Raw genomic sequence first — 106,618 nt, 5'->3', positions numbered from 1 at the left:
CAAGGATTTCACTCACACCAGGGATTTCTCAGGAAGTCAGTTCAACCAGCTTCCCAGCAACTGGGCTAGACCTGAGATTCAGGCTCAGTAAATATTAAATCTCAATGTTTATTGGCAGTGTTTCCTTGCTGATGTTTCATGGCCATGGGAAACAATGTGAAAAGCAGTACCTTCTTGTGTAGATTTAATTGAATAGCAGAGATCTGAAATGAGCGTTAATGTTGTTGCTTTAATTTCTTATAGTGCATATTTATTTTCCAACATAATAGCAGAGAAATACTTTAGTGAACAGAGTCTAGTTTATAGGTCACTTAACTTATCAGAGAAAACAAAAGGGTCGTTTAATTACAATATTTAATTAACTCTATTGGATTCATACAATTTATAGCACTATAAAATTCATGAGCTCCGATCATCATTTAGCCTCCCAAATTGCTTAGTGCCCCATGAAAATTTCACAGCAGGTAGAAAATGATAGCTTCTCAGAAATCTACAATTCTTTAGAATCTTTTAAAGCAAAAGTTATTATTTTTCACTTGCAGTAAGCTGGAGCAGAAGGAACAGAAGAGTATTTTTCCACAGTGCTGAATGAGGCCACTAAAATGGTAACTCTGAAAAGTACTTCAGCTTTCATTTGCAGTTTCTGATCTTGTCACTGAATAACTAGAACCCATGAACTTCCAAGGGGCAGGACGAAGAGAGTTGAGAGTACTATTTGTAAGAATGAACAGGGATGTAAAATGGCTACTGGTTGTTTTTCAGCAATTATTGTTAAAAATTCAGTCTTACAAAGGGGGATTGAAGTGAATTATACACAGACAATGTGATTGGGCTACTCTATTATATTGCAAGACAGGCTAACACTGCTTATCGCATCAGGGATACAAGGCAATTTTCTAATAATAAGTACCCTATCTAAAGAAAAGAGGGAACAAGTTTCTACCAAATCAGCAAGGCTTCCATGGAGTCCAGACTAACCTAGACCTTGTGCTGCTCTCTTACTTAGTTATTTGGGGCCTGATCCTGCTTTCATTCAAGTCATCAGGAGTTTCACTACTGACATGAATGGGAACAAGGTAGGGCTTTCTATTTGGGCTCAATCCTGCAAGGTGCTGAATGCCCTCAATACCCAGTTAAGAGTACCTATTCAGTACCTTTTAGAATCAGGCCCTTAAAGAGAGAAAGGAATCACATTTCTGCTGCTGAAGATGATACAAACCTGGAGTCCCTGGGTCTTTGATCCTCTCTGTCTGTTCCCAATTTACTTTTTCAAACAAATTCAAACAAACATTCTTACAGTAACAAAAACCATTCTAGTTTGTTTTCTTAGTTGAAGGAGGTTTCCTAGATTAAAGAGAGATGACATTTCAGTTACTTAGGGAGTTCAGTCACTGCACTCTTTGTGTCATAATCCCATATACTGTACCATATTGAATGTGATTTGACACACACACTGTGTTGGCTGACCTATCCATTTGCAAGTGTTTTGTAAAATAAGCTGAGCCATTATTTTGCTGTGTCATGCATGTCATGGACTATAAAGGTTGTCACAAGCTTTGCGTTTCTTCTTTTTATTAGCTCCCAGGAGGGTCAAATGAACAAAGATTATGAGCATGAAGAAACCTGGGGGGAGAAATGGAAAACAAAATGAGTTGAAGCTAACGAGTTGAAGCTTTGTCAGTGTTCACATTTTTGTATTAGAACAATTCATAAACCAGACGTTGTTGTTTTTTGCTCTTTTTGTTTTTTGTTTTTGTAAATGATATTGGAAGTGAAGAAGAAAAAAATGTGAACATTATGGCAGATAATAATAAGAATATCAAAACAAAGCTTGTGTATCAGAGAATACTTCCACTGAAATGCTACCTCAGCTAGAAATGAGCTGAGAATAGATTCTCTAAAACAAAGTAGACTCTGGTTTGTTTTGTTTTTGTGGGCAATTCCATACCTATAGTTCCCAAGGTACCAACAATAACGCTCACTGCAGAAATCACTGTAGGCTTCCCTTCCATTCTTCCAACCTCTTGCATGCATTCTCCTTCCATGGTACACAAGCAAATAGTCACTGGGTTCAAAAGGAAAGACAAAGAATTCAGGATTAACTCCCACGAGAGAGATCAGAAATGAATAGGGACAATCCCCTGAGTTGAAAGAGCATTCTCGTCAGAACTCAAACTGGAGGGGAGGATGATGAGCTCCACATGGACAGATCTTGTGCCTGCCTGGAGCAATCAATTCCCAAGTGGGCACATTCTCTAACATGTTCCCACCCTTCCCCCCCCCCTTTTTTTTAAAAAAAGTCTGTACTAACAATAGTTGGATAAGGCATACCTGCCTATATTGCCTGTACTGATTCTTGTGGTAAAGTTTAGTACAAATGTAAGGCAGGGTGTGACGTTGTCTGATTAGAGTATGACCTTGCAAATCATTGTTGCTACCACTGTTATATAATTGCAATGAATCTTATACAAAGTGTGATGCATGGCCAGAAAGGGCTAAGCAGCTTGCAGGCTGATTGATCCAGATTCAACCTTTAGGGACATATTGGTAGATAATGTTTGTGTTTTTGTGTGTTTACATATATATTGTTATCAATGTAATCGAGCAGTCCCTGTCTATTCTGTTAATTCAGAGATCAAAAGGAAGTATTAACATTTAAATGAACTATAAACATAGGATAGCACAGTATTCATCTCTCTTTGAAATGTATAGTAAATCACCTGCGAATGGTGGAAAACAAGCAATTGTCTTATGTTAATCTGTGAAGCTAATTACCGGTGATGCTGAGAAAATAGGTTTATTTCAAAGTCTCCATGATTGCCTACTGTTCGCCTGAGGACTCCAACCTGTCAAGAGAAGGCCTGGAACTGTATAAAACCCCCTCGAGTCCTGATCCTTTTTACCTCAGATCTACTTGTTGCTTCATGCAGGGGAAGCTTAAGACATAAGGCTGAGATCTCCAGTCCTAACTGGATCGCCCTGAATATGGACATTGAACCTATTGACTAAATCTGAAAGAACCCTTTGTAACTATAAAGCTCACCATCTCCACTATGAATCTGATCTCAGAACTGTACTCATGTCTGTATGTATACTGATCTTTTAACCAATACTCTCTCTTTTCTCTTTTAATAAATTTTAGTTTAGTTATAAGAATTGGCTGTAAGCGTGTGTTTGGGCAAGATCTGGAATATTCATTAACCTGAGAGGTAATGTGTGTAATCCTTTGGGATTGGTAGAACGTTTTGATATGATGAATAAGATTTTCAGTAAGCCTCATTACATTTGACTTGGGTGTCTGGGAGGAGGCCTGATGCTGGATTGCTTGAAGGGAACTGTGCTGGCTTCTCAGTAACCAGTAAGGTATTATAGAAGCAGTTTTGTGTTGGTTTGGTAAATTTAAGTGTTGGAATATCCACCAGCTTTGGGGATGGCATGCCCCATTCTTTGCAGTTCACCCTAATTGAGTGATCTCAGTGCGGCTCCCCCGGGATCCCGATCACACAGGTTTACAAGGTTGGGAAAGGAAGAGGAGCCTGAGTTTGCAGCTGAACTCAGCTCTGCCTTATTTGCAACAAAATAAATCCACCTTCTTGACAATCCAAGAATGGGAATCAGAGAAAATTACCTAAAACTATGAAAGAAAAGGATAAGCAGACACAGGCAAAGACCTGGTATTCATATGGGTAAAACTCAAACAGATGGGAACTCAGGTCAGCTTCAGACTAGGATTCAGGGTTTATTTTGCCCAGATTAGTTCACCCATCCCCATTCTCAACCAATTTTTTTGATGAGCACCTCGCATATCAGAGGTGTAAACAACCCTGAATCATTTCTCTGCCCTCGCCTAGCTATTTGGCAAAAATAAAAACCATCTTCCGTATATTTTTAGCCCTAGCTAGCAATGTGACAGGGAGAGAAATTGCAAAGAAATCATTAGCAAAATTATTTTAAAGTTGTAACATCTTCAGCAATAACAACTTTCCAACCCTACTTAGCACAGTTAGCTGTATAAACTAACATTTTAAAAGCAAGAGCTTGGCTTGTAATCAATTCTGTACGTACCAACAAAGCCTAAATTCTGAGATATCAGTTTTAACCCTTTTGTGAGAAAATCATTTGCATTAATAGAACCAGGTGAACAACTTACAACAAATAATTTATAAGGTGAATGTCGCTCTTTTTCCTGTTCATAGATTGTCTGCAAACAGACCTGTGACTTTATACATTTATTTGAGATTCAAATTGTTTGACAAAAGCTTTGTGTGACCAAATCTCTGTGAAATTCTTGAGCACCCATCCTGCAAAGATTTATGCTTGTGCTTAACTTGCACATGAGTAGTCCTTTTGAGTTCAGTAAGACTAATCATGTATTTAAAGTGGAGCATTTGTCTACGTAAACTCACAGATGCACTAGTCAGTTTCACTAAAGACCCAATCCCAAGACCATTGAAGTCAAAGGGAATCTTTCTATTGACTTCAATAAGACTTGGATCATGGGACATTCAATGAAATTAAAAGGTGGCAAATTCAAAACCGATAAAAGGGAAGACTTTTTCACACATTTAGATGTCATTGCAAAAGAAGTCATTGAGGCCAGGAACTTAGCAAGATTCAAAAAGGGATTTGTCATGTAATGGATAACAAGAATATCCAAAGTTATAACAGTTAATGCTCACAACAATTTTGGAAAGGATATTAAATCTCATACATCAGGGTTTAAACCAATGTCTATTAGATTAGATTGGTAGATTACTGGGGTGGGCTGGGGGGTCAAATTTCCCAGGTCTGCCTACTGTGAGTTCTTAGACCTTCCTCTGAAGCATCAGACACTGGCCTTTATAGCTACATCTACAAAGGGATAAAAAACCCACTGCTGGCCCAGGTCAGCTGACTTGGGCTCGTGGGGCTCAGACTCCAGGGATGAAAAATCACCATGGAGATGTTCGTGCTCAGGCTGGAGCCCAAGCTCTGGGACCTTCAGAGGTGGAGGGTCCCAGAGCTTGTGCTCTAGCCTGAGCCCGAATGCCTAGACAGCAATTTTAGCCCTGCATCCTGAGCCCTGCAAGCCTGAGTTAGTTGACCCAGGCCAGCCATGGCCATGCTGCGGATCTTTTATCCCTGTATACACATAGCCTATCAGAGACTATGGAGTAGACAGACTTCAGCCTGACCTGGTATGGCAATGCCTCCATTCATAAGGTCCATGCCCTTAGTGTTCAACGGAGCAATAGCTCAGTAACCTGTCATGATCTTGTGAGGGTGAAAGAGACTTTTAGTGTACTCTTCTCTCCTGTCTTCCCAGCGCTATAGGTGTGCTATGATTTTGCCACTGAAATCACAGAATTCTCTTATTTGAAAGTAAGTGCCTGTGTTAATGAATTGTGTTACTGCTACAGTTCATTATATGTATTTACTTTCTTACTGCAGTCTTTGGAACAGTAGTCTGATTACAGACAACTGGGGTGCAGAGGAATAATGATGCATCGATATTAAATGTTTCCATTTATCTTTTCAGTGTGTTCGCACTAAGGATGTTCCACTTAGTGATCCTTAAAATAGCCCCTCTAAATGGTTCTCTTTCAAATACAAGTGCAATGCATGCAGATGAATCTGTGTAGCAATTTTAAATACAAATATCAAAACATTACAGACTCCTGAACCCACGCACATCTATTGCGATGGGCTCTCAAAAATGTAAGTGCCTGCTGACCTTATAAAATGTAACTGAGGCTTTTGAAACATCTTATGAATTCAGACAAAACAAACATAAGCTCATATAAACTGCTCAGAATTACACTGGCACAGACTCAAAAGATGACACCTGTGATACTCCTCCTGTTCTGAGCTGCTTTCACTTTTTAATGTTATAATTTTCTCTACACCACTTAGAGCCACGTAGGACAGGTTTGCTAGCTTTATATACCAGCAGACTGTGCTGTGCTATGGCACGTGCCTTCTTTTGAACCTGAAGTAGATTATTCTGCCCATGCTGCTAGCCTTGATGACCATGCTGCTTGGTGTGGTCACCGGCCCCACACAGCCTGAATATTAGGTCTATGCTGTCTGGCTCCTGCCCTGATGTGCTAGTTGGAGAGGCTCCCTGTGCCTGCTCCCCTTCCTAGGGTATTGGCAAAGGGGAGCTGTAATTATTTAGCCCTTCATTTGGAAGTGACCAAGAGTGGTCCAAAGAGTATCCTTGGATTTTCTGGTCCTTCTTTGTGTGTCTTCTCTTTGCCAGGCGGTCTCTTAGTGATCCTTCTTCCTTTCAGAGGGTTGCCATGGGTGCACTGTGTCTCTAGTTGAAATGTGGAGCAATCACCCACCCCAAGACGTTCTGCTGCTGCTATTGGCTCTTCGCAGGCGTGCCACCTTTGCAGCCAGCATATCTGAGCAACCGTGTCAAATCAGGGACTTTCCTGAGGTTGCACTTGACCCTGCATCTCCCCCCGTGCGAGATCTCTCTGCTGTTACCAACTCTTTGTCTGCCTGAAGTGAGGCAAAACTATTTTTACAAGCAGATGTCTTTCCTGACAGCTTTAAAATTGCAGCTCCAGGGTGGCGCATGGGGTGTTGTATATAATGAGAACGGCTTGAATAACAGAACACCAGTGTGATTATAAAAAAACACCCTCCAGATTAAAACCCAGAAAGCGAACTGAGTGAGTGCGACCTGAAATGACATTCCACTGCTGGCGCTACATTACAGGTGCCACATGGAAAGAGCGGAAAAGAGAGGCTAGTAGAGACCATAATTTACAAAGGAAGATCTTTGTAACTCCTTAACTTATTAATGTGGAGAAAAGAGTAGATCGGGGGTTCTCAAACTTCATTGAACCGTGACCCCCTTCTGACAACAAAAATTACTACACGACCCCAGGAGAGGGGACCAAAGCCTGAGCCCCGCCACCCCGGGTGTAGGGGGGCAAAGCCCAAGCCCCACTGCCCCAGGTGGGGAGGCCAAAGCCCAAGGGCTTCAACCTCAGCAGGGGGCCTGTAACCTGAGCACCCCTGCCCAGGGCTGAAGCCCTTGGGCTTTGGCCCCGGGCAGTGGGGCTTGGGCTTCAGCTCTGGTCCCAGCAAGTCTAAGCCAGCCCTTGTGACCCCATTAAAATAGGGTCCCGACCACAGTTTGAGAACCACTGGAGTAGATTAATGGACTTCGTTATAAGAACCCTCTCAGCATGAAATGCCTTCTTATTACCTGGTAGTTGAATGTGTTGGGCTTTAGATGGAGTTCCACTGTCTTTCAGGATAAAGGTAACAAGGTGCACTTTGGGTTCCAGCCAACTGATTCCCATGGTGAGATAAGCATGTGTGTCTGCGGAGTAACAGAGAACATGCAAAATGAAACAGAAGGACAAATATCAGAACTGGGAATGAGGAGGGAAGGGGGGGGGACAACAAAACAAACCAGCTGTGGCTTGCAGTCACTCCCTCTTTTCTAACCTTACACTGATCCTGGGCTGCTGTGTACCTTAGGAAGCTGTGGGGCTAAGTTACAGCAGCCTCCCTGCGCCACCATATGGTCTGTAGCACTGCCTGGAATCTCTGCAGCACTATGTTCTGCCCTGCCTCTAACGTACCCCTCCCAGGCCAGCCCCTGCTCTTGTCCAGGGCTTGCAAAGGGGTGCTTGCGAGACAGCCGTACAGCTGTCTTCCACGGACCTGGCGCCAGGATAATTTTCCCCCAGTTGGAGCCAGGATTTGTAGGCCTCCTTTTTGCTGCTCTGGCAATTTTACCTGGCCACTAAGAGGAGGGGTGATGATTTCACCCATTATTTTTATCAGAAATGTGTGTTATGTCACATCATAGCAACCTTAACTCTGACCCAAAGTAAACCCCATTCCATCAGAAACCTCAAAATACACAAAGGAGAGAGGAAATACACACACACACACACACACACACACACACACACACACACACACACACATATATTAAGGACACACAGTGATCAATATCAACTGCAAGGATGCATACATAATGTTACCATAACAACGATATACACTTTCCTATTAAACTATATTTACAACATTATTATCAAGAAACAACAATAATAAGGACTTACTTCCTAAAAAATCTTATTGTCCATTGACAAATATATTAAGTAACATTTCCCATTAACAATAATTAAGAGAAAATACGTTGATTTTGGTATCTGACTAACACAAATATTATATTAAAATCCCTAGTGACCCATCTATCTCTCTATCTTAGAGTTTTATACAGCTGGTATCTATGCATCTTCCATGTAAACACCTCGTAGATCTATTTGCCAGATGTGAGAACTTCCTTTGACTTTTGAAAACTAACCAGAGGTTGAATTAGTTCAGAGGCTGACGACAAAACCTTTCTCTGTTGCTATAATTCCTTTCTCAGTAAGCTTCATCATTGAATGATAATCACATCTGGCTTTCAAATATTGACAGTTTCTTAAACACTTTACTGCTCCTGCCTTTGAAAACTGCCACTTGTGGGAACCAAACTTGAAAATGTTTGAAATTTTCTATGTAATGTTATCTAATGGGGTAGTCAGATGGGCACAAACACACAGAAGACAATTTCCAAAGGTTTCAACAAGGAGCCATTTTAAAATCTTTTGATCTCCAAGTGCCTACTCAGTTTAATCAGCATTTTCAGAAAATCTTCTAGTTGCTATTGAGACTTAACTGAAAGAGCTGGAAAGCATGAGACTATTACTCTTCTTTAAAAGTTACAAGGAGATCAAAATCAGCCTTATAATGGGACTATATTTTCAGTCTTACCTAAGGGGGGAAAACCTACTGGTTCTCCCTAATAAAACAACCCTTATGTGCTGACCTGGAATGCTGGCCCCCCGACCCCACTCCAAAAATACTGCCCTCCACCACTTGAGTGGAATGGAGAACTATCAGTTCAGCAGTTAGCTATGGAAAAATCCTATTGCTCTCTCTAGGCTGAAACCAGACAATTGAAGGAGCATGATCAAGTGCTGATCCTACTCCTACTTGAAGCCAATGACAAAAACTCCCATTGGCATTATTAAGCGCAGGAATTGGGTCAGTAACTCCCATTGAAATCAAAGGGAGCAGGATTGGACCCCCAAACCATCCATAACAAATAATATTTCACCATTTGGCTTAATTAAAACTCCTCTCCTTCAGATACATCCTGAGATTTCCAGGGGTGAGAGGTTTCAGAGTAGCAGCCGTGTTAGTCTGTATTCGCAAAAAGAAAAGGAGTACTTGTGGCACCTTAGAGACTAACAAATTTATTTGAGCTGAATGCATCCGATGAAGTGAGCTGTAGCTCACGAAAGCTTATGCTCAAATAGATTTGTTAGTCTCTAAGGTGCCACAAGTCCTCCTTTTCTTTTTCCAGGGGTGTTTAACCATGTGGAACATTTGAAAGTGTAGTAAAAAGCTGTTGGTGTAAGACCAAAAAAAAGGACAAAAGGCAAATTTTGAAATCAAAATAACTTCTTAGTGACCTGTAGTTCAAAACCATTTGCCAGATGTCCTTCCCACTTCCCACAAACATTCTCCTTGGCCTTCGTGTTCAACATGGGAATTCTCAGCCCAAACAATTTTCCTAAGACAAAGTTAGAGCGGGACTAAAACAGGGTTTCGATCACTTCTCTGTAATGAACCCTATAGTTACCATTCACACACCATTGATCAGGTTGATCCTCCAGTTTCTCCGAAGCATGGGGCTATTGGCAAGAGCAAAAATCAATGGGACACTGTTTTCTGCCCCATCAGGGTCAAATGCACTGATAATGATGGATTGCTTTTCCCTCTGAGGTGTGCAGAGATGGGATCTGGAGTAGTCTCCTACTAGGAATGGAGAATTATCATTGACATCCAAGATGCGGATTGCTATATCAGCAGTGACCATCATTGATGGGCTACCTGCAAGAAAACCACAAAGTGAAACAGATAAAATTGCAGTGAAATTATTTCTGAGCTGGAATTACTGCTGTTTACAATATTTCCTTGCTCTTCTGGAAGCAAATCTTCAAAAGTGTTCAGTACCCAACTGGCACCCAGCATACTGAACTGTTTTGAAAATCTGGCCTTGATTCTGGGTGCTGAGCCCTTTTGAAAGCTTTGGCCATAAAACTTGAGGAAGTGGGAAGGTTTGTGTAATTCCGTGAAACCAGACAGGCATATAAAGGAAATGAGGTTCACAGAAAGCCTTAATAGAATACAGTTCTGAATCAGATACTATAATGCAATCATGGGTGAACATCTTAGGTAATATAACAGCTAGTATCTTGGAAGCTTCCTCACATTTTCAGCCTGGCCATACAGCATGACTCATTTGGTCTTGAGAACCTTCAAGTAACTTGTAATGAGGAGTATGAAAGCACATTTCCTTATCTAACTTTGTCAGAAATCCTAACCCTTTCTCGCCATAAGAAGTCAGTGTAGACTTTCCAGTGCCAAATTTTCAGGTGTTCTCAACCATTTACATCTATTGATTGCTAGCATACAAGTGAAATGCACTCAATTACAGCATCCAGTCTGCATGACCAAATTCTTGTTTGTGCGCACACATGTATGCATGCATTTTTGTGTCTGCACATTTAGTGACAACAGCTGAAAACATGGCCCCCAGCTGTCTTTAGTGCATTGGTAAAATTAAAACCAATAATCTTTATTTTTTTAAACTCAGTACTTGGGTCTGAATGCAGTCTTTCATGTGATGTATGACATAGATATCACTTGTAGGAGAAAGGGATAAAAACACCTCTTTATGCTGCCTTGATACAGCCACACTCAAAGGAACATCTATAATTTTAAGCTCTTCATAAAAGGCATGTTCCTAGATCAGAGAATCTAAAGAAGGGTGACAAAGATGTTCAACGGATGAGAATTTAAGTCTCAACCATGCGAGGAGGATGCTCTTAGGTGAACCCATTGATATTTCTTAGAAGTTGCAATAAAATAAAATAAAATATGTATTGGCAAATACTTCCCAAATATCGGACCTAATCAGTATAGTCATGAAATCCCTGTCAGAGTTAATGGACAAAGATACGCGCCAAGGCTGTCCATGTACTCTGTCCCAACCAAATGATCAAAAGCCAGAATGACTCGTATTGTGTGGCAAGTCCTGTGAGCCTCAAGTTGAGTCACTAGCACCTTTACCAATATAAATTTGATAAAGTGACGGTAGGATTAAAAGATCCCTTACTAAGTAGTAGCAGCCAGTATCTGTGTTAGAACTGTAGAGGCGATTCCACTGTTGCCCGGTCAGTACTCAGAACACTATGTGTGCGGTTACAGATAGTTCTATGAATGGACCCTCCAGCAGAAACGAGGGAACACTAAGCTAAGACATCAGGATGCAATCCTGGGATGTGCCAAGTTCCTTCCATAAGGTGCTGAGCTGCCTCAACTCCTACTGGCTTCGGTGCCTTGCAGGATTGGGCCTTTTGAACACTTGTGGCTATTTATATTTTAGAATGAATCATCCAATTTGTTTCTCACTGCAATTGTGTATAAAGAAATGTGATCAGTCATTTCCTTGACCTTGCCCTTTTAAATGCATTCAGTGATTTACCATTCAGTGGTGGTGTTGGGTTTAGGCAATTTGAATGCCAAGCCTTTCATCCACTACACACTGCAGCCAGATGACTACTGCTTCATATGACACACAAGATTTTTATATAATTACAATACTTGCGTTCACATATGATTCTTTCATTGACAGTGACAATAGTAAATTCTCTGTCTGGTGTCAGACACAGGTGTGAATCAGACAGGCTGAAAGACGAATGTTCTTGTCTGAATTAGTTGGGGTTTTTTTAAGTAAATTTGTTCGTGACATCATTGAAGTGTGAATCATTGCTGAGAAGCAGTGTTTATAGGAATAAATGGTTGATATGCTTTACTTAACAGCTTTGGTCTTTAAAAAACAACCTCGTCATTTTCCATCCATACAATCAGACCATGCACCTGTGTCCACTGATTGCAGTGGTGGTAGAGTTAGAAAAATCAAAATCAAGTTATGCTGTTTGTGATGCTGAACGTGAATTGAATATCACTCAACAAGCCCTCTTGTTAAATACAACTGAAAGAGTTTTTTAAGTCTGGACATTTCAATAAGGCCATCCATATACAATTCTTAGTAGTGGAGGGGGATGGGAAGACAGACTGTTAATCAAAGCCATTTCACCACAGAAAGAGTAACTAGTTTTTCTTTAGGTATGTTTCAAAATATTTGTTAAATAATTTGTTTTCTTGGCATTAATCAATTTCCCTTAAGTTTCCCAGCTCTGTAGTGGTCACTTTATTTTTAAATTGACAAAACACCCTGGGGGGGGAAAAAGTGATATCTCAGGTTGGTTGGTTGGTTTGAAGGTTGGTTCGTTGGTGAAACAAAAGAGGAGAGTCTTCTCTCAATTACATTGATGTAAATTTGATGACTTAGTGATGTTACTTCAAACTTACATCATATAAATGAGAGCAGAATTTGGCTGTAACAGATTGTCAAAACTACTAATCCTTGCAGTCTGTATATCTCAGACTTGGATGCATAGATAATGCATAGGTCCAGGAGGTGCAACCTGTCCTTTTCGGTAGTAAATGGACCACCAGTAAGTCCATGAAGGAAGGATTTTGGTGAAGGTGTGTTCTGCTGCACATTTCATATACGGTAATGACAAAACTGACAGTTTTTACCTCATAATATAAACACAAGCCCAGCACTGCTTACAGAAGTCTTTAGTCCCATGTTCCTAAAGTAAGCAGGAGTGAAACCTTAAGCTAGAAGTGGCAAAGAGTCCTGTGGCACCTTATAAGGTGCCACAGGACTCTTTGCTGCTTTTACAGATCCAGACTAACACGGCTACCCCTCTGAAGCTTAAGCTAGAAATCTCTCTCTCCATGCTGTTTGCAAAATTAGTGAAATCATGCAAGGTTTCATAGACTCATGATGCTCCTGTCTTTGTAATCGAGACAAACTACATGGAGAAACTCCAATCTGAGAAGTGTGTCAAAGTCTAGAAAAAGTAAATCTTTTCTGTCTCCCTTTTTGCAAATGTATATGTTATGCCAATGTAGACTGAATGTCTTATTTAGACATATATCCACTTACAAACCTGTTTGCATCACCTCTGAGTTTGGTCCTCTATCTCTTCCCTGTGCCTGAGAGCAAAAGAAACCTCTCTCATCCAAAACCAAATACACATTCTTACCTTTGTCCTGAGCAATAACCTGCACTGTGTAAACATTCTGCATCATTTCTCTGTCCAAAGTCTGCATGACTCTAACTTCTCCAGAATGCTCATCAATGGAAAGCCAGTTCATTGAATCATTTCTTAGGGAGTAACTGTAAAGTGAAATGTGATAGAGGTGATCTATAGTATGTTCATTTAATATTTTATTAAATGAATAATCAGACCATGGCCTACTGCTTTGTTATTAGCCTGGAATATCATTGCACATTCACAACGAGCAGAATATGCTTTATTCCTCATTAGCCTGTCAATTCTACTATGCACAGTTATGATGCAGCTATTAATTATATAATTCACTTCACCTTTCCCCTCAACAGTTCAGACTGTGGCGTAAAGTCAAAATCACCAGCGTGAAATTAAAGGAAGAAAATTCCAATCTGCTAAATCATAGAATCTGCTAAATCAAAAATAAAGATGGAATTGATAAAAAAAATCTAGTGAGTCTGAAATATTCAAGCCCAGAGCTTTAAAAACAGACACTTCATTGTATCAATAAATGTGAAATCAACCCTGTCTCCTTTCAGGAATTCTTAAAAGAGTATTATCTTTAAACTGGAGACAGTAGATAGAAATTCTCCTGGGCCATAGTCTCCCATAGAGGGATACAGGTGATTTCCACTGAAGTCAATGAGAGGGCCTCTTATTCTGTGGAGTGTGAGAGCTGTGTAGATCAATTTCAGTTCAATGAGTTAAATCACTTGTGGGCCTGATTCACAAAAGTGATGGTTTTATTGCTACGGGTGAAGAGTTATGGGTGGCAGGCAGAAGAGATGGGGTTGGAGAGAGATGCACACCACTATTCTCAATCTGACGTTTTGTCTGACTGGTGGGTGGTGGTGGAATTTTTAGGGCCAGATCATCAGCTTCACCAGCGCTCCATTCCAGCATGCCCCTGGCTCCAGCGCATCCTGCAAGGAAGATTCCTGGAGCTAGCTACATCAAGTCTGTGCCAGTTGACAATTCCATGACATTGAAAGAATCCCCACCTGCATATTCATGGACTTTGATATCATGGACTTTGATATCTGATATGGTGGAGAACGAGGAGCCAGAAAATGAACCTGAGGGGGACGAGATGGATGTTAGAAAGGCCAGAGGAGGAGGAGGCTGCAATAGCCAAAATGGGAGAGGAAAAGACAATGCTAGCATGTTGTAGCATGCATTTGGAATAGAGCCATGCAGCACTTTCTGAAGTTACCTCTGGCTTTCTCAGGGAAAACTGTATTTCAAGTACTGAGTACAAAATGGAAATCCAGAATTTTGAAGGCCCCCAGGAATCTGTTGGATAGGATTCCCTTTGTGTTTATATTTAATATTGAACACTACTAGACCAGCAGTTAATCCATTTTTTAAAGGATCAGATTAAAATTGTGTCCTTATTTTAATGCTGTTTGGGTACATGTTTACAGGAACAAATAAGAGGTAATTTGAACTGTAGACTGCGCTCTGAAGGAAATTATACACTGGCTCATTAATTCCGGCTTGCTTTCTGGCAGGGTGCCAGGGCATCTATAATTTACCGCCTCCATTTTAGCCAGAAATCCAGACATGTGCCTCTAAAACATGCAAGAATTTTTCATTCTCTCTTGCCCTGGATGCTCTTTAAACAACTACACTTTCCATTTTAGGTTTTGAATAAAAAGTGAACCGTTAACCTTCTATTTGGTCAAAAAAACCCAAAACCCATGCTTCATGGGCTACTGCAGATGAGTTTAGAATTTTGAGTGTATTCATCTATAAATATATTTCTCCATCTACTCTCCCCCATTTAAAGGTAATGCTCACATGCTGGTACATGCAGTTCCTGCTCATGTGTTAATTTGACCATCTCTCCAGCATCATTAGGGAAAGAAACTCTCCATGTCCAAATGAACAAAACGATCTCGCAGTAAGCATTCCTTATACTTGACTTTTACATTTATTCAGACAGTGAAGGATATAAATGTAATCATATTTATGAAAGAATGGGTACTGCATTGCCAAAACAGGAGCCAGATTATGGCCTACACAGGAGAAGCTCGAATAAAGTCTACATGTTTCAACTCAGTTTCCTACAGATCATCCCTTTAACTTAGGGGTGGATTTACTGCATTGCTACTAGCAGGAGAGGTGTGGGTGTAGCCCTCAAAGCCCCTGGGTAATGGTGTTTCTACAAGGAATTTTCATGGATCTTGGGGGAGCCATGGAGGGCTGGGGCAATTGTGCCCCCTCTCTATTTCCTGCTCCCACTCTGACCCACTTCTACCTGCCTCTGTCCCTCAGGTTGTTTAACAGTGCAGCGTAATCACCGGGTTAGGAAACTGATAACACAGGGCTTGATCTATTGCCTATTCAACTCCACAGCAGTCTGTCCATCTGGATCAGGACTAGAGATGGCAGTATCATACATAAGGAAATCCCTACAAGTTTGACTGTGGTATGGTGCTTTTCTTCTGGTTCCTCACTGCCCAGCCACATTCCTCCCAGTCATGGATTCACCAATGTGTGGATGTGGTGTTTTGGACTCAACCTTTATACCTTTGGCTCCCTTCTAGGGGAAATTCACAATGCCACCCACTCCACCCTCCATAGGGCTTTTCTGAGGGTTGGGCCTGGCCCCAAGTGTTGGAAAGTTGCCAGGGTGGGGAATGTCCTTTTGGACTGAAATAACATATTTCCCTCTCAAATCAAAAGCATGCCAGCCTCTCATATTATTCTTTTTGATCAGCCAGTTCTCTCCAGGCATCACCTCCTACAGTTCCTTAGTGTGACTATTCCCTAGTATTCCCTAGTATGACTAGTATTCCCTAGTATGACTAAATTCCCTAGTATGACTAGTATGACTAGTATGACTAAATTCCCTAGTATGACTAAATTCCCTAGTATGACTATTCTAGTTCAAGGTGTTGTCATTTCATGGTTATAAATTCATTACTGAAGATGGTTTTGTCCCATATATCAAAGAATCAGGCCAGGGTGGCTGTCTCTAATGATTCCTGCTGTTGGGCTAAACGCCATGTCAAGGCACCAGAAACGACCATGTTAACTGAACACATCATTCTGGGCTCTTCAAAGGAGAACATTTCAGAGTGCTTTAAAAAATCATCAGTCCCAAAGGATGCAACATAGCACAATTTCATCAGATAAAGGGAAAGTCTTACCTTAATGATGGTGTATAGATGTCAGGATCAGTAGCCTTAACAGTCAGTAGCACTGTTCCCAACTCTACGCTTTCTGGTATGCTGACCTCATACCTTTTCTGTGTAAGTACGGGTGCTTCATTTACATCCTTAACCAACACATGCACTGTAGCTGTAGAGCTGGCATCCTGCACTTTCTCAACCAGTTCTTCATTGTTTCTCACCGAGACAATCAAAACATACTCCTGAACAGTCTCGTAGTCAAATTCCTGTAATCACATTAATTGGGTGTCTTTGTAAGTCAGGCTAGTCAAAAATTTCCTGACAAATTTTTTGACAGAAAATCGGGTTTTGTGACTGAATGAAGGCTTTCACTAAAAGCGGCTGCTTTCTGTGGAAAGTATTGTCTTTCAGTTAAAAAGCTGAACACCCAAAAGCCAAAAAGTTTAAATTCATAAATGCTGTTGCCTCAGAGCAACAGTTGTAGTCGGTCTGCCTCATGCCCCTATCCTCCTCTGTGGGCCAGGTTACCTCGCCAGACTACATCTCCCATGATGCACCAACACTAAAAAATCCCATGATGTTCAGGAGGCTGTGACTCAGCAAGAAAGGAGACTGTGGTGCATTGTGGGAGATGCAGTCTGGCCAGGAAGCCAAGACCAAAAAAGAGAGAGGGGATACAAAGCACACAAACTACAACTCCCTTGAGGCACTGTGGTACCATTTTGACTAGAAATTTTTGGTTTTAAATTTTTTGCCACAAAGTCAAAATTTTCCATGGGGAGAAACCATTTTCCAAATAGCTGTTTTTGTATGTCACCATGTTTAAAGGTAAGCTATTTCAATCACTGTGTTTTGTATTATTAAAAAAAATAGGAATGAAATAAGTGTTTCATCTGAATCCTTAACAGAGATGCACTGAAACCAGCCACCTATATCTAAAGCCCTTTGAATTTCACTGAGAGGAAATGTGAATAGCCAGATCCAAACCTATGCCTAGATTTTTGATCTGGGTTGGAACCAAAACTAGAAGGAATGTAATTTGGGTTGTCTGTGAGTTACATTTATTGAGAACATACTTTTTCCATGAGAGCTTCAAATGGTGAGAATTTGAGACTTCTACCACTTAGCCCAAATTCAAGCCCTACCCTAAACTTAATCTCAATACCAGCCCTTCTTTAATTCATAGGACTGAGTTCTGCCTTCAGGTATCTTGACTGGGGGCTTACACCTCAAGGCATTTATGCTGTATTATGTATAATAAATCTTTCAAGTCCCTTCTATAAAAATACAACAGTAATTACTCTTGTGTTTTGGACCATTACTATCAAATATCCTAGTCTATTTGTGAAAGGGTTTCCCATTACATTATTAGCATTTGTGGTTTAACATGTAAACCTGCAGGTCAGCAAGCACAGCAGGAACAGTTCAGAGAGATGCTCATTATATGCAATATTTCACTAAGGCTTGGGTGTAGAAATCTCCTTTTTTTCTTATTTGGTCATGGCACAATACTCCACGAGCATTCTGCCTCCTCTGTGTGCATTGAAATCCCCCCATTAAGAAACTACAGGTGAGTCGCATCATACGCTTATTTAACTTACGCAAATTCAACTCTACGTGCTCGGCAAAAAAAAAGAAAAATAACAAGATACCTGTAAATAGTGTGGGCGATTCTGCCCACCATTCCACTCAATGAGCATATGCCCCGGAGTGAGCGTGAGATGGGAGATGTGAATCTGCTGTTCCCTCAGTCGGTCTCAGTTCCTGCATGCCTCTCACAGTGTGAGCATCTCGCCATGCTGAGTGTGATTCTAGTGTTTAAAGATACTGTATGTATTTTTCATACAACATGGCCCCTAAACGCAAGCCAACAACTTCATCTGGTGCCCAACCGAAGAAACAGCAATCTGTTCCAACGCTGGAGGAAAAACTGGCTGTGTTGGACTTATTGAGTGATGGTATGTCGGTCTCCAACGTGGCACATAAATATGGCTGCAACGAATCTAGCATCTGTGCCATCAAGATTCGAGAGAGAGAAATTCGTCAAGCCGTGGGATCAAGTGCTCCAATAACTGCTAAGGTGACGAGCCAGGTGCGTGATAAGACTTTAGTGAAGACTGAAAAGGCATTAAACTTATGGCTGGAAGACATGAACTATAAATGTGTCCCTATTGATGGCAACACGTTGCGAGAAAAGACTCTTAGCCTCTATGCGCTGTTCAAACCTCCCGCCGAAGAGGGACAGCCTTCTGATGAGAAGGAATTCAAAGCCAGCCAAGGTTGGCTTAACAGCTTTAGGAACCACTTCAACCTCAAAAACGTGCAGACTACTGGTGAAGCTGCATCTGCCAGTGAAGAGGCAGCAAAAGCCTACCCCGAACAATTAAAGAAAATCATAAAAGAAAAGGGCTGTCTTCCGGAACAAGTTTTTAATGCTGATGAGACTGGGCTCTTCTGGAAAAAAATGCCCAACCGCACTTACACTTTGAAATCAGAAAGACAAGCACCTGGCTTCAAAGCAGCTAAAGACCGTGTGACTGTGTTGTTTTGTGGCAATGTGGTTGGACATTTAATAAAGCTGGGCTTGCTCTAGAGGGCTTCAAATCCCCGTGCCCTGAAAGGCAAGAACAAAAATCTCCTGCCTGTGTTCTGGCAATCAAATAAAAAGGCTTGGGTGACAGCAGCATTATTTCTGGATTGGTTCCACAAGTGTTTCATTCTGGAGGTCAAGCAGTACCTCGAAGAGAAAGGACTTGACTTTAAAGTGTTGCTGTTCGTAGACAATGCTCCTGGCCACCCTGTGGCACTCTGGTTTGCGCATAACGACGTTGAAGTCGTCTTTTTTCCTCCTCAATGCCACCTCCATCCTCCAACCTCTCAACCACGGCATGATTCGCTGTTTCAAGGCCACGTACACGAGGCTTACATTCTCATGGATACTTAGCGCTATGGATGCTGATCCCAATCTTAATGTGATAGAGTGTATACTGTACTTTATGGGCGATTTAAGGGATTTTCAAGGGTAATTTTGACTATACGTGATTTTCGCCTTACGTGCTGACTTTAGAACCTAACCCCCGCGTAAGATGCGACTCCACTGTAACTTGTTCTGTAAGTATTCCTCTAATAAACTGAACCTGTGGAGACTTTGGTATACTGCCTCTGTCATAATGAGGGGTATGACAACATTACTGAAAGGAAGATGCAATTGTTTTATGGGATCTTTTAGAAGAGGCAAAATAGAAAAATATAACACTGCCTCTTTAATTCCAGAGAGGAAGTGTGATGTGCTGGTTAAGTACAATATTGGGAGTCAGGAGATACTGGTTCTATTCCCAGATCTGCTGCTGAGTCACTCGGGGACCTTGTTCAAATCATTTCACATCTGTGTTTCATCTTTCCTATGGGTAAAGTGGGGCTAATTTGTAACTAATAAGGACCTGGTTCTGTGCCACTGAAATCAATGGGAGCTTTGCCTCTGACTCCAGTGAGCATAAGATCAAGCCCTAAGGAAGCAACTGATAATGTTTTTGAAGTGAAATCCAGGTGCTATATAAATTTAAATTATTAGGCACTGTAAAATATTTTGTTTTATTCTACCTATAAATTGCAATCATTGTCTAATGTTTTTACATGAAATACAGAATGCTACTGCCACTACTTAGCACTGATCTAATACTTTTGTCTTCCAAGTTTTTTGTTTTTAATTATTAGGAGTGTGGGAGGGAGGGGGAGGTCCCAGCCAAGCCAACCAGCACTTCTGACAAGAAAACCAAGGGCCCCAAATTGGCACTAGGGAGGAGGACATTAATGAAACCCAACAACCACAATACAAGGTTGATAAACACTATTATCCTCATTTTCCAGATGGAAAACTGAAGCAGAGCCACTTGCCCCAGGCCACAAAGAGGAGTCAATGTTAGGATATGTTTACATTGGCGCTCGAGTAGGCATATCTGTGTTAGCTTTGATTGAGCTAGCACGCTAAGAATGGCAATGTAGCCATAGCAGGGCACAGGCATTGGGACGGGCTAGTTGCCTGAGTACATACGTAGCGTTTCACACAGGATTGTACTCGGAGCAGCTAACCCATTCTGACACCCAGGCTGTTGGGACATTATTGCAACTTTCCGCTCACTAGCTTGATTAGAACTAGTGTAAGTATGTTGACCCGAGCTGGAAATTATACCTCCTGGTCCAGTGTAGACATACTCTTAGAGCCGCATCTTCTGCTCTCTTTTCCTGTCTGAATTTAGTTGAAACTCACTTCTAATGTGTCTATTTGTTTAGATACAGAAAATGCTTTAATTTCTCACTTCCTTATATGTTAAAAATCAGCAAATTAACCCCCACCCCAAAAAAGCCCCTAAAAAGGAAAAGGGATAGGAGTGTGAGGGGGAGGGGGAGGTCCCAGCCAAGCCAACCAGCACTTCTGACAAGAAAACCAAGGGCTCCAAATTGGCACTCGGGAGGAGGAGCATTCTGAAAACAATGATGACTTGATAGAATCTTGGTTTTACAACTCTCAGCAATGATTTACTTCCAGATGTGCCTGGTTTACGTCAGAGAGCACACAAACCACAGAGATGGGGTAGAATTATTAGTAACCCTGCTGGTTTACTAAACACTAAAACAAAGTTAACATTCCTCTCAACGATTTAAAATAATATTAGAATAATGTAATCATCATCATTCTGTAAGGGCAACTTTTAAACCACAGACCAAATAAATACATTCATGGATTGAAACAGCGCTCTGGGATTGGCTGCAACTCACTTTTTGATGCAGGATTCCTTCCCATCTCCTACTGATTACCATTGTGATTATGTGTAGCTATCTCGGTTATAAGAAAAGGAGTACTTGTGGCACCTTAGAGACTAACCAGTACTCCTTTTCTTTTTGCGAATACAGACTAACACGGCTGCTACTCTGAAACGTAGCTCGGTTATAGTATCCCTCTGAACTATAGGCTTGTGAGAAGGAAGGAGATTGATAGATTACTCTCCCAGTAGGTTTAACCATAGTTCTGAGCGTTCTCTGGTAATAACAATTACACTTAGCACTTACATTTTCAATACACTTCATGCTTTTTAACTATAACTCTCACTGCACCCTTCTGAGGTAAGTGAATTGTGTAATCCCCATTTTAGGGATGAGGAAACTGAGACATGGGAGAAAGTGACAAGACTACATAGCAACTAGAAGTTAGTGTCAGAGGATTAGAACTCAGGTGTTCCTGGCCTTGTGCTCAGTACCCTCTCCTTTGGTACAGAGATACAAGGAGATTCTTCTGTGTAATTTCCATCTTGGCTATGAGCCAAGTGCTGTCCAGATATGTGTGTGATTTCAGCTACCCCATTAACTCCAGTGATATGCTAATCTGATGGTGGAATTTGGTCCGGTATCCCTGTTATCAAGATTAGAATTTACCCCTTAAATTTTGTGCTTCAGGGGCCTGATCAAAGCCCATTAAAATTCATGGGAATCTTTCTGCTGACTTCAGTGGGCTCTGGATCAGGCCCCTGGATCGTGACTTGTGGTTTACGCCTATAGAGCATTCTGGGCAGGGTCAGCATTTTGTGTTTCAGATTTTAGGGTCTTTGTGGCTGAATACCACAAAGAAATTTGTAGATTCAAGAGCTGCTTTTTCTGAATCATTCTCATTACATTGTTCCTGACTGTTGGGTTCTCAGTCCTCCTGCTGTTCTAGAGGAGACCCTCAGAGCAACTCAAACCTTCAGATAAGACAAGTGAGATGTCTGCTGCAGTCTAAAGGCCAGAATTTGCAGCTCATGACAGTGAAATACTGGCTCAAGCCAGGGATGGTGCAAGGTTCTCCATGCAGTTCAGCACAGGCATCTCAAACCTAACTTGCCACATCCCCTGCTATTTCAGTCCTGGCTATCTCCTGAGCTAGGACTCCCACCTGTGATATTAGAGGGTGTATTTGTCTACCAGGTATTCAGCTGATACTGCCAAACTCTAGTATTTATGACCCAGACACTGCAATTTGGACAAAGAACTATTTGAACTTTTCCTATATTGCTTATGACCTCTCGCCTCTGTGCTATACAAAGTCATATGCTAAAAATGAAGCTCTGTGCCACTGAGCCCCTAGTTTTTACATATTATGTTTAACATTATGCCACTAACTTTTTTCAAGAGCTTAACTCTCCTTATAAGTGTCACACAGCAAGAAAAAAGGTAAGGCTTTAGCTGACTTCACTGAAAGGATATTATCACTTATACTGCTGTCTATTGAAGAGTATCAGCACTTTCGGTGATGACACTGAAAAGCCAAGCTTTTACCCTTTCACTGACGTCAATGGAAAGGTAAGACTGGTTTACACAGATATAAACCAATAAGGATGTACTGCATTATATAATTACTAAAAGTTAATCTCCTTTGTTGTTTTTTTTATTAGTGACTCATATGGTCCCAGCACAGAACCCTCATTGCCTTTTTATGGCTTTGATTGTTCCTTCTTGAAAGTGGAAGAGAAATGGATACATGATAATATAGAAGGGCTCAATCATACAGTCCTTACCAGGCAAAATTCCCACTGAAGTCAAGGAGTGCAGGGTTAGATTTCTAATGACAATCTCTTTTCCTAGGGGTGACGGCCAAATGACTAATTCTGATGCTTGTTATTTAACAAGTACAATGACTTAATTATTTACTCAGTCTGTAGTTGATCACTTACTATTTTAATTCAAGCCAAAATTGCCAGATTAAAGTGAATAGAAAAACTGAAACTTAATTCCCAGGAGTTTAGAGATTTTTTTTATGAGAAAGGAAATAGTTTAACTCCAAAGTTTTAGAAAGTTGTGTATTATTGTCTTTTCCCCACCTTTCTCCTGTAACTTTATACTGCATTCTGCTGGCTCTCTACAAAAGAGCAGAGTAAAAGGAATATCTGTCATAGGAATGAGGAGTTTGCTATAACCCTGCTCACAGCCTTGTTTGTTTTTCTTCAAATTTTCTATTGAGACTGCCACTGGTAGGAGCGCTAGTGGTCACTGGTGTTCATGAGCAGCATGTCATGTAGACCTTGAGCAGGGTTAGACAATACCATGCTTAAAACATCAGCAGTTGTGTAGAACTAGTGCTCCCACAATTGGTACCAGTGGTATTTTAGCAGTGGGATATTTTAGCAAAGAATTCCTCCCAGAAGTGTTGACAGGGCCATTGTGAGCAGAGATCGCGCTAACTCCTTTTTCCTATTGCAGATGTTCTTTTTAGCGTAGTGCCCATTAACTCGGCTCTTTTTGTGGATCCTCAGAAGAATGAAGTATCAAGTTAGAAGAAGAAAGAAGACAAAAAGATAAGTTTCAAAGTGCCTCCTTTTTGGATACTGATCGTGGAACATTAGGCATCCCATGAGCCTTTTAAAATACAAGGCAGATGGACAATCCTTTCTAGGGGTCTTGTCTTCACTGATAAAAAATGCATTTTATTTTTTACCTCCGGGTAACTAATGTGTGTAAGCTATCCTGAGGTAAAAACACAGTGAAGACAAGGCACTTTGATTTTATCACGAGGTAAACTACATACGGTCAACCCCAGGTGAGGATATAGTGCTGACCTCACCTAGCTTAATTTATCGTAAAACTCAATTGGCTTGTATTCACTGTGTTTTTACCTCAGGATAACTCACATGCATTAGATACCACAAGGTAAAAAATGCACCTCTTTTTTAGCAATTAGACATGGCCTAGGTCTGACAGTCGGGCACCTTTCACAAACACTATATATGCTTAAAAAAAATTCAGAACAAAAGCCCCTTGGATTTAATGTTCGGAGGTAGAGCTGGGCTGCTTCTACAGTCTCAGTAACCCCTATCCTCATTAAACCATAAACCAGAGACGGGTGAGACTGCCTTCTAAGATACGTTCATACACTGTGGGTAGAATCTGGAATGTCATTTAGAGCTGGTCAGGTTCATCCATGTTCAGACAATTCAGTGCTAATGACATTTACCTTATCATATGGTGCCACAAGACAAAGGAAAACTACACCATAAGTAACTGTAAAAAGAAAAGGAGTACTTGTGGCACCTTAGAGACTAACCAATTTATTTGAGCATAAGCTTTCGTGAGCTACAGCTGTAGCTCACGAAAGCTTATGCTCAAATAAATTGGTTAGTCTCTAAGGTGCCACAAGTACTCCTTTTCTTTTTGCGAATACAGACTAACACGGCTGTTACTCTGAAATAAGTAACTGTAGTGACTACAGAGAGTGCTAAGTAGTAACTAAATAATAGTATTTTAAATTAAAACAGTTCTGTTATCAATATGGTGGTGTTATCAATCTGGTACTGTTGTCACAGCAAGAGACCAGCTTCTTAACATTTTTCAGGAGAGCCAGTCTCAAGGCGCAGAACAGGACGTGAATGGGCAGATTCTGTTCTTAGTTGGTTCCACCGGAGTAAATGCAGAATAACTCTACTAAAGTCATTAGGATTACTCTACATTTACTTTGGAGGAACTGAGATCAGAATCTGGCACAGAGGTTTTAATTCAGAAGTGACACTAAGCTGCTGTAATTTACACCTTATTCCTGAGCATCTGAGTAAAACCAGCTAAGACGCAGGGTTTTTCTATAGGGAGATCTAGTGCATGGCACGCCCACATGTAAATCTATAGTGAACTAGATTGCTATACTCTAATTGGCTGTGTGGATCCTGGTACCACACACTAAAAGTTCTATAGTGCATTTTGACATACTGCTGTCACTTCCGAACTTTTAGTGTGTGGGTAGCAGGATCCGCATGGCTAGTTAGTGTACGGCAAGCTAGTTCTCTGTAACTTTTCACTCTGGCTGGCCGTGCACGAAGTCTCTGTGTAGACAAGCCCTCACTTTTTACACTCTCACTCACTTACAAGTAGGTAACCTACACCCAGTTACATATCGCCTCTAATTTTGGCCCACTAAGTCTAAGGGAATCTACATTAGCGTACTTGACTGGTTGGAGGAAAGGGGTGTAGAAGGAATAGGAGGTGGTAAAAAGGAGTATATTAAAATAGCAGGGCAGCCTACTGATCTGAGGAAATTTAAACGTAGAGGGCCCACCCCTGTAGTTCTTACACACACACACGCTCCCATGGATTTCAGTGACTGTGTTCTAGACTAAAAGCACATAGTACCTTTTCAAGCCAGATGCTGGCTGTGCCATTTTGTGGATTGCTTAGAATTTTGAAAGTTTCATCTTCATTTCCCAATTCCACGGAAAAGTTTACGAACTTGAACTTCATCTCTTCATCTGCGTCTGTTGCTGTAATAGTTGTTATTAATGTACCTACTTCTGTATCCTCAGGAAAACTGAATGGCCCATACTGCATTTAAAAAGATGAAAGAGAAATCAGAAGTTCTATTTCTTATTGTGTTACTGTTTTACACCTTCCCTCAGGTTACTTTTAGATGCAGTAGAAGAAAAGAAGTTGGTATAAGACACGATGATTGCACCAGTAGTTATAAGTATAGGATGATTATTGGACAGTCTCTATTTATTTAATCTAGGATTGGTTTAACTAGGATATGGTTTACCCATATTATTTGCATTATTCCTATTATGATAGTGTCTAGAAGTCCTATTGTGCTATGAACTGTATAGCCATGTAAAGGAAATTATCCATGCCACAGTGATCTTACCTATGAACATACCAAGTAGTTATAAAGGAAATGGAGGGGATGAGGGGAGGAGGAGGAGATTACAGTAATATAAATATGTTGTTGCATAGACAAGCTATGTGCACAATTTGTAGGTAGCCAGTTTTTATATAAACGGTAAATAAGCATGGTAGTATCTTAAGTCCATAGAAACTCTCCATTTTTCATTTTTTTTTTTTACTGTGACAGGTCTTTGACTCTCTAGCACATGTAAATGCATTTGTTATTGTAACCTTAGACATAGTAAATTAACATTTGTGATGAAGTGCCAGGTCTCATACATAGACATTAAGGGAAGGATTTTCAAAAACACTTATTAATTTAAATCTGCTCTCACTGAAGTCAATGAGAGTTTTATCATTGACTTAAGTGGGAGCATAGTTAGGCCAACACTGAGCATGTTTGAAAATCCTACCCTTAACCTTTATTATATCTATCTACATATGGAAGTGATTAAGCTGCAGGGCTATTTGCATTATATTCAGTGCACCAGGGTGCCATGCTGTAAGATGTCAGCACTCCTTTGACAGCTAGCTATCAGAACAAAGTTTCCAACTCTGCTGTGTTAATCTTTGAATTCTGTCCCCACTGAGATCGAACATTGCACCTTCTATAATAAGAGTGACAACATCTTAACAGGGCTGATATCAATCAAGAGCACTTGGAATTTCTTCTGTGTTTTGTGCTGTGTTTATTTTACCCTTAAGCAACCCAGGGAAACACTGAAATTACAAGCAAAATCTGCTGTCATTCTTTTTGAAGTAGTACGCAGTTCATCAGGACCGTTTGTGTGAAGCAAGCGAGCCTTTGCTTTTATAAAATAATGTTGCCATCAGTAAATAGGATGTTGTCAAAGCTGCTACAGTCAGTCAAAACCCTGACCTGCCGTTAAAAGTTTCATGAGTCGCTTTTCAGTCTTTTAACAATTCTTTGTGTCTTTATACACCCAATTCAGTGTTGCTAACGCTCATGATTTTATTGAGAGTCTTGCGATATCTGGTGGTCTTCTTATAGCCCAGCTCCTAGAGACAGGTGATTAGGTGACAATCTCAACCTTTATTTAAAAAAATATGAAGAGTAAGTTTTTTGCCCTTGTGTATGTGGAGAAAAGCTTAAAACTGCGACCTGAGTGTCACCTCTACAAGTTCAAAAATTAGAAAGGGAAAAAAAGAGCCGCATATTTATTTTTTCTAAATTTTGTGGGGGGTTTTAAGATAATCTCATGATTTGCAGGGCCAGACTCATGGATTTTGAACATCTGCTGCTGTCAGTACTGTAACTCTCTGTGCACGGAACTACCCCTACATGAAAACACCCTGGGGTTTAGAGGTGTTCCCTTAGTTATGACTTCTGCGATGAGTAGGGAGGATAACAGTAGCTCGAACTGGAAAATACAGACGTGTACATACCAACACAAGACATTATAATACCTAGACTACACTTTTATCTTTCTTGCTTGGACTGTTGAATCTAATGTGCTCTGGATTCCCTTCATCAATAGAACTGAGGGGAGAATACAGCATGTGTCTTTACAGTGCTGTAATATCCATCACTTTGTGGATATCTTTAAGACCATACCATATCTTCCCAGTCACTGATCTACACATGTTGTAAATCACTCGCATGCTGTGTAAGAGGGTTACCTTTGTCTGTGAGAATACAGGAGGGCTGTCATTTACATCCACAACTTTAATCAAGACTGTACAAGTGCTGCTGAGACCTGGAAACAAACACAGAGGATTTTTTTCAGATTTCTTGACCAAAGTAAATATTTGGTGCAGAAGCAGCTATTCTGTAATGGAAGGATGTCTGGGATGCCTGGTATAAAGTCAGCAATATTGTGCTTTTGAGAGGAGATGATAATCTGTTTCTATTCAGGGCCTGATCTGAATCTGAAGACTACGGAAGCCAGGAGAGCAAAGTCTGGGTGCTGTGTGTAGACATCATAAATGGGAGTTGAAATAGCAGTTCCTTAATTCCAAAATTGTCTGTATTTCAATGTGTGTGCACACAAATATAAAAAAAATTATCTAACACATACAACGCACTGATCCACTTTAAAAATTATCTTTCGCTCCCTCTCTTCTGTTCCCCAGCCATTCCAGTATGAAACCCTGCCTCCCCTTCAGTTGCACTGTATGTCTCTAGTGCATGTGATCACTCACAAGAGTTCAGGTACTATTTTTTTCTCCAGGGGTTGCAATGTGTTTAACACTATAATCTGCATGTGTGAGGGAGCATGATACATTGGTTAGCAGATGAGACTGAGCCCAGATTCTCAGATGGTTTAAATCAACAGAGCTCCAGTCACTTCACTGGGGTTACACCAATTTACAGTAGCTGAAAATCTGGCTCTTGAATTCTAGTTCTGGCACTGCCACCTTGTACAAAGTGTTAATAATACTCATTTCTTTCCCAGGGAGGCAAGAGGTTAATTTCACTGGAGAGAGACAGAAACTTTACAATCCAGCCTGAATAAAGTGCAGCTGTGCCTGGAACGGAACTAAGACTCTGACAGACACAGACTTACCTATGCTTGGCTCCTGGAGAAGGTCAACTGTGCCAGCCCTTTTATTGGTTTATCTTATTGTTCCCTTCCTTACAGCTCAGCTGCACAGACTGGCCCATTGCAGGGGTAGCCCTCAGGCTCCTCTCACTACTTCTGCCTGCCCACTCCCAACCCATCTCTGCAGCCTAGCAGCAGCTGCTTTTCCTCCCATCCCTTCATGCAGTCTGGCAATGCCAGTACCCAGTGTAGGGACGAACAGGTGCTTCTTATTTTTTGCGCAGGTGTACTACCAGACTCATAAGTGGCCTTTAGTATTTGTAAAGTGCCTTGAGATCCTCCAGTGAAATGTTACAGAAAGGCAAGTGTTGCAGTCGCTAAGCTGCACCGCATGACTTAAACTAGCAGGTTTAGTGGTGCTGTGTCACTGGGTGATCGCTAAATAATCATCTCAAGTCACGATAGTGGGCCATATAACAAATTTGTATCCAGAATGTGAATGCCACAGCTACTGTCTGACTAAATATTTACATGTAGGAGACCTACTATACTGAACAGTTTCCCCAAAAAGGCAGTCGTTTTTGGATTTATTGAATTTCTAGTCCTGGAAAGTGATGCATGTTGTGACAATTTCATGCCAACTGCAATTTGATCGATGTATTTAACTGAGGGAGTGTTTGTTTTAGGTGAGGTGTGTTTTTTTTACATTAGGCACTGCAACAGGTTAGTAACAAATCACTGATCAGACCCCATGATCCTTCAGAAAACATACCCCCTTCAGTCCCAGCAAGATCTGCTGCGAGAACAAGGAGGTGATAGTACTTTGCAGCATTGGTCTTCAGTTCAGAATCCTGTAAAGTTATAACTCCAGTGTCTTTCCCAATATGAAATAAAAAGCCTTCTGACGCTTGAGGCTCTTGGCTCAATATCTCATAAGCAATTTTAGCATTGTTGGTCTTTGGGTCATCAGCATCTTCTGCTTTTACTGTGATAATCTCACTCCCTGCATGCAGAGAAACATAACCAGTGAATAAAGGAACTATAAACACAGCAATTAAAAAAATGACTTTTTAAAGCAGTGATTTATTTGTCATTTCAACTCTTCAGTTAGCATAAGAGATGAGCCTAAGTTGCAACATTTAGAACCAGATCCAAACTTTTCCCAAGATCAGTGTGTTTTGATCTGCAGTTTGGAGCAATTTCTTCTTAATATACAGGATTCAGTGAATATGTTGGCACATGATATCTTCACAGGAATACAACCAAAACAAGAAACTAGACAAAAGGGGCTTTTTTGAACATGCCCATTTTAGGTAATATTACTGTAGGCAGGTACCATTTTCGGTAATATAGTTGCCAAATTTTCCCATAATTAAATTACAAAGGTTTTCATTTCCCTTTTACTAGTCGTATTGGTTTATGTTTAATTTTTATGTTTTAAGGTGAATACAAGATTCACAAAGTGTTTAGTTTGCCATAATCCACTTCTTGATGCTGCTCACATAATGGTTTAAGGGAACAAGCACTCCCCTTTGAATGCAAGGGGACTGAGTTAAAATGCTCTCCTTGCATTTTATTTTAGGTCAGACTAGAGGATCCTATTGGCCCTAATGGCTTTAAAAATCTGTGACCCTCCGAATTATACCCCCTGCCTCTTGTGCAGGCAATACTCTCACTGAAGTTTTGCCTTGTAAGGACTGCATGACTGGGCATGGGGTAGAGAATGGTCATATTATCAGTATTGCTTCTACCCACATGTTGGCCACCATAAGCATTTTGCTTCCTGTGATGCCACAGATAGACAACTCTCACCTTTGGCTGTGTTCTCCTCAAGTTCTACCTGATAAATCTCCTGGGAGAATACTGGCCCATTGTCGTTCTCATCCATCACTGTTAGCAGGAGCTCTAGTGGCTCATTATACAGCATTCCATCCTTGTTCTCAGCAAAAATCTGAATCTCATACTGACAATGTTTAAATGAATTCATAGAAAATTTATAATTAGCATAAGATTTAGTCAACTTTATTCATTTAATAGAAGTTAACATTTATATTTGCCCTTTTGGAAAAAGTCCTACTGAGTGCAATGGGGATGGAACCAATGTGCTTCTGTAAAAATTATATGGGAGTTCTATAGAAATTACTCTAAAAGTCTATAGAATTCAATAGAGAATGAGATGCTTTCTTTAAGTATTTTTAAGCCATCCTATAGACTATCATAGCATGGCTATAATTCTGTGTGAAATTATATAGACTGGTTACCATTCTCTGTTACACTGTACAGAATTTTTCTATGAGACTTCTTATGGATTACATACGGCCTAATTTTGCACTACTTAATCTGGTAAATCTCCTATTGAAACCAATGGGAATTCTGCTGAAGAGAGGAGTGTAGGACTGGACCCGTAATATTTAAAATTCTCTCCCCTTTCCAGTGCTACAGATTGTCCCTCCAGCTGGGGGAAATGATCCATATGAAATTAATTCTTATGAAACTCTGTGCTGCATGTGAACCATGACAGTGGATACTATAAACAGCTAAATTACCAGCACAGTCTCACTTGGAAACTAAGCTTTACCAAAACATGTTAATCTTGGGTCATCTCTGGAACATGAGACTTTGTCCCATGAGCTAATCGTTTCTGAACTAGCATGCCTCTGAAAGACAGAGCCAAAATTTCATTCTATTTATAAACTATACAGACAAGTATTGATCAAGGTTCAAATTACAGTATGATAAAGGGTTTTTTTGTAACAGGTCTTTAGACCCTCACGTTATTGGACATGGTGGTCTCCGCTTTATATGTTCCAGGGATAAGAATCTAGAGTTTAAAGGTAAAACTTGTATCACTGATGGTAGAAAATCAACTTTAGAAACCCAGATGCCAGCTTGCAGGCTTTCCAACAGTATGGAAGGTCCAGGCCTCCTGCTATAAATACTAGGGCCATATGTTCCCTTAATACAGAAAAATGAGCAGACTCTGTTCTGAATAATCCCCTTGGCAAAGTGTGACATGTGGCATTGTGGTCAGGACACTGCCTCCTATCAACATGGAGACCAAAACTGTGCAGCCAATAGGGTCCAAATCCTTGAGTCCAGCCATGCTCCACTTGGCTCAGGATCCACACTCAGTGCCACCTCATTATGCCCCAGGTGACTGCTGGGAGCAAATTCAGAAGGGACCTCAAAGGCCAATTACAGCCAGGGATTTCTTGAGAATAGTAGTGCTCCATCCAGGCCACCCTTGCCTCAGGAATGCCCCCAAACAGCCATCTATACTGTCTATCCCACCTGGGGACTCTTTGCAACACAGCTTAGGCCAAAATCTGGCTCTGTTCTTGTCAGTTGGCCAAAGCCTGAGGCCCTTACTCAAACCTCATTCAGGTAAATGCCTGTTGACAGTTATGACATTCACCAGAACCATGACTGAATACAATCTGGCTGAAGATCTTAAGATTTAGCCCACTGGGAACAACTACATGAACAAGCAGAGGTCAGAGTGATAGTGGCATACAAAGATAGACCATATTAATGCAGTCCATTGTATCTGGATGAAAGAAAAACTAAATACTATCTTACGTATATTTGGGAGTTTGCTGAAGGTTGAGTGTAAAGATGTGAGAGGTGCACTGGTATAAATGATAGCAAAGTCTATCACTAATAAGAGAGGAAAGCTAGCCTAGGGGATAGGGAACCGGGCTAGGTTTAACTCCTGGCTCAACCACAGACTTCCTATATGAACTTGGACAAGTCACTTAATCTAGCCCATGCCTTATTCTATCTGTAAAATGGGGATAATAGTACTTCCCTACCTCCCAGTGATGAGGGCCATATAAGTACACAAATAGATAGATTCTAGTTGCATGATTCTAACTTTAAGATTCTGTTTCACACACATGCAGGTTTGTTAATGAATAAGTATCTAGTGAATTTCCTCGTTAGTCAAATCTTCAAGTGCTAATTAAGGGTAGGGTACTGAAACTTTGGACTCATTCAGCTAAACTCCCTAACTGATCCCTATATTCATACATACCTCTGCTTGGCTTTCTCTGTCCAGTGCTTGTGTCACATAGATATTCCCTTCTTGGTCAATTGAAAAAAGGCCTTGAGGGAAGCTCTCCTTCAGATAGTAATGGACTTCTCCGCTATTCCAGTTAACCTGAAATCAAGGGGACAGACAGCCACACAAATGACAAGTATTCCAAATTTCACAGGAAATGGCAATAAAATAGGAAAGGCTCCATTTCCAGAATGTGTGCCAGTGAAACAAGTTGGTGGTCTCAGTTCAGTCCTAGTGGACAAGAGATCACCCACAGTCACTATCACAATGATCACTAATTGGCACCTTTGTTGGCAGTCTGAGAAGAGAAACAAGAGATTGACTATACATAGAAAATGAACTGCCTTCTCACCCTATAGGTCTTCCATTCAGATCAGTGTTGAGGCATATTGGCAGAGCAGCATGGGGTTGTTTGCACAGTTTCCCTGTTTGATGGATAAATGGAGGCTGTTGATCTCTGGAATTACCAGTTCAGCACCTTTCTTTAAAATTATGTTCATTTTTTAAAAGGCAGTCATAGGAGGTGTAACAAGCAGCATTGCACTGATACCTAGACAACATGTAGTATCTGTCTTTAAAGCAGCTGTAGTTGAAAACCATGCCAAGGTACTTTGCCACAAGAGATTTTAAGAACAATTTATATTATGTGAAAGTGTTGTATAGATGTAGTCTGCTGGCTACATGGTTCTGGGAATCAAGAGAACTGGACTCAATACTGTCAGATTATCGTATGGCCTTTGGCAAGTCACTCAGGGCCTGATTTTTCAAGGCTGAGCAGCTCCCATTGACTTTAATTAGGTTTATGAATCTTCATCAAGTCTAAAAATCAGGCCTTCCCTAGCCCCTATGCCTCTGTTATTGTGAAATAGGCATAGTAGTTGCCTACCTGCCCTTGAGTGCTGCAAGGCTTAAATACTTAATGTTTGTAAGTGTGCTTTGAGATCCTTCAGTGACATGCACTATAAGGTCATATCGGTGTTAATCAGGCTGCAGACAAGAGATGGCAAATGTCCACTGTACACCAATCAACATTTATATCAATTAAATTCAAAAGGCTAATAGTGCTTTGATCACTGGATGCTAAAAATAACTGAAATTCTTTGAAAACTTTTGGACAGGTTTCCTTGTAGTTCTATGGTATAATCTGTACAGCCTCTCAAGCCAAAGCAAAATCAAATCAGCGTAAGATTTGCCTGGCATCCTTTAGCAGACTGAAAGTTAAATCACTTCAGATTGATTTAAATCCAAAATTAAATTACTAGAGCTAAAAAGATCTGCAATATCATACCAGCAAAAAGTGATAAACAGTCTTAGGCCAGATATTATAAGGGAAAGTGGACAAGCAAACTCAGAGCAATTTTTTACTGTTGCCACAGAAATGTTGTAGCTAAAAACACTTTTGTTTAGACTGCACAGCCCTGGTAAAATATTACCTGTCAGTTGTTTTTACAAGCATAAACCCTTTCAGCTCCATGGGTGCAGAACAGTTCCTAACAAGGAGAAAGTGGAATGGTAACTCCTAGAAACGGGATGTGTGTAATGCTTCATCAAGTCTCAAAATAACAGGAGAGAAGCCATTATGGAGGCCTTATTCTAATTTAAACATCCATTTATTTATGCTAGCACTAATGTTTCTTGGATGACTTTGTTTAGATTTCATGCTTCTTAGCCCGTATGACTCTATAAACTATGTACATGGAGTTTTGTGGTGGAAAGCTCCCTTACTGCATTTCTTGACTAACCACCAGAGGCGAGTGGGAGAGACAGTGCAGTCTGCGAGCAGTGTTTAAAATAAGAATGTTATTTTAAGCAACTTTTTTTACCCTCTTCTTCTGTTCATTCCTGAGGGATTCCCTTCAGAGTTCCAGTAAACAGAGCAACAGCAGGTTTCTGTCCGTACATTACACAGCAACAGTGCTGCATTTCTAGCATTGCTGGAATGGGGAGAGCTTTACAGGAAATCAGGCAGGTTTGGATGAAGAACGTTGGGGCAATCCAACAGTGATATCAGCTATTGTGTGTGTAGAGGTATGAATGGCAAACACTGGTGTTGAGCTTTGACACTTTGATAAATAGATATGGCAGTCTGAAAAACCAATGGGTGTTTAATACTATGGCATGGAGGAAGCACACATCCATCAGTCATCACTTTAAGGTCACAGAATAACCCTTTTCAGTACTATACTCCCAATTAAACTCAGCCTGCTGCCATGCTGGTTTACTTTGGCTTTTTAGATTTCTGACCATAACAATCCTTTCATAAGGAAGCTACACTCCATGGCTGCAGTCTGTAAGTGCACACGTAAGTAGTAATATTGAGTTTAATGGGACTATTCATATACCCAAGGTTGCTCACATGCATAAGAGTTTGTAGGATCAAAGTCTATCCTACTAATCCAGGAGAGCTCTCAGAAATAGTTCTAAGGGGTGTGATGTTAATTCAGCCAAGTAACATGAATTTGAAAAATCTGCTCCCTTGACTCACCTTTGAAATTTTCTTTGGATAAGTCACATTTAGGTGTTCTTGAAGGAGAACAGGACTTGGGGTTATCCAGGTGTTCTCCACAACTGCAATTTCAATGTTCGCTAATGCACGATATCCCAGAGACTGATTTCCCAGGTCTTTGACTTGCACAACTAGTTTATAATTGCTGACCTGGGATGAGTCTAGCAAAGAGCTACCTGCAAATAAAGAGAATCTTGTCAAATACATCTTTATATCCTTCATCAGAAACATGAAAACTGGACAGGGGACATGAAAACTGTCCCCTCTTCTTTGGTAGGTTAGGCCAAACGATTAGGCCAGTTAGTTTGCAGTGGGGGTCAGGGATTTCGTGACTTTCTATATTCCTCCCCCCATAACTCACAGAACACTAACTTCAGCTTTGCCATTCCCACAAAGTCAGGGGTAGAAGTGCCACCTCTGCTTCCCCTGCAGGTGGTAAGCGGTAAGTACACTGTATCCCTGATAGCTTTTGTTGCTGGTAGTGGTGGGATACTTTCTGTTAAATCTTCTCTCAGAGGTGGTTTCTGCTGCTGAAAGCCACAGGAAGCCGTACTGCCTGGGGCAGACCATCCAAGAGCCGCAGACTGTAGAAGAACCTGCCAAGGGAGGGAGATGATGCATTTGAACTCCCTGGGGAGGGATGTGGCAGGGAGATAGGTGACAGGGAAAAATGAGAGTTGGAGCCAGGGAAGAATTCAAGGTGACTCACCTATTCTGCTCAGGGCCGGGCCTAATTTTCCACCTAAACTTTCCATCACTTACCTGCAATGTGTTCCACAAATTTCCCATGACAGACTGATGGTGCCGTGTGCGATGTAGCACAGGACTTCATCCCATTGCAGAAAGTCAGGGTAAAAGGCTTCCAGTGGCTCTCATTAGGACTATCCTGTTCCCGGTCACTAGGGCCCATTCACCCAGTGCTGCCACATCTTGAGCTATGTTGCGTCCTAGGGCCTTTGGCCCCCACCATCCATCCATTGGTGTGATGTTTGCTGCTCACACTCTAGTGCTGAAAGGGGTTGATTCCAATTTGCTTCATGCTGACCAACAGCTTTGTGGGGGAATAACTTCAGGATGTTTCTCACTATAGTGCAGCCCCGGCTGGAGCGTGTCACACGTTTCCCCCCATTATTCTTCTTTAAAAGAAAACCACCATTTCCTCCTTCCCTAACTCCCGTCACACACCCACACTCCAGATCCGGACCCATCTGTTATTACCTTACCACCACCCCAGTCTATGTGCAAATGAGTCTCCCTTGCTGGGGTGGCAGGGAAGTATGGAGCAAGTAGGGGGAGGAGAAGTTCACACATTGACTTTTGGGCCTTTTAGTAGGGGCCAGCTTTGCACGGGCCCCCAGATTTACTTTAAACAGCCCTTCCTGCCCTACAGCTCTGTCAAGTTGGACATGAGGGTCTAAACCCACAAGTGATCCCAACCAAAACCAGCCAATACTTGAAAGGGCTGCCCCTGAGTGCTTGAGTGAAGCAGGCTGTGACTCCAAGTAGCAGGACTGTTAGGAGTCCAGCACCTTGCCCCACACCAGAGGCCCTAAGGCTTATCTCAGGTTGCTTTTTCAGTAGGAAAAAGAATAGGACCAGGAGTCAAATAAATAAATAAAATGGAAGTCTGGGTTCCTCAGCCTGCTTCCCCTAGTCTCTGTTTAAGGTGGCTGTGTTCCATAACTAAACTCTTTTTAGCACAATAAAAGTCAATTCCCTATAAAATGTATTTCAGACACTTTGGGAACAGTGCTTGAATAGATACCTCCATATGGCTCTCAGCCTCAGTTCAGCTGACCCTGCCTCATTATGGGTTTGCTGCTGGACTCAATACGCACATTTTGATTAGTCTAATTAAAACAGAGTTCAGACATAAGTGAAGCAAACAAATCTCCATGGTTGGTCTCTATGTTTCCTGACTGCCCCTGTGACCTTTAGCTTTGATCTAAGATGCAGGCAAGAGCTCTCCTCAGAGATGACCCCTCACTATTTTTCAAGGCAGCTCTTGAACCCCAGTCTCATGGAAACACTTAGAGCTACTATCTTAGCCTTGGGTTTGCTTTCAAGTGCACTTTACATACAGTAGCAACTCCTGTCTAGCATTTGAAAATGTAAAAATAAAAGTAATAAGTACAACTAGGGCCTGGTTTTCAGACCTAGGTCTTGCATTTGAACACCTAAATGATGTGCATTCACTGTACTACTTCAGTAACGCCATGCACAAATGACCAGCTATTGCAGCTTCTTAAGCAGTTATGATGCAAACATTTGTATGTGTTGTTGAAACAATTGTACCTTTGCTCATGCAGGCCTCTGTAAATCTGGCCCGACTATCTCTTTCTTATTTTTGTTATTTTCTACTTGCTGCTATATTTATTCCTGTATATTGAGGGAATTTTGCTCTATAATAACCTATCTTCATACTTTAATTAAAATCATGGAAATAGTCTCTTTGGTTAGACAATATTCTACAACACATGGCAGTTAGAAAAAAAAGGAAAGTCTAAGCCAGCAGGACCTGTTAAGAGTAATATCCATTGAAACCCACACAAGGAGATTCCTTCTTCAGCTGTTGTAGCATGGGATGAAAAAACTTTAAAGCTAGGTATTCTGATGTGGGGGAGCAGTAGACATTTAACCTATCAAGGACTTCTCTTTGCCAACATTTAATATTATTCCATTTTCTTCTAGGCTTTTTACAAGAGTTATTTTTCTCTTAAGCCATTTGGTTCCCCACTCCCCATTGATATCAAATAATAGGTTAGGTACAATTTGTGCCATGAATCAAATTATGGGTTTAAAAAAGCTGTAAAGATTGATTTAATCCCCTCTCCATTTGTATTGACTTAATTTAGCTGCACTTTCCTGATTTTTCTGACTGTTACATTCACATGGGCTTAGTCTTTGTAGCCTGTTTCATCCAGTTCATGATGACTGCTGGTATGTGCACAAAGTGAATTTCTAAAGGACCGTTCATTGCACTACAAAACCAAGAGTACAGCCTGTCATTACCGGTCATGCAGTATGTGGGTGTACACAAAGCAACTGGCTGTATTTTTCAAGGATAACAATGTTTAAGTGCTCAGCTGTATTTTATAATCTGCAGCTTCAGAAAAATCTAGTACAAAATAAAACCTGGTTCCATGCAGAAAGCATTTTAATCACAAGCCAGGTAGAAATCTGTGTGATTAAATAGTTTCCTACAGTACAGCAATATATCTGGGTAGTCTGGTGGCACAGTTGAAAGGCAACTGGAAGCCAAAAGCAGGGATTCCACCCAGGATAGTAGATGATCTACTCAATTTGGAGGTTGTGATGAAGTGATACTAAAATGAGTAATGCGATCGGATTAGATTGGCATTATTTAGATGATTTAAAAATCTGAATCAGAGTTTTGGCAGAGACTCTTGGAAGGGGCTTCCCTACTTTGTCAAAGGTAGTGGAAGCTCGTGGAAATGTAATATATAAAAATTTTACAAGGAGTTCCATCATGGAGTGGATACTGCACTCTGTTACTTTTCCATTGTGTAGAAATTTGACTATCCAGAAGCCTTATCAGCGGCGTGAGTTATGTGTGAAATAGACTTGCATATCCAATGAGGCTTTCCAGTCTATTGGTACATAAACAATGTAGGTGCCAGCTCTCAAAAGGAGTGCCTGCTTGCTTTCCGCATGTATGCCCACAAAAGGAGGCAACTGATCTCGGGCCCTTCAACCTTAAGGACCGGAATTATTCACACACTTCAATACAAAGGACAAAGCTACCCAGCGGTATCTTACCTTCTGCAGATAATGAAATACCCCCTGTCCTTGAATCTACCTGGAACATATTCTCTGAGGGTTGGCTTGGAGTCTGAGTGAGGATTTTATACCGTAGATCAGCATTCGGTGTGGAAGGGTCATCCAAGTCAATAGCACTGACACTCATGAAAGACGTTCCTGGATTTAGAAAGATCACAGATTGGGTTTGGTGGCACAATGGTTTATCTAAAAAAACATTTTAATTCAACATGAAAAATGCTTTCTATCGCAGAATTTCAATTCTCCTTCCTTAGCTTGACTCTTCCCATCTATAACCAATTTAACTGTGTTGTGACTATAGACATTTTATACATGAATTACTTTTTTTTCATGTGAAGGTGACAGCGTAAGTATAGTGTGTGTAACTTCCCCTCCGTTGCTTTATTTAACCTGGCTTTGGGTATTCACCCTAGTATAATAGTTTCTTTTGTAAACTTACATCAATTAAGATTTTAAATCCCATGGATCCTTCAGATGGCTACCATACATGAGCTGGAATAATAAATGCTTTGCAGTTATGTAGCACCTTCTACACAAGGCACTTGGAGTGCTGTACAACCAATGAGTTAAACCTCACAACATTCCTTAGGATCCCTGTTTTACAGGTTCCGTGTTTCCAGCCCACACTGTAGTTGGTGTTTTTCTTAAAGCACCGACCCCTGGAAGCATTTGATCAGGTGAGGCTCTCAGCTTTCAGTGGGGAAAAAATAAAATGTCTAGCATGCATGGTGGCCAAGACAAGTTTGAAAATGTGACCTAAGTGCACCCTAAAGGCTCAGAAACTGGAAGGCAAATATAACCCTGCACACACCCAGTATAATTATTTATTTTTATTTTATTTTTAATCTTGTGATTTTTAAGACAATCACATTCTTTTTGAGGCCTGACTCAAAAACACCAGAGCTGACTGTCTTTAAGCAGTGGTCAAACTAGAGCCAAGTTCTGCCCTGGTTTTACCCCTTGTGTAAGTGGGGTAATACAGAGAGTGGAGAGCAGGAATTGGTTCATGGATTATACAATCAGTATTCATAAAGTGCTGATGTCACACTGTCATCACAGTCATTTGGCGGGTTAACAAACACAGACAGACATTGACAGAGACCCAAGCTCCTGCCCACTGACCTAGCTCCCTTCCTGGATAAGTCATAATGATAATAATAGGTTTCAGAGTAAGAGCCGTGTTAGTCTGTATTCGCAAAAAGAAAAGGAGGACTTGTGGCACCTTAGAGACTAACCAATTTATTTGAGCATGAGCTTTCGTGAGCTACAGCTCACTTCATCGGATGCAACTTCATTCATCCGATGAAGTGAGCTGTAGCTCACGAAAGCTCATGCTCAAATAAATTGGTTAGTCTCTAAGGTGCCACAATGATAATAATGTCTTTAAGGATCATTCCTGGGGATGAGCGGTGCGAGCTATCTGACTCTATACCTCTGCTATGTTCCTGTTACCGTGTAGTGGGGGAAACTATAGTAGCATAAGGGTTAACAGTTGGACTAATAAAAATGAGAAAGTAGAACCAGGAAAATGCTGTTTGGTTAAATGCCAGTAATGCATTCGGATTGCAGTAGTTTAGTTCTCTGCCTGTTTTCCTCAGTCCTCAGTTTTTGTGACAAATTGTAGCATATGACAAGTACCCATTAAAACTCATTTAGTCTTCACACTATGAAACCTGTTACTGCGGCATGAGATTGCTTCCATGTCTCTCGCAATCATATGGAAATGCACTCCAAACTTTTTATAACATTCTACAATACAAAGAATGCTGCTGTCAAGAATCCCCTCCTGGGATATGATACAAAGCAACCAAAGCAACCCAAATGAATGCATTGAGGAAGCTGTCACACTTAAGGCAACTACAGATTTAAGACAAAGAAATTGTATTATTAATTAAGAGCCTTATTCTCCTCTTATTTACACCTGCTTTACAGCAATATAAGCCAATGGAGTTCAATGGAGCTACAGCTGATTTTCAGTAGTGTAAGTACCACTGCCTCTTAGCTGGTGTCCTGACTGACACCTGTATTAGCATAAAATGCTGCCTTTCTTAGATGGGAGCTTTTTTACACCCCCTTTGCTCTCAATTTGCAGGGGGTAAAGTCAGTGGAGAACCACCTCAGTGTTTACCCTAGATCCTCTTAGGGTATGTTAGGCAAGGATGAGCGGTGTTTTTTAAAACATGTTACCAAACACCCTTTTAAACTTTACTGTAGAAAGGACAAGGTGTATTTTAACACACATTAGCAGATAGAAGCGACCCATAAACTCCCCCTTTGGGGTTCACCTCAACCGGCTAACGTTAAAATACAACTTGCCCTGTCACCACTTGAAGCTTAAAATTTAATTTTTTTAAAAAAAATCTTCTCAAGACCAATCCTTATGCACCGAGGAGCCAGAACCATAAGTTAAAGTAGCGTGGGGGTTACCCCTACTTTGGCCTCGGTAGAGTGGATGTAGGTAGTGCTAAGGGCTAAGGTAGTGTTAGTGTAAAGGGAACTCACTTACACATCTTTTCTGATCTTGGCCCTCTCTGTGGTACTGGGTGAGCAACTTAGGCCTAAGTGTTCAGAAGTGTCCACTAATGTTGGATACCTCAGTTCAAGGTGCCCGATCTGGGACACTTACCCACTGTGTCTTGGTTTCACTCAGCTCTTCCACAGGGGAGTTGTGAGGTTTAATGTTTGCGAAGCACATTGAGATCATCAGTTGAGAGGCTGTAAGCACAAAGTACCTCAACGTCTACCACAAGATATCACAGCTCATGAGATGTCCCAGTGCAACTTTCATGTACTCAGTGGAGATGCTGTCCAAGGTGGGGTTGCACTAGTGTCTATGAGAGCTGAGTTTGGTCCCTGTTTCATAGAATCATAGAAATTTAGGGCTAGAAGGAACTTCAAGAGGTCATCTAGTCCAGCCCCTTGTCATCTCGTGCCATCATGATGTATCTCTTGGAAGATATCTCATTTCACTGAGGTGCCTGACTTTGGAGGGAATAAATTTTCAGGAAACCTTTCTCTGTGTTTCTGATAGCGTAGATCACATTAAAATGTCTTTGTTGACACGAGGAGTTAGATGCACAGGCAGATTAAGTTGATGGCTTAACCATGTCAAACTTTCTGACTCCCTGCAGGAAAGCCCTAAAATTACCTTGGGTTCCATTTTAAAAATGTTCTCTTTATGACTTTATGCTCGGCTAGACAATAACGTTTGTTGTTTAAAAATACGTTGTGAAGTTTATCTATAAAACTAATGATAGAACAGTCTAGCTTCTAAGATAGGCTCCTTTTAGCCTGCTTATCTCCTCCCTGACATTTCACTACTGAGCATCAGTGATCAGGAAGCTTTGTACTGACATCTGAAAGCAACTACACAGCAGCCCTGTGCAAAAGGCTATGGAACAAGCAGTCATGTGGTTTCTATATTTTCTCTCTTGTTTACTGCATATATATCGGCCAAATGGCAAATAAAAAGAATGTGCTAATCCCCAAGAGAAAGGCACTCAGCTTCTCACATCCACACGTATGGTTATGGTTATCTCTAAGGAGGGAAGCCATTTTGTACTTGTTCATTTTCCCTCTAGCTCCCTCGTCCTCAGAGAGCAGATAATCTCTGAGTTGTTTCTAATACAAACATGATACAATTTATATAAATGGATGGTCTTAAAAATGGAACATTTCATCAAATGTACCAAGATTAGCACACGCAGTGTATAAAGACCTTGGCATGAGTCAAGTGGCGGAGGAAAGTAACAATGAAACAGATCTTTACAGAAAGGATGCAGGGAGGTCACTGTTACCTTGCTTTGTCCCTTTGCTAAGAATTCCAGGGAACATATCCTCAGTCAAGACTGGCATGTTGTCATTTTCATCTTTTACTGCTATTGTTATGGTTACAGGGTTAAAAACCAGCTGCTTCTCTTCATCTTTTACAGTCACCTGATTTTAAAAGAACACGTACTTCAATAGTACTCATTTGCACATGCTGCCTTTTAAGGTTAGTGTGAGGGTATGTGTACTGTTTCTGTAAATCTGTAACGTGAAGCCAAGAGGGAGGGGTGCTGAAGAAGGTTCTAGGCAGAAGCAGTGGGAAACTAGAGTAGGTTTATTTAAAGTTCCTTGTTCGGTGTTAGAAGAAAGTTGTGATTCTTTACTGTTGTCACATGACAGTAAGATTAATATACCCTGTGTATACACCAGCCAGCTATGATTTCTTAGTGACAAATGTGATGCTCATTGTGGCCACCTCTAACTTCATTGCAGCAGTGGGGATTGGACCCAAATACTCCTGCACTGAAGGCACAGGCTACTAGCACTTGAACTGAAGGAGAATCTCCATTAGCTGTTAGCAGTATGGGGTCTATGACACTCAGACCAGTTCTCATTCTATCCAGTAGAGGGCAATAATCAAAATGCAACAGAAAGAAACAAAACATAACATAGAGGTTTATATGATAAAGAATGGTGACCTCTGGCTCAGTGCTGACATAGACAATATGCCTCTGGAGGCTGTGGAGAGAGGTTGATCGGAGACAGCTGCTGTACTTCTTTTTGTGAGGATGCAGTATACACTGCTCTTCTGTTGACTTAGGTCCCCAGCCAGTGCAGAAGGGGAAGGGGAGCACGGCCTTGCCTTCACTCCATGCTCCCCAGGCCTTTCAAGGTATTTTGCACCGTCACTAGTGCTAACAGCCCCTCAGGAAGCACAAGTTTGGGGACTGTGGTTGTCCCTGACTAGGTGAACAATGGGAGAGAGTTCCTTGCACCCTCTTCTGCACCCAGACAGGGCTAGCCACAATCTGGCCCTGTGGGTTGTCCAGAAAGAAGGCTGTGTGGACAGACATCCTGATATCTGTATTAAATGGCATTCCCATTTCATATGCAGAAAACAGCCCAGCTCTTTTACTGCTGGGCAGTCTATTGAAATGATTGTCTAACTTCAGCTTGTCACAAATACACATTAACATCACCAAACCCCTGCGTGGGAAAAAGTACATTCTCTGCCCTACAGAAAACAGGCTTATGCATCAGCCACACTGGGAGGAGGTTTCTGGATCAGGGTTGAGAGCATTAGAACAGCAGTGAGGGATGTTAGATACTTTTGATGAATCTGAAGAAGGATAAATAAAAACTCATGTTAGGAGCACAGCACATGTTAGAGAGAAGGGGGTTGGGCCAGGAAGAACCAGCTGGAAGCAGCCCAGATGGTTTCTTAGGAAAGGCTAGATATGGTGCTGAGCGACTGTAACTTCTGTAGAACTCAGTGGAGGTTGTCGGTTCTCAACAGGTGCTCAGTAACCCGCCAGATCTGGCCCAAACAGCTGTAAAAGGTGGTACAAAGTAAACTCATTGCGCCAGTAATAAATGTATTAATGCACAGTGCGCTAATGCAGTTTTGTAAGGCTCAGTGTGTAAACAGGACTCTGTACATAAGCTTTACTTTGTGTAAATGCTGAATCAACTGGAGCAGACTAGATTTAATGCATTTATTCTGTAAATGGATTCAAAGAAGAGTGACAGACCTTCATGGAGTCAGAAACAAGGAGGACACAGTCTCGGCCCCCAAGTCCAGGGCCATTAGTTATTTAATTCAAATTTAGGCACCTAAATGAATGGCCTAAATGATTTCAGAGGGGCTGAGAGCACCCATAGCTTCTGTTTATTTCCATGGGAGTTTGCCAGTGTAAGGTCTGAATAAAAACTGAGGGAAGGTCTTAGGAATTTGTCCTTGAGTTTTTTCCTTTTGGTGTCTGGTAATATTTACTGCCAACAGAACAAATGGCATTAATGGTATTAGACAGCTGGGGGATGTGTAGTAGGGCAGTGAGATGAGATGGGGCTTGTGCCATTGGAGTGTGCCATACCTGAAGGGTGTAGAAAGCTTGTTTCTCCCGGTCCAGCGGTCTATTGACATACAGAATGCCAGACTCTGGATCTATTCCAAATAGGCCTTCTTCATCTCCAGCCAACTGAATGTCAGCCTGGCCATTGAGCGTGATGTTTATCTGAAGTTGGAAATCAGGTAATCAAGGGAGTATTTTAGTGCAAAGCAAAAGGGGAGAAAACATTTTACTCCAAATAGATGCATCCTATTTTCCATTTGGGGTTCACAGATACTAATACTCAAACCGTGATGCCTGCCATTTTTAATAGCTGGCCACCAAGGGCCATTAATTCTTCTTAGTTCATGCTCAGATTCCACGGATACTCATGGAAGTTCACCACTCCGCATGGCCCAAACAGCACAACACATCTGTGGGGCAGGCAGAAGTTGGGGAGGTCTTTTACCACTGGATACCAGGAGAGTATTGTCATCTGGAAGTGACATTTGTATCTGGGAGAGTTTTGAATCCCCAGGTTCCACTTTCAAAATGGGAGGCTGTGGTGAGCCAGCAAGTTGGAGAGGCAGAGGGGCATACCGGGGAATGATGCAAATGAAGAAGGCTCTGCTCTTCTGACAGGGGAGCTCTTGTGTGGCCCAACACTTGACATGTATCCAGTAATGGCCTTCCCCACCATGGACCCAGAGCAATCCTCATTTGCAAATTCACACTAGTCAGATGGGGATTCTGGCTGGGGGACGATGTTAAACAGTTGCATGGTTTTAAATTAATATTTGTTTTTAATTTCTTTTGCTTTTTGGCTCCTGTTCTGTTACTACTTCAAATTCTTATTCTTTATATAGAGCTGCACATGCACATGGCACTGTGCAACAGCTGATCTGTGTCAAACAAATAAACCCCTGTCTCAGGAAGAACAATAATATTTAGCTCTTATATAGCACTTTTCATCCATAGATCTCAAAATGCAGGGCTTAAAATCTAAAGATACAAGCAAGAATAATACACAGATAAACGCAGAGTGGTGTCCAGTCACTAAGGGCCTCATTCTTTCTTTACTTACTCGGGCAAAACATCCAGTGACTTTAGGGGACATTTTGCCTAAGTAGGAAATTCAGGATTAGCTCGAATGCTTCAAGAAACAAGTACATTTTGTAATTTTTTTCAAGGAGGAGGCATCTTGACACACAATAAGATAATGAGTTTATTATTCTCTAATTATTCTGATAAAAATTGGGGGACAGATTTTCAGTCTTCAAAAATATGCCTACAAATATTTGCAGGCATATCCATTTGCATGCATAAAACTTGAATTTGCACACACAACTGGACAGTTGTGCACTCAGACAGCCCCATGACCATTACATGTTGCACATGCAAGGCTTATTTTTTCAGGCCCTCTGAAAATATGACCCTTAATATTTTTATTTTTAAAAATGTCTCTGTCCCTGGCACCAATCCATGTGTCCATGCCCTTAGAAGGTACCAGCTCTGGAAAGTGGTACTGCTGTTACTATCGACAAAGTAGTTCTGACACCAAAGATTCAGGCCTGGAAATACCCATATTTTTGTGCTGATACTGGCTTTATCTTTACTGACTATCAAAGCTGACTTTAAAGCATCCTAGTTGGTGGTGCAGAGAACAGCAGCCATAAAATGGCAGTGATCTGCTCGAAGTCAATTTAAGTACAGACTGAGTCACAGAAAACACTTATTAAATGGCAGATGGTGCTTGTGACTATGAAAGAAAATGCTATTCTAACAGAGATCAATTATTGAATTCAAACAGGTTATTATGAATTAAAAAAAAAACAAATGCAACTATCAGTGATAGTTTCTGGTCCTGTTTTGTTTCAGTAAAGCGCTCTCTGACTTTTGTGTTAAAATTACTTAGCTTTTTATTTTCTTATACAGTTTTGTCTTTTCCCCATTTCTAGGGAATGACTTTTTGGAATCCATTAATCAGAAGAATATCTATATGGCATTGGATTATTTAAAATACACATTTAACCTGAGTGACTACAGTAAATGGTGTTTACTTACAGATTCGGGTCAGCATTTTTTATTTTCATCAAACATTATGCAAGCTTTCAACCTCTTGTTTTTTAGTTGAAACATTTTCAGTTTTTTATTTTTTGCTAAAAATTCAGACATTTCCATGGGAAATTTCAACCTTTTTTTTCATAAAATTAACAACAAAAAAATAGAAAATTTCAATTATTGAGTTCTCCGCTCTTTAGGCAAATTAAGATGAATCGAATCTTTCCCTTTTATTGTTCACATTGAACTTCCAATTTCAAACCACTTCACTAACACAAGACATGGCTGAATTAGTTAATCACTATGGAGCAAAAAACAGATTGCCAAAAACAAATATATTCAATTCAATATATATTTATATCATGACAATGGCTGTCTCCTGTGTTTCCTGGATACTAGCACTCTGAGGATGGAAGAGAGCTAGTAGGGATTAGAAAGCAGACAGAAAACAAAGAGTTAAATTGACTTTTCTATATATAGCAAAAAGGTTCTATTATACAATGGCCCATTGGTAGAGGGCATAGTAGTCTGACTCTCCTCTTCGTCATGCCAGTTTTGCCCCGGCATGACTCCATTAATTTTGGTGGAGATACTCCAGATTTTCACCAATGAACATGAGGATCAGGCCAATGAAATCTTGATTAGGTCTTTAGCTGAAGTTTAAAGTATTTTACCATTTGTCACCTTGTTGGTTGTATAAAACAGTATTTAAATTCCTACCTTCTTCAGATACAGTGGGAATGAACCACCATAATTTTCAGGTACCTCAATGTGTTCTTCACTGCCGGTGGGAAAACAGTGGAAAACCTGTGGAAGAGGATTTAGCCTCTTAGTTTTGTCAAAAGCAAATGAAAATATTTCTTAATTTAATTTTTCTCCTGACAACATGTCCCTTGCTTTAAGATCATGGCCCAGATTCTGATCTCATTGACACCAATGTGACTCCATAGAAGTTAGTGGAGTTACTCTGGATTTACACCAGTGTAAAGAGGTTAGTATGGGGTTCAGTGTCCTCAGACTTTTCCTAGTGAGAATAAATGTGAATGCAGTGTCTGTAAGGTGTTACTCTAATCCGTCTCTGCTCATAAGAGATGTGAAGCTGATATGGAAATGGCAATCATTTTGCTATAAGTTAACAAACTAAATAGACCAGCCTATTACATATCCATCTTCCTTTATGGTCACTGTCAGCGGCCTGACACAGAACAGCTAGTCTCAGCCAAGGTTCAACCTGCTTCTAGCAGCAAGTAGGATAAGGTAGTAGGTTCTCATATAGGACCTGATTTTGAAAGGTGCTGAGAGCCCACAACTTCCATTGAAATCAGTGGAGCTGTGTGCTCTCAACACCTCTTAGTATTAGCTTTTGGTCACTATGATCCTAGCTCCCTAGCCTGACAACAGAACCAGAAACTGCTTCTCTCCCCCTCCCCTGCCCTTAAAGTAGTAGCTTGCAATTGCAACACAGTCCTCAATATACCACAATAAATGTTTTGAAGACCTCTTCATTGTCAGAGCTGTCAGCTATCATGATGATGAATATAATGCCTAGATTGACAGATGTCAGAGTAGCCTTGTACACGACTTTTCCTTTGTTGTATTTTACAGACTTCATGGATTCCATCTTATATAAAATGCAAAACAGGAAAACTCTGAATATGGCTATAAACACACCTTGATCAGTCTGTTTAGTTAATATGATGTCATCAGAACTCCTTGCTATGCATAGCATTGTTTCTCAGTACTGGTGTAGCAGTGTCTTCAGTATAAAATTTCTCTGTGAAATTGGGTCCATATGTGTGTTTTGTAATCTGTGTGTGTGTGTACATAGAGTATATGCCATCCTACAGAAACTGAAATCACAAGTAACACCCTTTTATTTATTTGATAATTAGAATTAACAAATTATATATGCAATAGCAACTGAGAAAGGAAGATACACTATTACTGCTCATTATTCTAATACAGAGACATAAAAGGTATAGCCAAATCTTGAATCTCAGAGAGCTGTATTGTAATGTACACTGCTACTCTAATGGATGGTGAATGTGTTACAAAAAAATCCAAAAAGGTACAAATGATTCACAGAACAGTAATATAAAAAAATCCTCATCTAAATTATGAGAGGGAAAGAAAGCCTTGAGTAGGCAGGGACCGCTCTTATAACCCTTCACAAACACACAGAACATTTCCTGCTGAATACAGGAGTACTAATAACTAGAGATGGGGAGAAGTCACCCAGCATGTGTCTCTTTGGTACTAATGTCTAGATATCAATACCTAACATCAAGAGATGTCAATGAAGTAAATATTCTTCCATTGGAAGTGCGTGTGTGTGTGTGTGTGAGAGAGAGAGAGAATATGTTTTGTCAGTGTGTGTGTGTAAGAGAGATTTATTTTAACCTCTATAAGCTCTACATCATTAACCTCCTGCAGTTTCGTACTTGTGTCCATACTTCTCTACTTTTGTTGTGCCATTTCCCTTATCAACTTGTTCTCTTTCTACATAATTATACAACAGATGCATTAGTAAGTGCACCTTGGTCAAATGCATTATGGATTTATTGTGTTCAAAGCCTTCATAATCATATTTAGCTCCTCTGCTCATGATGTATACACGTGTGGCAGTTCACAATATGCTTCAGGAATAGGTTCAAATTAAACTTCTTCCCATGCCCCACAAATAGTGTTTGCAAAGCTAAGGGTTCTTCCAAGCCAGTAATATGGGGAGATTTGTGTCATAATATCATGGGCCAAACAACATCACATCACAATACACCACTGTAACATTATGATTGCTAACCCCAAATTCATGGAAGTTTGGGTTCAGTTTGCTATTGTTGAGAACTCAGCCTGTTCTGGTGAGACTGGATTCCAGTCCTTCCCAAACCATCCACCCAGCCATATCCAACTTCATGAGTTGGTAAATGTGGCAATGATGAGGAGCTATGGCTTCAGCATTTGTAGGCGTGGATAAGAGTTGTTTTGGAAGATGTGTTCGGTAGGCTTCACAATTAGGACTTTTTTTTTGTTATAGATACTGCTGCATATCCAGAACTAAGCTCTCTGGGTCACATCTTCTGCTGCATTGCATCTTGTGTATGTAATACCGACACATCCCTGTTGTCGGTGGGCGGGATCAAACCTGGGACCTCTGGAACTAAATGCATGAGCTAAAAGCCATATGGCTGTTAGCTAAGGCTGTAAAAGAGACTCATTAATCTCTCTCTCTAAGTGGTCTCACTGTCACTAGATGGGACAGAATGCCACACTCTGGAGGTGTGTGGGTTACATACTTCCCCTAGCTGAGGAAGCACATGCCGAGCTTCAGAGACTTCCCAGTTGAAATCCCAGACAAGCCCCCACTTGTAATACCAACAGACCCCAGTCATCGTCAGGTGGGATCGAACCTGGGCCCTCTGAGCTAAATGCATGAGCCTCTACTGCATGAGCTAAAAGCCATGTGCCTGATAGCTAAGGCTGTAGAGCAGACTCATTAATCTCTCTCTCTCTCTTTCTAAGTGATCCTGGTGCCACTAGATGGGACAGAACTCCATACCCAGGAGGTGTGTGGGTTACATGTAGCCATTTACACCTGAGTGCAATATTTCTGATTTGGTAGCATTTTACACCCACTTTGTACAATGGCTTCACTAGGTGCACGACAGTGAAGAATCAGGCCCTGCACACTTCATCTGATCTAACTTACCTCAGTGTAAACTTGACTGAGTGGGTAGCTCCTAACTGAGACCTGATTCAGCAAGATTGTTAAGTATGTGTTTAACTTTAAGCACATGAATAGGGGGACTAATCATGTGGGACAGCTCCTGTACTTAAAGTTAGTCCTATGCTTAAGATTTTGCTGAACTGGGGCCTTACATTGGTAAGCAAGGTCAGAATCAGCCCCAATAGGTGTTGCCGAGCCAGAAACGTCTCTAGACCCAGTAATAAAGAATCTAATTTCTGTTTCTTCTCTTATTAAAAGGCACAGCCCAGATTTATGGCATAAGAAATCTACCCTGCACTTTGCATCATAGGAGTTTAGAAACAATGGGGAGTGGATGCGTGGGGAATTACAAAATTGTTCTTAAAGCTAAAAGTTGTTGTTTTATTTAATTGATGTATATAAATGTTAATTTTGGAGTTTAATATTGCTTTCCTCTTTGTTCTTAAGAACTATATCTGATACTTTATGATAGAATATTGTACTAGTTTACATTCATTCTGTTATAAGTGCCTTTTATTGTCTGACTTCTAGGTTATTTAGTATATGGAGTCTTGCAGTATGTACCATAGTAAAGTTATTAACATAAGCAATGCATGAATGTTCATAGAAACCTAATATGCAGTACAAGCACGACGTGTAAAATATGTCACTCACTTGAATAACGGAAGAGCAGACAATCAGTAGCCAGACAGGAAACATGCATTTAGACACCCTAAAGTTAAATGAAAGAAACCACATGAGTTGGAATTCACTTAAGAAACAATCTTTTTTCCCCCCTGACTTAAATTCTCTGTTTTGCCTCTGCAATCACATAGCAAGATAAAATTGATATGGTGAAACATGGTTATAATACATATCTGAGCCCGTTTGAAATAAAGTCAGGGACCTAGAAATACACAGGACCTGACCAGGAAATATGTAGATTGCATAGCATCTAATGTAGAACTGGCAGATGTTTCTAATGTAATAGAAGGTACTATATGATACAGCTGGTCACCCCCATTTTTGAAGTTATGTATTAAATCTATCTATGATTATCCATTAAATGTTTGAATGTATGTTGATAGGACTGGAGTACGAAGCTCTGCATCTAACCACAGAAGAGTTTCAGAGCTAGCAGAATTAAAGCAAGCTCCCCACAAACTACTGTCAATGCCTCTCAGCCTGGCCCTGCATGGACCACCCCCACAGGAAAGAGGGCAGTCCTTAGCCTCCCCTCTGGGACTGCCAGCAAGCACTGCACTTGTGACAGTGACTTTTGTGATGCTGACACCTTTCGAGACCACCAAACCTATTTCATTCAGTTAGTAATGACTTTCAATCTGTGCTGACCCAAGTCAGATTTCAGTCAGTGACATCATAGCAGGTTCTGTTGTTGCTGCTGCTGTTATTTTCGCAGGGCTGAGAGGCCCAAATCCAAGGAGGCCTGTTGTGTTAGGTAATGCTTATGCATAAAGAAAGAAGTGCCAGGGCTTAAGCGAAACAAAATTGCATCCTCCGCATCACATGACCTCGCACTCACCATAAGTGCAAGGTCACGCCTTGCATGCAGTGTAGAATTGCATGCCTTACTAAATGCCACTGATGGAGGAGGTACCGGAGCTAAGCCCCAGCATGAAAAGAGGGGCCAGGGCTGAGCCCCGGCAAGCCTCAGCACAAATTAAGCCCTGATGCTAGGTACAACACAAATACATAGCGAGAGATAGTTCCTGCCCAGAAGATGCTGCAGAGATGATAATGGGTGGGAGGGCAAACAGCGAAGTGAAGTGACTCACTCCAGATCACCCAACAGGTCAGTGGCAAAACCAGTAACAGAACCCAGGACCCCCAGTCCGGTGCCAGTGGATGTGTTGGCCATCTGGCCCCTATACTTCTGATTACTCCAAGCTTCACTGAAAGATTTTTGTTTCTTTAACTATTTAAAATAAGCTTGATGTCCGCAACACTTTTTTGTTTTGGTGAGGTTCAGCCAAAGAATGGATCATCAGAAGCGCAACACAATGGTTTGATACCCCAAGACAAACCATTGTAAAGGAAGTATCTTGCTAGAAAGCTCTTAAATTAGCCCTTTTTTGTTTGGTCACTTAAAACAATGGAATTTTGGCCTTGTGCTTTATTATTGTTTTGTGTGTCGATGTATTTTAAAGGACCTACAAAGAGGTTAAAATATAGTTGTGCCCTTGTTGCGTCTTTCTGTTGTTTAAAGAAGACTTGAAAGGAGTTCTTAAAGCACTTTTTTCTTGTTTGCTTTTCACAGCAGAAATAGGTCTTGATTCCCTGTCTTTGCTGGAATGCTACTTGTATGACTGGAGAACTAGTTGGATTATAACTTCACAAGACTGAACCCTGAGCAGTTTAACAGAGAAGGGATTTTTAGTCAGGCTGTTTAAAAATTGTTTCCTTAGTTTTATTAACACCTATTTAACTCGAAATTCTTGCAAACACTTGAGAAGAAAGCTCTCTTTGTTAACTAGTCTCTTCTCCTTCAATGCACAACTGAGAAAGCTCCTAGTCAAGTCCAAAGAATTAAGTAGTAGATAAACCAAAACCAAGACTTAATATTCCTGATGTTTCCAATGAAAAAACACAAAGCAGAAAATTTTTAAAAAAACTTTCAAGCCTTCTTTATGCAACATAAAGAATCAAAAAGAGGCACAAACGCATTTTTTCTTCTGTAGGTCACCTTTAACATAATCCTACAGTATGCTTATTTTCTCTCTCCCTGAATCCAAATAACTTGAGCTGGTAGTAGGCCTCTTACTATGCTAGGTTAATTCACTTCAGGAAAATACTGGCTCACACAAGCTCAACCTGCTTAAATACACTGCTCATGTTTCACATTAATTTACTTGCAGACCCTCAAGCCAAAAATTAAGCAGAAGACCAAAACAAAAACAAAAAACCAAACAAATACCAAAACAAACAAACATCAAAACAAGGGTGCCAGTATTTCTAAGCTCTTATTTGTGGTTTCTAAAAAGTTGTGCCTCCTTCCAAGGCTGGGAGTTTCAATCTAATGTAAAGATAACACGTTAATATTTTCAGTGTTCTAAACCTTGAATATTGCTAAACAGAAATATTTGAAAGAGGGTAAATACTTATAAGGAATCTCAGCTAAGAAGGGAGGCTGGTATTGCTAATGACGTTGGAATGCTAATGTGCAAGATTGTTATAGCATGATAGCCCTTAAGGTAGATTAAGTGATGGTACTGTGGGCACAAATTGGACAGATTGAGCCCAATTCTCAGTTACCTCCAAGAAAGATAAAGGGGTTGCAGGGTGTAACCAAGTTGTTCTTATTCTACACGTGTTAGAAATATCAAATATTAAAATAACAAAATAATTATGAATAACAAATACATTTCTTATCCACAAATAAACCCACTATTAAGAACATAAGAACATAAGAATGGCCATACTGGGTCAGACCAAAGGTCCATCCAGCCCAGTATTCTGTCTAGGACATTTGGGCTTAATAAAATGTTTAAGTTTATTAAAAGACAAACAGCAAGGGAATAAAAAGCGGGGGGGTGGGGAATGATTCTTCAAAAGCCAGTTATGATTTGCTGTTCAGCTCAGTGTGAGAAACTTGGTATATTTGTATCCCTGATGTACAATATTTTAAAATAGTTGACAGTTCCCAGGGTATAGGGCACCAAACCCAGCAGCAGATGAATCATTTTAATTTCTTCTGTTTTGATATGTGTACTGGACATGGTAAGTGATTATTCGATCCCTGTTTCCTGATGCCTTTAAATCTATTATTTATCAGGGAAGGAATATTGGATTGAACACTGAGAAGAGTAATGCCAAAAGAGAAAGAACAAGCTGATAACAAAATTAATCACAAGGGCACTAATCCAGCAAAACCCTAACTCATGTGCTTTAATTTAAGTGCTATTGACTCTTATATAAGTAAAGTTAAACACCTGTGTAAGTGTTTGCCGGATCAGGTCAAATTAAATTCTTTTGCATGTTAATTTTAGTTTGGATTTTTTGGTTGTTCAGTAAATGGTAGCTTGGTATGTCCTGGTCCTGCAAACACTTAGACATAACTTTACGCACATGCATAGTGCTGTTGAATTCAGTGGGACTATTCATGTGAGTAAAGTTAAGCAGTGCATATGGTACATCTTTGCAGGATTGGGGCCTTAGTTTCCATTTTTAATCAAATAAAGCCAAGAGCTTTACAAAAAGAAAAGGAGTACTTGTGGCACCTTAGAGACTAACAAATTTATTTGAGCATAAGCTTTCGTGAGCTACAGCTCACTTCATCGGATGCATGCAGTGGAAAATACAGTGGGGAGATGTTATATACACAGAGAACATGAAACAATGGGTGTTACCCTACACACTGTAACAAGAGTTAAGGTGAGCTATTACCAGCAGAAGAGCCGGGGGGGGAGGGGACCTTTTGTAGTGATAATCAAGGTGGGCCATTTCCAGCAGTTGACAAGAACATGTGAGGAACAGTGGGGGGAGGGGGAAATAAACATGGGGAAATAGTTTTACTTTGTGTAATGACACATCCACTCCCAGACTTTATTCAAGCCTAAGTTAATTGTATCCAGTTTGCAAATTAATTCCAATTCAGCAGTCTCTCATTGGAGTCTGTTTTTGAAGTTTTTTTGTTGAATAATTGCCACTTTTAGGTCTGTAATCGAGTGATCAAAGAGACTGAAGTGTTCTCCAACTGGTTTTTGAATGTTATAATTCTTGACATCTGATTTGTGTCCATTTATTCTTTTACGTAAAGACTGTCCAGTTTGACCAATGTACATGGCAGAGGGGCATTGCTGGCACATGATGGCATATATCACATTGGCAGGTGAACGAGCTTTACAGTAGTTTTTGTTGTAGTTTATTGCCTACTAGACATAGAAACATAGTTTCATATTTAGATCATTCACATATTCAAGATTGCTGCAACAAAACTAATCAACAAATCTTTGCTGGGTTCATTTTCTGGGTTGCTCTGTTTGGGTGCATGCATCTGTCAAAACATTCTTGTCCAAAACACAGAGCAAGAAGAAGTATCAGATGCTTCCTGTTCATAAGTTCATCTCTTTCCTCATTTTCACAACCCCCTCCCCCTACAAAGGGCTTTGAGATTGAATAGACCAAATCCTGCAAGGAATGCAAAATCAGGTTTTATTACATCTGGGACTGCAAGGAAAATATAGGATCATTGGATGATGTTCTGGCCCCATTGAAATTAAGGCAAAACACTCACTAGCTACAAAGAGGCCAGGATTTTACCCACTTTATTTTTTCATCATTGGTCCCTGTCATGGCTTGCCAGCCCTTTAAGGCAAGCTGAGCTCAGCTTTGCCCATGATTTAGCAGCTATCCCTCACTTGTGAGCCTAGCAAAATAAGAGCTAATTAGTGGTCTCAGCTGGGTGTAATGGTGCTTAATTAGAAAGGATGACCCCAGTAAGTGGTGCTGAAGCAATGTTAGCACTGTTTAAACAGAGATGGGAGCTCAGGAATACCCTGAGATAGTCAGGCTGTCATCTACAGGGCCTGCCAAAGGAGAGAAAGACTCACAGGGAGCAGAGTAGGTTCCTGTGGGGAACTCTGTGATGGGTCCTAAATGAAGTGGGGAGATCATCAAAAGTAAACTGCTGGAGTCCCTGGCAAAGGGAAGCAGCTGGGGAAGAAGCAAGATAAGAGAGGCTCTGCAGGGGCCAGGAAAAGGGGTGGAGAAGCCCAGGACTTCAGTGGTACCTGAGTAGGGCAGAAGAAAGATTAGTCTGAGCATTTGATTTGGACTTTAAGTTGGATCTTTTTTGTTACCCCAGATGGGGAGTACATTGTTGTGTGACTTGGCCAGAGGGCTGAGCTACAGAGCTCCTATAGAGGGAGTGAGGAGAAGATAGTGGCTGGGACTGGCCATTACAGCCAAGGAAGTGCCCACTGAGGGAAGTATAAGAAACAAAATTCCCTGAAACATGGTGCCCAGGCGTGAGGGGCGACCCTAGAGGTGAGGGCACATACATACACACCTGGGACAAAATTCTAAATGATATGGGATTACTTTATACCATAAAGTCTCTAAAATCTTCATAAATTAATATCTGTCAGTAATTTACATAAATGAAAGCAAAACCCAGACCTCAAAATAGGGAAAGAGTGTGTGATGTACTGCAGCTCTGTCAAGCTTTTCTTTCCTTTCTTTTTCCAAATGGTAGTGGGTGAGAACATAACCATCTCTCCAGTTAGAACATTGGTGATGCCCTAAGATCCAATTTAGGTCTACCATAGGTTGTCCTCTCTCCTAATGAAGCACAACTGGTACACTTCATAATGTACTGAATCACTGTGAAGAGTTAATAAAGGAAGGTTTGGGTGTAAGGAGAAAAAAAAATGTAGACCAAATTCTACTCTGAAGTCAACAGGGTCCCTCTTGATTTACTCTGGTGTAATTTGGAACAGCAGTGAATTAAAGAACATAAGAACAGCCATACTGGGTCAGACCAAAGCTCCGTCTAGCCCAGTATCCTGTCTTCCGACAGTGGCCAATGCCAGGTGCCCCAGAGGGAATGAACAGAACAGGCAATCATCAAGTGATCCATCCCATTGCCCGTTTCCCAGCTACTGGCAAACAGAGGCAAGGGCCACTGTCCCTGCCCATCCTGGCTAATAGACATTGATGGACCTATCCTCTATGAATTTATCTAGTTCTTTTTATTAACTGAGTTTATTTTCTCTCGAGTGAAAATGGACACTTTCTACTAATTATTGCAAAAATCCTCAGTATTGCCAACCCCAAATGTTTAAAAATCATGAGTCAGGAACCAAAATATTATGAGATTCAAATTATTTATTTATTTTGGTATGTCTAAGAGTAATTGTGATTGTGTGAGGGAGGGGGTTGGGGTTTTTTGTGCCTTTTGAGGTTCATTCAAGTCACATTTTCATGGTTTTCTCTGCATCAATGAGGCCTAGAAAGCTGTGTGTCTCACAAATCACTTGTTTCCAGGAGCTGGGGCTTGAAGGAAACCATCATGTATTGCCAGACTCCTGAAAAAATAGGGAGAGTTGGCAACCCTGACTCCCCTAATGTTGAATCATGGCCTAGTTCTCCTTTGTAAAGTTCAGTCCCCCATTACATTCATTTGCTGAGTTGATGATTTAACCATTACTTCATGATTTTTTAACTATTTTAATGTACGATGCAGAACTATATTTGCAGTGAATATTCTGAGAAACAATGTTTAATTTGGTATAGATTAATTTTAAGTTCTCCTCCTTGTCCTGGTGATCTGTACCTGATAAATCCTCCCCTTTCCACACCCCCATAAAAAAGGATTAGGGTAAAATAAAAGCAGTAATTTGGTGACGCAGGACAGGGGTAAAAAATGAAGTATCCTAGCCTTGTTCAGACTTTCCCCAGACTGATACCTGCAGGTTTTAGTTTTATTCCAGGTCAAAATATAATGCCTGGTCCTGCAAACATACCCATATAGTCACGAGAGTGCAACTTACACAAACTGCCTCGCTAGGCCAAATGCTGCTTTCGGTTACCCCATTGCACAGCATGAGTACAGCCCTAAACCTGCAAAGATTTAAACACGTTTAACTTCACGCACAGTGGGTAGTCCCATTGATACAGTGCATGAGGTTAAGCATGTTTTTGTCTTTCCAGGATCAGGACTTAAATCCACTGATTTACCCTGGTTTTACTAGAAGCAGGGTTTGGTCAATTACTTCAATGAGAATACTTGCATGAGCACTACTCACAGGAGTAAGGAGCTGCAGGGTAGGGGCATACATTTTGAAATAAAAAGGTTATTCCTTTCCCTGTCACTGCCCAGATAATGATGTTAAAAGAGTAAGTAATATTAGGATTTTAGCTGAGCTCTTTCTTGTTCATCCTTGTGGAAAAATCTAAAGTTGAAAGAAACAGGAAAATTAAAATGCTCTACATCTACTTAGTCCATTATGCACCCAGTGACCCTAACAAGCCACATTCAGGGTCATGTAAAATGTTGAAGATGTTTGTACGGTTTTGACAGCTTTCCTCACAACCCCCTAAAGATGAATTCAAGGTAAAGTCTAGGAAGAGGCCTAAACTTCATCACAAAGGTTTACAAACCTGATCTGGAATTAGTTCCCTGAAATGGATGTTAGTAACCCATTGAGTCTTAGTTAAACCTCTATCCTGCCTGTTTGGAAAATGAGCCTTGCAATCAGTGAATTAAAAATAGCTTGTTGTTTCTTAGAGGGCCCTTTGAAATACGCAGTATAGGAAACCTCCCGCAATGCATGACGCTGTGAAGAAAAAAATTATCTGGCAACATCAAGCCCCCTCATTCGCTTGCTCTCAGTCAAAGCTCCCATCATTTGTCTGAGCTAAATCCAGACCCTGGCTTATGCAGCAGTAAGGGATAGATAAGCTCCTTATAACTGTATAAAGCAGCTGCACTCCAGACTGATGAATCCTTCAGTGGGTGCATGAGGGTGGGGCACGGGGGACCAGCGCCTGCTGGGAGTAGCTCAAGGGCGAGGCATTAATGCAAGCCACCCTTTTATTTCCTGTCCCCAACCCAAGTAGGTCCGTGTGTATCCAAGCCCGCTCCATGGGTTAGCAGGAAAAAGTAACCTCTGCCCTAAACTGGGACCAAGGCTGTATATTTTTGAATATGGTGTTGGGAACAGGGGAGTCTGGGGTCGTCTTATACCCCTGACTGATTGCCTTCAGAGGGGTATTCTACTGCCTATTGGTCCACTTGTTCCTTCCCTGTCCATGAAACAATATCTCTGGGGCTGGGGTGAAGCCAGAAGGCTGATTGCTGCATGGACACTTGAGTCCATCTCCTGCATGGATGCATCAGGCTGTCATAGCCCCCACATACCATGTCTGTTGTCACTCTCCCCCTCCCCTTCCGCCCGCCCCCCAGGGTTACCCAGTGCTCAGTCAGGTTACTCAGGCAAGGGACTGTGGACTGGTTTGCCCTTGCATTTAGTCATATGGGGTCAAATCCTAAGAGCTGCTGAGCACCCCTGACTGCTATTGACTCCAGTCAGAGTTGCAGGGGCTCAGCACTTCCCAAGATTAGCCCCTGACGTTTTTTATGTATTTTTCCCCTTAAATCTCTCTTGTGCCCTCAGCATATTTGTCTAATTTCACCATTTTTGTGTTTTACACCCAAAGCTCTGAGAAAAGTCATTAAAAGAAAAATTCCAGTTAAAACAAATGTGATTTTTTAAAATTTAAATAACCTTAGCTTTGATTTCTTATTAGTTTGCCACCTCGACAAATCACATCTAACGCAAAACAAAAACCCTAACGCACAAACACTTATAAAATCATTAAAATCAGACTAACAATATTGGTTTGTTAATATAGTAAATGTTCAAAACCTTTACCCAAGAAAGATCTGAAGCTTATGCCCAGAATAGTAACTTGCCTTTTACAATAGTCACATAGTTTCCACCCCTTCCAAAAATTGTCAGCAGTTTTTTTTTTCTGTTTGACGTTTGCTCGCCATCACATCCCCACTTTAATACTTTGTTAGCATGTTTGCAAAACAAGATGCTTCAGAACCTAAAATACAAGCAAAACTGCTAGCTTTAGGGGTCACTTTCAGAAGGCCAGACTACGATTGCCTTACCATTGGCAAGTTGGGGACACACATCCCTTCAGTGGGACCAGTGTGAGTAAGGAGTTCACAATCTAGCTCTTAATCTTGGCAGCGGGATGAAAAATCTAACCTATTCCATGCTTTTCTTGATAAAAGGAAAGTGCTTCTTACCTCATCATGTTCCTTGAAGGGCAGAACATAATATTGAGAGTGAAATAATAAAGGCCTGGTAGTTAATTATTTACTTTACAATTAAAAATGTACCAATCACTAACTAGGATCCCTAGAGGTTAACTGCGCATTTAATTTACAGCTCATTTTCCAAAAGTTGAGTATGAAATTGTTCATCACAAATCTGTTAATATTTTGGGAATTCATGGAATTTTTAGAAAACAGCATACCTTCTCTTTTAAACTCCCATAAAAGCATGAGAGTCTTGTCATTGATTTAATTGGGAGCAGGACTGGGCCTTAATCATGAATGATAATTCAAGATGAATGTTAGTGCAAAGGAAACATTGGGGATCATTAGGATTAAGGGTGTGTTGTTGAGTGTTTCCATACTATATCCTTACTTTCGGGGATTTATCCATTTCAGTTTTCGATCTGACATTTAATTAGCTATGCTTTGTAGTAAAGGTAGGTTGTGTTATGCATGCATGACTGACTTAGCTATCCGGTGAATGTGTGTGTCTGGCAAAATGTGCATTGAATGAGATGGTGTTGTGCAGGAGCTGTTATTGGCTTGACCGCTGCCCCTTATTCCTTGAATTTAATATTAATTTGATCTCTGCACCCCATTTATTTGAACATTTAAAAACTGTGTACTAACTTAACTATGAAAAAGAAACAAAAGAACTGTCTGTTGTTGTTGTTTTTTTTAACGTGGGACATTCCAAAAACGCTGTTTACAAAGCAGTGACAACTCCAGCAGTGCTAAGCGGTCTCGTAGCAAGTTTAACTGTCTAGTAGAGAATTCCCTGCTTCACAGACAAATTCTCCAGTGGTGTAGGGTTAATATAGTGGCTCTTATGCTGGCTTTCTCTTAGGCCGCAGTACGACCAGCATATCCTTTGCCTGGGTTCCCAGGCGGGAGTTTAGCAGCCAGGGATCACCAGGCATGTCAGGTGTAAAGTAGCACAGTCTTGAGGTTCGGGTTGCCAGCTGTTTTCTAGTTTTCACCTGGAAAGTCTGGGTTTCGGCTTGTGTCCAGGTGCCATGTGACAAGACCTGATGTCCAGTTATTTTATCTGGGAGGGGAAAGCGGAGCAGGTGGCAAGGCCTCAGGAGTCTGGTTACCAGCCATTAGAAAGGTGACAACCCTACTTGAGGTGGCTCCATTTTACACTGGAGTCTAGCCCATCTGCCAGGCAGACTTGGGATTTGGGGGGCAAGGTGGAAGAGAGGACATAGAAGTAACTTAATGTAGCCCTTTGGATACCTTTTAGTTCAGCATGAAGCTCAGTTCAGGCCACATTCTGTCAGGCTCTTGTACTGCTGCCTGTCACTGTGGTATCATGTCCACATTAGCTCTTATATTGTAAGCTCTTTAGGGCAGGGGTTCCGTTTGTACAGCTCCTAGCACAGTGGGGTCCTGGTCCATCACTAGGGCTCCTAGGCACTATCACAATACAAATAAATAGTAGTAGTAACTCACATATGTATGTGCACACTACATGTGTATTAATATAATTCTAGTTCCTTACCTATGTTACAAGTAAAACCTTATCTTATTTGTACTGAAAGAATTAAAAAGCCTAATCTACTTTTCACTACTTCTGCTTGGTGATGTCTTTGCATTTCAGCCTGGGCAGTGAAGAGAGACCAGGTGCTCAGATAATACAGAGATGAGAACATGGTGTATAGATTGATAGATGCTAACCAGTTTTGTATTTTCGTAGTCAGTTTCCACTTCCAGTTCTCCTGGACTAGCACAAGGCTGCAATGTGTAGGTTGCAAATCCTGCAGAGAAACGTTGATTTGTTGAATAAAATGTTTTAATTAGAATTTTAAAAAAATCATGGAAACCTTTCTACTGCTCTTAACTGTGACCTGATAGCGTTTCTTTAGGATCAAGCTTCTAAGCATATTTTCCAATTTGGACTGGGTAGCCTGGGGGACCTGCAATAGTACAGTATAAACCATTCTGTGAACAGTGAGTGCAAAAGAGCATATGCAACTGTGGCCTAAAAGATTTCCACTACAGAATGGATTTAGGGTAAAAATGAGGGAAGGATGTCAGATTGCATTAATTATTAAACGCTCCATCCCTATTCATCAACAGATTGGCTACAAGTCTACCATTCCCCATTGCCTTGTAAGCACCCAGGACCCCTGACATTCAAGGAGAGAGTAATTTAATTTGCTATGCTGTCTTAATCATGGATGGATGTACAGCTAAATCTGACATTTTAATCTAGACTTTATTATGTAAAACAATGGGCTGGGGGACCCAGTTCATATTGCAACTGTTGACAGCTAATGTTTTTCAGTCATTTTTGTAGCAGCAGAGGAGCGTCACTCTCCTGCTCCCACAGAGCTACTGCTGCAAAAGTGACAGTATGGAACAATGGAGGGTGGAAAGATATAGGAGAAGTTGGCGTAAAATACTGAGCATATGATAAAAGGGAGTCACCCAACTGACATACCTGCACAGTACTAGCTTAACATCTGACATATCAAAAGAGCATTTCATTATTGTTTGTGCTGAATCAGGTCGATGGATAGACCTCATTACCAATTCCGGCCGTGCAATGTCATTGACTTTAAAATGGAGTTCATGTGAGTTGGTTTGCTTTTAAAATGCATTGTAGGTTTTAGTTCAGCCATGTTTTGTTTGATTGTTCAGGGGTTTGGGGTTTGTTTTGTATAACCCCCCTGGATCTTGGGAGGTAGTGAACAGATCTTTGCTATGATGCCTCATAATGTATCAAGTCATTTTGAGCTGAATATAAATTCCACTTGTAAAAGCAACTGTTAACTTTAAGCACTCTAAAGTCAGGAAATACCACAGTCCTTACAATAACTTCAACGAGCTCTGCAGCTAACCAGAAAAGATGCAATAAGAGGAGGCAGCCTCAGTTTTAGCCAGCAAAGGCTATTTACAGCTTTATAGATAATCCTCTGTTACATGCATTGCACCTAGAAATGTATAAAAAGCCAGGCCAGAGCACAGAAATTATGTGCTCCTTTTGGCCTGATCAATTTCATTCATCTGGCCATATTTTCTACTAGCTGAAGCTTCTGGGTGTTTTGTTAAGCAGAGCATATTGCAATAGTTCAGCTTGGAGGTGATAAGGCTCATCCTGTTCTGCTGCCATGCCATCTGCAAAGTGTAGACTCTTCTGAGTGGGGGACAACATGGCACAGATTCTGTGCCCACTCCTCAAGCCCTGACCATTAGCTACCCACAAGGCACCAATTTGGGGCTGAGTGGAACTATTTTTTAGGAGGATGGGAAAACAGATATTTTATGTATAAAATACATGTTCTTGGGGTCAATCTCTTTGCCAAATTTATGTCAGAGTCTGATCTTTTACTGCTCATGTGATGTGATATGATATGGGAAATAGAAAAGGTTTGTCAGCTCTAGTTTCCATCTGATTATTTTAAACAGAACAGTTTGAGGAGACAAAGAAAAAACAGAATGACCCACAGGAGAAATCCTTTAGATGTTCTCCATCCGTTTTTGTCTGTGGTGGTAATTCACTGGGGGGGAAGAGTGACAGTGTTCAGGATAGGTGATTATTAGGGCATGGTAGTTGTGGGAAGGTAAAAAGTGCATAGCTGTGCCTCCTAGAGCGGAGTGCTAGAACTTTGTGTAGGCTTCTAAACTGAATCAGCTGTTCCCCCTTTGATTTTTAAATAGTGTTTCAGGATAACTTTATTTAGGAATAAATATCAGATCCCTCTTTCTCTCCCTCGAGGTGCAAACTGTCATTGAGTAGGGGGCAGTTCAAACCACTTGAACTCTTAATTTTTTAAACTGGAAATTTGTTTAAAATTTTCAAAAATTTCAGTACTGGCAAGATATGGTTATTTTTATTTAAAAAGGAAACCAAATTGTCCTAGGAATGATAGACAATAAGAAATAAAATAATAGACAATGTTAAATAGACAGCACCTTTGTTTAGGGATAGAGATGCAGTGAGATCTTTGCGAGGTACTGGTATGTATGGTTACGCTGTACATAATTTTTTAAATAAAATTGGCCATTGTTCTTTACCCAACTTCAGCGTAATATTATTATCCTACCTTCATTGAACTCCTGGTGAGCATTCCTTTGAGTTCTTAATCCTTAGTTCACTGTTCATTCTTTTTCACTGAAGAAGAAGAAGAAGAAGAAGAAGGGCTTAAATTCAGCCAGAGCTGTCCGGAGCAGAGCTCTGGTAAATATTTTTAAACCTGTGGGGCTAAAGCCCCAAGCCCTGGTGTGCCCCCTCCCCCACAGGGCTAAAGCCCTGAGACCTCCCCAGTATGCAGCTGAAGGCTGGAGCCCCAAATGGGGGGAGGGAGCATGGGGAGCTCTGGCATATATTGTTTGAGAATTTAAGCCCTGATCATGACCATTTTCTACCACTTCCCTATAGTGATGGTGGGGTGACTTTAGTAATACCTTTTTTTGAGAAAATATTCCTGAGTGAAACGATTATTTGATAATGCTACAATTTACCCAAGAAATGGGCATTTAGGGAATAATAAAGCATCCAGGGATTTGACTTTTTCTGTTGTAAATATTTTTGGTATGAGAAAGAAATTATACTTGTTTAATATCTTTCCTATTGTAAAGCTACAGTGCTATTTTAATAATAATAATTTGAGGAGACTTCACTTTGTTTACATGTTATCAGGATCAGATGTAGGTTGGATATTAGACTATTTCCTTTCACCATAGAACATAGGTGCTGGAACTAGGGGTGCAGGTGGCTTGAAGTGCTTTCCATCATATACAGGGTTCACCGTTCTGGTTCAATGGCTCTCAGCACCCCCACTGTACAAATTGTTCCAGCATCCCTGCCATAGAAGATGCTGATAAATCCACTGTGAACAACTGTAATTATGCCAAGAACACAAAAGGCACCACCACCGAATAATAAGAGACCCATTAGTTGGCAGTCAGCAAAAAGGCAGAGGGTTAAATGGGTGTGGAGGCTGAATTACCTTCCTATTCTAAAGGCTGTCCCTCAAAGTCAGGGCTGATGTACCTTGGCAGAGCAGTACAGGAAAGCTTGCAGTGCCACTGCCCATGCTGTGTGGGTTCTGGAAATAAACAGATTTGCAGGGAGCAGTCTTCTTTCTGGTAACTTTCATAAGCACTAGAGTCACACACACTAACAATAGCATTCCGAGCTTACTTTCCAATTGCAGATCTCAAAGTGCAAAAAATTAGAGATGATACTGATACTCTTAAAGATGTGAGGTGGAATTTTCCAAGGCATTTAATAGAATTGGGAACCCAATTCTCATTGACATTCAATGAGAGTTCGGCACCTAACTTGTGTAGGTGCAATTGAAATTTCCACCTAATAACATGAGACTGGAGGAACTTCATGTTTTATTTTATTGATCCCAGAAGTATTATCTCTAGAAAACAGTGATTCTACTGTTACAGGAAAATGAATTTGGATTAGATTACTATTAATTATCTTAGTGTGGCACCTAAAGGACCTAGTCATGAATTGGGATCCATTGTGCTAAACCCTATACAAACATAACAAATAGATGAGTATTTAGAATAATTATTGTACATATTTCACCAAGGGAGAAGATTAGACAAGTCATGGACTCTTTAGACTGACTCAATTTGTTTCATACAGTTCTACCATGTGACAATGCTTTCTATATAAACAAATACTTTGCATTTTATAAAATCTCTGGCAGTGTATTCATAAATATGTCAAGTTTAAGAGTTGTTCAAAATCCATTCTTGTGAATTCATGAATACAGAAAAAGGTCTAATTTACAATGCACAGTATTCATGAGCACAACTATTAACCATGACCTTGAGGAGGCTTTAGAGCTACATTCATGTTTTAGCATGAAGAGTGACACAATCATAATAGTGCCTTGTGAGACCCCAAATTCTAACCAGTGAGCTTGTAGCATAGTCCTTATTTGTTAAAAATGGAATTCAGAGCTCATGTTCAATGAAGCAACTGTATCTAGTGTCCTACAAACAAAGAATAAATCCGACAATCAACCCTCCAGTGGTCATTCTGAAAGCACAAGGTGACTAAAAGAGCAAAGCTTCATGAAACATAGGGAGTCACTTTGTAGTTTTGGCACTGAGTTTAAGAGGAACAAGCTCACACTCTGTGCTATAGCAGGTGCATGTGACTTGGGATGTTTTGCAGCAGCGTTAAAGCTCCAGAGTAAATAGATGCAACTGTTTTGCCATCCCTGAGCAGGGTTAGATGATAGTGACCCTAGTTTAGTGCAGAGTACTACATTCAGTTGAAATTTCAGGGGGGGAAGAGTTAGGGATATGCATGGAATCACCTGAGTTGGACTTTAACCAGACCACCAGTTAACACCTCTTATGAAGATCATCATGAGCTCTTTACAAGCTACTAGTGTTCAATAATTTGGTTTTATGTGTGACCCAGGAGTTGGTGCCTCCTAGCACCAGGCTGGAGCATTGATTCACTACAGATTGAGCAAAGAATGCCACCTACAAAAGCACTGATTCCTCTTCATGCAGTACCTGGCTTTTCCTTGGAGGTCTCCCAAGTATTGACCCAACCACACTTAGCTTGTGAGCACTAACAGGATCCAGCAGTAAGATGGAATGGATATGCAATAGTTATTCTGCATGTGGAAAAAGTAAAAGCCACCCATACAAGATCTTGGGGATGAACATTTGTGAGTGCAAGTTTAAAGCTCTCTTTTGAAAATCATGCTAGATAGGAGGTAAGGAAAATAGAGACCAGGAAGACTGTTTTGGTCAGAGAGGTGGAGTTATAAATTTAACTAAGAGAATAAGTTCCATACCTGGAAACTAAAATTGATGCAACAAGTGATTTACTAAGACAACAGCTAGACAAGCCATCTAATCTCATCAATAGGGATGAGTCAAATAATAATGAAGCAAAAAGAACACTAAAACTAAGTGCTAACAGCACAATAGACCAGAATGGCATGTTGTCACTCATATTAGCCACAGTGCTTCCAAGCTGAGGCTTTTAGCAGAGCTGCTCAGAGATTTCCCTGATCTGCCTCTTCTACAACAGGCCAGTTCCCAATAGGGGGGTAGGAGGAGGGAAGGAAGCTCATTTGCTCCTTTAACATAACGTAAGGCCATAAAGCACCTTAGGAGTAGCACAGCATGAGTTTCATCATATCATTTATTTAGATGAAAGACTTGCATCTGGCTAAAGGTTTTACACAGCAGGCTTATTCCTGCTCCTGTTGAAGCCCATGCAAGTTTTGACACCTTAAACAAGTGAAGGAACAGGCCCTTACTGACGTGAGTAGTCATAGTGAAATAAATGGGTCTATTTATGTGGCCAAGGATCTATTATACATATTTATATCAAATACTCTTGATTTGGATGAAGGACATCAATTTTTAAACCCCGAATCTTATCTGGTGTACATCTGCACAGATCTACTGAAGTCTATTTATACCAGCTGAGACTGTTCCTGGCAAACTCTTTGTCTGGACACTTATTCCATTTTAGTTTAATGCACTTCCTTATTCTGGAATAAGATTGTCTGGCTCAGAAGTTATTCAGAAACCCTAGTAATGAAAAAGTCCATGTGTAGACAACCCCTTTTTTGTACAGTAAACACTGTCTCACTTTGTGCTTGCTATGAGAAAAACACAGCCTAATAGTATAACAGGAAATAACTTTATTATAAAATCTGCATGTAAACAAGTAACAAATTGAGTAACAGTTAATGGAAGTGCAAATTAACTTCATAAATGATATTTATTCTGTATCCAACTATATATATATATATATATAGCTATCTCCCATTCTAATGCTGTTTGAACTGCCCCCCCCCCCAATTTAAAAAGTATTTATCATTGCTTATTTTATACTAAAAAAGTGTACGAGCCTGCGTACAAACATTTTCAAGTTTTGCTCTGCAAAGGAGACAAGTTCATGGTGATATTTCACTTTATCATCCTTTATCTTTGCTTCTCTGGTATCCACAGAACAGGAGGACATGTAACAAATGTACACAGTGAAAATGTGGGCATATGAAGCCACTTGTTTAAAATTAGTTCATTTACTTGCACACGCACTGATGCTTAAACCATTTACCGCTGAAGTGTACATGGTAATGTAGCTTCCAGGTTTTGCTTATGAACCTTAAGGCATTAAGGAGAGTCCCATAAGTCATTCATTTTTATCACCATGTAGGTTTGTTCACACTTTTCAGAAGTCAAATGCTTGTTCACAACCCATGTGCAGCATCTGACCTTGCTGAAAGATTCTAAAGCACAGATAAATCATGGCAAGACTTTGACTTTGCCTTGAAAGCCATCTTCTTATTGTTCTTTGCCACAATTCTCCCAAGGAATCGCTTTGCCTTTTTGCTTATGCTTTCTCTTCTTTTTGCATTGGCCATTCTCCTGGCATTGTCTTCCTTACTGTCTTTGCGAAGTCTGATTTGTCGAATGATACCTTCAAACAGGTCCTTCACATTATGATGAAGAGCAGCTGACGTCTCAATGAATTTGCAGTCAAACACCACAGCGCAGGCCCGTCCCTCTAGAAAGACAGAAAAAGGGGCAAGTGAATGACAATGAGATTTTCCTTCATGCATATTGGCATCCAAAGCTGCAATGTGACTTAAAATACCCTTATTAGGGGAATATGGCCTTTATACCACTAATATACTTTGATGCATGTTGAGATGAATATTCCCAGTCACAGAATCATAGAACTGGAAGGGACCTTGAGAGGTCATCTAGTCCATTCCCATGCATGGACTGGATCCTCAGAGAATGCTGTCCTGTCTTTTCAAGATTATACCATGCTAGGGTTGGAAGTCTCAAGTCCACCAATTTGATGGAACATAAGGCAACAGAGTCCCTCAAATAAACAGGCCCATTATGGTTCATAGTTTAAACAAGGCATGCAAACATGCTTGTACAAGAGGGCAGCCAGCATAAGACAGAGCCAGTATCACCATTTCTTTCAGGTGAAAGCCCTGGCACAGTTGTGCTGCCACATTCTGCAAAAGCTATTACTGTAAAAGCAGTGAATTTTCTAAGATAGACTTTATTTGGAACAGTTATAGCTAGGAAGGCCAAAATCACCAGACCCATTGTTAGAGGTCAGGAAGGTATAGTTCATTTTGGTGTAGCAAGGTCTGCATCCACAGTAGGTTGCAACTCTAATATTTCAGAGAAAGCTACTTTTGACCACTGCTGAAGCATGAATTTCCACATTCAGCTTGTGGTAAAACAATGACCCTGAAGTTGTAAACTAATCAGCTTGAGCAGGGCAAACCACATCAATAAACAGAATCACCACTGGGGCAACGAGACCTTGTGGGCACTGCACCAGCCCACAAGCAAGCAACTGCTCCATGTTGCCTTTGCAGGCTAGTGGGCAGTCTAAAGCAGGGAATGAGACAACACCATGACAGAATCACGAGACTGGAAGAGCTAGTATCTCAACATTCCACCTAGTGAATATAAAAACAAGTTTTTAAAAATGATGTGGTAGATGCTTGGTTGACAGTCTGACATTGAAATACACAGAAGAGTCACAGCATAGACTCAAGCAGAGCAAGTGTCCCCACGTTGCCCTGCCAATATATCTCCATCCCATCATGAGATCACTTTATAGGAGAAAGGATTGTTCAGTCTCTATTGTCTTGCCCTCAGCAGAATTTGCCAGTTGTGGGTTTTGTACCTCTGTGTATTAGGAACAGGATTGAGACATCAAGTCATTTCATAAGTGTCCTTGGGCAGCCAGAAGATGGCTAATGACTTTCAGTCACTATTGACCTTGGGACGCATGCAGTAGCACCCTGAAGCTGCAGCTCTAAGCCACTCCTTTACTACTGCAGCTTCAGGGCACTATGCCAAGGATAGTCACAAATCAACCAGCTCTGCTCCTGACAGTTTGCTCCTTCTCTGTGCTCCAAACTCTGAACATGGAATGTCTACGAACCAGACTCTTCAAATCATGTCCTTTTCTGCAGTAGAACTGGATTCTCTGCAGCCTTGGTTATTAACTTTGACTTGAATTCACAATTCAGTAGCATCTCTTACCATCTACTGAGACTTCTCTGGATCGGACAAGGTCACTTTTATTCCCTACGAGAATGATGGGAATATCTTCTGTTTGTCTTGCTCTCCTTAGCTGAATTCTCAGTTCTGAGGCCTTTTCAAAACTAACTTTGTCTGTCACTGAGTACACAATAATATAGGCATCCCCCATTTTCATACAATGATTCTGAAGCCACTGGGTGTCATCCTAAAAGGAAAAAAGAATGGAACCATTTATTGCATTGAAAATACATAAAACTACACATTCCTGGTTCTAATAAGTGAATTATTTTGGAAACCCTGCTACAGCTGGTTTTGTTAAAAATGTAATATAAAAAAGAATTGCAAGTCTGTATTAAATTTTACTAAATGGTTCTTGGGAGGGAAAAATCCCAGTTTTGGATGTTCTATTATAAAGAAAGAGCTTTTCTATTTCCACAAATTGCATCAAGGCCTGTGATGGGCCAGATTGTGACCCCCTTACTGACTGATAAGCAGCTACTCACAGAACTGCCTCATTGGCTTGACAGAGTCTGCTTGTTCCGGTAACTCCCTAGCAGCAGGAGTAAGGGGTTCAGTCTGGCCCTAAACATGGTCTGAAATAACCTAGCTACTAGAAATGTACTACTAGAAAACTGAGTGAACACAGAACAAAGAATCTCAATATTATTTTCTATTAGGATGTTAGATAACAATAAGTAGCCATACACTACCTTATTCTGAAACTATGCCTAGGCTGTGCAATTAACAAGTGACCCATAAATAAAATGAACTATTCGTACCTGCTCCCATATGTCAAACACTATGAGAGAAGCTTCTTCTCCGTCGACTATAATCGATCTGTTATATGTATTCCCTATAGAGAGAAAATTTAAAATCATTATTTGACTTTGTTGACTGCAAAAATCTTGGCAATCAGAACACTTCACAACACCTGATTGACTAAGATAGAGTGGTTACCACAGTTATTGCTTCCAAAGCAGTTCTTACCTAATTTACTATTTACAGATACTTTCATTATGGTGACAAAGAAGGTTGCATAGTGTGTGCAATATGAAATCAATACTGTTTCTCTAGCAAATTTTGAATTCAACAATTTTTTTTAAATGCTTCAATGGTCAAGTAGTGACTGCAGCCAAGAAAAAAGTAAATTCAAAGTAAAGGCCATCACTCCATCCTTCACTCACCGTGTTATACCTGAGTATTGTAGCATATATTTAAAAATAATCTTTACTCAAGGCATTCTCATTGACTCAGTAAGGACTTCAGGATTGTGCCCCAGGGTGTAGAATATTATGCACTGAAGTCTCACCCCAGAGACTTCTGCAGTCCATTTGCAAACATAGGTACAACTTAACTCTGCATTTTCCTGCTGTTTGGGTTTAAGTGAGAATCCTCATTATTTTAGGGAGGTTTTTTACCTTAATGTCTGACTTTTTAAGGAGTAATGTTTAAAAGTGCCTAGATTTCCTTACTCCACATGAAGGAGCTTAGAAAACTTTGCTTCAGGGCAGTTCTAGTCAATTGACTGCCATCTATGTGGTCAATAAGACAAATTTAGAAACATACTATGTGTAAAATGGGGATAATGATACAGCCCTCCTTTGTAAAGTACTTTGAGATCTACCGATAAACCTCAATATAACAGTCAGGTATTATTTGTTACATGAACCTTTAAACCATCTAATGGGACAGTGTATTAAATTATGAAAAATTAGTTTGTTCAGTAGCCAAAGTGTTAAGAAAGATTAACTGTTACGTTTCTTAATCATAAAAAGCCTGTTTATTCTATAGAAAAATGCCCTGAAACCAAGCCTTTCCTTACTAAGAGGAGCACATATTGGGTATCCCAAATCAGCTACATTTACACGAATATTAATGTATTGATGTGACTGAGTTAATTATCAACTATAGTCACGCTTAATATGCATTCATACAGTAATACGCTTATGCAAACCTATTAGTGTGTGAATACATATTCATTTTGTTTAAACCACAAACTGTTTTATCCTATACTTGTCTAGGTCTAGATGTAATAGACGTGAGCACACGGAGTTGGACACACTGCATGTCCAGCTCCAGAAGGGGTCTGTAAATTCCTCCGCACTAAGGCTGTAGTTCGAGGCCAGACACTTAAAGCGGGCGGCTCTGTAGCGAAGCTCCAGCCTGGGACTCGCTGTCCGGGCAGGGCTGGGAAGGGGGAGTCGCTAGCGGCGGGGCGCTGCGGCTGTGGACGGTGCCGCTTTCCCCCTCACAGCCCGCTGGCCCCACTCCCTCCCCGGCCCCGCCGCGCTCACCTGCCTCCTCCGCATCCGGGCAGTCCTCGACCCCGCCGAAGATCCTGGCCAGGCTGGTCTTGCCCACGCCGTGCTCGCCCAGCAGGATCACCTTGTAGAGGTTGCTGTCGAAGTCGCTGCCCGAGGAGATGACCGAGTCGGAGGAGTCGGACGCCCAGCTCTCCCGGTCCGGGTTGTACGAGGTGCAGCGGCCCAGCGGGGAGAACTCGCCCAGCAGGGCGCCTGGCGGGACGGACGCCTGCAGCTCCCGGTCATCCACCGGCATGCTCCGCCGGTGCAGGTGCTGGTGGGCGGCGAAGGGCGTGCTGCAGCGCCGCTTCTCCAGGCAGCGCGGCTTGTCCCCGCGGTTCAGAGTCATGGGGGCGCCTAGCTAGGGGGAGAGCGACCCGAGCGGCGTCAGGCTCCGCATCCCCCTGCTCGCCCCAGGGAGACTCCCCGCTCCCGCCGGCCCCTCGCCCTGCCAGGCGCTGAAGCCGCGCCGCCGCCGCCTCCCCTCGCCCGCCCGGGGGCGCCCCGGCAGCTTCCCCCTCCCCAAAGACCTGGGTCGGTTCTCGGCCGGCTTACCTGGGACGGGGACCAGAGAGGAGACGGGATTCCCCAGCGGTGCCTTCTCCCTGTCGCCACGCGAGCGTCGCTCCCTAATGCCAGCTCCTAGCAGCCCGCGCCGCCGCGCTCCTATTTATGCCGCGGCCAGCCCCGGCCCTCCCCGGCGTGACGCGCCGTTGAGGCAAGGCCCGGGAGAGGCAGCGGCAGCGGGCCAGCCCCGCCCCCAGCGCCCCCGCCCTGGAGCCCTGGCGGGGGGGTTCCAGGCCGGCGGCTGGGTCACTGCCACGCGGCCCGTACACACCGGGGTGCAAGGGAAAGCCCGGGTTGTGGCCTCTCCTGGGTGAGCACCCAGGGGTCCGGGGCATCAATTACTTAATGTGCGTACAACGCCTGGAAGAGGTACAGCAGGATGGGAGTGCTGAGGACTAGTAATGGTTCCTGTAAGCCAGCGGTCTAAGGTATCTGGCTCATCATTGTGGTGTCTGAGTGTCCTTAGCCCTAGTTACAAATACATAAATAAACATGGGCAACTTCTGTTTATTTAATTAGCAATGGAGTCACCTTGAGCGGGCTGCAACAGGGTCAGGCCTCACTGTGCGAGGCACTGGATAGTGGTAAAGTAAGAGACAGACCTTGCCTCTGAAAGATTACAGACAAATTTCAGTAAAACATGACAGTATTTGTATTTATTTATTTATTTTTGTGTATGAATTTAGAAGAGGTGACATGTGCCAAACTGACATTCTGGAGAGGAGGGTGCTCGGTTTGTTTAGATTCTGGAGCACAGGCACTGTACGAACAGCGCAAAGCTCCCGACTTGACCATGTAAATGTGCTAGGTGTCGTTTTGTTTCCTTATTTATTCAATTCTTGGCTTTTTTTCTAAAGGCTGCAAACAAGGTGCCAGCCGAGATGGTAGGTTATCCCTTAATGAGTTTGTCCCTTAATGAGTCTGCTGGGAAATGACTATGACCAACAAATTTGTTTCCCATAAATACCTACAGTATTCTAGAACAATGATCCATAATCACAGAGTTTATGATAAGGATGATGGTGTTGGGACTATCAATACAACTCTAGTACTTTTTGTAAGGGTGAGAATTTTGTAAAGCATGAAACCAGTTTTGTGAGGCTGTATTAAGAGAGTTTGGAGCCCCAGAACCATAGAAGTCTATATTATAACTCAGCAGCTGATATTCGGGACACTGCCATATTAGAAATATTATGAAAGACTGGAGTCTACCGTATTAACCAAGCCCCTGGTTTGAAATGCACTATAAAATTATGGAAAACTGATCAATAACATAATTTTAAAAGCTGAATATTTCAGTAAGAAATGTATTCCACACTTCAATTTAATAATGTTTGTTATAAATCATTATAGAGCTTAAAAAACCCTTCTTCTGTTAAAGCAAAGGCACAGTGGCTGGGTCCTACATCTAAACAGAGCCATTTCCAGTTCTGTTCCCTCATGTGTGCACATCTTTGTTGAAGATCCCAACACGACCCACTAAATACACAAGTCTAACTGCTTCCTTTGTTGTTCCCTGTTACAGTGATGTATTTAATGTTTGCATGTGTGTATTTGTGAATGGTATAGGATGCAACACAATCTTTTTCACAAGGCTAGTGTTGTGGTGTTTTTTTGAAAATGTCTGTCCCACAGTTTCCACTTTACTGGTCAGGAGTTTAAACATATTACTGCTGTTTTACAACAGCATTAGGAGTTAGTACTGTAGCACCTAGGAGTCCTGCTCAGGGACAAAGACTGTATTATGCTAGGTGCTGTACAAACACAGAACAAAAACACAGTCCCTGTCCTAAAGAGCTATGTGTCCTTGTGTAAGATTCTCAAAGACCAATATGAAACATAAAGGGACAGAGTCTTCTCAATTTCACCTGGGCAACCTAATGTAACTGTGTGACATTCTCTCTCCAATAACACAGAGCTCCTTTAGTTGTTACCCTGTAATCACATGCGTACATATAACTAACCAGATATCTGTATTTATATTCTGTATGGCTCATCCGAGCATTATTTAAAATTATTTATTTTCACAGGACCCAAACTGCTACGCACTTTACTGACAGACTAAGGGAGGTTCCTGCCCCCAAAGATTATAAGCCAAGGCCACACTTCTGCAAACTGTTGGGTGTGGGCAAATCCCTGCAATCATATGGAGTCCTGTGTTACTGGGGTTCCATGCAGGTATAAGGATTGTCCATGTGGATCAGCCTCCAGGATCAAAGCCAGCGTGGACAGCATACCAAGGACGGGGAGAAAGGAAGCAAACAAGCGGAAACAGATGAGAGGGAGGAAAGAATCCGCAGAATAGGTTGTGAGGTTGTTGGACCAGTTCAGTACCCAGCATGTTTGCGCCTAAATTTCTATTCTCTTGTAACATGTTGTGCAGTTGAAGGCACTTGTGTGGGACACACAATCAGGGAAACTACTATAAAGGGACAAACCTCAGGGAACTGATTTTTTGGCTCTTAAATGGAACAAACATCCTACCACTTTTGTGGAATCGGTATAATAGCTCAGTCGATGTTGGGATGGCTTTTGGCCTTACTGTCCTGTTGGTTACAATTAGAGGTATTCATAGGCAGTTAAAGGTCAGCAAATGCTCACAGCTAGTGCTCTCTGCCTGCCTTGCGACATGGCAGGCAAAAAATGGCCTTGAACTTGTCGGTTGTAATTATAGACTTCAGCAGGTGGTTAAAGGTTGTAAATGCTTCAGTTAAATTGACTAAATTGCAAAGCCAAAGCTAAAATTTTAAATAATGTGCAAGTAAACTCGGTTTAAAAAAGAATATTACTTAATTGGGATAAACTGGGATCTATCAAAACATCTTGACTAAGCTCCTTCTACATACAATTAAGTGTGTCCCATTCTCAAAAACAGTTCCTCTTCAGCTGATCGTTAATAAGAGCTGTGTGTTCCTTCCTAAACTTGATCACTACCATGAAGTGATCACTTAATAAAATATTCAGAGTGGATTTATGAACTTGTTCACTCAACCTTTTTGAGTTCCTGTCTTGTATTTGAGGGCCAAACCATGGAAGCTGGCATGTAAGGTATTTTCCCCCCCTTCTCCCAACAATTCCCATGCTGAGGAAGGCATTACTCCCCGAAACAAAGTAAACACACAACATATCTCTGGAAATCAGTGAAGCATTGGCGGGGAGGGCAAAGATACAGGTGGTTCTGTCAAAACCACCCCATATGTCATGGTTACTGACTGAAAAAAAAATGAAAGGGGGGGGAGGAGGGACTGAAAAAAAAATTGGGACTTATTGGTACACTACTTTGATCCATCTCCTGCTGTGATGAAAATCTTACATATTTTTATGGTGTGATTGCAAGATAGAGCTCTCAAGGGAAAAGAGACAGTATGAGTAGGCCTTCGCAACAATCATTGAACAAAAACATCCTGAGAACAATGCTACAGGAAAATTAACTAAAACTAAACATTCACAGTAACAGCATTCAAACAAAAGAAAACCTTATGAGGACTGTGTGAGAAATATAGTGTGTGTTTGTGTACATATATGTACAATGAATAGATCCAAAAATATGATAAGAAGGAGCAAACTCACACTAAAGCATTGAATCTACTATAAAATACCTACAAAAGATTAAAAAAATATTTTTTCTAAAATTCTAAAACTATCCTGTTGTGACCTCGTGGAGGAAATCCCCCTCCGGACACACAGGATCCAGTCCATTCTTTAGAAACAGTTGTGTGGCTCTTTGACAAACTTGGGAGGATTGTTGGAGTCTTCTCTGACTGTAGTTTGAGGAATACAGTAATACACCAGGCATGTGGGTACTGCTGAGGCATGATACCTCCAGCTCTGCGGGACTTGATGCTGGGTTATGTGAGTAGTTTTTTTTACAGAAAGTGAGATGGCCTTGGATTAAGTCACTGAGGATGGGTGGGTGAGATTCTGTGGCCTGCATTGTGCAGGAGGTCAGACTAGATGATCATAATGGTCCCTTCTGACCTTAGTATCTATAAATCTATGATTCACTTATTCCTGGTGGGATGACTAGAAGTTTCACAGAGGGAGCACAGTGGCTAGGCAGTTAGGTCTGTTTCTCATCTGCCTCTGGATCTGTGCCTGGAACCCGAGAAAGAGATTCATGACTGAGCTCATACAGCTACTTGATGCCCTTTGATCTGCATAGGACCGACTATTCAGTGAAGTTGGAAAGAATTAACAGATAAGGCAGGATGATTACTGGAGATGGATCACAACATACTTCTTTGCATAACATGTAATTCTATTTATTATTATTTATATATTAGAGTAGCATCTAGTGACCTGTTGTGCTAGGCACTGTATAAACAGAGACAGTTCCTGCTCCACCGTGATTGCAGTCTAACAGAGAAGATGCACAAAGAATGGAAGAAAGGGAGCATTCTAATACCCGATGACTTGCCCAAGGTCACACAGGGAGTCTGTGGCAGAGCCAGGAATTGAATTTAGATTTACTGTGTCCCGGGCCAGTGATTTAATCACAAGGCCATCCTTGTAAACTGAGTTAAAATTTGAGGTAAGCAAAAGCCATTGAACCCAGTGAAGATACAGCTGCACTCCAAAGTGCCCCGAAACCCAAGGCTAGATCATCTACTTTATCACTTGTGGCATTTCCAAACTTGTTAATAGCATTATCTTATTTTACATCATTCCCAGAAGTACCAGCAGCAAAAGCAGCTGTACCGTAGGATGAATAAGGCTGTTCTGGTAGAAGAACAGTCTTAAACATTCACCCACATCTGGAGCTGCATTTGACTGGAGGGAGGGAGTTGTTTAGGCTGGCTTTACCTAGGAATAATTGGATGGAAATTAAATAAAGGAAACTTCCTAGTTAAGAGCTAATGAAATCAGAATATTTTTCTTCTGTTGCACCTTCATAGTACCCTTTTTTAAGATCTCAGTTCACATTACAGACAATGTATAAAGCCTCAGAATATCCCTGTCTGGTAACTTATTGTTATCCCCATTTTACAGAGGGGAAAGCTAGGGCACAGAGCAATTAAATGACTTGACCGAGGATACACAGGAGGTCAGTGGCAGAGCCAGGATATATTTTATTTAGTTGTCATATTTAGATACCTAAATAAAAGTGGCCTGATTTTCTTCTGTGTTGAGTACCTGTATTGCAAACCGTCTCACTGAAATCAGTGGGAGTTGCATGTGCTCAGTACCCGTGAAAATGGGGTCATTTTTATTTAGGCATCTAACTGTAGGCACCCAAGTTTGAAAATGTTGACCTTAGCTCTTTGGAGGATTCCCTGCCCCCACAACCACCTCCCTGTGCTTTTAACAGGTATTTCAGTTGTATTTAATCACTAATTAAAAGGCAATTTTGATTATTGGTTTTTTTAAAAACCTTATTTCTGCTTCTACTGGACCAATAGCCTGTCTGAATAAGTGCTTTAATCACGTACCGTAGACTTGGTGTCTTTAGCAAATATAACACACACTATCTCTCACTCTTAACTGGAAGCAGGAAATTACATAACTATTGGTTTTGCATAAAGCCAGACCCTGAGTCTATTCATGTTTATGGCAAACCCCATTCAAGTCCTGCATAGCAGATCTCTGGAGCTTAGTGAGTGAAGGCTATCACTTATGGTGAATTCTGAGCACAAGGTTCTTTATTAAAGGATCATAAATTTGTCTGTATTTCTTTCCCCCCTATTTTTTTAAATCCTAGTTCATATTTTTTTTTATTTCAGTTGCTTTCCTGCTGAAGGTTTTTTCCTCCATACTTCATTTTTCTACCTTGCCTGGTTTCTTTCTCCTTATTTCCTCCAGTCCCTTTTCTTCTCTGCCTTCTTTTGTTCCCTTTTCAATCTTTTTCTAGCTCTTGAAAAGTGCCAGTGTTCAGTTCCGGTGTGTGTCATATTGGCTGGACCACTCTCCATCATACGGAAATTGTAAAACACACAGTCTGATTTTTTTTTCTATTATTTGTTGCTGGGAATAATGCTTGTTCCTTGGGTTGCTTTGTACCATATGAAGTGTAGGATGCATTTCCCATTCTAAATAACAGCTACATTTACTCTCTTTGCAAGCTAAATGCTAATAACTGGAGATGGGGGCAGAAGAAGAATCTTATTCCTTGATCCCTTTGAATTTTGTGTTGGGGAGCAGCAGGTTCAGATTTGATTAATTGTACACGAGTCTGTTTCAATGGTATTGGTTCCAAGCGAAATGACTCATTAAGAGAAGTATACTACAGTAGAACCTCAGACTTATGAACACCAGAGTTACGAACTGACCGGTCCACCACAAACCTCATTTGGAACCGGAAGTATGCAATCAGGAAGGCAGCAGCGGAGACCAAAAAAAAAAAAAAAAAAAGGCAAATACAGTACAGCACTGTGTTAAATATAAAGTACTAACCTGCATTTTTCTTCTGCATAATAAAGTTTCAGAGGTGTGTTAAGTCAATGTTCAGTTGTAAACTTTTGAAAGAACAGCCTTAAGGTTTTTGTTCAGAGTTATGAACATCTTCCATTCCCAAGGTGTTCGTAACTCTGAGGTTCTACTTTATGTAAATTTTGTAATATAATATTTACAGCATTTTTCTGCTGTAATTTGTGTGCAGTATTGTTGTATCCATGTTAGGTCCCAGGATTTGAGAAGGTGAGTGAGATTGGTCCAATAGAGGATATTACCTCACCCACCTTGTCTCTCTCTCTCTTATAATTGTAATTCCAGTCTTTGCATTGCTGTTTGTTTTTATGTTTGTGTTGTTTCATCATCTTCATTTAAATCAGTTCCAGCTCATAGGCTGGAGCAGTGCATAATTTGTAATGAAAGAGTTGCTGGGGCTCAAACAATTAGGTGCATGGGCTCAAGCAATTTTTTCCTTTCACAAATGATGTGGCAAGCCCAGAGGAGCTGGAGCTATGAACTGCCAAGCCTGGAAGAGTCAGGGCTCAGTGCTGGCACAAATTAAGCACCGGGCTGGAGTAGCAGCACCAGGGCAGGGAAGAGAGTTGTCCATCAGCCTGGCTCCATGCTGGGAGAGGTGGATATCAGCTCTTCAGTCTCTCTCCCCTAGTTCCCTTTAACTCATCTGCATAGAGCCTAATTAATCAGGCTTTATGTGGGTGAAGGTAATTCTACCCAGACTGCAGAAATATCCATGGAGATCTGATCTTGCCAAGGTGTATGACACATTGCTCTGGCTGGAGAGTGAGGCTGGCCATTTCCCAAATTCCTGGACTAAAAAAAGATACAGAAGCAATATTTTTATTCTTTTTTAACTACAAAACTAGCACACTGGGGCCAAAGAGAGGGGAAACGGGAGGTAGCAGTGGGAAATGGCATCTTAGTATTTTACACAAGCAAGAGACACAGAAGTCCAGGGAGTAAAATGATAGACTGTTTCCATCACCCAAAGTGTTCTAATATCCCTTTATGTGCAGAATCTGCATTAAATCATGGGGCTGCATAGGTGTAAATGAGGGCAGAATTTGGGTCTGTGGGATGTATTTAAAGGAACATTAGATATTCCGGTCTGTAGTGTACCATATGTTGCATTATCTCATAGACCATTCTGTATTTTATATCCTATCCGTGAAGGTACAGATTCAGGATGGAGTATGCATCCTTCACTCTGCATTTCCTTTGTTCTGATCGCTTCATTTCTCAGCATTAACTTGGCCTCCATGCTAAATCTGTGCATGGAATATTCCCAAGGGATGGTGTTACACCTGTCTGTCTAACTGAGGAGCCAAATGAACGAGCTCTGTAGCCACATCTACTATTGCATTTAGTCATATCCAGTCTCCTTTGATTGAAGACTGGTGACTATGAATTAGGGCCTCGAGGATGAGGTGGAAACTGTGGTGGAAACAGGGGAGCCCTCAAGGCTTTGAAAGGTTACAGAACTCACCAGAGAGAAAAAATGCCCAAAGGGACTTCATCAGATTTAATCCTTGTATCTATGGAATTAATAGCGGTGTCACGAACCCAGGAGTTGGCTACTGGCACAGATCCTGTGATGTCTTTTACACCCAAACTAGAAACTCTTATGCCTCAGTTGTTAGGGACCTTAAAGGAATTTGGTCCTTTTCAGGATTTTAGATCAGTATTTCAATATATGTAGCTATGCTTTCTTTCCCTCCCCTTCCCGCCCCCCCCCCCCCACTGATTGCCGCATGAGACAGTGAAATTGTCGGTAACTACTTCTCTGAAGTGCCAATAAAAGGCTTCAAAAATAGCTTGCGATGGGGATTACCCAAATGTTGTCCATCTTCCCGTTGCTTTTTACTTCCTATTGCTTTGAGAAATTTCCAGAGATTTTATCACTGGACTAACCTCCAACTGGACTGGATGAATCACTGCTCTGAAAAAAGACAGTCTGGAGAATGGTATATCTAGTTTCACTTCTGCCCACAAGAAATTTCCCAGTTTCTTTTGTGTAAAATGGAACAGATTCGTGGGGTTGTGTACTTGGAGGGGGTAAACTGACCCTCTGGGACACAGTAGTAAGGAGTGGTCTGATGCAGTCTAATTTCAGACTTACATTTATTTTTAGCGTTTGGTCTTCAGGTCTATTTCTTACTGGTACAGTAATATCCAGATAACGTGCCCTGACTTAGTACTAAAGTCACAATTTGGGCATGCCCTTGAGTCTTTCGGTCACTGTGGAGCTGAATCATGAGCATGTACCGTATATGATCATCTGTTTGCTCCTATTGCATTACAAGTCTGGAATAAAATCGGGACGTGACCTAAGCTTTTTCTTTAGTTATTTTCTCGTAAACCAGGGATGGGCAAACTTTTTGGCCTGAGGACATCTGGGTATGGAAATTGTATGGTTGGCCATGAATGCTCACAAAATTAACAATTCAGAGATATTCAAATAAACTTTATTAAGTAAAGATATATTTTAGTGGAAATAAAATTAAACCTTACTTCCTATTATAAATGTACCATCATAAAGTATTACAATAATTAAACCAAACTAACCTCCTTTCCACGCCCTCTTTGATTAATGTGAACAATGCAGCTGGCACTCCCTGGCCAACTACTCTTTGTTTTATCCTCAACAATGGAAAATGAACACTACCTAAACAGCAGAGTCACCGAAGCCAACAAGTAGCAGGCACGTGGGCTTGCACGTACCAGGGTCTGATGGCGCGTTTGGGTTTTGCAGCTGCAGTAACATGCGTGCCCTCACACAGGTCCCACCTGAACAGGAGGGAGCGTCGGGCAGGTAGAGTGGGGCAAGCCCCCGACCCCGCTCCCGGGGGGGAGGGGCGGATGCGGCCCACGGGCCGTAGTTTGCCCACCCCCGTCTTAATCCCTTTCAGTGTCAGAGCCTGTCAAGGCCAGTGTGTGCAACATACACCATCCATAATTTGACTACGCATGGGATAATAAATATCCTGTTACTATACTTAGGGCTATTTGCTCTTGAGTGCTGAGTGAAGAAGACTATCTCAGCCCATAACAAAAAGCCCCTTGCAAGAAACATAATATCTGCCTACTAGTCTGATGTCATGACAAGTTGAAACTCTTAAATGGTGCAAAACACAACTTCTGTGTCTTCCAATCAACTAAAAACATGGTGTCTGTGAAAGTCACCTGTATAGATGCTTCTTCCATATGATACCCCAGAAAAAGTGAAAAAGCTAAGGCTTGGTCTACACCTGAAGCTTAGGTTGTTCTGGCTTTGTTGCTCAAGGGTTTGAAAAATTCCCAGCCCTGAGAGACATTGTTAAGTTGACCTAAGCCCCAGGATAGACACCGCTAGGTGACAGAAGAATTCTTCTGTCAAGCTAACTACCACCTCTCGAGGGGAATGGATTTATTACAGGGACAGAAAAACTCCTTCCATCATTATAGCCAGTGTTTATGCTCCATAGGGGATAACAAAAGGAGAGAGGGCTGTGGGATTCAGGGACTGACAATCTGGGCTATATTTAAATAATGAATGATCTCAGATAAGGCTAATGTATGATGGATACTTTTATGAATATGGTTCTCAAAAGTCTATTGAGAACTAATATAATCCTGGGCAGCAGGATCATTTTCACCAGAGTCTTTGCACTGGGAATCTTTCTGCATATGTGCAATTGTGGTGATGTGGTCTGTCGTCAAACCTGCGGTAGATTTCACATGACTGATGCTGGGTTTTTTTACATTATGCCTTTCTTGAGGATTATGCTTCATACACTTGCTGCTCTTTATGACAAATGGGACTTCATGTAGATTTTGTAGCATGCTACAATGCAACTTGCTGTGACCAAGTACCTCGTCTTTTTCAGTGTGATCCAATAAGTGATGCCGTTTTCCCTGCAGGTCATAATATTGTCCTAAACAATGAGATCTAGGGAGCTGATGTTAACAAATCCATTTTGTCAATTACCACATATTTTTGTTTTTAAATTAGAAGCTTCCCCCTTAGTACCAGGCCTCATATCATGATATCCCTTCTACAGGTGATGGCCTCATTTTGAAACTTCACCTCTACCATGGCTAGAGTGACCAGATACCAGATGTGAAAAATTGGGATGGGGGTTGGGGGTAATAGGTGCCTATATAAGAAAAAGCCCCAAATATTGGGACTGTCCCTATAAACTCGGGACATCTGGTCACCCTAACCATGGCAAACTGCAGGGGGAAAGCTTTCATTTTAATAAAAGCTTCTGACTTTCTTTTGAAGACACCTTTGATTTAAAGATGAAGGGTGGGTCTCTTAGATTTAGGTGGTGATCCAGTGAAGCATGTAAGCATATGCACAATCTCATTGACTTCAATGGAACTTTACTCATGTGCTTAAAATTGAGTATGTGTTTAATTGCTGAATCAGGCCCTTAATAAGAGAATTGACTTCTTGAATCAGAAATATGGCATGTTATTTTATATGCTGACATGTGCAATGAGTTCATTTTACTCCGCTCCACTGTGTGCTGAATTAAAAGTTGCCTATTAGGTGGAAAAGAGGTTTTTGGAAAATCTTCTTTCGGTGAAAATCCATAACTATGTACTGGACCGGACGCAGGTATCTCAGAGGAAATGATGGGAAAGCTATGGGAATATGTATCAGAAGGTTCATTCTCAGAGGAGACTAGACAGAAATGTAATTTAAAATGTTGGTTTCAATGTAAAGTGAAATTTGAATTGTACTGCTCTCTTCTGTGTGCTGGTTAAGGTTAAGGAAGGGTATTCTCCTGTCAGCAAGTTTCAGCCCTCCCTTCCAAATGCACATTTCTAGTTTAACCACCTGTAACCATGGGCGGCGAGTTCTATGGGCCCGTGGTGCCCGGGCACCAGGAATATTCCTGTCCCAGGGGCCCGGCTCCAGCAAAGTTTCCCACCTCCCCCTCACACACACACACTCCCCCCGGCCTCACCTGCCGCCCCTAGGCGATTTAAAACAGCCCAGGGGCTCCCGCCGCCACCCAGCAGTGCAGTGGGGCTGAGCGGTTTCCTGTGCACTCTTTCCACGTGGCTGCCGGCAGGTCCTTGCAGCCCCTTCCCCCCCAACTCCCTCTTGCACTCCCACCCCTCCCCTGCACCTACTTTTGCCCCCAAACTCCCTCCCAGAGCCTACACACCCACCCCCTCCTGCATCCCCGCCCCATGCCCAGAGCCTGCATCCAGCACCCAAACTCGTTCCCAGAGCCTGCACTCCAGACCCTGCATTCCAGACCCCCTCCCCCACCCAAACTCCTTCCCAGAGCCTGACCTCTCACCCCTTCTGCACCCAAATTCCCTTCCAGAGCCTGCACCCTGCACCCCTCCTGTACCCCAATCCCCTACCCCAGCCCAGAGCCTGCACCCAAACTCCATCCCAGAGCCTGCACCCCAGACCCCGTCCCCCACCAAACTCCCTCCCAGAGCCTGCACCCAAACTCCCCTCACACCCACTGCACCCCAACTCCCTCTCAGAGCCTGCATCCCCACCCCCTCGTGCACCCCAATCGCCTGAACCCCAGACTCCCTCCCCCACCCAAACTCCCTCCCAGAGCCTTAGGCAGGTGTGTGTGTGTGGGGGGGGGGGTCTGGGTGTTCTGGGCACCACCAAAATTTCTACAAACCTGCCTGTAACAAAATATAACTCGTCAGTGCATGGAGTTTTGGTGTCCTTTGCTGTAGACCCCCAGCCGATCACTATGAACACTTAATTAGCTTTGAGTCTCATGCAGCAAAATATGACTTTTTTTGGTTTTGGAAAAGCTCCAGTTTCCTTTTTGTTCCAAGAAAGACTGTAGCCAGTGTGAGAAAGGCCAGTCATGGAGAACTCCACTCTTTACTTTAAGGTGAATTGGAAAGGATGTTCATCTTTTTAGACCTGATCTTAGGACTCTGGTTTTCCCTTGTTAGCGATGTCATCAAGGGATGTAAAATGATATCCCTTGGCTGTTAGTTATGTCATCAGCTGTTTCAGGAGACACCCAGAATTTGCTCTGTTGGAGTGACTTTACTGACTAGGTTAAGCTCCACAGCTGTATAATAATAGAGAAGTCATATGCCCCCATACCTCTTTAAAAAATGTATTCTTTCCTGTTCAGTCTCTGCTGTCTTAAATGGGGATATTTTGGTGGAGATCAATAAGCTCATTATTGTGAACATAGTAAGATCATATGAGCTCTGTTCTCTGTGATTTTGCTTTGTGTTTAATTTGTCTCTATTTTTGTCATTGAGAAAGTACTTAATAATTAATATAATATGTGATTCAGTAACTATAACTTTCAGCCCAATCCTCACAAAACTGAGCCAATTAAATCTGGATTAACCAGCCTGACTTTTGTGGACACAGTATAAATTTCAAATGATCAAGGTCTAACACATATTGCAAAAAAAGTAAAGAGCCCAAACGAAGGCTGGAATAATAGAATGGTTTGAAATGTTTACTCTGGTTTGTGATTTGTAGGCGGTCATGTGATAATTATTAGAGTGATGCATGTATATCTTAGCACATGGAAAATTTTCTTTCAAAAATAATTATAAATGGACCCAAATCAAACACAGATCCAACTTCATGGCCAGCTCTTCTTTCTAGAATGAGCTAAACCAAAACCCCTCAAACTTTGTGACTTGGACCCATCTCCAGAAGTAATCCACTTCTCAACCAGCTACTGCAAAGCTACTGTGAAATTATTCTATTTTGCTGTCAACCTTACTAGCCCCGGCAGCAATCACTTGTTTTCAGGTCCAGAGAATGGCAATGTAATGGAGTCCTTTCAATTGTATTTTCATTACACCAGGTTGTGGTGGTGTTTCAGGCTCATGTTCTTGCACTCTATATGTTATACTTGTGATGGGTTAGACCCCACTTCTGGGTTGCCACCTGATGTGGTGGGGTCTCACTGAGCCCACCCTTATATTTGAAGTACTCTCTCGCTAGAAAGGGACTTTCCAATAAAAGATGCCTTTAAAATGAACAGTACAATAGAAATTCTAGGGTCTTAGATGTGGTTTTAAGAATTTCTTAATTTTGTTAGTTGTCAAAGGTATCTGGGTTTAAATAAAGGCAGACAGGTCATCCCCTTCTTCTGCAGTAAAGGTGTAACTCCTAATTTGCTATCTCCATTGCTGTCATGAAGTTGCTCCTCATTTACATTGCTGTAAGTGAGACCCAGAGGGTCTATTACTTCCTTGATACCTACTCTCAGTGATAGTTAACATGAATGGGATTTACTTGTGAAATCCAGAGAACAAAAGGCCATGCAACCACTTCCTTGATACTAGGCTCTAACATCAAAAACGTCAAGTCTGTGACTTCACTGCCAGCTCATGCAGCAGTGGCTGGATTATGAGGGGAAAATGGTATTATTTAGCAGCTAACAACATAATATGAGTACAGTACATTGCTCCTAGTGTAAATGTTTGTCTTATTCACAGGTTTCAGAGTAACAGCCGTGTTAGTCTGTATTCGCAAAAAGAAAAGGAGTATTGTGGCACCTTAGAGACTAACCAGTTTATTTGAGCATAAGCTTTCGTGAGCTAGAACTCACTTCATCGGATGCATACTGTGGAAAATACAGAAGATGTTTGTTTTTATACACACAAATCATAAAAAAATGGGTGTTTATCACTACAAAAGGTTCTCTCTCCCCCCAGCAGTCTTATTTGTCTTATTCACATTTGCCCCGGTTCACGGTCTTTCTTTAATAATAATCACCAAACAAAAGATTGTATATTGATCATTACACCTCTGCTCATATTCCAGCAGAAACAACACACACACACACACATAAAATCATTCAGATGACTTTACAGCCTTCTAAGGTAACAGCAGCAAGTAACTAGGCAACAACAAAGAATATAGTAGTTTGTCGAAAGGGTTTTTTGAAATGATCTCACTCCAATGCAGTGCATTTTCCCTTATAAGAAGAAAAGTATTCATTGAAAAACTAAAGCAATGACTCTGCCATATGTCACTGCAAAGTCATATGGAGATATGTGAAACTACATTTCTTTTGATTAACTGATAAAGAAAATACCATACCAGTATATTGCACTTTACAGATGTATAAAGAGCAGACAAATAATTTGCTTCACAGAGGCTAAAAACCATACTACTTTGTAGATTTCATTAACCGTATTAAAATTGAACGCTTCAGTTATTACCAGGTCAGCTGGGATAAATCCCAGTGCAGTTGGGACAGCCTCAGAATTGAAAAAAGATTTCTTATTTCAGACTGAGAAGATACTATGATATGAACAGCTCCTGTGCAAACCAGTACATTATGATATCTCCTGGTGCAACTGCTGTGATTCTGGATCCTATGAGTCTAAGACTTTTGGGAGATTCTGTTCAGTGAAAACAGAAGAAGAACCAAGCAGAAAACCTGGAGTAACAGATACAGTGTGGGCACTGGATACTACAATAGTCCAGTCAGAAAGGATAAACAACTCCTCATTCTACAGCTCAATCTGGCACCATGTCACTTTTATTGCATGTATCTGGCTCTTACTATAAGCAGGAGACAGCAAGAGTTCTGAGACGGGGATAAAGATTGTCTCCTCCCAGCTCTCAGATGTATTTACATTCAAAGTAAAATCTCAGAAAATGCTGAACTGTGTGAAACTGCAGCACCATCTGCTGGTGTAAGGCTAACATCACCTAAGGAGCGCTACGTTTATGAGGGTGTCATCTTGAAGTTTCAAGAGGATATTCAGTTTCTGCTGCGGTGAACATTCATGTAGAGATGGCTCCAACCAAAACCTTGTATCGAAACACCTCTGAACTTGGGGGAGGGGAGTTCAAATTTTGGATCCAGATCCCAATGTTGTGCTGAGCTCCTGGAGTTCACGCTAGTAATGCTGTAATATTACTAGAGGGATCCTTGAGCAGGAGGCCTGACCATACTAGCCTCAGATCAGTCACATGAGCAGTCAGCCCCTTTCCAATTCCTCCATAGACTTTCCATACCATATCTGTTTGTGGGAGTGCATGCAGCACATGTTGTTTCAGTTTCTGTGGTGAATACTTTTTACCACCTACAGCCCATGTGGGTAACCAGAATACAGCAAGGGTTTCCCCTAGGCAGCTTTCATCCATGCAGTTTCTCTCTTTGGCATATTTGTTTTATTTGTTTATTCTAGATCCTCTCCAATGGGAGCCTTTCCAGTATTCCCAAAGGGTGATGGATTAAGGTGCTATTCATGCCACATTGTTCTGTTTACTTGACTTTCTCTCCTTTCTGGATCAACGGCCTAGGAGAAGAGTGGCCAATTATACATACAAGAACAAGAGGGCAATCCAACATCCATTGCAGTCAGTGGAAGAGTCCTGTTAACTTCATGGGGAGTTGGATTGGGCCCCAAGAGTTTTTACACATAATAGAATGAGTGCTAACATTTGGGGAGAAAGTGATATTTAATATATGCTTCACCTTTCAGCTGCTTTTCCACCCTCAACATTAAAATGGCAGAGGGTGCCATGCATACCCATCCTGTATTTCCATTGTGAAAAATATTGCACCTATTTTTATGAATTAGTGGAATCTATTGTTATTGCAATTTCCAGTTCAGTTAAAGGTGCTGGAAATAGCATTATCTGGAGTATATTATCTTAGCTATAGGATTAATTTTGTTCAGCTATGAAGTAAAAAAAAAAAAAAAAATCAGTAATTTACTACATAATCTGATAAACATACAGTACAGTATCTGATAGACCTAAATGCTTATCCAAAGAAATTTAGATAATTCTGCCTGGTGTATGAATCAACTGCATCTGCATCTGAAGTGAGCTGTCAAATCAAATTTTAACCTTATCACCTTTGTTTTTGTATATTTGTTTGTCAAGTTGATATAACTGTTGGATCATATTTAAGAAGTTCTGTATTAAAATCACAAATGAGTTTGATTCCCTGTAGTTTAAATTCCAGGGTATTACTAATGAAGAAGTCTCTTGGTTTTTGGTACTGTTTCTCTCCCTCTATGCGTGAAACTTGCAAGCTGCTAATTGCGTTAGTACATTCTAAGACAGAGTCTGAATTCACACAGAGAGAGACTCAAAGCAATACTCTGTAACAACAGAAACAGCACCCAGAGACTCCCCGCCCGTTTGTTGTATTAACAATTGAGATTAAAATAGAGATAGAGGATGTTTGTGGATGGATGCTTGGTGTGGATAATAACTGAATGATCAGGGAGGTGCCAGCCTAAGAATCCAGTGTCCATCGGCTGAAGAAGGCGTCAAGTGGAAATAACCAGAGGACCCCTGGAGGGCAGACTGGAATCCACACAACAGCCTCAAGAATGGGAGAACCAAAGAACAAGATAACATCTGGCAGCACGGAGCCGTCAGGAGTGTGCTATCTGCTGATTGATTCAGCAACAGCATGATGAAGCAATTCCCATAGACTGGCATAGGAAGAAATTCCTATAAAAATGGACTCTACGAAGTGAGAACTTCGGGGTCTGATTCTGCAAACCAACTTCCAGGAGCGTCAGATGAGCATCTGACAAGGCCCTGCTCCCTCCTCATGTCCAGGCCACCTGGCCAGTGGCTTGGCATGAGCAACTCTAAGGCTGGTAACTATGATAACAACCTTGCAAAACCTCTGTGTGTGTGTTTGTAGGAATGAATGTGTGAATAAATATGAGATTGAATGGAATGTTATAGCTATAACTAACTGCTTACTATGATTCTTTCTGTATTCACAATAAATGTGGTATTTTGCCTTTTCCCCTTTAATAAGATCCTGCTGGTTTTTATTTTATTGGTACAACATAACCTGTTAGGGGGCTTATTCCTTCACCCACTTAGTTCCCTGGTCCTTCTCGCATGAACAGAGAGCAACAATACCCGAAGTCCAAAGGTGCAAACAATTTGATGTTTATTGGGGTGAACTTCCAGCAAGCGTGATTCCAGGTTCCTTCCTTAGTGTCCCCCTTCCCAACTCTGACATCACAGAGCCTTACACCTGTGTCCCTGTTCCCATTCCTGCCCTTAGCCAAACATGATTCCAATTTCCCCACTCCCATTCCCTGTTCCCATTTCACCCACCCACACCCTCCCTGATTGACTGCAGACTATATAGTAAAATGTGAGTTCTGCTTAACTATACCTTAACCAATCATTTTCCTGAAATTTAACTAACCAATCCTAACATATTGTAACATGATTATGTAACCAATAATATCCCACCACCTTAATTAGTTTACACCCAGCAAAATTAATTATACAGCAGACAGAAACAATCACAGAACCAGACAGAGATTATACAGACAAACAATAGGGAAATGGGGACTACAGTGATAGAACAAACACAGAAATAAGGATTTCACATCCCAGCTATTGATAAGCGAGTTCTTGCCAGACAGGATGCTATCAAACTAAGTTTCCTTTTACATTTTCTAGGCACTTCCCTTTCTCTGGAGGCGATAGGCACTATCAGGACAGGATTGTATTCCTAACAGCCCAATAGCACCTTATTTCAATGTGACTAGTTTGGAATGTGAGGAGGTGACCGGTCGCTTCCCAGTTTAAGGCTGCCTCTGTTGCTTAGCCAAAGGCCTTAGCCTAAGAACAGGGCCTCAGACTGTCATAGTAAGAGAAGGACCTTACACTGGCAGACAGTGATTTTGATTTTCTTTCTTTTATACCTCTAACTAGCCAAGTGATAATAATACACCTAAATTCTTAGAGTATAGGCCTTTACAGACAGGCCTGAATATCTATATCCTAACATAACCCTTTATTTTTGCTACAAATGACTCAGTGCTCTTCTTTCTGGGAAAAAAAAAAATGCCAACAGCTCATCACTCATGCGAAACCCTACAACAACAATCAGTATGTGACCTCAATATGTGACCAGTGTCTTGCGAATGTGCAGAATGAGGCCCTGAACATCCAGTGTGCAGGGGGGAAGAAGAAACTGGCTCAGAAACAAATGTCTGTTTCAAGCTCCCCATCGCTTATTAAAAATAGTGACCATCATTAATGGAATGTAACTTCACAAGGTATTTTTCAGGATCTGCCTTCATTGTCCAAAAACAATTTATAAAAAAAATCATTTGCTCACGTAACAGGGTCCACAACCCATCCCTCTTCCTGGGGCCCACTTGCTGCCCCCAGTAAGGCTCAGAGAGGCTTCAGGGTTGTGCAACACCCATGTCTTTATTTACCTGCAGTTATCCCACCACCAGTGTTTATCTATTTACAAGCTTTACAGGGTTATTCAACCTCTTTTACAGGCAGAGTCAGCCTTCAGCTAGGCCTCCAGTTCCCTCTCTGCCCACCTGTCCCCCTCCCAGCCTTTATAGCCCATGGCTTGTCAGGTCAGCAGCTGTTGCCAATCCTCAGGCCAGCATCAGGCCTTTTCCATCAGCCCCAATCTGTTTCCCCTGATTGGAGCTGACTGGGCAGGGGCTAATTAGGTGCTTTTGCACCAGCACCCCGCTACACTATGAAAACAGAAGCCAAAACTGAGATGGAATAGTCTCTGTCAGTCATTGCTGTTTATCAGATTTTTCTTCTCTATCCCAGAAGCAATTGCCCTTAATAAAATGTTGACTACAATGCTAATGCAACCACTTTTTTCAAACACTATATTTTAAATAGCCGGCCTTATTAAAAAGATGTGAAAAGCTGTTAGTGTCCTTCAGTTTCCACTGTGAAGGTTTCAGATTATTTGGATGATTTATTTATTACCCTGCAAGGGGGGAAAAAGATGGCTGAGTAACTTCTTAACCCTTAAATGCCAGCACTTCCATTAGCACAAATCATCTCAAATTGGAGAATTGCAACCCTCCGACATCAAGGGTTAAGAGCTCTTTCTAATAATACAGCTGCCCCTATAATCCTTTGAGACTATTGGAGTCTAATTCCTATGTGTTTCAGATGTGATGGCAGCCCACATGAAACCTGACTAGGTAGGTTGTGAAAATAAGGAATACTATGAAGAACACAAGTGTCTATGAGAATAATAGAAATTCCCTTCACAAAAGCTAAGGGGAAGGTGCTGAACATGATGGGGGTTTCTCTGACCTGCCAGGGATTGTGTCCAACTCCAGCAGCAGGGAAGGAGAAAATTCTCCAAAGTGACCAAAGCCTAGATCCTCAACAGTATTGAGGCAGCTAATTCTCATGGATTTCAGTGGGAGCTAGTGTCTCAATTGTAACCCTTCTGCCCATCAGAGTTGGCAGCAACAAGGGCTGGGTTCAATATCTAGGGGATCCATTCCAATAACACAATGCAAACCGGCTCAAGCCCCCACCCAGTGACCTGGGACAAATATATACCACCCCTGCTGGGCACCTCCAAGAGGCAATACTTCCCCTCTCGCAAGCACATAGTCTGAGTGTAGCAAAAAGCCTTTTAATAACAGAGAGAAACAATGTGGCATTATGTTGGGGAAACACCACCAACAGGATTCATAACACAACCCATGAGCAAAAAAACCCACCCCAAGCAAATTGGGGCATGCCCTTTCCTTTTGATTCTTGAGTCCAGCAACCCCAAATCACCCAAAGTCCCAAAGGTCCAATGACCCAAAAGTCTCTGTCCCTGGTCAGGGCAGCCCCAGAGTTCGAAAGTTTATCTGCAGAGCTTTACTTCCCAACCTGGGTGGAGATGGGGGCAGGGGTAAGAGGCACCTTACATGATCTGAAGCTGACCACCCCACAGCTCCATAGGCCTTCGCTCCGCTCCGCCAGCTGCCCCACGAACTGCTTCGCTCAGCTCCACTCCATTCTGCTCTGCGGCCCACCAGCAGCTCCCACCGTACCACAAATTGCTCCACCAGCCGGTCCACAAACTGCTCCGCATCCCACCAGCAGCTCCTGCCATCCTATGAACTGCTTCACCAGCCTGTCCACAAGGCATGCCAGCTGTCCCGCAAACTGCTCCACAATATATCTTCAGGCTCCCCCACTACTTAACACAACGCTCAGTAATTTCAGCTCTTAGTCAGTTCAGCTCTTTGGTGAATTCAGCTTGTAGTAGGTGAGCCTCAGTGCTGGTGCACCATTAGCCCAAAGTGAGCTCAGTAGCCTGTAACTAGACTTCTAATGAAATCAAAATTAGCTCTGCTATTCCACAGCAGAGAAAGAAGGAAGTGCAATTAGCATGTAAGGCCCTCACCAAGGGACCCATGCCACTAAGTATTAATACTTATCCCCAGCCTCTCTCTCAACTCACAGAGTTTTGGAACCCATGACCCTTGCCTAGCGAGAGCTACTTAGTTGATGGTGAGTCCCTCCATCATAACAAAAGGCCTAGTACAGTTCCAAGCACAGTTCCCATAATCAGGGTAATAACAATTTATTCTTCCTGCCCCAATAACAGAGACACTGGGGATCCCACAGCAGCCAAAGTGACCATTTGGGCAGCTATGGCCTCATTCTAGGCGGGTGGGTGTGCCTATGCAAATGAGATCAGCCCCTGAAGTTCTTTTCCACAACTTGCCACACCTCACCACCAGGTGTCAGGGTGGAGCTCATCCTGACACTGCTTACACAATATCTTTGAGACTCTGGGCCCAAGTCCCTGGCTCAGATCAATGCTGCTCTGCCAAGGCTGTGTGCAGCTGCTATTCAGGCCTGTTCCGGTTCCCACTGGCCCCTTCACTCATGGTGTCTAGGGGCTCATGGACTCCCTGGTTATATTCTCTCTCATCTTAACAGCCTAACTTTCTGCCACCTGAAGATCTGGGTATCCCCCAGCTCTCCTGGGCCTCTATGTCCCTAGCTGCTGTTTGGGGGCCAGGGATTTGGAGTGACCTATAGGGGGCAGTATGGGATTTCCTGTCCCCTTGTGCTGTTTGAGGGAAGTAACAGGGCTGCTTGAATGGCAAGGAAATGAGGAAGAGCTTAATGAGAAATACAAGGCAAAGTTTATCTGCAAGGGAGACAAGGGCTGATCCATGATACCTCAACCCCACCCCCATTAGTATCACAGTGCATAGTCCTCTGAGTGGCCATGCCTTGGAAACTGGCTTCTTATCAGATCCACCTCTGAGGACATTATTATAGGCACTAGGGACACCCTAAGCATGGGGCAGGGAGGGCTTACACATGTCGGCCTGCAGGTGGGAACTCCTCAGGACAGCAAGCAGCCACTTGTAGGTCTGTCTCCTGCTATAGGCTGAGGGGTGACTGAGGCCGGACGGGTAGTGAGGGGTGTCTCAGTGATAGGAAGCACCTGGGTGTGGGGTGCAGCATGGGAAAAGAGCTGCCAGATTGCTCTTGACTGGTGAGCTTGGGTGTGGCTGCAGCACCTGCTCCCTCCACACACCATGCTCCAGATCCACCTGTGCTCCTGCTATGCTGGAAGGTAACTTGCTCCCTGGCTCTCCCCAGAGCCCCGAGAGTTCTAGGGCTGGGCTGGAGACAGCCTCCTAGCTGGGGTGCATTGTACCCTGCCTGCGTTGTGGGGAGCTCTGGTTGGACATGTTGCGGGAGCGTGTGGGGTGGGTCATACTGCCTGATGAGCATGCCCCCATGGAGAGGTGGTTGATTGTGACTCCTGCAGGGTTTGGCTTGGAGTTACTGGTCCAGTGTGATGCTGAGATCACAGCTGTTAATGCTCAGCAGTGAGGAGTGGTAGAGATCTGTGCCTTGTGTGGACACTTGGCTCTGCTCAAATACATGAGTCTAGCAAGGAGTCCCCAGACTCAGTGTGTACAGCTGGTTGCACTAGTCGGTTCATACCGGGATGTGCGGGTCTGGCCATTGCGTAAATCACAATTGTGGCACCAGTGTCTCAAGCTCTAGGCTTTGTAGAGCATAATCAGGTTCCTGAATTGCTTGGTATGCTCAGGAAAAATCTTGGTGATGCTGTGAAAGAACAAGCATTGCATGTCCTAAATAACCTCCTGAAAGGCTGGGGTGTGTCAGTGGGGGTGTCCAGGCACAATGGCGTCCAAGTTCTAATGCCCTTTCTCCAGAAGGGATCAAGACAGTTGCTGCTTGGCTCAGCAAGGGCCATTTGTGCAATTGCCCACGACAAAAGCTTTGCTGAAGTGCTGTGCTCGGCTCGCTCTTTCCCAGCACATCTGAAGGTACTTAGTGCAGCTAGTAGAGGCAGCAGCAGCAAGTCAGAGAATGGCAGTGAAGAGACTATTTTAACATGCGCTGTCAGGGGCTGGGCCTTGAGGGCTGAAGCCTGTGAATGCTGTGAGGATCCTGGGAAAGCAGCCTTGCTTCCTGTCAGGATCGGTGAGACTGGCTAAGGAATGTCACTCAAAGAGCCTGATGGTGGCATGGAATGAAGTTGTGACCAGTGTGGTAGCAAACCATCAGTGCAACCAGGGTGCTTTCATCACTGGGGATGGGGCTGTTCCTTAGATCCATGTGGCAAAGTCAAAAAATAGAGAGGTCCAGCTTCGGGCAGTAAAAGTTCTTCCCGGGTAAAGTTAACAAGGGTAAATACAGTAACTAGCAAAATCAGTTTGAGTCCTAAGTCCTGTGTGTTATCAAACTCATGCTTCAGCACATAAGATAACCTGTGACTAATGGGGCTCAGAAGTTGTTCTATGAGCAAGCTATTCTAGAACTGCTTACTGCAGAGATTTTTGCACCTTCCTCTAACGCTGTTGGAGTCGGGATACTGGACGATAAGGACCTCGGTCTGATCCAGTACGACAAGTCCCGGGTTACTGCTTTTTTTGCTATTACTGTTAATTGCTCAAATTTTTCTCTCAGATGCTTCCTGGAAATGATTTTATATTTAACTAGAAATAATTCAATTCTTATTTAAGTTCCCTTTGTCCTATTCATGTTTTTAAGTATTTGGAAATACATGTCTGTATTAAACAAGAATAAAAAATTACTTTAACGGAAAACAGCAGGAATTTTTTTTTACTAAAGCTTTTAGCAGAGGTTTAAAGAGCATGTAACATGGCTGTTAATGGTCACTGAGGCATTGTGCAATGTAAGGTGTAATGTGTGGGGTCAGGGGAACTTCTAGAGCCTGAGCCTCATCTAAATCACATCTGTTCACATCAAGAATGAAATCAAAATTGGGCCCCTGTCTTTTGTGTTCATTTTATTTTTTCAAATGTTAAAGAATTAGCCACTCCAGGGGAGAACCACATGGAAGGAGAGAACTTGCATGAACAGAGCAACATGCTTTCCCACCAACATCCCTTACGCTTCTCGCCCAGGTGGAGTTATTATGCTGGCAGGAGAGCGCTCTCCCATCAGCATAGCATGTCTTCACCAAATGTGCTACAATGGCGCAGCTGTACCAATGTACTGTAGACTTGCCATGAGTGTATCTTCTCAACCAAAAGGGCTAGACACTTAATTTCAAAACAAAACACAAGAAAACAAAAGCCCACCTTACATTCTGGAGAAGTTGATGGCACCCACCCAGGAAAGGATCATATATGCACTGGAGTGGATTTTTCTTGTCCTGATATACAGCACTATATTCTTTCACTCTAACTCAGAATTATTATTATTTATTTGTTTCCAGTAGCACTTATGATGTACAAGGTGGTTTCCAAACATACGAAAGGCGCAGTCCCTGCCCTGAAGATCTTAAGTATAAAAGGGCATCATCGTGTGTCAGCTGTCTAGAGCATTGAAAGTATGGTGAGGAAAGGGTTCCCATAAAAATGACACTGTTCCTCATTGTGTTGTAGGAGTGAACATGCTGGTTGAGTTTTTGGGCTCTCTGTTGTGGAAGCTCCACCAAATAAGAATAGAAGTACTTAGTGTACTTTTGCAAGGTCCTTGTGATGTGAGAAATGCCATTTCCTCAGCAAATGGAGTGGAGCATCTTGTAAGGTTGCTGCTTTCCCAGAGAAAATATGGTGTTAAACACAAGCTGAGCTCTTCGCTATGTGGGTCTTGGTGTTGGTAGGTGTGCCATGTGAAATCTGGGCATGTCTTTAGCATCTTGGGCAGCTAGGAAACAGGCAGTATCATAAAATTACCTTACTGGTAATGGGTTTGCCACAACACTTCAGTGGACTTAAATGCACAAATAGCTGCATCAATTTCAATAGGACTTACTTGAATAAAGTACACAGGATATGGCTCCTGTGGATGGCATTCACGTTCTCAAGGGAAAGTTTGCTTTTGCTTGTTATATAAAAGTCTCCATTTCAGATGAGGAAACAAACATAAACCATCATTCGCTCACCCTCTCTGTTTATTTCAAATTATCTTTTGTTATGAAGGGGAGAAGTGGCATAGCGGCCTGTTTGACAGACTAATGGGAAACATTTGCAATAACTATAAAACCATTGCAAAAAATGTAGTTTATAAAATGAGATTCCAGAGGGAGATATTTATCAAACTGCTCCATGGATATAAACACATTAATCTCAAACACAGGCAAAAGACCAAAATAACAAAATATTCTTTTTACAGACTGTTCCAAGTGTGCGTGAGATATATGTTACAACAGCCAGGGATATGAGAAATGACCAGGAAAAGTGTCATCCATCGGTATGCAAAGTTAGGCCTAACACATTTTCTCTGGATAGTGTTTAACTGTGTCTCTAGATACAAAGCGAGCCCAAACCTTTAATTATCCACCCATGGGGCTCTCAGAATCCCCAAGATGAGACTGCTGGAAGGCAAGGACTACACAAATGTTTCCATACTCCATGGAGCAGCACTCTGTGTGCTGGCCCAGAATATGCCAGTGAGTAAAAAGTGGGGGAACTGAGGGCTTCCCAGGAGCAGAGATACTCAGACCATAACAGTGCAGATCCAGTGGCTCAAACCCACCTTAGCGTGCGTATTAGCTACAGCAGCTATTCCAACATCTAGGTTAGAATAGTACCTGTGGGTGGTCTTGTATTGATGCCCTGCAGCTTGCCTGCAAGTTTGGAGGAATTAATTCTATTCTCCAACCCCCATGGAAATCCCGGCACAAAGCCTATGAACTTCATCTTTTCTACCTTGCTCTATACAATGTCCAAGCAGAAAAACTTTTCGATGCTCTGTGTGAGTTTGAGTTTCTTTGTATCCCATGTGCCTGGTAGAAAGAGGGATATTTTCTGAGAGGGCATACTATATTATGAAGCATTATAGAGACTAAAATACTTTCAAAAAGACAAAGTTTGGTGCAAATTACTTATAAAGCTGAATCTATGTTCAACCTCTTCTCCCACCTTTGTTTTTTGCAACTCACGTTCTTGCCGCCTTTGCTGATCCATTCTCATTCAGAATCAAACCAAGTGAGGCAGCCTACAGTGTGGGTTGGGTGGTCCTAGATAAAGCACTCTGAATAATGCCCTAGACTGAGTTCAACTGTAAACAAACATGATAACAAGGTAACTTGGGATAGCTAGTGGGTTTGTTCTTACTGTGGATTCATGCTTGGAACTGTCATCACTAATACAACATCCGCATTGATCAAAGAAATACAGCAGATCCAAAGCAATACAGGGTTTCCCCTTCACACAGCTCTAAAGGGTGGTGCCCAGCTGCGTTTCATTGATAGCCTCCAACATGTTCCCTTCCCTGAAAGCTCCTCCTATGTTTAATTAATACAAAACCAAACACTTTAACCACCTACTGCTGACTAAGTGACCAGGCAGGTGAGGCAAAGTGCATCTCCAGAGCTGCTGCCTGTGCCAGGTGTCACCATACAGATGCCAACACTGCAAGGGAAAAAAAGCACCAGGTACCACCAGGTAGTGTGCAACCAAGGCCAGCGCTGAAGTTGTTAAACACAATTTCCAGACCTCTCCCATTAGGAGACAGAGCTGTGAATAGAATCCAAGGTTTCCTTCCTGCCAATGCATTACTTTAGACCAGTGGTTCTCAAACTTTTTTTTTTTTTGTGTGGACCACTCGAAAATAGCTGAGGGTCTTGGCGGACTGCTTAATGATCTTTCCAAATGTTGTTTGTACCATTAGCTAACTATTGTAAAGCGCTTTGGATAAAAGTGCTATATAAAAAAAAATTAAGGTTTTTTTGTTCTACGAATAAAAGCACACAACTCATATTTTACTATCAGTAGTCTTACCTTTGTAATGCGATGGATGTGCCCTCTCTCCCCCGCCACGGCAGCCCCCAAGCTGGGGCTGGGAAGGAGAGGGGGTCTCTCCCCTGCCACAGAGCTGAGGCTGGGAAGGAGGGCCATCTCTCCCCAGCAGCCACAGCCCTGGAGCTGGGGAAAGTCGCCTCTTTCTCTGGCTTCCGCAGCCCTGCACATCCCAAATTCCCCCCACCCCCTCTTCTTACCCCACTGCCCCCTCCCACCTACCCCTTATTCCCCCCAAGGCTACCACCTCACCTTACATGTGGGTCTTCTCCAGGGTCCAGGCACCTAATTAGTGGAGCCACGCCTGTGCAGCTTCTAGGAGCCAGATGCTTACTGAATGCTAATGAATGAGTAATACAATGGTGAAAAACTCTTTTATTTAATAGTATCCATTTTGCAGTTTGCATAGAAACCTGTAGTCACTGAGGGGAATGTATTTTGGCAGATTAGTAGCTTGTTTCCATCCTGCTTTCAGCCTTTTAGCTTTCATTTGATAAACAGTACATCAATTATTTCCTTTGTCTGAAAAATTAGTGACTAGTTGGTCTGCTTCTAGAAAAAAAAAATTACTGGCATAAGTATCTTATGCTGTTTTTAATGAGATGACTGACTCCTTTTAAATGCCTGTATCCAGTAGTTTACTACAATCTTAGGACCCTTATGTAATATGCTGGTTTAGTTCACATGACCATATCGGGTTGCCAACTTTCTAATCGCACAAAACCAAACACCCTTGCCTTCCCGACCCGCCCATTCTCTGAGGCCCCACCCCTGTCCTGCCCCTTCTCTGAGGCCCCGCCTCTGCTCACTCCATCCCCCCTCCTTCCGTCGCTTGCTGTACCCCATCCTCACTCACTTTCACCAGGCTGGGGCAGGGGATTGGGGTGCAGGAGGGAGTGAGGACTCCAGCTTGGGGTGCAGACTCTGGGTGGGGCCAGGATGTGGTAGGGGGCTCTGGACTGGGGCAGGAGGTTGGGGTACGGGAGGGGTGAGGGTTGCCAATTTTGGTTGGCGGTATTCCTGGAGGTTTCATCACATGACATGATCTCTAATTAAAGATTAATCTGTAATTCCTGAAGACTCCAGAACAATCCTGGAAGGTTGGCAACCTTAGAGGGGGTGCAAGTTCCGGCTGGGGGTGTGGGCTCTAGGGTGGGGCTGGGGCTGAGGGATTTGGGGCACAGGAGGGGGCTCACAGCTGGGGCAGGAGGTTGGGGTGCGGGCTCCAGGATGGCGTTTGGGTGCGGGAGGGGGCTTCGGGCTGGGGTATGAGGTTGTGGTGTGGAAGGAGGTGAGGGGTGTGGGCTCCGACCAGACAATGTTTACCTCAGGCGGCTCCCAGAAGCAGCTGGCATGTCCAGCTCCTAGGCAGAGGGGCCAGAGGGCTCTGCACGCTGCCCAGGCCCGTAGACACCGCCCCCACAGCTCCCATTGGCTGCGGTTCCTGACCAATGGGAGCTGTGGAGCCGTCAGCAGCACTCGGGGTACGAGCAGCACATGGAGCCCCTGTGGCCACCTCTGCACCTACGATTTGGACATGCCGGCTGATTCTGGGAGCCACGCGGAGCCAGGCCTTAGCCCCACTGGGCTGCCACCTGGAGCCACCAGGATCCCTTTTCAACTGGGCGTTCCAGTTGAAAACCGGATGCCTGGCAATGCTATGACCATATGACACTCCAGGGACTGGCTTCAGTGTTGACGCTCTGCAATTTACTCTTGGCTGAAGGAGTTTCCCTTTAGCTCAAGAGGCAGAGACTTGTGTGTTCACTGCTGCAGATCCTATGATCCTCACTGACAGTGAGGAGTGTTTGTTGTCCCTAACCAGCTCTCATAGAAGTCAATAGAGAGACTTGCATTGATTTCAGTGGGAGCTGGATTAGGCCCTGTGTATATGCAGCCATGGCTCATTCCACTAGCATCTCTGATTTCATACAGTGAGAGTGTAATGTCCAAAGGGACCAGAGAGTTCCACAGCAGTTGAAAGCCTTTTTCTATGTAAGGAGGGTGACCATACTTCCCATTTTGGCCAGGGCAGTCCCCTGTTTAAGCCCTGTCCCGAACGTCGCAAAGTCTGGGCATTTGTCCCATTTGCTCTTGCCAACTGATCATTAGTTGGCAAGGGCAAACAGGACAAATGCCCAGTTTTACCAAAAAAGTGGGGTGTGCCCCTCCCAGGGGGTCGTGGAGGAATGTTCGGGAGGGGCAGCAGTGATACCAGGCACTGGCTGGGCAGCAGGGCTCTGGCTGTCAGCCCCAGCCCTCGGCAGTGGGGTGAGTGGCAACACCAGGCAGCTAGGGCCAGCCCTATGCAGGGGGGTTGGGAGAGACTTTGGCTAGCCCCATGGGGGAGGGGGTGAAGAGGGTTTGGGCCAGCGGGAGGAGCCACGACGCCAGCCCCGCATTGTGTCCCGTTTTCACTTTGGGAAATATGGTCACCCTATATGAGGGGCACGATTGAACTCTCCAAGTCTTTCTTTCCACCTCTTCTTTCACATCTCTCAGTGCCTTTCCCTTTAACATACCTTATATAGCAGCTCTCCCGCATGCTCCCAAGTACGTTATATGTACTCAGATTTCATAATGCACAGCTCCATTTTATCAGAGTCTTTCTGGCTGTATTAAAACATCAGTGTTCAGCTAATCCTTGTGTTTCTGTTTTCCTTTGTTTTATAAATAAAGAAGACATTAAAAGAAGGCTGTGCGTGAAATCCTTGGCCTAACTGACGCTAATGGCAAAACTCCTATTGACTTCAGTGGAGCCAGGATTTCACCCAGTTTATGGTGTAAGGGATTTATTTTTATTTTAATACAAGCACAGATAAAGAAAATTAATTTCAGAGCCACATTCTGAGCACTTTTCAGTTGTATGTATGAGCTGGCTCATAACTCAGAGTTTCTATCGTGGTTTTGGATTGGAATACATAAATGACTTGTTTTTACTACTGTGTTCGGCCAAAAATGAAAATCTGGAATACAGGCTTCCAATGTACACGCATCCTTCCTCTGTTATAGCCCACTGAAGGAGAGAAGCATCTCCTGGCTGCTGGTACCATAGCAACATTTGCTGGACATACACAAGTCCATGGGGCCAGATGCAATGCATCCGAGGGTGCTGAGGGAGTTTGCTGATGTGATTGCAGAGCCATTGGCCATTATCTTTGAAAACTCGAGGTGATCGGGGGAGGCCCCAGACGATTGGAAAAAGGCAAATATAGTGTCCATCTTTTAAAAGGGAAGAAGGAAAATCTGGGGAACTACAGACTAGTCAGCCTCACCTCAGTCTCTGGAAAAATCATGCAGCAGGTAATCAAGGAATCCATTTTGAAGCACTTGGAGCAGAGAAAGGTGATCAGGAACAGTCAGCATGGATTCATCAAGGGCAAATCATGCCTGACCAACCTCATTGCCTTCTATGATGAGACAACTGGCTCTGTGGATATGGGGAAAGCGATGGACATGATATACCTTGACTTTAGCAAAGCTTTTAATATGGTCTCCCACAGTATTCTTGGCAGCAAGTTACAAAAGTATGGATTGGATGAATGGACTATAAGGTGGACAAAAGCTGGCTAGATTGTCGGGGTCAGTGGGTAGTGATCAATGGCTCAATGTCTAGTTGGCAGCTGGTATCAAGCGGAGTGCTCCAGGGGTCGGTCCTGGGGCCGTTTTTGTTCAGCATCTTCATTAATGATCTGGATGATAGGATGGATTGCACCCTCAGCAAGCTTGCGGGTGACTAAGCTGCGGGGAGAGGTAGATATGCTGGAGGGTAGGGATAGGGTCCAGAGTAACCTAGACAAAATTGGAGGTTTGGGCCAAAAGAAATCTGATGAGGTTCAACAAGGACAAGTGCAGAGTCCTGCACCTAGATCGGGAAGAATCCCATGCACTGCTACAGGCTGGGGACCAACTGTCTCAGCAGCAGTTCTACAGAAAAGGACCTGCGGATTACAGTGGATGAGAAGCTGGATATGAGTCGACAATGTGCCCTTGTTGCCAAGAAGGCTAATGGCATATAAGGCAGCAGTAGTAGGAACATTGCGAGCAGACTGAGGGAAGTGAGTATTCCCCTCTATTTGGTTCTGTTGAGGCCACATCTGGAGTATTGCGTCCAGTTTTGGGTCCCCCACTACAGAAAGGATCTGGACAAATTGGAGAGAGTCCAGCGGAGGGCAACGAAAATGATTAGGGGGCTAGGGCACATGACTTATGAGGAGAGGCTGAGGGAACTGGGCTTATTTAGTCTGCAGAAGAGAAGAGTGAGGGGGGATTTGGTAGTGCAGGAAGGGGCTCAGGGCACGGGATTAGGGTGCAGGAGGGGTGCAGGCTCTGGCCCGCCGCCGCTTAACTCGAGGTGTTCCGGGGTGGCAGCGGCGCACAGCGGGCCTAAGGCAGGCTCCCTGCCTGCCCTGGCCCCGCACCGCTCCCGGAAGTGGCCAGCATGTCCAGCAGTGTGTAGCCAGACAGCCAGCCCCCCCTCTCAGACCAGCATTGCTGGAAACACGGGAGCCAAAAACCACAGGGCACTTAACATGAATTCCAGCACAGCCTTTGAAGCTGAGAGAAGCACAGGTGTGCTGCTACAATGTGCCACTGGGAACATATACAACAATTGGGCTCACAGCAGGCAGAGGCGCTGTGACAGACATGGCTCTTAGCCCCTACTAAAACAGCATGATGCACACACCCCAACATCCTAGGTGGGAAAATATTTACCCTGATAAAAGAAATGTCCAGTAGTCGAAACTTATTGTTTCTCCCTTGCAAGTGTGAACTACTCTTGCGAGAGCTGGCGTCACCCCGACAGACCAGCCCCAATTTGGCATAGAAAGGAGAAAGAGAATAAAGGAGTACAGAGGTATAAGTAGGGGACCTACAGCACCATGATTTTTGAGTGCTTTTCACTATCTATCTGCTGGTCAGATAAGTGACAGCCTCCCAAGGCTTCTGCAGCTAAGAGGGTCCCTAAGCCTTGTCCCTTATTCGTCTTTCCGCGGAATTGAGTGACCGATCCTGGCTTGGCACCGCTGGAATCGAGAGATGCAAGGAGGGTAAGAAGCACCCACACCTGATCTCCTATCTTTAGTGTACACGTATTTTGAAATAGAGCTCTATACTTTGTTTTCTTTCTTTGGGATTGTAGCTTCAGTTTTGTAACTTGTTTGTGTGTGTAACATCTCTACATTTAAATAAGTAGGCACTAGCAATTTTGTAACCACATGATTAGAATCTAGTTTAATAAATTTTGGTAACCATTTGTGCATAAGCCTGACTTGTTTCTCTGGTTTACTGTAAAGCAGCCAACACAATTAAAGAACCTCAGCCGTTTTGGCTATAAAGCCTGGCCATTAGGTGAGAGTACTAAGAGCCTAGCGTTGAGTTGTGCCACCTCCACGGGGCAAACTCTTGGGGCACCTGTCAGTCAATCCTGACTGCCCGCTGCGAAGGAGCTCTGAGCTCTAGCAGTTAAAGTCACGGGTGTGGAGAGGCTCTTAGTACTGCCATTGGGGCACCTGTCAGTCAGTGTTGACTGCCCGCTGCGAAGGAGCTCTGAGCTCTAGCAATTAAAGTCACGGGTGGTTAGGACCTTGGGGCATCCGTCAGCCTAGCCCGGGCTGCCCGCCGCGAAGGGACAGTGCGTCCTAGCGGTTAAAGTCACGGATGGTATAAACGGGCATAGCTGGCACCTCACCAAACATCCTGGCCATCAGCTAACAGATTTGGCGTCACGAACAGGATTGTGATATAGGCTGCACTACAGTAACACAATGAAACCAGACATGATAAACGCCACAGAATTCCCTGAGCTAGAGAAAAGTTTGACCCAAGAGGGATGGGGAAATCCTCTGTGGAGCAAAGAACTGCTGGAGAAATATTGGGGAAAACCAGCAGAGATCTGGCAGCATTTCTGTAACTGGAGAACTGCCTGCAAGATGAAGAAAGGGAAAGGAAAAGGTACTTGTATATGGCTGCTTACTAACATTTGGCAAGCTGCCTGTAAGGATTATCATAGTCTGGCAATAGAATTTAATAGGCTACAACAGGAAAGGGACACACTGCGCAAGGAATGCCAGAATTTAGATACCAGAGTAAGAACACTGAATAGGGATATGGAACATCTTCAGAAAAGATTACTTCCCTTAATTGAGAAAGAAGGGATAGAACGAAGGGAAAAGCTGGAGACTAAAACACGCAGAATCAACCGGGCTAAAGTTGAGACTGCTCTCTGGCTAGACCCTGAGGAATGGGATGGAGATATTTGGGATTCAGCAGATGAGTCCCCCTCCTCTGAGGAGGAAGGTCCCTCTGTAAAATTAAGACCAGCTATCACACAGCACAAATCAGAAGAACATGAGGGAAATTTGAGTGGGGCAGAGCAGGATGAAGAAGGGGATGACAATGATCCATCCACCTCTTCAAAAACAAAGAGGGGAGGTAAAAAGGGAAAAGGGAATAAAGCTCCAACACACTTTACCAAAATTACCACCCGCCAATATACTCCCATGGAGTTAAAAACAATCCAGGGAGATTTTGCTAAAAAGCCTGAGGAAGGTATAATAGAGTGGCTGGTCCGCCTCTGGGACCCTGGGGGTGGATATATACGCCTGACAGCCCAAGAAACTGAGCACCTTAACTTAGGTGCAGGCATATTCCTGGAACATTCAGAGGGGAACACCCCTAAAACACTTTGGTCTCTGGCTTGTCGATGGGCAAGAGGAATTTACCCAGCAGACCGAGATGAACCCAGAGTAATGCACTGGACCAACATAGATAAACCCTGGCTAGCAGTATTAGATGTAAAGGACATGTTCTTCCTGGTCCCTTTGCAACCAGCTGACCAGGAAAGATTTGCTTTTACTTGGAGAGGTGTACAATACACTTTTACCCGAATGCCACAAGGGTTTAAACACTCACCCACTATTTGCCATGGGGCACTGGCAAAGGTCCTAGATGACCTTATACTGCCACCCAATGTACAAACTGTGCAATACATTGATGACATCTTAATAGGTGGG

At 42.2% G+C, this 106,618-nt stretch overlaps 2 protein-coding genes across 3 annotated transcripts; both read right to left on the bottom strand.

Moving 5' to 3' along the window:
• Window positions 1-209: 209 nt before the first annotated feature.
• On the bottom strand, window positions 210-64,358 carry CDH16 (cadherin 16). 2 transcript variants are annotated; one of them, XM_074968781.1, is made up of 19 exons: window positions 64,338-64,358; window positions 61,966-62,045; window positions 51,150-51,207; window positions 47,492-47,578; window positions 44,756-44,896; window positions 42,692-42,830; window positions 38,874-39,032; window positions 35,073-35,269; window positions 32,561-32,686; window positions 30,340-30,490; window positions 29,300-29,530; window positions 27,665-27,741; window positions 25,499-25,687; window positions 16,370-16,617; window positions 13,188-13,321; window positions 9,655-9,894; window positions 7,205-7,321; window positions 1,949-2,065; window positions 210-1,623 (listed from the first exon to the last, which is right to left on the bottom strand). In XM_074968781.1, exons 1-19 carry the CDS (start codon window positions 64,341-64,343, stop codon window positions 1,529-1,531), a joined length of 2,592 nt encoding a protein of 863 aa, XP_074824882.1. In that variant the 5' UTR covers window positions 64,344-64,358; the 3' UTR covers window positions 210-1,528. The 2 variants fall into 2 exon arrangements, with proteins under 2 accessions (XP_074824882.1, XP_074824883.1); XM_074968782.1 differs by lacking the exons at window positions 61,966-62,045; window positions 64,338-64,358 and adding an exon at window positions 60,256-60,317.
• Window positions 64,359-68,054: 3,696 nt separating this feature from the next.
• RRAD (RRAD, Ras related glycolysis inhibitor and calcium channel regulator) lies at window positions 68,055-73,303 on the bottom strand. Its single transcript, XM_074969167.1, has 5 exons — window positions 73,176-73,303; window positions 72,612-72,981; window positions 71,097-71,170; window positions 70,318-70,522; window positions 68,055-68,803 (listed from the first exon to the last, which is right to left on the bottom strand). The coding sequence occupies exons 2-5, from the start codon at window positions 72,967-72,969 to the stop codon at window positions 68,526-68,528; spliced, it is 915 nt and encodes a 304-aa protein (XP_074825268.1). The 5' UTR covers window positions 72,970-72,981; window positions 73,176-73,303; the 3' UTR covers window positions 68,055-68,525.
• Window positions 73,304-106,618: the final 33,315 nt, after the last annotated feature.

Source organism: Natator depressus, chromosome 12, assembly GCF_965152275.1.
Source record: "Natator depressus isolate rNatDep1 chromosome 12, rNatDep2.hap1, whole genome shotgun sequence".
In the NCBI taxonomy this organism is placed as follows: Eukaryota; Metazoa; Chordata; order Testudines; family Cheloniidae; genus Natator; species Natator depressus.
This window is presented reverse-complemented; position numbering and strand designations above follow the sequence as displayed.

What these genes read in the sequence shown, in the direction of transcription:
- RRAD (XM_074969167.1), bottom strand. Translation starts at nt 72,969, where the DNA reads ATGACTCTGAACCGCGGGGACAAGCCGCGCTGCCTGGAGAAGCGGCGC. An exon ending in CCCGGATGCGGAGGAGGCAG is followed by an intron (nt 71,171 to 72,611) that starts GTGAGCGCGGCG and finishes TTCTCTCTATAG; the next exon opens with GGAATACATATAACAGATCG. An exon ending in CAGAGAAGTCTCAGTAGATG is followed by an intron (nt 68,804 to 70,317) that starts GTAAGAGATGCT and finishes CTGTCTTTCTAG; the next exon opens with AGGGACGGGCCTGCGCTGTG.
- CDH16 (XM_074968781.1), bottom strand. An exon ending in CCAGCATCTGGCTTGAAAAG is followed by an intron (nt 16,618 to 25,498) that starts GTACTATGTGCT and finishes ATGTGATTACAG; the next exon opens with GAATTTGACTACGAGACTGT. An exon ending in CCAACACATTCAACTACCAG is followed by an intron (nt 2,066 to 7,204) that starts GTAATAAGAAGG and finishes TTTTGAACCCAG; the next exon opens with TGACTATTTGCTTGTGTACC.